This window comes from Seriola aureovittata, chromosome 10 (genome assembly GCF_021018895.1).
Source record: "Seriola aureovittata isolate HTS-2021-v1 ecotype China chromosome 10, ASM2101889v1, whole genome shotgun sequence".
Taxonomy (NCBI): domain Eukaryota; kingdom Metazoa; phylum Chordata; class Actinopteri; order Carangiformes; family Carangidae; genus Seriola; species Seriola aureovittata.
This window is the reverse complement of record NC_079373.1, coordinates 19,162,640-19,275,036: the sequence shown is the minus strand read 5'-3', so window position 1 is coordinate 19,275,036 and position 112,397 is coordinate 19,162,640. Positions and strand designations below refer to the sequence as shown.

Below are 112,397 nucleotides of genomic sequence, written 5' to 3'. Positions count from 1 at the left end.
TTTCTACAAGAAGTTATTATCTCAATGTTTAGTTTCACTTGTTTGTATATGTGTCTTTGAGGTCTCAGTCCATCACAGTCAACTGTGGTGGTAACTGTCCATCTGCATTCATGCTACTCCTCCTTAATTGAATACCAGCAGTCTTGCAATGTAGTATACGTGGAGAAAGACAATTCAGTGGGTATTTCCTTGGGCGTTTTCCTTGGAACGAAAGAGCAAAATTATCTCAGTTGGCAGCAGATAGTGTGAGCAAACATCAAACAATCCGTGATTCCACTATGTTTCAGGCTATTTTCAAATTAGTGATCAAAATGTCAGAGAATCATCATTTTATCACACAGATAGTTGAGGAAAAGTGGTTTGTTTAATCCATTTAAAAGCATCCACTCATTAACCCCATGCTGTGAATAAAATTGCTCTTTGTGTAGCTAATGTTAAGGTGAGAAACTGTTTCAGCACCTTTACATGGGATAGATGACTCAAAAAAAGAAAACTTAACTTCTTTCTCATGTACTTAATGACCTCCTGAATTGCTTTCACTAAAACTGTGCAAATTACATGTACAGAAAATATCTAATACATCAGCAGAAAGTGGTGCATGTGAGAGAGATGGATTCAAAATTACGATGCAAAAAAAACTCAACTTTTTTCTTCAACTGAAACACTTGTTTAAAAATCTCTGATTAACACCTCCAGCTTGATCTTGTGGCTGATGGCCAATATACACACGTATATATTTTGGATTAATTAGGAAATTCCTCCATTGTCTTCATTATTTGGTCTGGAAATGCTTTGGTTTCTTTCCTGCTTCGTTCAAGGAGAGCAAACATTCAAAGGTCCACCTTTTCAGACTGATGTTTGAACTTGAACTTGGTCAGTCTGTGTCAACTGCTTGCTCTGTTCTTTTGAAGCTCTTCCCAGCTACAGCGAGAAGATATGTAATCAAAACACCATACCATATAATGTAATCGGGCAAATTTTATTTTCTCCTTCTTTTCCCTCTGTTTGTTCTTTGATTATTACAATACAGAATCTCACACGGCCATCAACAGGTAGTGAGTCTGTTCAGGCAAATTAACAGCATTTATAAATAGACACCGTCCCATGCAGTGACAATGTCTGTAACAGCAACTGTACAAATCATGTGAAACCACACTTACATAAAAATTGGACCTTGTCTCTTTGTACAAATGTAATGAATGTCTGATTTGCATTATATCTTATATCTCGTTTTGAGTATACGTCACACATGGAGAAGTTTTTTTTTGTTTTGTAGATAACAATGGAGACACAGAAGTGTAAAATACAGGAAAAACACAAAATCCACAGTCATTTGCATTTGGTTTGCCTTTTATGAGTAAATTACACAGTTTCTGTTTACACTTCCCATCATTGGCTGTGGGCAAATGAATGTGACAAACATTCAAATAGTCCAGATAAAGAAAACAGCTATAAAACCTTATAGATTTTTTTTTTTGTGTGCGCATTTTGGGAACAATACGTTTATTTTCTTGCTTGCCAAGAGTTAGATGAGGCATAGCTGGGCTAGCGGTTTCCAGATGTTTCCGGTCTTTTTGCTAAGCTATGCTAACCAGCTATTAACTGTAGCTTCACATTTAGCTGACACATATGAGACCAGTATCAATCTTCTCATCTAACTCTCAGCAAGATAGCCAATGGTGAATTTCCCATGTAACATGTAAAACCTTTCTTTTAACATGGATGTCATGTCTCAGTCTGCCTCTTAGGTCATGTATTCCTTATTTTTTCATTTGTGCAGTGTTTGCTGTTATATTTAGGTGTCTTTTACCTTTCCTCTCGTTTCAGATCGCCACACTGCCCTTGTGTGTGCCTTGTGATTTACCATTTGTTTCAGTGGGTAGCACATGCTCTGTTTTTTACCATGCTAGTGGTGAGGCTCCAGGTATGGCAATGTCAGTCTGACCACCACTTAATTGCGGAATGATTTTCAATGAAATTTTGTAAAGACATTCATGATCCTCACATGATGAATCCTACTGACTGCAGTTGATCTTTTGACTTTTCATCATCTAGTGTCTAGTGTCATCATCATGTCGAATTTTTTACTAAGTTGAATATTTTGATTTTGACGAAACGTTCAAAATCACCAGCCTCCGCTGCACTAGCATGCTAACTTACTAAAGTAAGATAATTAATATGTTAAACATGATATCATTATATATTTTATGTGTGGCCATCACGGCAGTGCCTGACTCTGCCTAACTCACTGTGCGGAGCCGAGACTTTGGTGCCTGTGGAAAGCGGTGACTTGAATTAGATGAGGTGATGCCTTGCAGATAGCTAGCGGCTAGACACTGAGCGGCTTAGCAACTGTGACGGCACCCACCTGTCACTCAAAGTGGTCATGCACTTAATTATTCAGAATTTTGAGCCCTTATAAAATTTAAATGGATAAGTTGTATAAAAATTCACCCTCTGTATAGTTTTCATGAAGGGGGAAATTAGCTATAGAGACAAAATTGGGCATTTCAACACAAGAGTTTAATTGACTTTTGGAGCCAGCATCAAGAGGCCAGTTTTTGGCACTTCTGTGTCAGCCTCATTTTTCAGCCCTGAGGGTTGCTGCTTGACTATATATGTTGACTGCTGTCTGAAAATTCAGATACTGCGAACTGAATTTGCTGATGTGATAGTTTCAAAGAGTTTTTATAGATGTTTTGATACTTCTTCTCACTCAAGCTGACTATAGCCTCTGTTATATGCAAGTTAACACACCGTCACCTCTCTAGCAGGTGGGTTGAGCGCTTGATACTCAAAAGACAGATTTTGGGTGTAATATTATTTAAGTTTCACAAAATGGAAAGACCCAGTACTTCAAAGCAGCAGGGAAAGTCTTAGCTGCTCTTAATACTTGTCTTGTGTTACTAAAGATGTGCTGTGGGTGTGTGGGTGATTTTCTGACCTTTAAATAGTACAGGGGATGCCGAAGCTGCCATCGCTTCGTGACAGTTTCATAATGGCTGTTAAAAGAGGTCTGCTGATGTTAGCTAATGGAGATAGAGATGATATGAAGTGGTCACTATGACCCTCCATTCCCAAGGAAATGTTATGTAATCCTCTGGGGATTGTTGCAGCATGCCTGGCTGTTTTTCTGCAAGACTGCTCTGTCCAGTGGTGCTTTTGTTGCTGTGTACAGTATAAAGTATGTATTGTTTCTGTTTGTCTTGTCTCCTGCAATCTAGGGCAAGAATCAAGAAGTTTCATGCAAACATACACCATTTAAACCTTAGACCTAAGCATCAGAGCCTGACTGAACTTAAGTTAAAGCGCGGTGATACATACAGTGCTACTCATACGACAGTTTTGCTTTATATTATATTTTTCTACTAAATGATGGAGTGCAAGAACCTGTGTCTGAGTCTTATTACCTCCCATCAATATAACAAGGCCATTATCAATACATAATGTCCCCGATGCTTTGTTGTGGAGGTGTCTGTGCTTGTAAAAGATATTCATTTTCTCTAATACTGTACAGGTTACATCTGGTCAGTTCTATTTGTAAAGTTTTCTTCACAACTTCTCTTTTACACCGCTGCTGTTTTTATTTTGTTTCAACATCTTTCATATGCAGTGTACTAAAACTGAATAAGACTGAACCTTACCTTCTTTCCATGAAGAGTAGCAGAATTTGTTTTGCAAGTTTTTGTGAAAGTAAACATCCACTATTCACGTGGTTTGACTTTGTTGATCTGTTGAACATTTTCTGAAATAAACCCAGATGTCTACTCTCCATAACCCTACACTATCATGCTCTGGCCACTCAGCTTCCCACAGTACTCTGCTAAATGTCAATGGTCTGGTTCAAAAAACTGAGAGCATCATTTGTGGTTGCCCGATCAGGAATTGGCATTTTGTCCTCACTAAAATCCTTCTCCTGTCTAATTTTTTATCTTTCTTTTTCGTTCTTTTTTGTCCTCTTAGTGTTATCTATTCCTTCATTTATAATATACTGTTTCATTTAGATATTCATGAGATTATGTTAGTTCCATAGGTTTATTCTGGCGGTGTGACGAGATCTCGTGCCACAAGATCTCCCGATGTTGAAACATGACGATATTTCTTGTCGAGGTGAAAAGCTGTCTCACAATATCCACACATAACAGTAAACATGAGGGAGTTGGAAGGTGAAATTAGCATAGGAGATGCCCCCGCCACTTTTAAATCGTTTGTGTGGCAGCATTTTGGGTACCCAGTGGAAAAAATAAACGGAGAATGAGTGACAGACTAGGCACAAATAATATGTAAGCACTGTAAGAAAATAGTGCCGTACACCGCGGCTAACAGCAGCACTATGCAAAGACACCTAAAGAACCCCCACAGCTCTCCACTAAAATCAACCACGCCTGTGAAGAAAACACTGAAAGGCCAGACAACACTGACAAATGCCTTTGCATCTCAACTTCCACAGAAAAGTGCTAGAGCCACGGTAATAACAAGAGACATCCGTGTTTTCATTGGAGCTGAAATGAGGCCATTTTCCATTTCGGCGACTCCTCCACACAATGGAGCCGAAGTACAACATCCCGAACCCGGTGGTCCCGAACCTCTACAAAGAGTCCAAGGCCAGGATTTTATATAGACCCTGAAAGAGGTAGAAAGCATCGCCATAACAACTGATGGTTGGACTTCTAGGGGTATCCAGAGCTATATCACAATTACCAGTGACTGGGGAAATTGGAAATGTTTTACTGCAGACTCGCCCACTTTTCGAGTCCCACACAGGAGCAAACATAGCCGAAGTTTCACAAGCAGCTGTTACTGACTGGGACTTAAAAGGCGAAACCATGGCATCGCTGTTGTGACTGATAATGCGCGTAATATGGAGGTGGATGCGCACGAGGCAGACTTGATGCAGCACATGATAACCTTACTAAAAAAGACTAAGAAAATGTGTTAGTTATTTTTTTTATTTATATTGTTTTTTGTTTTTTATGTTCAATTTGTGGAAAAGAGTTCAGTTAGAAGGTCACACACAGCTTCAATTAGAAGCTAGAAGCTCATGCATAGTTCATGCACAGTTATAAGGTCTGAAGAGACTCTTGAGAAATCATACAGGAGAGAAGCCAGTCAGTTGAGTTTGTGGCAAAACCTTTTACAGTGCTTATATTGTTGTTATAAAGTAGAACTTAAGTGACATACATTACAAGATGATTAGTTAAAACATTTCAAATGCACCTGCATTGTTCTGCATTTTGCGACTTTCAGTTGAATAAAAGAGTCATAAGTTCCTGGCCTCCCTTCAGTTCAGACATATCTGTACTGAGACAGGCCGGTCCAATCACAGCCATCTATTTAAAATGTGGCAGGGTTTGATATGATGACAGAGGGATGCCACTGAACTCTAAAAAAAAAGGTACAAACAGATTATTGCATTTGTTGATAAGAAATGTGTTTGCTGTACTACGGAGAGGATTTGGTAATTTAGTTGGTAGTTTAGTTTACCAACTGGTCCCACTCTGCGCTACGTCACATGTTTTGTTGCTTTTAAGATAAACACAAGAAACTTGTGCTACAGAAAATGGACCAGACTCAGTGAGTAGCTCCCTAAGCTTAACATGTCCTATGATAACTATTAATTTAGCTATACAGACTAATGAGCAGTGATAACTAACATGTCTTTGGGGTCATCAGGTGGGAACCTCCTTTCACCAGTGTTTCGTCTAGTTGGTCCCACGACACCTCCAGGAGGCTAGACAGTGATGACTGGCGTCCCAGAGTCACTCCCCTAACGCCAGCCATCACTGCTCCTCACACCACAACTATTTTCTTTATCTTGCCTATGCTACCACAAACAACACCATCATCAACTCTGACAAAACACACTAGCAGATTCAGCAAACAAACTCCCCTAAACAGTTGGAGAAAGTGGTGGCCATTTTGAATGAGGGAGGTAGAGTCAAGGAGAGATGTCTTTTTGAGCTAAACTCTCCCCCGCCGGATTAGGCTGCGCTCTACCCCCCCCTACTCCCCCACTCTACACCATGCAACTCACCTAAAACAAACAAACTCACCTAAACAGCCAAAGACACACTACAAACCAATTCAATACAAGCAAACGATACAGGCCACCTCACCTGGACTAACCGCATGGTCTCAAAGAGGCTCACACAGGCCACACCCCCCACTTAAAAACACTTCCTCTTCCTGGATTTCTTCCTTGCTTCTCCTGAGGGTCTGTCTATCCTAAGTGCTCCCCCTGCTGGGCCCCCAGCTACCATTACTTCTTCTTATCCAAATCCACTGACTGGATCTTGCTGCCTCATCTGACATGTCCTTTACAATTTTCCTCACACTCTGTCCACTTGCTCCTAACTCCCTTACCAAAGAAACAACAGACCTTGCTACAAATCCTCTACATCCTACTTCCACTGGACAAATCCTAACTTTCCATCCTCGCTGCTCTGCTTCTGCCCCTAACTCTGCATACCTGAGCTTTTTCCTTTCATATGCTTCTTCAACTAAGGCCTCCCACGGAACAGTCAGCTCTATGAAATATACTTTCATTCTACTCCTAGACCACAAGACTATGTCAGGCCTTAGCTTTGTACTGGCTATTTCCTGGGAAACAACAAAGCTTTCCTCCTAAATCTACCTGCATTTCCCAATCACAAGCACCTTCTAAGCTGCCTTGCCTTCTTGTTGTCTTACCAACTTTCTCTCCCTCTTGAACAAACTTGATTGCAACTTTCTTTGTTTTAGGTCCTCCTAAATTGGCCTGCCTCCGTAACTCTTCAATTCCTGCAGCTAAGCTTTTTAAAACCTGGTTATGTCGCCACGTATACCTGCCTTGCGACAGACTAACCTTACACCCTGACAGAATGTGCTTTAAAGTTGCAGTACCTGAACACAATGAACATAGTGGGTCTCCATTTACCAAGAGTTTTAGGTTCTGGGGAGTTGGCAGTATGTCATAAGTTGCCCCTATCAAGAATCTAATACTACTTTCCTCCATGCTCCAGAGTTCTTTCCAGCTAAGCTTTTTCTTGTCTACACCTTCCCAATTCACCCACTGTCCCTGCTTAGCCTGGGCCACTGCCTTAGCACCCCTTAATATTTCCTCCTGTCTACGAACCTGCTCCACGACTAGCTTTCTCTTCTCCTTGGGACCTGCTCTACTCCACACCGGTTTGCTTGGGCCAAGCCCCAAGCCTCCCCGACCTATTTGGACATTACCCACAATCTCTGTATGCCTGAGCGTTGCTTCTGCCTCCTGCACTGCGATTCTTGGATTCCACTTTCTCCCCTTGATTGGGTTTGGAACCACCTTACTAACTACCGCATCTTTACTCCCAGATAACAGGAGCTCTGTCCTAACCTTGGTACATTTAAACTCCTCCACTACACTAGTTACTGGGAGCTGAAGTATGCCTTTCCCATACAGTGCCACCGTGCTTAAACATCTAGGAACACCTAGCCACTTCCTAATGTAAAAGCTAACTAATCTTTCCATTTTTTCTGCAGCGGATATTGGAATCTCATATACAGACAGTGGCCACATCAGCCTGGGAAATAACCCAAACTGCAGACACCACAGCTCCAACTTTCCTGGAAGCCCTGATTTATCTATTCTATCCAGTCCCTCAGCGACATCCTTCCGAAACTGCACTACCTGTTCTCCGTCATTCAAGTCTGCCTTGTACCACCTACCTAGACTCTTTACTGATTTTTCCCTAATTATTGGAATTTCCTCTTCGTCTATTACAAACTTCCTATCACTTAACTTCCCTCTGCTTATTGAGATACTTCTAGACTTACTAGGCTTGATTTTCATACTAGCCCACTTTAAGTTTTTATTAAGTCTCTCAAGTACTCTTTTCATACATGGCACCGTTGTAGTTATCAACGTCATGTCATCCATGTAGGCCCTAATTGGTGTAAGGCGCATCCCATCCTGCCGCCTCTCTCCACCTACAACCCACTTAGAAGCTCTAATGATTATCTCCATCGCCATTGTGAATGCCAATGGAGAAATCGTGCACCCTGCCATAATGCCTATTTCTAGCCTCTGCCATCCTGTTGTGAAGCCTGCTGTGCTTAAGCACAGCCTAATATCTTGGAAATACGATTTTACTAAATTGACCACTACTCCAGGCACTTTAAAATAATCAAATGCCTCCCAAATAAGGCTATGTGGCACTGAACCAAACGCATTTGCTAAATCCAAAAATACGACATTCAAGTCTCTTTTCTCTGTCTTGGCTGCCTGAATCTGATGCCAAATCATGCTAGTGTGCTCTAAGCACCCTGCGAAACCTGGTATTCCTGCCTTCTGTACTGCAGTATCAATTAACCTATTCCTTTCTAAATAACTAGTTAATCTCCGTGCGACTACGCTAAAGAAGATCTTCCCCTCTACATTTAGGAGAGAGATCATTCGATATATGATAGGTTGTTGGTCTATCCAGTTGCAGCCGGAGGCATTGTGCACCATTGATAATGCCCTTGGAAATCGAAAATGAACTGAGAGGTTCAAGACCCATTTGCATAAGCCAATTGTGCTGATGATGCCAGGCTAAGTTCACCGTAAACCACCATCTGATGTGGCCCCTGAAGTTGTGTGACATATGCTCGGCACCAGCTCACAAAATGGACTCGAAAGTCAACAACTACATATATAAATGGATGGGTCTTTCTTGATGTCTTTGCAACATGGCACTGTTTGGGAGAAACACTCTCAGGCTTCCACTGAAGTCCATTGACTTGGGCTACAAACAGGAGAAGGTGAGGCTCGTGTTCACGTTGAGAGACTCATCTGACCTGTCTATCCAAAACTCCATGGCCCAAGTGCACACAGGACACAAGTGGAATACAATGCAGACAGTAGAGCAGGCCATCAATCAACTGAAACCCCAGGAGACTATTAGATTGTGTCAGCCAGGCAGGGCTGTCTCGATGAGGATCAGCACTTAAGATGTGGTCCAAAGCCACAAAGAAAGAAAGGAAAGACCTGGCGATCTCTTAAGTTGTGAAGAGGAGAGCATTAAAATCAGAGCTGAGAGTCAACAGGAGCAAGGGAGCTAGACAACCTGGGAAGCTGTGATCAACAGGAAAATCGTGGAGGCTTGAATCAAACGGAGCCATCTGTGCTTAGGCCCAGAGCCGCAGCACGAGTGAGTGATCCCTCCTGTCACCTGGAAGTGAGTGGAACATGATAGTTGACCTTGATCGCCTGTTTTGAAGTTCCCGCAACATGCATGTTTTCACGATGTTGATTACTTTGAGAAGAGTTTAATATCCATGTTTTCAACCCCTTTTTTTACTTTGAAATGTCACTTTAATTTCTTACATTTCTTTTTTATTCACATAGTGTCACAGCACAGGTTGCCATCTGTTTTCATAGCCGTCTATTCACAAGACTTGTCTGTTATTTGCTGTTTCCTGTACAGCGCTCTGTGACGAAGCTGATAAAAATGTTCTATAAATAGACTTTACACGACCAGTCCTTATCATGCACACTCCGATATTTTATTTCATTTCTGATTCTTTAATGGAGAGGGAGGAGGTGTAGAAAAGCAGATTTGTAATCTTTATCAGCTACACCAGCCTGACCTCTGACTAAAATAAGTCTATTTCAACAGAACTAATAATCCCAAATCATTCATCCAGCAAAAATGTGAACCCCACTCTGGGGTCTGGTTGTCAGATACAAGGATTTTATGCATTTATACTGCACTTATATAGCGCTTTCTTAGTCTTAGAGACCACTGCTTAGTGCTTTACATGTCATTTTCACTCAGTCACACACATACACCACACCCATACACTAAAGAAACAGCCATCAGGGGCAATTTGAAGGACAGCATCTTGCTCAAGGACACTTTGACATGCAGAGTGGAAGAGCCGGGGATTGAACCACCGACCTTCTAATTAGTGGAAGACCCGCTCTACAGCCTGAGCGGTTTGGACTGTTGATCAGACAAACAAGCAGTTTGGAAACACTGCCTCCGAGTCAATTTGCCACAAAAAAATGAATTTATAAATTAAAAAAGTAATTGATGGATTAATCAGTGCTGAAAATAATCATTAATTCTATTTAAATTATTTGTGCTGCTCAGAAGATTTCTTCTAATAGCTTCACGGAGGTTTTTTCTTGTAGGTAAAAACAGCAAAAAAAATCTCTCTGGGCATGACAGGACAAACCCTAAGGCCCCATGTGTCCTTCTGCCTGAAGTCCCCTCTCTTGCTTACAGCACACTCCTTGCTACGGGCCTGCTGATGTGAAATCACTGTTTGTAGCAGTAAAATTCAGCCTGTAACTTCAGGGAAGTTTATTAAAAACATTTGCCTTGGCAGCCCGCTTTGTGTGGTGTTAGTAAAGGGACCCCACCGCGGAAACATTCCTTCACCCTGCGTGGCCAAGTTATGGCAAGAATGTGGGATGACTTTTTCATTTCTGGATGACCGGGCAGCCCCCCCCCCTACCAGATCATCGTCGGGCTGCGTCGACCGGGCTAATGCTGTGACACATCGGTGGGAGATACTGGAGCAGAGCTGGCGAACAGATGATGAGAGGAGTGGCAGACTTAACTAAACTTCCCCGAATGACGCGCCCGGCCGCCCCTCCTCCCTGTTAGAAAGTTTCCCCTTCTCGCTTTTAGTTCTCCCGATTTTGACGGAGCGGGTTAGGAGTGAGAAGCAGTCTCCAGTTAAAAGGTCCGAATAAAGATTAGACATGAAAGCAGTCAGCGGGTAGAAAAAGGCACTAAAAATCTTTTCCCCCAAGCGAGCGGCATCATGAAGCCACTGCTGCGCTTCAGCGTCTCTCTGTGGACTCTTCTGGTCTTCATCGCTCTCCTCAAGGTAAGAAAGCTTCCATTCATCCGCATGAACAGAAGTAAACTTAGTGCTATTGTTTTTTTTATTATTAAGTTTTCATAGGAAACGACAACAGGGCGCTTTGTTTGGATGGTGAAGGTCATTTGTTATCGCACGGGTGTGACTGCACCTGTTGCGCAGGTAGCTGCTCGGCCGTAAAGTCATTTACCTCTCTGTAATCTATGCTTGATTCAGCACCGCTCACACTTCCAAAAAAAAAGAAAAAAAAATCTCAACAGTTACAAAGCACTTTCATCCTGGTGGCAGACACAGAATGTCATGACTTATTATAAGATGAGCAATGTTCCTTTGAGAGTTTTAATTGGATTCAAATTTATGTCAGCGAGTAATTAATACGCCGACCTTCAGTTGGTTTAACAATAGTGGGCTATTTATTGGACGACATGGAGTGAATAAATTAGGTCTAACAACGTTGGACTTATTTATGGAAATAAAAATGTTTAAATTTTGCGCATTTTTCAATTCTTCAATCCTTTGTAATAATTAAGGCAGGCACTCTAATGAGATGTTTTAGTCTGTATCTGAAATATCTTCATTGGTTAATGATTTATTCAGGATTGCACAGGTCAGTGTCCAGTGTGTGAAAATATGCCCATCTGAGCAAAGCTTACATAACACTCAGCCTGAGGCATGCAGCAGCCACAGACCCACCTGTCCTTGTCCCACTGGTCTTTCTGGAGAGCCAGAGAGGTTGACAGAAGTTGAGAATGGCATGTGAGGATGTGTGTGGCCAACACAAAGGGGTCAGGAATGGAATGAGGTGCAGCTCAGTGACGCTGTCAGTCCTGCAGCCTCAAATCTTCACGCCAGGGAATCACAGACGGACATACACTGACTTAGTTGTACCTAATAAATTGGTCAGTTTATTATGTGCAAAATCTTTTGCAAAAGTGTCTATGGGTGAACTAGTGGCATGAATACTGAGGAGGCTGTCCTCACCAGTAAAAAAAAAAGACCAAAACCCTCTAATGTGCTGGATGAATGCTGGGCTGGACTATCTGTAAAGCAAAGGCAGAAGTGGCAGAAGTGGTGTGACAGTTTTGTGCAACAAAGCCTTTAAATTAGGGCGTTTGGTGAATATTGGCGCGTTCAAAATATAAAATGTGTGACTTTGACACCAGCCATCGCCATTTGTGTTACTTCTCGTGACAGCAGTCAGAAACGGCTTCCTTTAAGGACAGCCACAGTATTTGCCACACCTTAACCAGAAGATACCCATGGAGGCATTAGTTAAGAAAACGTTCATAGTTGAATTTAGTTGAATTGAAGTGGAAATGAAGGTGTCACATTCCTCTACTCCCACAGTCGTTTAGAAGCATTTTCTTAATTGAATACATCAACCTCCCTCCGCACCTAACCATTTTTTTGCAATGTGCATTTACTATGATCCTCTATTGGTTTGTTCTGTCAATAGTTGTAAACTATGATCTCCTTGTTTATTGAGCTGGAAAGTTTATTCTTGACCTTGAGGACTGGGCGATACAGTCGAAAGCTCCAGAAAAAGCCAGTAAGAAGACCATTTTTCTACGTAGTTCTGTCTTTTGGTGAAAAACACAGATATTCTGTACCAAACGACAAGATAGCTGCATTGGTTTCAATAGGAAGTAAAGATGTACTGGTCCATTATATTAATCAACTTCTATGAAGCGTACACATGTTGAGCAGAGAGCGACACAGGCAACACATGCAAATGTCAGTTGGCCACAAACGCAGTTGGTTTTTTAATACTGTAGAGAAGGGCATGCTCAAAGACTGATGATGGCTCATAAAGCAACATGGTTATAACTGCGTGATTCAGTCTTAAAGAAGATTTACATTGTGTTGTACACATTTGTTAAGGCAACAACAAGAACCCAGTGTGTTTTCCCTTTAAATGATAGATCATTGAGCTGAGACTTGTGGTCAGGATTTCTTCTAAAGTTAGACGGGACAGTCGGACACATGACAGCCAGGACTTCATCGTTCAAAACCTGCTACACTTTAAACATCTTTTCTATTGATTAAATTAGAGATTAGAGGCCTGTTCATCTCATTTGCAGCTGTTGGACACCTGGAATCAGCCCTTGAGGATATTATATATATATAAGTTTGGGCTATCTGTTTTAGGGAGTTAGTTTTAATGCCCTTTGTGTCAAAGAATTGTTTAATACATACAGTTTTCTTGTTGTTGGTCAAACATTTTTTTTTTCAACTTAATGGAAAAACATGTTTTAAATGAGGAAATTTAGAGACGTAAAACTGCATTCATACACACCTTTGAACCAGTTTATTCCAACCTGTTTGCAAGCTTACGAGAGGCATTTTGAGATATAATATTTTCGTGGTAAGATGTTGATATGGATAAACACAAAACACCAATGTTAAGTGGGACAAAACAATTGTGATTTTTTTCTTTTGCTTAATTGATTCTTCCTTTTCTCCCCGTTGTTATCCCTTTCTCTCTTTTCTAGCAGTCTCATTGTAGTTGTCTTATTATTTTTACTTTTCTCTTCTTGCAGCATTTGAGTGTTGCTGTCCCTCTGTCCTCGCAGTTCTCAGCTTAATGTACAGAGACGTGGTAAATTAAAGGAGAAACCAACATAAAGTATCTTAATAGGTTTTTGTGCCAACACATGCCACCAGAACAGCTTCATTGCTCCTTGGCATTAATTCTACAAGTCTCTGAACTCTAATAGAAGCATGAACACCATTCTTCCAAACAATTTACCCTCATTTGGTGTTTTGATGATGTCAATGGAGAGTGCTGTCTAACGAGTCGGTCCAAAATCTCCCAAAGGTTTCCATTATGGTTGAGGTCTGGTGACTGCGAAGGCCATAGCTTATGATTCACATAGTTTTCATACTCATCAAACCATTCAGTGACCCCTCGTGCCCTATGAATGGGGGGCATTTTTCAGGTTTTTTCTTTAAGTTGTCACCCGTCTGTACATGCCTGTGTTTGAGCATCGTCAGATATTGACAGGAAGGTAATGGGGAACATTAGCGCCCAAAACTTGTGGCGGAGCTGCACACCTTTGTTCCCCTCTGAAGTCATGGAAACAAGTCAGAGAGGATGAATTGTAGATCGTAATTTCATTACAGTAGATTCTACCAGTGAGATGAACCTGTAAATCCGCAAACATAGTTTGTCTAAAAGCCTGAAGGAAGTTTCAGTAAAAAAGAGGAAATACTAAGCTTCCCCGAATTGAAGGTTTTTGCATATTGACATTTTCCATTCATTTACTGAAATATTTTTTACCATTAAAAAACGAACGATCCACTCAACTACACATCACAGTCTGTATGTTAACTACCAGTCTAAATTTAATATATCTGCTACAGTGTCCTGTATTTTTTTGACCTTATTTACCTAATCGTCAGAGACTGACGCCATGATGCTTGTCAGTAGTCTTTATCTCTCATAGGCCGACTATTCACCACCATCTGCTCCACACCTAGTGATGCTCTGACCAGCTGATTGAACAATAGAGAGTGCTGAGATGGATAACACTTAAAGGCCTTACACACATTGATGGTCTCACTTGTTCAGGATAAGTTCGCCTCAGCTGGGGTTGTAATTGGGTGGAGATGTGATGGACTAACAGTGAGGTCATCAAAACCCTTAAACCATCAGGTTCCCTGAAGAGGTGCAGTTTGGCAAAATAACTGAAAACACCTGTGTGATCGGACAAAGGGGGTGAAGGACCTTTAAGACAAAACCACCTGATGTGGTCTGCAGCACATCAGGAACCACATGATTATATATGTCATATTAAATTGATTTACGGGTCCAATTAATTTTTCTAGAACCTGTATGATTACATATTAAATATTTTTCCATATTCTGTTCTAAATGTCTATTTGTCTATTTGCTGCTGAATCGTTCTACATTTGTTTCCGTGATGACCTTATGTCCCTGTGGGGACCTTTAAAGTTTGAGATAAGTGACTCTTTTTAAATTAATATTTATCACTAAATTAAACAGAACTGGTATGTTAACATCTTAATGTACGATCCAGTTCTGACTCTTTAAATGGTTCTGTCCTTTCTTTCAGCCGCACTCTCAATCTGTACAAACTCAGCTCTTGTGACAAAGTTGTTTTTGAAATAACACATCTATTCAGTAGTTGATACACTGTATATCTTTTTCCTGCATCAAGCTTTTTATGTTATATTTTTTGTTTGGCCATCATGCAAAACAGTTTGAAGTGGGATTAAAGAAAGGTAGAAACCCTATTTTAAAGAGTTTGGCTTGTCAAGAGAAAGAGCGTGCAAAGTTTAACAGTCACCCATTAATGACCCAGGAAAAGTACAACACTTTGCATGAGTTTATCATGGTATGGAGCCTCTCTCTGTTCCCATTCACTGTGTCTTTCTCTGTCTGTGGCCTCCTCACAGCTTGCAGAAATGAAAGCATGGTGACGTGGCTATCAGTGGGAAACATCTTGGAACAAGGAAATGTTACGTTTTCTAACACTTAAAAGAACTGCCCGTCTGTGGCCATGAACACCGTCTCTATGGCCAGCTGCTGTTCTAGTGTCTTGTGCTGCTATGAAATGTGGATGACATTTCATGACTTGATGACGTCTGAGGCTCATCTGAACACAAGTATTTCTCTCCACAGTGTATTCTTCTCACTGTATCTGAATTAGAAAACATGAGCCTCTTTGTCTTGCGTCGCATTGTTGGTCTAAAAAGTCGAAGTCACAAATCAAGTCCTCCTTTGTGGAATACTGCACTTTCCACCCACTCTCACCCTCCATTCAACCATATCAAGACAGTCCAGTTTCAAATTTACATCCCCAAACATGCTGTCTTCAACCCAGGCTGGCTGGAAGTTCAGCGTGTGCAAAATGAATTACAAAGAGTCACAGTTCCCCAGTCCATGTAAATGAGACATAGGCTCCTCTCTCAGCCTCAAAGGCCTTATTGTCAGCAGATAGCTATCATTTTATCAGTGTCCTCTGAGCGAATCATGTCCAGGCAAGGCTTAAGAGGGGGTGAAAAATTATTAGTTTTCTCTTGATGTTTCTCTATGGCTTGGTCATACTGTCTTTCCAAATTGAGTACCAGAGTGCTTCAAGCAGGATTTTAAATGGTCCAATGGTAGAAAATGACCATAATATACAGAAGGCCATGTGTCAGTTTGATAGGGTTGTGGCTCAGTGCCAATGACAGCCAGGTGCTGAAATGTCTGGTTTAAAAAAAGCTCACTTAACCAGATGTACCATGCCAGTCAAAACAGACGGGGCTATTCAGTCCCCACTTTAATCCAGGTGGACGGATTAGTTTGAAATTCTAATTGTAATGAATGAAACTGCTAATGAAATTGTCACCGCCATTATGGCTTTAGACTCTTAGTATTGTTGGCTGGATCTTTCAAACTGATTTGGCATGAACAGTTTCTATTCCGTCATCAGGGGGTGTTTAAACGCAGTGTCACCAACTTTATGCTTTTGTCACCTGATTTACCAACCTTCAGTAGCTTTTTTGTTTTTTCAAAACAGCACCTAGTGGTAAAATACAACACCTTTTTGGACAAACCTTAGCAGCTTTCCATAGAAGAGAGTCACCAGTATTGCCCTGTGAATGACTTGAAATCAATGCTGGTTAACATGTAGTATTAATGGGCCCTGTTTCAGTCACTATTTCAAACTTCTTCTGTTGTCTGACACCAGAAGCAGGAAATGAGAACAGCTTTATTGGGAATTCGACTGTATTAAAATATTGTAAATGTGAACACAGAGAGTAGGAGAAAAATAAACAGATACGGGGCTGAAACCAGCTGGCACTGGGCAGAATGCAAATACTATTCAATGATGTCATGAATAAGCTAATTAGCATATTATTTTCAGTTGAAAATAGTAGTTTTCAACTATACATCCTCAATTTCATTCACTGACCATACACGGTCCAGCCATATACTAGCTCCTGACCCAGTCATGTCTATAACACTAGCCTTCCTGCAGTTTAAAAAATGGGAGGGTAGTGCTTTATACTAGCCATCACACCACTACAAACCATGAAAGGAAACATTGTAGATATGTTTTACGTATTGAGACCTCACTTGTCCATTGGGTACAGCTGATATCTGCTCTAATAAGCAATCTTACTTGATGAAAATGTGGCATGTCCTTGGTTGTTGATAGTGGTTAGTAAAATGAACTATTTAATGTCTCTGTGGTGTATCAGTGTATACGTTTGCATCTGAGAGAGGCAGAGATGGTGTACTGTAGCTGTGAGGAGAATTAAACATTATTTGTAAAAGTAAGAGATCATTAAAAAGCCTCAAAAATTAAAAAAGAAACATCCATGGAGCCATTTTCTAAATTGCTCATGTTGTTTGGAAGCAGCCTACCCCAGTGTACACTGTTCTTCAAAATAAAGGAAGGACATATAGTCATAGTTTCTTTGATATAATTTAAAAGCAGCAATTACTGTTCACCCTTATACTGCAAACAGGTGAGTCACAAATAATACAAAACCTACACTGCACTTTCTTCATTTCTCAGAAGACGAGCACACATTCCACCCCATGCTCGACTTTAACACATTTTAAACATTAAGCTGACCTCTATGTTCAGTGTGATAACCCAGCCCTCTGTGTCCAGAGCCTGTGGGTGTGAGTAAGTATGCATTCATGCAGATCTTCCTCCTGTACCATGCCCAGCAGCATTAGGAGGAAGCTCTAATGGCAAGTAAATTGTACTCTGATGGGTATCTGCAGCCAGCAGTTCAGTACTCTGAACAGCACAGCTCAGTGCTGGGGACAGTAAATACAACGTCACTCATTTCCATAGCCTCTGATGTGGCCCATGATAGTAGCAGCAGGACTTTGGTGTGGGAGGCCGATACCTGGAGACAAATACACTCATAGCTAAAGCTGTCGTGCGCAGGGAGTTTTTTGGAGACAGTGGATATTTTTAGACATGGCTTTCAGCATTGTTTTATGATTCATGTTCCTATAGCATTTCACACATATTGAATTTCTCTCATGCAGTGTTGTGCCATTTGTATTCTCACAGAAATGCTATTACACTCAATAGAAATGTGTAATCACAAACACCTAAAGGGATCATTGGCATGTAGAAAAACAAATCAGCAGTATATGTGTTCCAAATTACAGGAACCATATAAAAACAAATTCATTTATTTTCCACTAGTTTATTTATTTTCTCACGAAATTGTGTAGCTATGTACAGTAGTTGTACTCAATCAGTCCTTGCAATTAATACAAGAAAACTGGACATACCAAAACAGAAATAATTCTTATTAACACTTTGAGCCCCCCTCAGTGGGAAGGTGACTTAAATGACACAAATAAAAAGACCTCTACCACTATATTAATTCACCATAAAACCATTTTTAAATAATTTTTTGGGGCAGTTAGAGAGAGAGAGAAAAGTCAGGGAGAGGGATGACCTGACTCGAACCCGGGCCGCCACGACCAGGACCAACAGCACGCGCTCTACCAGGGAGGCCGCTGAGGCGCCCCACCATAGCACTTTTTTAAAATGTATTTTCATTAAAAGCTCTCTTGTATTGCACATTGATGTCAACTTGCAAAGATCCGTCAGTTGTGTTGTGACACAGGTAGAAACAAATTTCAATACATGCAATACAATTCTATTGATGTTTAGTTTTTATAAACATCAAGTACAGAATATAGCAATAATCCCTCTGACTGACTTTAACGGTTTAGCAGTGCGTCGTATCTCATAGCTGAAGCAAAACAAACCTTTGAACATAGAAGGTCACCAAACAATCGACACACAAGCAAACCTAGAGAGAGTTAGTTGTTTAAATGCACTTTACGTAGCAAACTGTTTTTAGGTCTTTGTGGCTGCGCGTTTCTTTTGCCCATCACCCATCTTCTCTTCTTTCCCTTGTCCTGTTCCCACGAGCACAAACGCCCCCCTGTGGCTGATTGGCTGGAATATTGCTGTGTGACTCTGTGCGAGCCATTTTGTTTATTTCCCATTTGCAATGCCAGGGCTGTGTGGAAACACCAGCTTTTCTTTTTCAGCACATGCACAGAAGGGACAGCTAGCAGACCATGAGGAAATACTAACTGAATTTGGTAAAGTGTATTTGATTACAGTCGCTTGAGGCATGCACCTGATTCAGGCATATTGCAAGTGGTAAGAGTAAGTTGTAAAAACATCTTGCTTGAAAATAAACCAAATGTTTGAGAGAATTACATATAGCACACTACAGAGGAAGGTACAGTACAGTCTGAGGTGCTGTCAGGCAACAGCAAAGCTCTGAGATGGCTTTGAGTTAACCAACAGCATGTGTTAAGTGAGACAAGAGTTGAGTTTTTAGCCAGTATTGTGTGGCTCCTGTCATCCTTTACTTGACCTTAATGAACTGGAAGTATCAAGTACAGCATAGTGCTTAACTTTAAAGTCCTTTATGTTGTTCAAATGTGCTATCAGTGGTCTTTGGGTGGGCTCAGGAAGTGCCACAAAGTTATGGTAGCATGGAAACAATGAGTAGGCCGCTCATGAGAAACTACTGCGGCAGTGAATAGAGAACAATCTGCCAATTTATTAGAGGCTGACAGAAGAAAGTGAGGATTACAACTTTCACAAATCTCACCACACGTTATATGGATCATGTTTTAATGTTATTTCATATTCTCACACTATGATCTCACTATTAAACACAAAGATTAATTCAGTATGATTTGATTAAATAGTCTAAATGTTCACTCGCAAAGAGATGTATTATTCTGGCTAATTAGACCTGTAGTCGGGTTGAGGTTGGATGACCTATGCTGGGAATTGACACCAAACTCTGCGAACCAATAACAACGATACAGGAACAAATTGTCCCCCCTTAACAGGTGCAACAAACCTACCTGGAGCTCAGGATCTGTCAATTGAGCAGAGCAAGCTGCAAAAACAGACAAAACACACACATTTTAAACTGCTTTATTTTATTAATTAATAAATTATTACTTTATCCTGTCATTGAAAAATTAATTTTGATGCAGCAACATTTGGGTAATTAGGTTTGTTAAAACACATAAACAAGGCTGTAGTCAAATCCAATCATAGTGGAGAAAAAGAGTGACACTAGATATACTAGTCCTGCTAACATTTAAAGTCTATTGTAGCAGAGTAGCCTGTATTTTGGAGTTTGTGTGACAATAATTAATAATTAGTTTTTACTTTGACCTTTCAAACCTCAAACCCCTTTTAACCCAATTTAAAAGTGTCTGTAGCACTGCTCTCTGCCACTGTAAAGCAGTTATAGCTGTTTGTACCTGCCGATTGTAGCCTGCTACCACTTCATTTGTGAATATGCCCAAGGCAACCAAATATCAGTATCACCAATCTCCACTCATATTCAAGCTCACTGATATTTGCAACCATGGACTGGCACTTAACTTATGTAAAACACAAAAAAGTCTCTCATGCCATTATCTATAACAACAAAATATAGTCAAGTGCAGGAGATCTCAACACGCAAATGCTGCAGGAGAAGAAAATTGAAATGCAACGATGTGGGGGCCAAGCAGAACAGCGGGCCAGAGTTGCAATGGAAACATGATGTCATTATGTTAAGGGTGTGGTTGTAAGCACAAGTTTCATGTTAGTTGATTAAAGATTGGCTGAGATATGATTTGATTTCTTGTTTGGCAACTTTGCAGCCAATTTCGATTGGCCCTGATGGATGAATGCTTTTGCGAATAAAAAAGCCAAAAAATAAGTTTTGTCGAGCTTGATTTGAAGAAATATGAAGTGTCAATTTTGGAAAAGACAAGATACAGGAATTTTGGGATATAGGAACACATAAAATCCAAAGTGGCAGCTGCATCAAATAGGATGACATGACAACTTGCCATATTGTGACCTTGGGTCCTTCGATGGTATTACCATTACCAGACACAGGAATTTTGATTTTAAGGCAAATGCATCACCAGTTATAAGGCAAATAAAATGCAAATTTTGTTTTTGTATTTTCTATTGCAGTACCTGTTTGGCAGCTTTGCATGAACGCACCTCCAACTTTGACCTGGTGGTGCTGCTAGAGCAGTTAAGGCACAGACATGAAACTTGGTGAAAAGCATCACAGGAATGTCCCAAACCAGTGTGCCAAATTTCAAAACATATTACCATACAGTTCTAGGGGCTGCCATAGACTCCCATGGCAGAGGAAGTTCAAAGAAGAAGAAGACAAGGTAGAAACGCAGTTTTTTACAGATTGCTTAGATGACTGGTATAAAGCTACAACAAAGGAGCGGAAAGGGTAAAACAGAAGAAGTATCAATCAACAACATTATGCATTTCTCAATTTCTTCCCCATGAACCTTGGGTGTTTTGTGTCGCTAATCATCAAGAAACAAATCATTATTTCACTATATTGTGCTGACATAATGCATTCCCTAGTCCCTTAGCCTAACCCTCAAACCAAGTCTTAACCCCCAAACGGCCTTTTGAACTTGTGAGGTCCAGCATTTTGGTTGCTAATCATCAAGACACACACACACACACACACACACACACACACACACACACACACACACACACACACACACTCACACACACACACACACACGTTTTGAGTCAGGTAACATGATTTTGCATAATTTACAGCTGTAGAGGAATCCATTTTCTCCACTCAGCAAGTCAACAAGGGCACCACCAGCAACCCCTCAACCTCATGCAACTTTGTGTAATTCAAGGAGCAGCAATTAAGAACTGTGCTTTTTTATCCTCCTGTTTTTGTTACAAATTATCAGATTATGAGAAGCTAAGGTTAAGTAGGCTGATCCTTGAGCAAACAGCTTTTAAGGTGATTTTTGGATTGTTTTTGGGTCTGAGTGTTATTATGGAGGAAGGAACTGGGGCGTTATCAGGAGGTGAGCAGCAAAGGCAGACTGTTAGGAATGAGAGGGATTCAGAGAGTGGCAGGCAGCCTGCCTTTAGGGTTGATGTAATGTTTATATAGTGGTCAGTACAGCCATTTCCTCCTCCTCCTGCAGACAGGCCCAGTCAAAGGGCACAGATACAATACACAGGGCAAACGGGTCGATGACTGAGTCTCAGCCAAGTATGTTTCACAATATTTTGCATATTTAATATTGCTCTTCAAGTGAAATTCTATAGACTACAATAAACCTAGAGAACTTCTAAGAAATGTACATCTTCAGAATTTGAGCCATTTGTAGCAACCAAAAAAGTTTTTTCTCCTTTTCTTATAGTTACTACAAGAGAATAATAAGCTCCCACCACTTGTGTATTTACACAAACACAACATATATGCAACACATTTAAGGAAAAAAGAACAAAGAATAAAAACCATAATAAGCCTGTGGCTAGAAGGAGTTAAAAACAAGGAGGGAAGATGTACAGATGGGTGGAGCAGAGGATTCACAAGAAAAATTATGTCCATTATTTGAACTTCAGTATATCTAGGGCAGCATTTCCCAAATGAGACTTTGGGACTTTACTGCTCTCTGAGCCCGTGCCAAGGCATAATGGCTTGAGACGTTGTTTTGTTTATTTAGTCAGGAGAAAATAAGTGACTCTTAGGAAGAGGGCCAAGGAAAATGAAACATTTGGGAGTCATGGCTCAGAGAAGTTTCATCCCCAGAGGTCAGTTTAACATGAATGTTTGAATGAAAACATGCGAGATGCAGCTTTCACATACTGGAATGTGACCTTTACCATGTTCAGTGGAGTGAAGTCATTACGATACACAGACACAGACAGTGGTGCAGTTTTGCTGCATTTACTAAATTTATGTACTATACCAATAAATTAAAACATCAAAACATTAAACAGAGTTCACTGTGTACTGTAGGCTATACACCTACCAACTACTAAACATATCTGTTGTTGAGGTCTGAAGAGAAAAAAAAACTCTGCTGCCAACACCAACGTGGATTGAAACACTGATTCATAAAGTGTCGGTAAGTTTCACTCCTCGTCGGCACCATATACTAATGTTAATCAACAACAATACAGATTTTGAACTAAATCCAATTAACCTGGCCATGATTTAAAAAAAAGAATACAATTTATATTAAGCCATATGGGTAACATTCAAAAATGTATGTCTGTGGTGACTCCCAATGATAGTATTGAAAATGCCCCCACCAAATATATTTATATTTTTTTCATGGCATCTCTACAGTACACAGCAAGAAAAGCACAGATGTAATAAACAACATTACTGTAATCATGCAGTCCACTTAAGTTTTTTAGGTCCTGGCCTGTGGTATTGTGCATACAAACTCACTGACATGGCTTTCTGTTACACCTAAATTGAATGCAGCTGTAATTAATATTGTTTTTTAAACATGTATGTTTTCTGTGATGACAAGTTAATGTCAGCCCTTAAAATGAACTGTTTCAACTAATTAGGTCGCTATGACTAACATATTTGCAAACAGTTTCCCATTTACACATCCGGCAAGCGTAGAGAAATAATCCCATTTGTTTAGAGTCATATTTGCACCTGAAGACCGTAGTGTAAGTCCAATATTTACTCTCCTCTGTGCTCTGTTTTGGTCTGCAACTCCTGAGAAAAGTGTCTGAACCATTAGCTGCTACATTCCTGTTAGCTACATCCTGCTATCGAACCTGTCTTTCTGCAGTTTGGTGTTGGACATTTTAGTAAAAATACACTTCGTCAAAACATTTTGTTGAAAATGTCTGCTTGCTTCATTAGGAAATAGGGTTGAAGAGAGTGATGATACAGAACCATATGGGAAGTTTGAAAGCTAAGCAGGGTCGGAGAGCTAAAAGAGGCTAAAAGCTAGAGCTGCCGAATTTGATTTGGTGATAGATTTCTGTGTGGCATCATTAAGGCAAGTGACCTCATTACACACACATTTAAAACATTGTAAATACAAACCTATTGATTACTTAAAATTGACAAGTTTAATATGTTACTTTATGTTTTAATAGTGTTATGTTTTTGAAGTTTAGTTGGGTTAGCATGTGAAGCTATATACAGCACCTTCTTGTTTAGCCTGTTGTTTCTAACAGAAAGGTTGACACAAAGGGCTAACCAGGTACGACATTCCTCAAATCTGTGTGGTTCAGCTATAATTATGTCAAAAGAAACTAGCTAGTAATAAACTCGGTAATAGGCCTACATTTTTTTTTTTTATCTTTTAGCTCATACAACCACAGCCCTGGTGGAAGGAGTTAGCATGAGTACATCTCTCTCCAGAACAGTTGGCTGTCCTGGACAGAGATGCTTACTCCTTAACTGGCTTGAATATACTTATACTTAATATGTGAATGAATCCCAAGAAAAGGTGCGGTTTATTAATTTACAGTATGAGTTTTTGGGCAACACTGCAGCTCTATGACACAGAGGAATACTGTAAGCTAATATTATATGAGGCTTTTGTTGCATAGTGAACACTCATCTGGTTATTGTTTCATTAAATTTTTTGACAATAAGAAAAATATAGTTATTATCAGCCGTATTCTTTATATGACTGCGGATATGAGTGGCTAAATTCTGTTCTCCACAGGATCATAAGAACATGTTAGCGCAAACTATAGTTATCACTCTCCCAAGTGGCATTTTAGGTATCGTCTATGTCTATTAATTCAAGATCTTCACCCACATAGTGTCATGACATTGCAGGAATTTGTTAGCAATACATCAATACTACTGATGGATTTGCAAAGAAAATGCAGTAGAATGTTGAAAATGCCACAAATGCCATATACGTGAAAATTAGCAAAGAGTGAACTCTTGCTAACTCCAACAGTGGTAACAGTAGAAATTTAATAGAATGTATAGAAATATTATATAATTTGATATATTGCATGTTCAGCTTTCAGCAATCTTAAGTAACAAAAGTTATAGATATACATATTTGAGAACTAATTGCTAATAAGAAAAAGAGCAGAAAAAAAGGTTTTTGATCTTGAGCAATTTGTCAGACTAGGATCTTAACTAATGTGCTTAACGATCTTATTGTGAGTACTCATCATTTCATCACTACTATGATGGGAAAGTAAAGTGTTTGAACAAATTTTGGATAGTGAGAAATTCTCAAACACCCATTTCCACTCTCTCTGACAGGGCCATAGTGTGAACCTTAGCTGTGCCAACACATTGCACAAACAGCAGAAGTATGGTCATCCAGATGAACACTTCCTCATATATACTGCTAATGATATACAAAAAGTAAAAAATAGTACACACATATAAATCATATTTTATTCAACTGTCATAATGACATGGTGATAATGTTTTTAAACACATAGCGTATTCTATTGTGGCCCGATCAAACACTATGTAAAGACTCTCCATCAGGTCCTCAAAGAGTACCTAACCCTTAAACCCCTTGTGCACCACTCAATGTGTGACACCCTTGTACTTTAAAAAGAAGAATAGAGTCTCAGAGGATTGGGAGGAAGGGCAGGGTCTCTGCTGTGAATAGAAAAGGAGAAATTATGGGGAGGACACCGGTCTCCAGGGATAGGTGGGTGGAAAGGACAATACTTAATACAGAATGGACCTTTTCTTTCTCTGCTTCCTGGTCTGACGGTTTTGGAGTTTTTAGGTCTATTTTATCTATAATGCTCTTTTCCATATGAAATTTCTAATTCACATTTGCTTTTTACAATGAATTACAGTATCGCCAAAGCATTTTATGCAAGGTTTGCAATACAAGTATAACTCTGAACATCAGAGAAAGTGTTTGCACATTGCTTCACTATAATGAATGAAGGTAAAGTCTATTCTGCCATTGTTGGGAATTAATGATTGACCTGTGATCTGTCATCTTTGTTTGGGAGAGAATAATGGAGGTTTGAGCAATGATGCCATGTATTTAATGTTTAGCTGTGTGGTAAACATGACTGAAAAGCAACATGCCAGTGAGTCACTGTGGTCTGTTTAAGTTTGGCTAATAAGTAATGTGGAGTCCAAGCTGTGTGTTTAGGCCTGATAACAGGATACAAGTGATAACCACAGCAGAAATGCGGAGTTTGAGTTGTATGGACATGATGTTGTATGTGTATATGTATGTTCACGTTTGTTATTGTTTACTGTGATCACCATTTATTTATAGTTGTTTTGGAGCTGGAGATGTGAGATATCTAGATGTAATCTTACAACGAGGAAGAACTTTATTCTCAACAGTACTTTAGTACCAACGTTGAAGATTACCTGAGAACACACAATGATTACTGATAGGCGGGTATTACCAGGGTCTACTTCCTTGTTTGTACTAACTGACACACAATCATCAGTTGTAATGAGACTTTACTCCATAATCTTGAGATTTTCTATGTTTGTTTCCACCACTGAAAATCACGTGTCTTGATGAATAAATGAAAACAGTTTATGTTTTTTTGCTGTTTGTATCCATATGAATTACATGAATATGTGGGTTTTAGAAACTTGGTAGGAGCTAATATTTTCCTATTAAGAATTTACACATTGAGTTTATTTTACAGGCTGATTCCTCTATGTTTAGATGTCATATACTTAAATTTGACAGCTTTTGGAGCAGCAAAAAATAAATAAAATAAATAATAATAAATAAACTTGGGCTGGATATCAATATGTGTGCCTATGAAATGATAAAATATCTTAAATGGTTCAATGCATCAATGTTAAATAAAAGGCTTTGCTAAAATAAGAAAAGTCTGAAGTTTTCTGTTTTAAATTAGTAAATGTTTGACCAGTGTATAAATAAACAAGCCTAAGCATCTAACCAAGTATTTGACATTGACTATAATTGTCACTCGTTTTAAGATTTGATATCCAGCGCTATGAAAGGCTCAGTATTTATCCAGCAGATTTAATTCCTGGGAGTGTGGAAAGGCTTTGAAACAATATTTAGAGCTTCATATTAGCTGAATTTACAGAAAAAACAACAGTAACAGAATAAATAAAATATGAAAAATACTAATAATTAGGTTGCATTGAAGCTGGACTCATGACCTCAGTCTTAAAAATCTGGCTATATGATCCTGCTTTCTTATATCAACTTCAGCTGTGACCAATTAGATGTTTTGTTTTCTTGGAAGCCATGAAGAGAATTACAGCAATGATGAAGCTGCTATAAGGACTGTGTAAAGAGCTGATGTGGAACTCAAAATTTGTGGTTTATCCTTCGTGCAGATGTACCACATTTTTGTTCATGAGAAGTACAACAGTTCACAGAATTCACATGTGACAGGGGTTACAAAACGCTGGCATTTAAGAAACTGAGAAAACACTATCCATTCAACAATAATTAAATTTAATGATTTTAATTCAGACTTCACAGACTTGTTCCGCAGGTCGTTGCTAAATTCACTGATGCTAGGTGTCATTTAACAGGTGGTTGAGTTTCTGGTTGACGGTTTAAAACTGAATGCTGACCTCTGCTGGTGCAAAATGATTTACTTTGTTTTTCTCTGCCCTCATCTCCACAGAACTCCCATGCACAATGTTCTGGTATGTACAACCTGTCTCTTTATTTTGTTGTGTGAGTTACAATCATGTTCATTTGTCTCTGCATATAAATAGATATACGTTCTCACACAATACCGTATTTTGTATTTGATATATGCTTGTTAATTACATCATCTGTTAATACTGTATATCTGCATTGTTTTTCCAGAAATTTATCCTTTTAAAATCTATATGTGCTCATTTCTTGTTCTTCTTTTTTTTTTTTTGCTCTTCTTTCCTTTAGCAATGAAATGTGGCAACAATGAAACATTAACAGTAACAACAACAACAGTCAAACATGAACATACACCAAACTGCACCTTATCCACTGGGGGTAATATCTCTAGAGACAGTTTTCTAACTGGTCTGACTCCTGGAGCTGTCTATGAAATCTTCATTAATTGCTCATCCTGCTGTGCAAACGTCACATTGAGTAAGTCTCTTTACTTTGTTGAATCTCTTATATTCCAGACACTAATCTGACAGCAAAAACACGACTAAAACAATGACTTTAGACAATATAGAACCTACAGCTTTGCTAGAGATTCATTATGTCTGACTGTGAAGAAAGTGTACTCAGTAGGAATACACTACAGATACTATATCTAATACACAGATGATAACAACATGTCACACTGATAATGAGTAATGACTATCTAAAATGTTAATTCTTTCCCCCACCCACCTCTGTCCTTCACAGCGCCTGATGTTGTCAGAAATCTCACTGTCACAAACGTCACCACATCCTCTGTGTCTGTGGACTGGAGCGAACCAGAAGGAAACAGCTCCTTCTATAGAGTACAGTGGACAGATGGACAATTCAATGACACTTCGTATGTGTCTGAAACATCTATGACCATTAGTAACCTGACTGCTGGTGTCCAGTATAAAATAATTGTTACTGCAGTGGCAGATGACAACCATACTGACGGACAGAGCACTGCTGTTACTCAATACACAAGTAAGTAAGCGTTTAAATGTGGTTGATACTGTCAGGAGGTCTGCTGAGGAGACCTGGTGGAGAAGCCTCCAGGTGTGGAATAAAAAGTCCTCTCAAAGGAGAAGTTCAGGTGTATAAGTGTTGTATCCTCACAGGAGGGTGAGACAGTTGTTGGCTCATCTCCTCTTCTCTCCCCTCCTCTCCTCTTCTCTCCCCTCTTCTCCTCTCCTCTCCTCTGCTCTCCCCTCCTCTCCTCTTCTCTCCCCTCTCTCCTCCTCTCCTCTCTCCTCTCCTCTCCTCTTCCTCTCCTCTCCTCTACTGTCTTGTCCTGTCCTCTCCTCTCTTCTCCTCTCTCTCTTCTCCTCTCCTCTCCTCTCCTCTCCCCTCCTCTCCTCTCCTCTCCTCTCCCCTCCTCTCCTCTTCTCTCCCCTCCTCTCCCCTCCCCTCCTCTCCTCTGCTCTCCCCTCCTCTCCTCTTCTCTCCCCTCCTGTCCTCTCCTCTCCTCTCCTCTCCTCTACTGTCTTGTCCTGTCCTCTCCTCTCTTCTCCTCTCCTCTCTTCTCCTCTCCTCTCCTCTCTTCTCCTCTCCTCTCCTCTCCTCTCCTCTCCTCTCCTCTCCTCTCCCCTCCTCTCCTCTCCTCTCCCGTCCTGTCCTGTCCTGTCCTCTCCTCCTCTCCCCTCCTCTCCTCTCCCCTCCTCTTCTCTCCCCTCCTCTCCTCTCCTCTCTCTCTCTCCCCTCCTCTCCTCTCCTCTCCCCTCCCCTCCTCTCCTCTCCTCTCCTGTCCTGTCCTGTCCTCTCCTCTCTTCTCCTCTCCTCTCTTCTCCTCTCCTCTCCTCTCCTCTCCTCTCCTCTCCTCTCCTCTCCTCTCCTCTCCTCTCCCCTCCTCTCCTCTTCTCTCACCTCCTCTCCTCTCCTCTCCTCTCCTCTCCTCTCCTCTCCTCTCCTCTCCTGTCCTGTCCTGTCCTGTCCTCTCTCTCTCTTCTCCTCTCCTCTCTTCTCCTCTCCTCTCCCCTCCTCTCCTCTTCTCCTCTCCTCTCCCCTCCTCTCCTCTCCTCTCCTCTCCTCTCCTCTCCTCTCCCCTCCTCTCCCCTCCTCTCTCTCTCCTCTCCTCTCCTCCTCTCTCTCCTCTCCTCTACTGTCTTGTCCTGTCCTCTCCTCTCTTCTCTCCTCTCCTCTCTCCTCCTCTCTCCTCTCTCCTCCTCTCTCCTCTCCCCTCCTCTCCTCCTCCTCCTCCTCCTCTCCTCCTCTCCTCTCCTCTCCTCTCCTCTCCCCTCCTCTCTCCTCTCTCCTCCTCTCCTCTCTCCTCCTCTCTCCTCCTCTCCTCTCCTCTCTTCCTCTCCTCTCCTCCTCTCCTCTCCTCCTCTCCTCTCCTCTCCTCTCTCTCCTCTCCTCTCCTCTCCTCTCCTCTCCTCTCCTCTCTCCTCCTCTCTCTCCTCTCCCCCTCTCTCCTCTCTCCTCTCCTCTCCCCTCCTCCTCCTCTCCTCCTCTCCTCCTCCTCTCCTCTCCTCCTCCTCCTCTCCTCTCTCCTCTCCCCTCCTCTCCTCTCCTCTCCCCTCCTCTCCTCTCCTCTCCTGTCCTGTCCTGTCCTCTCCTCTCCTCTCTTCTCCTCTCCTCTCCTTCTCCTCTCCTCTCCTCTCCTCTCCTCTCCTCCTCTCCTCTCCTCTCCCCTCCTCTCCTCTTCTCTCACCTCCTCTCCTCTCTCTCTCTCCTCTCCTCTCCTCTCCTCTCCTCTCCTGTCCTGTCCTCTCTCTCTCTCCTCTCTTCTCCTCTCCTCTCTTCTCCTCTCCTCTCCCCTCCTCTCCTCTTCTCCTCTCCTCTCCTCCCCTCCTCTCCTCTCCTCTCCTCTCCTCTCCTCTCCCCTCCTCTCCTCTCCTCTCTCTCTCCTCTCCTCTCCTCCTCTCTCTCCTCTCCTCTACTGTCTTGTCCTGTCCTCTCCTCTCTTCTCTCCTCTCCTCTCTCCTCCTCTCTCCTCTCTCCTCCTCTCTCCTCTCCCCTCCTCTCCTCCTCCTCCTCCTCCTCTCCTCCTCTCCTCTCCTCTCCTCTCCTCTCCCCTCCTCTCTCCTCTCTCCTCCTCTCCTCTCTCCTCCTCTCTCCTCCTCTCCTCTCCTCTCTTCCTCTCCTCTCCTCCTCTCCTCTCCTCCTCTCCTCTCCTCTCCTCTCTCTCCTCTCCTCTCCTCTCCTCTCCTCTCCTCTCCTCTCTCCTCCTCTCTCTCCTCTCCCCTCTCTCCTCTCTCCTCTCCTCTCCCCTCCTCCTCCTCTCCTCCTCTCCTCCTCCTCTCCTCTCCTCCTCCTCCTCTCCTCTCTCCTCTCCCCTCCTCTCCTCTCCTCTCCCCTCCTCTCCTCTCCTCTCCTGTCCTGTCCTGTCCTCTCTCTCTCCTCTCTTCTCCTCTCCTCTCCTTCTCCTCTCCTCTCCTCTCCTCTCCTCTCCTCCTCTCCTCTCCTCTCCCCTCCTCTCCTCTTCTCTCACCTCCTCTCCTCTCTCTCTCTCCTCTCCTCTCCTCTCCTCTCCTCTCCTGTCCTGTCCTCTCTCTCTCTCCTCTCTTCTCCTCTCCTCTCTTCTCCTCTCCTCTCCCCTCCTCTCCTCTTCTCCTCTCCTCTCCCCTCCTCTCCTCTCCTCTCCTCTCCTCTCCTCTCCCCTCCTCTCCTCTCCTCTCCTCTCCTCTCCTCTCCTCTCCTCTCCTCTCCTCTCCTCTCCTCTCCTCTCCTGTATAGGACCAGGTATAATTGGAAACCATCATATTGTGTCCCAAAACACCTCCTCCATCTCTGTGAACTGGGCCTCACCTCCTGGTGAGGTGTTCATGTACAGGTTGGAGTGGCACAATGGTGGAGTGCTGATGACTAGATACACAAATGATACCTTTGCTGTGCTGTCAGAGCTGATCTCTGGTACTAACTACACAATCACCGTCACCGCTGTTGCTGGAGACAATGAGACAGAAGGAGACCCTTACACATTCACCTCATTCACAAGTAAACACATTTTATCTATTTTGAATTACAGTTTCTGCTGTTTGTAGCTTGTTTGTATGGGTGTCTGCACTCTCCTATTTTGTACTTGCCACAGTCATGAGTTTTCTTTCTCCTCTTCCTCACCGTGTATTTATCCTGCACTCACAGGGCCTGAACTAGTCAGAAATCTCACTGTCACAAACGTCACCACATCCTCTGTGTCTGTGGACTGGAGCGAACCAGAAGGAAACAGCTCCTTCTATAGAGTACAGTGGACAGATGGACATTTCAATGACACTTCGTATGTGTCTGAAACATCTATGACCATTAGTAAACTGATTGCTGGTGTCCAGTATAAAATAAATGTTACTGCAGTGGCAGATGACAACCATACTGACGGACAGAGCACTGCTGTTACTCAATACACAAGTAAGTAAGCGTTTAAATGTGGTTGATACTGTCAGGAGGTCTGCTGAGGAGACCTGGTGGAGAAGACTCTGCAATGATCACAAGCAGGACAACATTCAGAGGCTAATATAAGACTAGTCCAGGTGTGGAATAACAAGTCCTCTCAAAGGAGAAGTTCAGGAGTATCAGGGTTGTATCCTCACAGGAGGGTGAGACAGTTGTTGGTTGTACTGAGGCTGTTTTGTGCATCAGCTTCAGTGATGCTGTTGAACTGGATCACAGTGATGATCAGAGAGTTCAGCAGTGATGCAAATGTTTGTATTTTTGTTGGTCCAGTTTTGTTTTTGCTCCGTAGCTCTGGCTAAAGATTCTAGATAGGGACTGAGAGAATGAGGTCTGGATACAGCAGCTGAAATGAGTCGTCAACACAGAGTTGATTCATTTTTCATTGTGCACTGGAAAGTTAGTCCCTATGTCAAGCTGCCTTTTCTCTGTTATGACACAAGTCAGACGAGGGGGTTTGGTCACCTGTTAAGGATGACCCTGGGTGTCTGCCTTAACAAATGTGGCTACATGAAAAAGTCGCTGATTAAAAAGGATGCTAAATGAACTTCCAGCTGGATGGAAGCAGCTTGATCACTTTGCTGGAGCAGCAAGTCTCATGTTCTCACTGTTACTACTAATTTAATAGATTTTTGAAGTAGATGCTTGATGAAATGATAAAAACTCTCTATTTATCCATTTAACACATTTTCCCTCACAGAGCCTGAAGTAGTCTGTAACCTCAGTGTCACTAACATCACCACATCCTCAGTGTATGTGATGTGGACTGAACCAAAGGGAAACCGCTCCTTTTATAGAGTACATTGGTCTAATGGATCAACTAACAGGAGGGACAGTGTCACTGAAACAAAACTAAACATCACTGAGCTGACTGCTGGAGTGAATTACAGTTTTACTGTCATAGCAGTGGCTGGAGATAACCAAACAGAAAGTGAAATGGCACAGATTTTTCATCATACAAGTAAGATGATGAATGTGATTTTTCTGATCATGGTGGCTCTACCCTGTTTTGTGTTTTATTACATCACAAAACAAAATGATAGAAAAGTTTTTTTTATGAGGATCAGAAAACTAAAATCCACATTTAATATATGAATGTTACTGATGTGCTTTTTGTAACCAACAGGCACATCACAAATAAATGTTACTAGGTTTAAGTCCCACGTCCTGTCCCCTCCTCTCCTCTCCTCTCCCCTCCTCTCCTCTCCTCTCCCCTCCTCTCCTCTCCTCTCCTCTCCTCCATTCTCCTCTCCCCTCCTCTCCCCTCCTCTCTCCTCTCCTCCATTCTCCTCTCCCCTCCTCTCCTCTCTCTCCTCTCCTCCATTCTCCTCTCCCCTCCTCTCTCTCCTCTCCTCTCCTCTCCTCTCCTCTCCCCTCCTCTCCTCTCCTCTCCTCTCCTCTCCTCTCTTCTCCTCTCCTCTCCTCTCCTCTCCTCTCCTCTCCTCTCCTGTATAGGACCAGGTATAATTGGAAACCATCATATTGTGTCCCAAAACACCTCCTCCATCTCTGTGAACTGGGCCTCACCTCCTGGTGAGGTGTTCATGTACAGGTTGGAGTGGCACAATGGTGGAGTGCTGATGACTAGATACACAAATGATACCTTTGCTGTGCTGTCAGAGCTGATCTCTGGTACTAACTACACAATCACCGTCACAGCTGTTGCTGGAGACAATGAGACAGAAGGAGACCCTTACACATTCACTTCATTCACAAGTAAACGCATTTTATCTATTTTGAATTTCAGCTTTTTGCTGTTTGTAGTTTGTTTGTTTGGGTGTCTGCACTCTCCTATTTTGTACTTGCCACAGTCATGAGTTTTCTTTCTCCTCTTCCTCACCGTGTATTTATCCTGCACTCACAGGGCCTGAACTAGTCAGAAATCTCACTGTCACAAACGTCACCACATCCTCTGTGTCTGTGGACTGGAGTGAACCAGAAGGAAACAGCTCCTTCTATAGAGTACAGTGGACAGATGGACAATTCAATGACACTTCGTATGTGTCTGAAACATCTATGACCATTAGTAAACTGATTGCTGGTGTCCAGTATAAAATAAATGTTACTGCAGTGGCAGATGACAACCATACTGACGGACAGAGCACTGCTGTTACTCAATACACAAGTAAGTAAGCGTTTAAATGTGGTTGATACTGTCAGGAGGTCTGCTGAGGAGACCTGGTGGAGAAGACTCTGCAATGATCACAAGCAGGACAACATTCAGAGGCTAATATAAGACAAGTCCAGGTGTGGAATAACAAGTCCTCTCAAAGGAGAAGTTCAGGAGTATCAGGGTTGTATCCTCACAGGAGGGTGAGACAGTTGTTGGTTGTACTGAGGCTGTTTTGTGCATCAGCTTCAGTGATGCTGTTGAACTGGATCACAGTGATGATCAGAGAGTTCAGCAGTGAGGCAAATGTTTGTATTCTAGATAGGGACTGAGAGAATGAGGTCTGGATACAGCAGCTGAAATGAGTCGTCAACACAGGGTTGATTCACTTTTCATTGTGCACTGGAAAGTTAGTCCCTATGTCAAGCTGCCTTTTCTCTGTTATGACACAAGTCATGACACAAGTCAGACGAGGGGGTTTGGTCACCTGTTAAGGATGACCCTGGGTGTCTGCCTTAACAAATGTGGCTACATGAAAAAGTCGCTGATTAAAAAGGATGCTAAATGAACTTCCAGCTGGATGGAAGCAGTTTGATCACTTTGCTGGAGCAGCAAGTCTCATGTTTTCACTGTTACTACTAATTTAATAGATTTTTGAAGTAGATGCTTGATGAAATGATAAAAACTCTCTATTTATCCATTTAACACATTTTCCCTCACAGAGCCTGAAGTAGTCTGTAACCTCAGTGTCACTAACATCACCACATCCTCAGTGTATGTGATGTGGACTGAACCAAAGGGAAACCGCTCCTTTTATAGAGTACATTGGTCTAATGGATCAACTAACAAGAGGGACAGTGTCACTGAAACAAAACTAAACATCACTGAGCTGACTGCTGGAGTGAATTACAGTTTTACTGTCATAGCAGTGGCTGGAGATAACCAAACAGAAAGTGAAATGGCACAGATTTTTCAACATACAAGTAAGATGATGAATGTGATTTTTCTGATCATGGTGGCTCTACCCTGTTTTGTGTTTTATTACATCACAAAACAAAATGATAGAAAAGTTTTTTTTATGAAGATCAGAAAATTAAAATCCACATTTAATATATGAATGTTACTGATGTGCTTTTTGTAACCAACAGGCACATCACAAATAAATGTTACTAGGTTTAAGTCCCACGTCCTGTCCCCTCCTCTCCTCTCCCCTCCCTTCCTCTCCTCTCCTGTATAGGACCAGGTATAATTGGAAACCATCATATTGTGTCCCAAAACACCTCCTCCATCTCTGTGAACTGGACCTCACCTCCTGGTGAGGTGTTCATGTACAGGTTGGAGTGGCACAATGGTGGAGTGCTGATGACTAAATACACAAATGATACCTTTGCTGTGCTGTCAGAGCTGATCTCTGGTACTAACTACACAATCACCGTCACAGCTGTTGCTGGAGACAATGAGACAGAAGGAGACCCTTACACATTCACCTCATTCACAAGTAAACACATTTTATCTATTTTGAATTTCAGCTTTTTGCTGTTTGTAGCTTGTTTGTATGGGTGTCTGCACTCTCCTATTTTTTACTTGCCACAGTCATGAGTTTTCTTTCTCCTCTTCCTCACCGTGTATTTATCCTGCACTCACAGGGCCTGAACTAGTCAGAAATCTCACTGTCACAAACGTCACCACATCCTCTGTGTCTGTGGACTGGAGTGAACCAGAAGGAAACAGCTCCTTCTATAGAGTACAGTGGACAGATGGACAATTCAATGACACTTCGTATGTGTCTGAAACATCTATGACCATTAGTAACCTGACTGCTGGTGTCCAGTATAAAATAATTGTTACTGCAGTGGTAGATGACAACCATACTGACGGACAGAGCACTGCTGTTACTCAATACACAAGTAAGTAAGCCTTTGAATGTGGTTGATACTGTCAGGAGGTCTGCTGAGGAGACCTGGTGGAGAAGACTCTGCAATGGTCACAAGCAGGACAACATTCAGAGGCTAATATAAGACAAGTCCAGGTGTGGAATAACAAGTCCTCTCAATGGAGAATTTCAGGAGTATCAGGGTTGTATCCTCACAGGAGGGTGAGACAGTTGTTGGTTGTACTGAGGCTGTTTTGTGCATCAGCTTCAGTGATGCTGTTGAACTGGATCACAGTGATGATCAGAGAGTTCAGCAGTGATGCAAATGTTTGTATTTTTGTTGGTCCAGTTTTGTTTTTGCTCCGTAGCTCTGGCTAAAGATTCTAGATAGGGACTGAGAGAATGAGGTCTGGATACAGCAGCTGAAATGAGTCGTCAACACAGAGTTGATTCACTTTTCATTGTGCACTGGAAAGTTAGTCCCTATGTCAAGCTGCCTTTTCTCTGTTATGACACAAGTCAGACGAGGGGGTTTGGTCACCTGTTAAGGATGACCCTGGGTGTCTGCCTTAACAAATGTGGCTACATGAAAAAGTCGCTGATTAAAAAGGATGCTAAATGAACTTCCAGCTGGATGGAAGCAGCTTGATCACTTTGCTGGAGCAGCAAGTCTCATGTTCTCACTGTTACTACTAATTTAATAGATTTTCAAAGTAGATGCTTGATGAAATGAAAAAAACTCTCTATTTATCCATTTAACACGTTTTCCCTCACAGAGCCTGAAGTAGTCTGTAACCTCAGTGTCACTAACATCACCACATCCTCAGTGTATGTGATGTGGACTGAACCAAAGGGAAACCGCTCCTTTTATAGAGTACATTGGTCTAATGGATCAACTAACAGGAGGGACAGTGTCACTGAAACAAAACTAAACATCACTGAGCTGACTGCTGGAGTGAATTACAGTTTTACTGTCATAGCAGTGGCTGGAGATAACCAAACAGAAAGTGAAATGGCACAGATTTTTCAACATACAAGTAAGATGATGAATGTGATTTTTCTGATCATGGTGGCTCTACCCTGTTTTGTGTTTTATTACATCACAAAACAAAATGATAGAAAAGTTTTTTTTATGAGGATCAGAAAACTAAAATCCACATTTAATATATGAATGTTACTGATGTGCTTTTTGTAACCAACAGGCACATCACAAATAAATGTTACTAGGTTTAAGTCCCACGTCCTGTCCCCTCCTCTCCTCTCCTCTTCTCTCCCCTCCTCTCCTCTCCTCTCCCCTCCTCTCCTCTCCTCTCCTCTCCTCTCCTCCATTCTCCTCTCCCCTCCTCTCCTCTCCTGTCCTCTCCTCTCCCCTCCTCTCCTCTCCTCTCCTCTCCTCTCCTCTCTTCTCCTCTCCTCTCCTCTCCTGTATAGGACCAGGTATAATTGGAAACCATCATATTGTGTCCCAAAACACCTCCTCCATCTCTGTGAACTGGGCCTCACCTCCTGGTGAGGTGTTCATGTACAGGTTGGAGTGGCACAATGGTGGAGTGCTGATGACTAGATACACAAATGATACCTTTGCTGTGCTGTCAGAGCTGATCTCTGGTACTAACTACACAATCACCGTCACAGCTGTTGCTGGAGACAATGAGACAGAAGGAGACCCTTACACATTCACCTCATTCACAAGTAAACGCATTTTATCTATTTTGAATTTCAGCTTTTTGCTGTTTGTAGTTTGTTTGTTTGGGTGTCTGCACTCTCCTATTTTGTACTTGCCACAGTCATGAGTTTTCTTTCTCCTCTTCCTCACCGTGTATTTATCCTGCACTCACAGGGCCTGAACTAGTCAGAAATCTCACTGTCACAAACGTCACCACCTCCTCTGTGTCTGTGGACTGGAGTGAACCAGAAGGAAACAGCTCCTTCTATAGAGTACAGTGGACAGATGGACAATTCAATGACACTTCGTATGTGTCTGAAACATCTATGACCATTAGTAACCTGACTGCTGGTGTCCAGTATAAAATAAATGTTACTGCAGTGGCAGATGACAACCATACTGACGGACAGAGCACTGCTGTTACTCAATACACAAGTAAGTAAGCGTTTAAATGTGGTTGATACTGTCAGGAGGTCTGCTGAGGAGACCTGGTGGAGAAGACTCTGCAATGATCACAAGCAGGACAACATTCAGAGGCTAATATAAGACAAGTCCAGGTGTGGAATAACAAGTCCTCTCAAAGGAGAAGTTCAGGAGTATCAGGGTTGTATCCTCACAGGAGGGTGAGACAGTTGTTGGTTGTACTGAGGCTGTTTTGTGCATCAGCTTCAGTGATGCTGTTGAACTGGATCACAGTGATGATCAGAGAGTTCAGCAGTGATGCAAATGTTTGTATTCTAGATAGGGACTGAGAGAATGAGGTCTGGATACAGCAGCTGAAATGAGTCGTCAACACAGGGTTGATTCACTTTTCATTGTGCACTGGAAAGTTAGTCCCTATGTCAAGCTGCCTTTTCTCTGTTATGACACAAGTCATGACACAAGTCAGACGAGGGGGTTTGGTCACCTGTTAAGGATGACCCTGGGTGTCTGCCTTAACAAATGTGGCTACATGAAAAAGTCGCTGATTAAAAAGGATGCTAAATGAACTTCCAGCTGGATGGAAGCAGTTTGATCACTTTGCTGGAGCAGCACGTCTCATGTTTTCACTGTTACTACTAATTTAATAGATTTTTGAAGTAGATGCTTGATGAAATGATAAAAACTCTCTATTTATCCATTTAACACATTTTCCCTCACAGAGCCTGAAGTAGTCTGTAACCTCAGTGTCACTAACATCACCACATCCTCAGTGTATGTGATGTGGACTGAACCAAAGGGAAACCGCTCCTTTTATAGAGTACATTGGTCTAATGGATCAACTAACAGGAGGGACAGTGTCACTGAAACAAAACTAAACATCACTGAGCTGACTGCTGGAGTGAATTACAGTTTTACTGTCATAGCAATGGCTGGAGATAACCAAACAGAAAGTGAAATGGCACAGATTTTTCAACATACAAGTAAGATGATGAATGTGATTTTTCTGATCATGGTGGCTCTACCCTGTTTTGTGTTTTATTACATCACAAAACAAAATGATAGAAAAGTTTTTTTTATGAAGATCAGAAAATTAAAATCCACATTTAATATATGAATGTTACTGATGTGCTTTTTGTAACCAACAGGCACATCACAAATAAATGTTACTAGGTTTAAGTCCCACGTCCTGTCCCCTCCTCTCCTCTCCCCTCCCTTCCTCTCCTCTCCTGTATAGGACCAGGTATAATTGGAAACCATCATATTGTGTCCCAAAACACCTCCTCCATCTCTGTGAACTGGACCTCACCTCCTGGTGAGGTGTTCATGTACAGGTTGGAGTGGCACAATGGTGGAGTGCTGATGACTAAATACACAAATGATACCTTTGCTGTGCTGTCAGAGCTGATCTCTGGTACTAACTACACAATCACCGTCACAGCTGTTGCTGGAGAAAATGAGACAGAAGGAGACCCTTACACATTCACCTCATTCACAAGTAAACACATTTTATCTATTTTGAATTTCAGCTTTTTGCTGTTTGTAGCTTGTTTGTATGGGTGTCTGCACTCTCCTATTTTTTACTTGCCACAGTCATGAGTTTTCTTTCTCCTCTTCCTCACCGTGTATTGATCCTGCACTCACAGGGCCTGAACTAGTCAGAAATCTCACTGTCACAAACGTCACCACATCCTCTGTGTCTGTGGACTGGAGTGAACCAGAAGGAAACAGCTCCTTCTATAGAGTACAGTGGACAGATGGACAATTCAATGACACTTCGTATGTGTCTGAAACATCTATGACCATTAGTAACCTGACTGCTGGTGTCCAGTATAAAATAAATGTTACTGCAGTGGCAGATGACAACCATACTGACGGACAGAGCACTGCTGTTACTCAATACACAAGTAAGTAAGCGTTTAAATGTGGTTGATACTGTCAGGAGGAGACAAAAGTCATGACACAAGTCATGATACAAGTCAGACGAGGGGGTTTGGTCACCTGTTAAGGATGACCCTGGGTGTCTGCCTTAACAAATGTGGCTACATGAAAAAGTCGCCGATTAAAAAGGATGCTAAATGAACTTCCAGCTGGATGGAAGCAGTTCGATCACTTTGCTGGAGCAGCACGTCTCATGTTTTCACTTTTACTACTAATTTAATAGATATTCAAAGTAGATGCTTGATGAAATGTTTAAAAAAACTCTCTATTTACCCATTTAACACATTTTCCCTCACAGAGCCTGAAGTAGTCTGTAACCTCAGTGTCACTAACATCACCACATCCTCAGTGTATGTGATGTGGACTGAACCAAAGGGAAACCGCTCCTTTTATAGAGTACATTGGTCTAATGGATCAACTAACAGGAGGGACAGTGTCACTGAAACAAAACTAAACATCACTGAGCTGACTGCTGGAGTGAATTACAGTTTTACTGTCATAGCAGTGGCTGGAGATAACCAAACAGAAAGTGAAATGGCACAGATTTTTCATCATACAAGTAAGATGATGAATATGATTTTTCTGATCATGGTGGCTCTACCCTGTTTTGTTTTTTAGTGCTTAAATCCTAAAAAAAATGTAATACTTTATAATTTATTTGTCTTGATGTGAGTACTTTTCTAATTGTCTTTTTTCTTCGTCTAGTTGCTGCTCTTTTCATCTCAGATTACAGGTTTTACTCCCATGTCTTATCCTTTCCTTTCTTCTCCTCTCCCCTCCCCTCCTCCTCTCCTCTCCTCTCCTCTCCCCTCCTCTCCCCTCCTCTCCTCTCCTCTCCTCTCCTGTATAGGACCAGGTATAATTGGAAACCATCATATTGTGTCCCAAAACACCTCCTCCATCTCTGTGAACTGGACCTCACCTCCTGGTGAGGTGTTCATGTACAGGTTGGAGTGGCACAATGGTGGAGTGCTGATGACTAAATACACAAATGATACCTTTGCTGTGCTGTCAGAGCTGATCTCTGGTACTAACTACACAATCACCGTCACAGCTGTTGCTGGAGACAATGAGACAGAAGGAGACCCTTACACATTCACCTCAGTCACAAGTAAGCCACACTTTGTGCATTCAACATCTGTTCATTGATGTTCAGCTTCTTTAATCTAGTTGGTTTAATTGACCAAGTTAGCCCTCTTCATGTAACACCTCAATTCTAATGTTAGATGTTTTTATCAATCTGTTTCCTCATTGTGTATTGATCCTGCACTCACAGGGCCTGAACTAGTCAGAAATCTCACTGTCACAAACGTCACCACATCCTCTGTGTCTGTGGACTGGAGTGAACCAGAAGGAAACAGCTCCTTCTATAGAGTACAGTGGACAGATGGACAATTCAATGACACTGTGGATGTGTCTGAAACATCTATGACCATCAGTAACCTGACTGCTGGTGTCCAGTATGAAGTAATTGTTACTGCAGTGGCAGATGACAACCATACTGACGGACAGAGCACTGCTGTTACTCAATACACAAGTAAGTAAGCGTTTAAATGTGGTTGGTACTGGAGGTCTGCTTAGGAGACCTGGTGGAGAATGAACACAAGTAGGACGACATTCAGAGGCTAATATAAGACAAGTCCAGGTGTAGAATAACAAGTCCTCTCAAAGGAGAAGTTCAGGTGTATCAGGGTTGTATCTTCCCAGGAGGGTTTTCCAGTTCTTCCTGTTGGTCAGACAAAACAAAACATTAATAAACCTAACAACAGGTTGGTACAGAAGAGAGAGATGCTGCTTGCAGTTCCCTCTTATGTCTATTCTCCTGTAGTAAGGATGTGTGCCTTTGGTAAGTCTTCCAACCTTCTCCCAGTTTCCCAGAGTCAATGCCTGCCAGCTCAGTATGGTAAACATGCTGGAGGAATGATCTTGTTCCAGGACTGTTAGGTACTCTCTCGTGCCATGTAATATCCGGGATGCGGTGTAGGTATCCCAGGTGGAAGTTGTTCAGCCGTTTTTCTTGTCTGGTGCAAGTGGTCCAGGCGTCACTGTCTTATTGCAGGCTGCTGATGACGCAGGCTTTGTAGACCTGGAGTTTTGCGTGCAGAGTTAAGTGCTTGTTGGTTGGAACACACTCTCTTTAACAGCTTGGCCATCGCTGGAGTGGCCCTCGCAAACAGGTGCTCAGTTCCTCGTTAAATGACAGGTCGTTGGATAATGTGGACAGTGGACAGATGGACCACTGTCTCATTTACAAAGTATGTAAATGAGTTGACCAAGTCAAGAGTCTTGCTGTTGGTGGAGATGGAGGGTGGGGTTTTGATTTATTGGCCCATGAAATTTGTCTTCTTAATGCTAATGGTGAGAGCTAACTCCTTACAAGAATGTGAGATCCTGTCCATCAGCCCCTGGAACAGACTCAGTATGGGATACTAGTGATCCATTGTCTGTAAATACCATTCCCCTCAGGAGCACACTGGTCATTTTGGTCTTGGACTGCAAGCAGGCAAGGTTAAACAGTCTGGTGTCAGCTCTGGTGTGTAGGTAGATACCATCATGGGTTGAGCCAAATGCAAACACCAGCAGGAGAGAAAAGAGAATACCAGAGAGGGTTGGCGCAAGAACACAGTTCACAATTTTCACGAGAAGCTTGAAGAGACCATTTCTGCTGACAAGGTTAAAAGTCTTTGTGAGATCGACAAAGGCGAGATCAAGGGGTCCTCTGCTCTCGGGATTTTTCCTGCAGCTGGTGAAGGGTGAAGATCAAAGGTAGTTGCTGCTGTCATTTGTTCTTGTACATCGTGACAATCTTGGTATCACACACTTCCAGGGGGACAATTCCTTCATTCCAACAGAGGTGGAGGAGATTGTGAGGATGTGGAAGTAAGAAAGGTTTCCTAAGTTTGATGACTTTGGGTGTTATCCTGTCAGCACCTGGGGCTTTGCTGAATGCAAGGCTATCGGTGGCTTTGCTGAGCTTCTCCCTTGTTCTTTATTAAGCTCCTCTATCACAGGCAGGCTTGCAATGCTGTTCACGCTGCCTCGGATGCAGTGTTCTCTGCTGTGTACAGCTCCATGTAGTGTTCAGCTCACTTTTCCATCTGCTTGCTGCCATTGGTGATGACTTCACCTGACTTGGATTTGAATGACACCATTTTCATGATGGGGGGGACCTGTTGCTTGTTTGATCCCCTCATCCATGCCCCTGATGTCCCCCATGTTAGAGGTGGTCTGAATGTTGGAGGAGAGCTCAGCCCAGTAGTTGTTGGCACAGATTTTTGTTCTTTGCTGGCCTCTGTTTTTAGCTTCTCTGAGTCTCAAAGCTCTTTGTTGATGGTTTGCCTCGTGCTTGAGGGAAGCAGTACATTTGGCCCTTGATGACTGGTTCCATCTCTGCTGCGTTGGTCTGTGTTCCTCCTCGCTTTCTTGCCATAAGCTGCAAGGGCCTAAATAAAGTTATATAGGCAGTTCCATTTGTCCACAGCACTTTGCTGGTTGGAGGCAGAGAGTGCTTGGTCAAGGGAGGTGAGGAAAAGCTGGATGACTGCTGTTGACTGCTGCTGATGTTGTTGAGTGCCTCTTGTGCCATGATGATGAGGTCGAGCTGGTGCCAGTGTTTGGATCTGAGGGTCAGGCATAAACACTCAGCAGATTCACATTCTAATGTGCTTTAGCCTGCCAGCTGAGACAGTGAGCACGTGAGAAATTTAGGAAATGGATGAGAGCCAGTTAGAGTCCAGCCATCAGACAACAAAGGTGCTATTTCTATGCAGAGCCCCCTACATCCCGAAATACAGGAATAAATAGAGTGGAAGTATGGTGAATGGAGTAATAATATCTAATAATCAAAATTCAATATTTTAGCTTTTAATTGATTAAAATATGAATTAACAGCAAATATATGTACTTTATTTACATTTTGTCATTTCAAAATGTGACATATCATATTATGTTTTTTCACAATGCAATTATAAGAAAAAAAACACCTTCTACTTGTTTTTTTGTACAGGGCCTGCGAAGCCTGGGGGCATTACAGGACAAGGAACTAATAGCTTGTCTGTCAGCTGGACTTTGCCTAAAGGGGAGGTTGATCATTACGTGGTGACAATCTCAAATACAATACTGAACTATTCGATTACCAACATAACAGAAGCCACCACAGCCAACTTTACTGATTTATATCCTGGGAGAATCTATGATATCAGAGTGACAGCTGTAGCTGGAAACTTAAATAACACGTCTGACCAGGCTTCACTTGCAACTAGTAAGTTCAACTTCCTTTTCTGTTGTTGTTTTCATGGGGTTTTCTTGATCAGATCTTGAGAGCAGCTAAATAATATGGGTTATACTTCTAATAATGTTTTGTAAGTAAAAGTAGCTCATTTAATGGATTTAAACCATTAAACACATTCAGTAAATGTGATATTTTGTCGAAACACCATGCTAACAAAATGCTCTTTACATTGTGTGTTTGATCTCACTAATTGCATGTCTCAAGAATCACCACACTACAGCCTGACTGCAAAAACCTTTTGTTTTATATTTGTTTTTTGTTTTTTTAAACAACACAGTTATAGGAAAATATTACCGACCTGTACCTGTTATTCACACCTCTTAGGTCCCACGCCTCCTGGTTCCATTATCATCAGTGACAGGACAAACTCGTCGCTCCTCCTGAAGTGGGCGATTCCTGTCTTGATGGAGGGTGCTCCAGACATCAGCTACTATATCACTTATCACCAGTCTGAGCGTAGCGAGCTACAAAATAAAACCTCCACAGTCAATAGCACAGAGCTGTCCCTGCTTTTCTCTGGAATTCGCTACAATATAACTGTCGAAACAGTTGGACCCCAAAATTTAAGGAGCACGGCTGTCAATTATTCTACTTTCACCCGTGAGTACAACAAGGAGACACCAAAGGACAGAGAAGTGTCTCTATTGCTTGGAGTGTTTTAATTCAAATTTGCAATATTTGTATGACAACCCAGTGGTTTGTTTTTGCCAGTACCTAAGAATACTGCATATCACATAACTTACTGTATATTATAAATGCGTCATAAAGTATGTGACAAAAATCTCTTCTTATCAAATTACTTTTCTAACTAACATTTCCATCTTGTTTGTCATCTTTCTAGTGCCCAACCCTGTGTTGAACATTGCAGCCCACCCTAAATCCACCACCTCGATCAGAGTGGAATGGTCATACCCGCTGGGAGCCCAGTCATATTACATATACTTGATTACAACCTACTCCACCAACGCCTCACAAACATGTTTAACAAGCAATAACAGCAAAGATATAGTTGGCCTGAAGCCAGGAACTAGATATAATATCAGTGTCATCACCAGAATAGAACCAGGAATTGAATCCACGGAGGAACAGACATTCAATTACACACGTAAGACCTTCTTTTTAAACACAGCCAAACTGCTGAAGCCTTAATTGGTTCTGTACTGCTTTAACTTTATGATATCCTATATACACAAAACCACAAACTACAAAAATATAAAATACCTTTGTTGAGGTTTTTGGCCTTATATAACCCTCTGCTGTATTTGCTACAGTGCCCAAAGCAGTGACCAACCTCACAGTGAGTGAAGTGAACACAACAGCCATCCGGCTGACGTGGGTCAAACAAAGTGATTTTAAGACTTCCTACTCCTACCTGGTGATAGCGCTCCAGGACGCCATAGAGGTTCAGAAAAATCAAACAGAGACAGAGACTTATACCTTCTTCCATCTGACACCTGGAGAACTGTACACTTTTTATGTGTTTACAGTTGTAGAAGGGGTCAAGTCCACAAGGGAAAACACATCAAGTTACACAAGTATGTCTTCAACATTTCTAAAATGTGTTTATATATATGACAGAGAGACAACTATAAAAAAAAAAAACACCAGAATGCTCAAAATCCAAGCAGCAAAGGTGACAAAATGGATTTTAGTCCCTATTATGGGTTAAAGTGGAAACAGACAACTTTTCAACCCCCAGTGTTTCCCAGTGGTATTACTTGGAAATGATCCCAGCGGATGAGTTCAGGGCTGAATTTCTGGCCCAGTCCAACCATTGCTCTCTCCATTGAGTGAATGCTTCACCTTCCTTGCCCCATCCGACAACAGGGCCCTTTTTTTCTTTTGCTGGGTAGTGTTTCCACAGTGACTCCATTTTTTCCCAGGAGATTTTGTACCCAGCGACAGATAGAGTTGTATGAAAGCGAGGCTTATAGGGAACCAATCTGAAGGTGAAACAGGCGGTGTCATTATTCTATAGTCATCACATTGTGCAATCAACATTTAATTCCTAAGTTATTCCTAAATTAATTCATAAATAAAAGCAAAAAAACTTGTCTATTGCCACTTTAATCTCCAAAAAAAAAAAACGCCCTGCCTGTTAAATACCCACATATTTCGAATGCCACAACTCCAGTTTGTAATGCAGGTCTTCCTTTAAAATGTTCAGTCTAGAGTCCATCATAGAACATTTTAGAATACAATAACTGTGTTACAATTATTGTGTTACTCTCCACCTTGCCTATTTTTTTCAAGTTAACTTAATGTGTACTCATTATGTTAGACACATCTGAGATATTTAAGATTATCTCAATGTATATTACATTAAATTCAAATCTTTTTTCCTTCAGGGCCTGAGGCAGTTTCTAACATCATAGCCATAGGCAACACAACTACCATGTCAGTGAGCTGGACCCCAGCAGTTGGGGCGGTGGTCTCCTACACTGTCCTGCTGTACAGAGATGGGCAGTTGGTGGGGAACAGCACGGTTCTGAGCAACACTACTGTAACCAAAGTATTTCAGCGCCTCATACCAGGAGTGCTTTACTGTGTAGAGGTGTTCACCACAAGTGGATCTTTTGAGAGCTACAGTCAAAGAATTTGCAACGCAACTCGTGAGTTACATCAAGATTGTGACTTGTAAATCTGTTTGTACTTTTGCATTTTGTATGTATTTTGACCATTTATTTAATAAATGCTTATTTGAATTAAGCTCTAATGAAACAGTATTCCTTTTCCTCTTCAGTTCCCAACCCTCCTGGCCCCATCACAGTGGTGTCTCAGACTGTGAAGTCCATCAACTTTACCTGGTCAGTTCCAGAGGGCATGGACCATAATAAATACAACTTCAGTGTGTCCACCGTTAATGGCTCCTATCTGACTGAAAACAACTGGTTCCTGTTGGACAATCTGGAATCTGGAAGCCCCTACAACATCTCTGTTGTTACTGTAGGCATATATGGCTATGAGAGCACAGCAGTGACAGCACAGAACTATACCAGTGAGTGTGATTGATACACATAGATCCCATAAGGGTTATTACTGTGGATGGTAAACTTTATTATATTTTCTTAATAGTTTTCCTTTTTTCTTTTTTACTTATGTCTTTGTGGCGAACCGCAGATGCTATTTATACTATTTTCCCCGAAATCTGACTGAAAACTTATTTTTTATATCCACTGTGTCTCATCTGTTTTATTTTCTCAGGACCATATTCTGTAACCAGCCTGAGAGAGGAAGAAATCACCACAAATTCAGTGACCTTGGTGTGGGAACAAATGCAGAGCAAATCTCATTATTCATATGAGGTGCAATTCACCAATGGCTCCTTTTCTTCTTCTAAAGTAGTTTTAAACACCACTGACAAAATCATTGGACTTTCATCTGGGAGCAGCTACAACTTCACTGTCACTACACAGACAGCAGATGGCACTCGGGCATCTCCTGTGACAGTCTCCTACTATACACGTATGTATATATCCTATCAAACACACTGTCTCTACACCTGGACATTTACAATCTTACAACGAAGCTAAATAAGCAAAACAACCAAAGAAGACAATTACACAATTAACTAAACACATTTAGTTTATCATTATTCCTTTACCTTTTATCTGTCTGTAATTGCATTGTAATTTTGTACTGAGGGAAGTGCAGCTAATTTGACAGAATATGGAAGAACAACTGTGCTTAATGTTGTTGTTTCCAAAATTAACCCTCTCTTCTTTGTTTGTAGGGCCTCATAGAATTAGATTGTTGAAGGCTGAAACCTTAAACACAACCACTGTAAATCTGACTTGGGAAGTACCACTGGAGGATAAGAGTGAATATAAATATCGGATTCAGACAAGTGGCTGTGGCTCCCAAAACAAAACCATTGCAGAAAACCGTGCCCAGATCTCAGCGCTCACCCCTGGGACCGAATGCACCTTCTGTGTTTCGGTCAGGGCAGCGAATGGCATCGAAGGGGAAGCAGAGTGCACCTCGCAGTACACTAGTAAGATTCTCACCTTTCATTTCTGTTTCTTTATTTCACATAATTGATCAGCTTTAATCTTTTCTCCTCTGCACATTGACAGAGCCTGAGACAGTGCAACCCAGCATCTCCAGCCGGGGCTCCAATAGTTCGATCCTGGTGTCATGGCCCAAACCTTCTGGAAAAGTGGAATATTACAAGGTTTATCTAAACGGAACTTCCTCGGCTATAGAGGAGAAAGAGCTTAACTCTACCAGTACCTCTTTTCTGTTTGAAAGCCTGTCCGCAGGGAGGCTTTACACTGCCAGGGTAATCTCATATAGTGGACCCTTCAATGCATCATCTGGATCCATCACTAATGCAACTTGTAAGTATGATAAATGTGTTCACCTTTAAAGTTTTCAGTGGTGTTCAGAGGAAGTAATGCAGAGGAAGTTCTGCACATTTTTAGTTTTTCGGGTTTTATTTAAGCCATGAAAATTTTCTTGACATTGGGAACAACAGTGATATCTTCTTTGACTTTATTTTTTGTAATATAATGATGTAGTCCTGCAGTTGCGAGCGCAGCTGATCGTGCTTTAAAGAACACGATGTGCAATGACACGATAATGGTTACTCCTCTATCATCCTTCTGAGTGACATTACTCATGTGTGGAAGGATAGCAATATCATAAAAATGTTTTGAGTTGATGAATGGAAGAATAACTCTGCTTGTTGAAGTTAACATGTTTCAATTCCATTCCTTACCCCTCTCAGTCCCTAACCCTCCCGGGTCAATTGAAGTCCTGACAAAGACAACCAGTTCCATTGAAATTAGGTGGGAGGAAGCTCCTCTGATGACCGGTGCATCATTCGTCTACAAACTGACAGACACACAATCCCAGGGAGGTCGAATCTTCACTACCAACACCACCAGTCACACTTTTGCCTCCCTGCTTTCTGGGTTTTCCTACAACATCTCCATCGTAACAGTGGGTGTCATGGGTTTTGAGAGTGAGAGGGTTCACATCTACTTTGTTACTACAAGTAAGGGTTTTATTTCTGTACCCAAGCAATGTGCAAGCACAAGCACTCTCCTCTGTCACCTTTTTTATATCTGGATTAACATTTACATCTCTTAAATGTCTTGCATACAGGACCATTGAGTGTGGAGTCTCTTGTGCCACGTAAGGCAGAAGAGAACAACATCACAGTCACATGGAAAGAACCTGCTGATTACAAAGGAGGTTATCGTTACAATTTGACCTGGCAAGGCCGAGATGGGCCCATCAGTAACATAACATCTAAAACTGAGTATACTATCTATAACCTCGATCCTGGCAGCCTCTATAGCTATAATGTCACCACAGAGACCTCTGACGGAACACAGAGTGCTCCAACATCGAATTCCAGCTGCACAAGTATGATAATAAGAGTTTGATAAATTTCATACTGCTATCACATGGTTTCAAATAATTTTGTCTTTCGTTTGAACATACATAAAAAATGTGAAATGCAAGCTTATTTTAGGTGTAATTACAGTTACAAAGTGTGGCATTCTAGTTTTAAGATTTTATCTAATAAAGACAATTTAGATATTTTTAATTGATTTTTTTAATCAGAAAGTGAAGTGGATGTTGCTGACAGATGGACACAGATTTTTTAAGTAATGGAAGGGAAATTGCTTGTCTTAAATGATGCAGCAAATATATTTTTGGCCAATATTATTATATATTAATCTACTTTAATATCAAAAACTGTTTTATTTGTGAATTATCAGTGTTATGTTTCTCCTAACATGCATTTCTATGTGATGCTGCAGAGGCAAGCCCAGTGAAACACTTAAAGTGCAACGGTCCAGACAAAGAAAATGCACAAATCGTCTTGTCCTGGACCGCACCCAGTGGCCAGCACTCCGGCTTCCTGGTCACTGTAAACGACAGCAAGATCAGCAACTCGACAAACACCTGTTGCAATCAGACTGTTTACAATCTTCGTCACAATACTGAGTACAAGCTGTCTGTGGAGACACTGAGCTGTGGAGAGCCCAGCACTCCTGTGTCTCTGAAATGCCACACAGGCATTACAGGTAGGACATTATGATTTGTGGACATTATAGTTACACTGTACAACTGTAGAATGCAAATGCTAATAATCAAACATAATTCAAACATATTTTAATAGAGGTTTTTGACATTTTTTTGAGATACATGCAGCAAACCTTTATTTGTCTGTTGCTCATGCTGAAAGAGATCCAGTCATTTGAGACACTCACTAGAATTATGATAGGCTGGTTAAGGTAGCAAGCTCAAAACTCTATTTCTGTATTTTCTTTACAGTTTTTTAAAAATGTTTTTGTGATGTAAGATGTATGAGTAAGAACTTCTCAAAACCAAATCGTTTTCTCTTTTCATAATTTTTATTCTTGAAGCTCCAAACATTCCACCCAACTATGAGTCACTGTTGTTGGTGAGTGAGACGGTATACAACAGATTCTCCCTTCAGATTAACAGACAGCTGCTGAGTGACACCAATGGGCCAATCACACATCTTGGAGTGATGGTGACAAACAGCCCCTCTGGTGGGTTTCTTTTTCTTTTCTTAATGTCAGGGTGTGTTTTATAATTATGTCACGTCATCGTAATCCATTCATTCGGAAGTGACAATTTGTTGTGAATGTATCCTGGAGATCCATTTATTTATGCTGAGTCGTAGGTATTTCTTCATATTTTCTTTATTTGTTTCATATGATTAAGACTTAATGGTTATTTCAGAGCTTTCAGGTAAAGATTTGAAAACATACTTGGGGAAAACCTATGATCAGTGGAAGGCAAAGGACACTCCAGTATACCTGGCAACAATCAGAGAGACCAGTGTCCAGTCACGCAGTGGAGACAACGATCTGAGCATAGAAGTAGGAGATGAATCCAAATGGAACGGTTACACTAATGGTCCTCTGGATGCCACGGGAAAATACGTGTAAGAACAAAAGTGATACTGTGTATAGTATAGTAAAATCTCAATGACTGAATAAGCATCTCCTTTATAGGTTATTGCTATATTATGTGAGATCATATGTATTTGAACTGCCAACTATTGTTGTTACTTCTTAATAATGTGTAATAATGTATGTTTTTTTTAATCAAGTCATTAAAATGACTAATGATGTATCTGTTACACTTGAATTTTTTAATGTTAGCAATGCATTTTCATTGTAAGTTAAGTAATGATTTTATCTTGATAATTTGATTAATCATGTTAAGTTATGCAGGTTTTCAGATGTCATTTAACTTGAACAAAATCTGGTTTCAAGTAGATATGTTAACAGGTGCTTCTTTTTGAAACATTAGAGTTAGACTGTATTTATACACTGACAAATCATTACATCATCTAGACAAATATTACAGCATTAGTTATTTTGTGATACTTAATTTGTTATAGACCAAAAAAGAATGTCAAAATGTAAGATCTGTGTGTACATAAACATACATACATATAAAAAAAATGTGATCTCTTATCCTGCAGATACGCCATTGTGTTGTTCACAAATCTGACTACGACAGATGGCTTTGTGAATGTTGAGTATTCACTGGTCACAGTTACAAACTTCTACCCTACTATTCAACTCCCACAAAACCCAGGTACCCAGATTCACGTTTTATGTTTGTCTGTTTTGCTATGAAACGCTCCCATAATGTGAGGAAACGCTCATTGGCCTCTTTCTGTTGTCTCTCTGTCGTAATCTTTGTCAACATTTCAGCTGTCATTGGGATTGCTGTCGGAGTAACACTGGGAATTTTTTTTGTACTCTTCATCATCCTCATTGGCTTCATCATCTACTGGAAAAGGTTTGTCATTGTCATAATTGATAGAAATTACCACTAAAATAAAATAAAAAATGTGTATAGGAGTAAACACCAGACTCTCTATTTATGAACTGTAGGTTATCTAACAAAGAATCATCAGACATTCAGATTCATTCAATGAGGTAAGGCTTTCATTTTTACCATGTTATTGTAAGTTCAAAGTAAATGGACAACAATGCTTATAGCTGTTAGTCAATGTTGCTTTTTCCTCTTTCTTTTTCCAGAGCCAAAGTGTAAGTATAAATCCTATAAATAATAAAGTATGATCAGATCTACACATCATGACCGGAACAGACTGAACTGTGCTGAAATGGTTTTCTGAACAAAACTCATTTCTTGTCTTATCTCCGGTGTCCATTTGAGCAGAAGTGTGGCGGTGAGGGTGGAGGACTATGAGGATTACTACAAGAAGCAGAAAGCAGACTCCAACTGTGGCTTTGCTGAAGAGTTTGAGGTGAAACAAAAACTTAATATTCAAGGGCTTCTGATAGAAAATGTGCCTATTCATAGCAGACAATTATTGCTAAAAAAAAAAAAAAACATTAATTGGCCAATGGGATCAGTATCAAAATATTTTCCAGTATATTTTGTAGTTTATTCAAGATTTTAATCATGTAATTTTAATACGTGTAAATGTGATTAAGTTCAATGTTTATATCTAACTACATATTTTGTCCATCTCCTTCAGACATGTCAGACACTTTAATGCTGTAATGTTTAAAGATAAATCAGTACTGGTACAAATGAAGTAGTGTTTGAAAGACATTTGGGCCAAACATCAGTTTTACAGTAATGCTTACAATTTGCAACATACTTCACTGGTGCAAAGTGGTGGACACGTAGTAAAAAAAAAACCAAAACATGAAATTTATTAGTAACTGGAGGTCAAATATTTCGGTGACTGTGCTTCCATACTGATATGTAGTTGCTGTCTGTGGTATTGCACATGCACTAGATTTTGGGCGTAAGGTGAGCCATCAAATCGTGAGTCACATTTTTTTTCCCCTTTCTTTTAAAGGACCTGAAGCTTGTTGGTACGGGTCAGTCGAAAACAAGCGCTCTGACTATGGAGAACAAGCCCAAGAACCGCTACAACAACGTGCTTCCCTGTGAGTCACCTTCACAAATCCACCTCTGCTTCTTTCAACAGTAACACTCTTCTCTCTTTAAACTATATCATCGCCTATCATGGTGTATCTGCTACCATTATCCCATTTTTGTTTTGACATTAAATCAAAGTTATCACTGCAATAATTCAATTCATTTAAATTCTTTCACATTTCAGAAAACTGAACATCAGTGCAGCCATAACATTTTAAACATGGTAGATTTTTCCATTTACCCTCTTCTCTCGCCTCCTAGATGACTCCTCTAGGGTGAAACTCTCTATTATCCATGGAAGTCCCTATGACGACTACATCAATGCTAACTACATGCCGGTGCGTACTGACACTTGTCGAGGCAGCTCTTTGCTTCAGTCATTGCTTCAGTATCAGTAAACATCCTACTGAACAACATAACTGCTCATTCCTCTGCTTAATGCCATGCTATTTAAACTATTCCGCCTTCATGCACATTGATGTTTGGGACACCTGAGAATCTCAGAGAAAAGTACTGAACAGAATGGATGTTTGTGTTCTGTGGCTGGGCTGATGTTTCATTTGGCAGGGTTACAACTCCAGGAAGGAGTTTATTGCAGCTCAGGGCCCATTGCCCACCACAGTCAACGAGTTCTGGAGGATGATATGGGAGAAGAACGTACAGACCCTCGTCATGCTGACACGCTGTAATGAGCAGGGACGAGTGAGTGCAAACACAAACACAAGCACCACGACTAGCAGCAACATGCACGTTAATGCACATGGACGCATCAACTGTTTTCCCTTGCCAGGTAAAATGCGAGCAGTACTGGAGTTCCGGCACGAAGCACTTTGAAAACATCACTGTGACAACAACCTCTGAAATACCACTTGAAGACTGGACCATCCGGGACTTTGACATTAAAAATGTAAGTGGTGAGATGTAACACACCCTCTCAACAGGAAAGAAATCCACAGTGTGACAGTCACCATCACTCATCATGGTGTATTTAACATCTATTTTGAGTTTGCGTGTTGTTGTTCTCCAGGTGAAAACGGCAGAGACCCGCTCAGTGCGTCATTTCCACTTCACAGCCTGGCCGGATCACGGGGTACCAGAAACCACTGAACTCCTCATCAGTTTCAGACATTTAGTCAGAGAACACATGGACCAATACTCCAGACACTCTCCTACTGTAGTCCACTGCAGGTTTGACTCAACACACACACACTTCTGCCTTCAATCCTATGTAAATTTCAGAAAAGACACCAAAGATTCACCCGACATTCTTTTTCTCTCTTGTCCATGTGTCTACCTGCGTCTACATTCAGTGCTGGTGTTGGGCGCACAGGTACCTTCATAGCCATTGATCGTCTGATCTTCCAGATTGAAAGAGAAAATATTGTGGATGTGTATGGCATCGTCCATGATCTGCGCATGCACCGGCCCCTAATGGTGCAAACAGAGGTAGGATACAGTCACATTCACTGTGGTTTTTGTCTTACTGTACATGAAATTATCAGTATGCTGCAGCTCAACAAACTTTTGTATTTGGTGTCCCTGCAGGATCAGTATGTGTTCTTAAACCAGTGCGCCATGGACATCATCAGGTCAAGAACTGGAACCAATGTGGATCTAATCTACCAAAACACAGCTGCACTCTCTATTTACGAGAACGTAGAACCCAAAAAAGGTTTCCGCAAAAACGGGTACCACAATGCATAGGACAGAGAGAGTGGTCAGGTCTTCTGCTTCTCTCCTCACTCTTAGCAAGAAACTCAGCAGACATTTGTAAAGGGAATGCTTTAAACAGATTGTGTTGTATTTATTGTTTATACATGTCATGCTCTTGTGAGGGACCCTGTAGCTTTTTCTGGATTCAAACCTCTTTTTCTGGTATTTATTCATTAAAAATGTTGAATGTTTGACAATAGAGAAAACTGTATATGGAGATACAATAGTGGACATAATCACTGACCAAAAATATTTTTGATTATATGAAAACTTCTGTCTTGGATTCTTTCTTTTAATTGAATACTTTTGTATTGCTCAGTTGTTGTTGTTTTTTTTATTTCTGCTTGCTTACTACTGTATACTGTATGACTTACTGATGATTACATCTTTAGCTCAGGTAATATGTTGTTGCTGTATAGGTATTAATACAGACATTTTAGACAAAAGAAAATCTTGTTATTAAATGAACCTTTAGTATGGCTGCATAAAAAAACTGCTGGTATAAATACTGTGCCTTTTAAAAACCTGTGTACTATAATACCAATAGGTGGCACTCTTCTATTTTTGCTTTACTGCTTAAGCCAAAACTATAAAAGATAAAGAGGGACTGTTGTGATTTTACCTTGTTATAGCAACCTTAGAATTAAGTTTTTAAATATATTGTATTTTATTGAAGTTTGTTGGATTGGTACAACCAATAGTTTTTGCACCTCTTAAGGCAATTTGAACTGTGCAATGCCTTGTAATGAAGGAGTTTTGTTGTAGAGTCTTTTGTATTTGAATGCACTGTAGTGAATAATGCACTGGATGCATTTGTCTTTTTACACTGTCCACTTTTTAAAACTATGAGATGTTTATTTTTATCAGTATATTTCTTCATTATATTTTGGCCAGTTCTTTGTGATACTGTTTGTAACCTTTTTCTTGTCACCATGCCTCTGATTGTTCCAGTCTTACTTTGATTAGTTTTTAAGATTAAAGAGATGTGTCACATTAAACAAAAGCTCAGGAAATCCAAGAATGACAACTGAACATTTTACTGGGAGGTATGGTAATAGATCAACTATACTGCGTCAATGTCACATCCATTGTTGTGTTAATGTCCTTATTTTCTACATTGTACATTCCTCATAGAAACAACAATGTTATATCACTTCCTGCTACATATCTGGTCTGTCTAATGGACATTTCCTGAGATGTTAAAATCACCAGAGCAGCACAAGCCTTATTTTCAGCTTCTAAAGGGCAGAATTTTCCATGAGGCAGGTACGGCTTCTTTGTAAAGATAATTAATATGTGCAGTTAGGCTGTAGATATTTTTAAGCCCATGTTTTATTTTTAATGTATCGTAATGTACTTAAAACAATTGAAGGCACTTGTGTTTGAGAAACAAGAATAGCAAATAGATGCAAAGTTTCAGGATGTTTTTGAAATGCTTTATGATATGCTTGCTGGTACAATGCAAAAATATAAAAGAAGCAAGATTTTAATATTTGAATACCTTTTAATCTGTCAAACAAAATGGTATTAAAGATGTAACTACATTTTTACCCCACATATGTGTATGGCTGTAGTGTGTGGTTTGAAACTGTGTATGAGTGAGTGTTGCATCAGTCTCCTCTTTACTAGAATCAAGCATCTTCAATATAATTACAGATTTTTACTCTCACAATAATGTTATACTATCTCCAGGCTGATGTGACTCAGAATATGCTAGTTTTTGTGTTATGTAACATTTTACAAGCTAATATCATTGAAAACATAACTTGTGTGACAGCCTAACTAGAAATAGCACAGTTGTTAAATTCATTATGCAAATAGTTTTTGAATTGTTTCAGTCAAATGGAAAGTACTAAGAGGAGCAAAGCTATTGAATGTGCTGCATGGTGCACAGGAGGATTGAGCTGGCACACCTCTGCATTATTCAGAGCAACTTTGAGCTTGCAGGTAGCAAAGTGCACCCTCAAAGGATGAATAAATAATAGCGTTTCTGTTTCCTACTTCATGAGGAAAAACCCTACACAGCGCTTCTGACAGACTTCAAAAAGTTCTAATTTTAAAGCTCACATCAGTTCTACACTTGAGGGATTTTGTACAATATGGTGGTGTTTTAAGGGTAATCATTTTCACACAGTAGCTACAGGGAACTCCTGGCATGTGGGTAATATAATAATTCGTCAGCATGTTGGCTTCATTAAGCCTGATATTTCTCACATCTTTTACAGTACCCTCCCTCCTTTTCCCCCGTTTCTTTACGTCTCCCTGCACTCCTCCTCATCATCCTTGTTTCATGTCTCTCAGATCCACAAGTTGGATCTAAAAATAGATTTGGCATTTGAATGTCTTTTTCTAGTTTCCTATGCTGTGATTTGCAATAAAACAGCTCGCAGGGAGCTGGAGCCATTATGACAGCAGTCCAACCTGCAAATAGAAAATTAAAATAGGACAAAAGATAACTGGGTGATCCAAATTTAATGATGAGCTCAAATGCTTATGTGCCAGTAAATCCACCATAATGGATTACACATCTGACTGAGGTGGTAATAGTTTTTTTTTTGGCATTCTCTGAAAACATAAAAAAAAAAAACAGAAAAAAAAAACAGTCATAAATAAGGAAGTGTGCTCTTTTAAGTGGAAGACATGCAGCCACACAGCTAGGTGGAGACCTTGCCTTGACATTAAGTTAAGACCTGACTTCCAAACTTGTCATTATGAGTGTACTGTACATGTGGCTGTTGATGTCCGGCCTGCGGTCTGATATTAGCATGTTTGTGTCATTTTACAGCTCTCACATGGCTGTTTATGTTTAGCTCATTAAAGCGATGACATTGGACATTCAATTTGAAGAAAGACAAAATAAAGTCACAATGGCCCTGCAGATTAAAAAAAAAAAAAAAAAAGGGTCAAATATTAGATTGCTAACACAGAGGGAGTATGCTGAAGTAGAACCCAAACAATGAAATAGAAGTGGTAAAAAGTATATAAAACACATTCAACTCAATCAGCTACAGCAATAAATATTTGTTAATGCATGAGTAATAATAATCCAATAAAATGGTATATAATAATGACAAGAGCCATTGAGCTGCCCAATGAGTACTTTTTAGTCTACTTTTTGATACTTTGTCTATTTACCATTTTGCTGATAATACCTTAATAAAAAAAATGAATAATGTATGACTTTAACTTGTAATGGAGTATTTTCACGTTGTGTAGTCCTACTTTTAAGATAATTAAGAGAAGGGCGTTTATAGTAAATGTAGCGCTGTGGCATACAATGTGAGGGTTAAAATTTTGTATGATTATCCTGACAAACACAATTTTTGCTCCTGTAGGTCATAGCTACCTGATCTCCATGGTTGGTATCTGCTGTACAGTGTTACGCCATGCAGAAGATGTTGTGCGCTGCTGCGGCCACAGGTGTCGCCAGAGCTCCCGGTGCGGCAGGCAGCAGCCCGATGAGCCCACCGCAGCAGCAGCGGGAGGATCCAGTCCGCTCCACGCTCTCCATGTTGAAACGGAGCAACTTCTACCCCAGCCGACTGCGACCATCCGCCACAACCCGCCTGCTGCTCCCCACAGCCCCCGTGCTATGACGCTGGACTGGGAAGGAAGCTCGGAAACAACTGTATGAGCACTGCCCTGGTCGACACAGAGTGAGTTTTCACTTAACTGCTGTCTTACTATACCACGCCAACACGGCGAGAAAGATAACTTGCTATTTTCAGCGAACGTTACTTGTATTTCTCCAACTAACGTATGTTTTATGTGCTAACTTACGCTAACTAGCGGTGCTCAGATAGCACTGACTGACAGAAACAGCAGGACGTAATTTTTCTTTTTTACACAGGATCCAGACGGTAGTTTTGTGTCATCTTAACGACGCAATGTTCGTAGGAATTTGGCCAGTGGAGATAGTAACGTTATCTGTGTCTGTTTGGTTTGCAGTCTGGCTGGGTAGTGGCTAACGTTACTAGCTAGCCACATAAAGTAAACCCTCATCGACACGTTAGCGGAGCACACCGTGCCCCATGCGGCTGCAGCTTGGCTGTCACTTGTTTGCATGGCAACCATGAACCTAGCCGATGTCTGGGGTGGCTGTGACAAGCAAGGACAAGGATATCTCTTTGATTCGCTCACGTTTATTTGGTTTGCCTTCCTGCTATCACCTGCTTCAAAGTGAATTGGCAAATTGGACCAATCAAAAATAGATAACGTTAATAACGTGTGGCAGAGCAGTAATCAGAGGAATAACCATTGCTATTAATGGTGCTACAAAACAACCTCCATTACTCAAAGGAATCATAATACTCAGTTCATGGTCGTTATATCATGCGGTGCACGACGTGTTACGTGCAGAATGTAACGTTAAGACACAATGCAGTGTGGAATTGTAGATGATTTAAAGGAGAGTGGTGAGGCTGGTAGACATTTAAATGTCAAATATTATGCAGTGCAGGCCAAGACATCTTCAGCATGCTTCAACTCTAGTGTTGCGGGTTTGACCTGCAAAAGCTGTAACCTTTGTCATGTGTTCACTACTAGCACTAGCATTATGACTGTCAACAGGCTTCTCTGCAGAGACCTCACTCAATTAACATTTAGGGCAGTAGGTAATGTTGAGGTTTTTGTGAGAGATTGTAAAAGAAAAATTCATAGGAATGTAAAAGTTTATTTTTCAGCTGCAAAATATCCTGATCAGCCCATACCTGAGTCACAACTTTTAACAAAGGCTTATTTAAAGGATCTTTATCAAAAATGTATGTTTATGATTTATAGATTGATTTATATTATTATCAAATTAAAAAAAACAAACTCAAATACTGATATTGGAGGTAGCCTCAAAAATCGAGTATGGGTTGGGCTAAAGTTGTGATATTTGATCTTGATGAGATAATGTCTAATGTGGAGATTTTACAGTGCCACTTCACCTCATCCATCTGTCTATTCCCAGTGCAGACAAAGATAGAAGAGCTCATCATCTTTAATCGTGTGGTATTATGTAGAGTTGAGCCTTGCTCGAGATGAGAATAACACAGAAGTGCACTTTAGTTAATAGTTAAAAGGCTTACTGGAATGTGTCGCTCAATACTGGAAAAAAATAATCTCAAGAGAGTGTAATCTAAGCACAAGAGGAAATGATTACCAGACTGCTAGAAGTGAAATGTGAGGTGATGTTTGGGAAATTGCACTTGTTCTCCCACTTTCTCTTTTTTTTGTCAAAGCTCTGCAAAGTCTTCATTTGGTCTATTGCTTCAGCCTTTCTGTAATCTGTCTGCACTTTCAGTCGACTCCATTTTTCAGATTAGGTTATACAAAATATCCTAATATCCAGTATTAGGATTTTCTGTCAGACTTGCATTGGACAAAAATTGATCTGATATTGAATGACCGCAAAATGTCAGACTGTAAGGGCTGTCAATAGTAGAGATCGTAACATATCAGCCATTTGACGGTCATTAATGTCGAGTCACTATTGGAAATAGGTCATGAGATCAATAACAACAGACACTATTCTTATTTGCTACTGGTTTTGATCCAGTTTGTGTTGTGTCAAGTATTTGGCTAATGCTCTTCATCAGAAGGGAGTCTTAATCATCTGTAACCTAACAAATTAACATCTCCAGTATTTGAGTTTTTCAAACTTACCTTTTAAAATGATGAGAGGTTTTCTTTTTTTCATCCATTTGTGCCTTTATTGTGAAAGAGACAGGAATGACATGCAGCAAAGGGCCATGGGTCAGATTCGAACCCATGGCCACTGCGGTTAGGAATGAGCCTATGTGGTACGTGCTCTACCAGGTGAGCCACTGAGGTGCCCCCCCCCCCCCCTCCCCCCTCCCCCCAATGATGAGAGGTTTTCTGTGGTGATTTACCCACATGAGTCTGGTCATGCCATGTGACAGTCCACCTTGCACTAATCAGGCGGGGATATTTAATGGTGTTGGTCCTTAAGCCTATCAACTAGAACTCTGGCTTTGCCTTGCCATGAATGACAAATGGGGAGAGAGTGGCAGTCAATGAAGAAAATAGAAAAGGGTGGTGAGAATGTGAAGAGCTGTTTGAGTCACTTTCTGTGGGTGGTTAGTGCTGTGTTTTTTTGTTTTTTTTTTTTATCACTGCTTTCTCTAGCAGGAAGACGCAGCAACAGATGTCCCAATGTCCATGCTGTGCTGTGAGGAATACTCAGAAAATTACCATGTCCAACCACATACTGTAGATGTGACTCTGCAGAAGAAGCCACCAAAGGGGGTCCTGGTGGCGTACAGTTAGGGTTGAAGATGCTGACTGTGTAGCTGAGGTCATCCCTCGTCTCCCTCCCATCATTTACAGTCAAATCTCTACTATCCACTGTAAGAATGCAGGGAAAAAACTAAACAAAAATACTTAGCTTTTATTTGAAACTATGACATTGTAGAGAGACAAGAAATGTGAATAACAGCTGTCTGTTTTTATTGTGTGTCTATGTCAGCGGCAAATTGCCCCACACCTTCAAAGTCATTCATGTAAAGTGTGCTGTATAATGCCAAAAATGCATGTGTGTGTGCTACAGATAAAAGGCATTTCTTAAAAAGCAACAAGCTAAACTGCATGGTTAGAAAACTGGAAGCTGAAATGCATTGCCTGAAGGGTACACCACACCCTGGAAGTGCCTTATGCAAAGAGTAAAATCAAGGAAGAAGATGGTGATATGCACGCTTGAGGTTCAGATGTTTTGATAGTTGGTCTGTTTTGTCCCTTGAAAAAGCACACAACTAGGGCTGGCATTCAGGGTTTGGTATTTTCACGGTATCAGTCAAACTACAATGATAACAAATACCATTACATGCTGGGTGTCAACTATGGTTGGTTGATAAAACATTCTTGATAATTAATTTTTACCAAAAAAAAACACAATAACGATGGTAAGTAATGAGTAATTTCGATAAATGTCGATAAATGTATTGATGTTCTGTGTTTGGGTCAAACTTCAGCACAATCACCCCTCTAGGCTACAGGAATTGGGTTACGTAACATATTGGAAAATGTTCAGACTTTTAAAGCTGGATAGACAGCAGAGGGATATCCATTGGAAGATATGCAGGAGACCTGTGCTGACATAGACTGGAAATGCAACAAACATTTTCTACCATTCGAAAAGGTAACATTACCATCTCACCATCCCATTATACAAAAAGCCAAAGTCTGTGCTCCTAAACTTCCAGCATAAGCACCCAAGCTCACAAACAAGCGTACTGGTTCAGTCATCATCCCATATGCTCAAAAAAAAAAAAAATGGGGACACAGTGAGTGCAATTTCATATTTTATAGCGAAGACATGATACCAGTTAGAACAAAGGGAAATCCGTCTTTCAAGAGCTAATGAAAGTGGTTGACTATGGGGTGTGAAGTCCCAGGATGGAAACATTCTTCAAAAACACTGCTGCCTCAGCTTTATGCAGAAATCAGGGGAAAAGTGGAAGGGCACCTTTACACATTGTGCCACCACTACTGATATGTAGTCTAGCCTTACATGAGCCTAATAAGTACAAATGTTACACCATGATGGTTGCAGAGAGCATCAAATTATTGATTCAAATACAAATGATTATTTCGAACCATAACAAACTATCATTTGTGTGGGATTCAGTCCTAAACTGAATACACCTCTTGAAATTCAAATAAAAAGGTTCCTTGTGGATTTTCTTGTTAACAATGTTTGTATGCAGTCTTACTCACCATAAAACATTATGTGTATCCTTGAGATCTAACAAGCATGCCTCATTAATTGTGTTAAATGTATATATTAATTTCATGTAATTGACATTGTGAGAATATTTTTGGCCATATTGTCCAGCTCTACTGTCAGCTCAAAGTGACCATCAGTGGTGGGTAACAATAGAGAGAGGCCACTACCTGAATGTTTTGTACACTGTTCTTTGCTAATGATGATTAGCACTGTAGCTTAGTTTAATCCATGCATTTGGTCAACCTGACTCTCTGAACTCTGAGTGTTTTGCACCAGTATGCCCAAGTGATGTAATGTGTTTGTTTTTTCTGACAAAAAATTGTTCACAGGATATGCTTTGAGATGTTATTGTCACGTCATCATGTAAATTCTACGCCATCACTGTTCACACACTCTGTGTGTTGCCTCAATAGTGGCAGCTACAAGAAGAGATGAAACAAGGGATAATAATTAATTTAAAATGAGTGCTAAGAGATGAGGAGGGGTATTTGGAAGAGACTAGAGAGCAAAAGGAACGGACAAGCAATGATAATTGAAGCTTTTGCCTGAAATTGCAAAATTCAAATTAGGGAGTACAAAGTGGAAAGACTGTGCTGAAGCAGTCCCAAGGAAGGCTATTATTGTCTAAAAGATAACGTCACTTCACACTATTAAAAAGCAATCTTTACCAAAACAAAAGGAAAAAAAATGGGCACACTTTACTATCAGTGTATGACGTGTGAAAATCTTTCCTAGTAGTTTTCCAAAAGATGCCTAGACCTATAATCTGTGAGTTTGAATCTGACTGCTCTTAACAATGGAAGTGTCCTACTCCAGGGTTTGATAAGTGGCTCAGTGCTGTTCCAGTTCCCCTGAGATATAAATGCTTTCCCCGACATCTAGTGGGGGAATCTAGGCTAATACTGCTCCATATTGAATCTGTCTCTCTGCCCCTAGAGAGCAGATGCACTTTTAGCAGCCTCTATTGTGCCAAGATTCCCTTCCCCTTCCTTGGTGTTGCAGAGTTTTTTTGTCCTAAGTTACTTTACAGCTGTAAGCTGGCCTTTATGTCTAAAAACAATTCCTTTCTCACAGACTGTCATGTTTCCCAGCAAAAACTCATCTGTTACTCTGAACACAGTACAACAGTGCTGGCAGTTTTATGCCGCTGTGGAGGCGACAGTCATGGGTGGATGTATTATGTTTTTGGGTCCATCCATCCGTCTGTCTGTCTCATTGTCATCAAAGAACTATCTCATTAACGCCTTGAGGGAACGTTCATCAAGGATAAACTGACTAAATTTTGAAGGTCAAAGGTCTCTGTGACCTCACAAAACACATTTTTGACAATAACTCAGTTCATACGCTAATAATGACACAATTTAAACACAAATGTCTAATAGGATAAGATAACGAATTTTATATCAAAACGGTCAAAGGTCAACTTCACTGTGACATCATCTCAGGAACATTAGGGAAGATAGTGACTTTATTTCCTACTACTTGACTGAAGGCTGGGATGAAGATATAACACTATAAAAGCTACATTACATCATTGTAAACTTTCTCCTGTTCTCATTACAACTGTGAGACAAATAAAAGCAGTTACTTTTAAGACCTCTGAAACCATATTTATGACTCACGCAACATTTTACTATACAATTGGACTACTATATAACTGGGTTTTTCTCTTATGGGAATTTTCATGCAGATTGCTCATAATGTTACTTGTGTATATTATAATAGTTGAAAACATAATCTTTGTTGTTATCCATTTTATTTACAAAAAACTGCCTCACAGTGTACTTTAAGGATGACAGTGTATCACCAGTGTTGTTCTGCTGCGAGAGCCTATCTTGAGTTGCTTCTCACCTCTGCCACTTTATTTAATGCAATATTGCAAGAAATAATCTGAACATAATTTGTCAGCTATTTGACTGCATTTGAAAATGCAGACTTTCCTCCATCTTTATGATGCTTCGCTGCTTTCCTGTCACAAGTTTTATTGCATTTGTTCTTAAAATTTAAAAAATATATACATTTGTGTACCTCACCATTCCTCATTCTTTGTCTGCCTCTTGCTTACCATATCCATCTCACACATACAAATATAGGGTTTGCGATTAACCTCCTGGTCCCTTGACGTTTGTTCCTAGCCTGCTGGGTAGCTGGTGTGTATTTATAGAGTAGGTTTAACACCATAGATCCACTGCTCTTCTTTTCACAGAAGCAGTGGCTGCCGGAGTGTTCTCACAGTAGCTAGTGCCTCTGCAATCGATATCCACCTCTCACTCATCTCTACCTTAATGTATGGAGCTGATGTAGATGCTGCCAACTTAACTGTGGACCCAGTGTTTTTACTTTGTAAAAACGTAGGTACAGAAAGTCACACAAATTAAATACTGATAATGAATGAATAATACTGTGCTGTGCTCATCTATAATGTGTGTATTTTGTTTTCAATGGACTCACATGCAGTGATCAACAATTTTGTTAATTACAGTGAAAACTACTCATGGATCAAAAAGCTTGGGACCGAATCATTCCTATACAGATGCTGTTTAAATAATGTGTGACATCTGCTCTGCTTGCGTTTTGGGATTTAAACAGTGTAACTATTGTCTCCCCTCTCTCACAGCAGCAGGTTTGTTGTGTGAGTGGAGTGTAATGCTTTCACCCTGACCATTCGGACTAGGCTTGGAGCAGGAGAGAGCCCAGTGCAGTGTTATTTATCTTTAAATCCTTAAATGAAACATTATGAATATTATAAATATAAAAATTTTAATGTCATAAATATAAAAACGGTAGTCGGTAGTAATCTGCATGAACAATAAAGAAAAAAAAAAAATTTATCATAATAATCATCTGCTTATAGTGATCAATTTGGCCTGGACAGAGGTGAACACTTTAAGCGATTTCCACTGCACCTACAAGTATGAGGATGTGGCACATAAGTCGTTCTTACAATCTACATTTGTTTTAAAGCCGTTTCTGAGTGGCAGGCCCTGTACAGAGACTTCGTCCAGTCCCAGAAAATGATTGGCACTGTGCACACCCCATGTCAAATGCCCATAATCTGCAGTTTCAAGGGATAAGCTGCAGCGTCTGTGTTGAGTTTGCAGCTGGGTTGTTGTAGGTTTTTGACATACTTTTCACAGTGTTTTATTATGAAAGAGTTGTTTCGGAGAGGCTTGATTACGTCATGGTTTTAACATCAGCCTGTTAAAGCCCTCTTTGGAGGGTCATCATGGTGCTTTGTGCAGACTGAGTGAGATTGGCTCTAATTTTTGGCATTTGGCCACTGATTTTTTTTTTTTTTTTTTTTTTAAACATGGCATTTCATTGGCTACAGATAAGTCAGTTAATAACTATTAATGTCAGAACTTTGTTATTAGAAAATTAATACATGTGTCGTCAATCAGTGTTGTATTTATGAGACTGCGTGAAGTGTCTGTTTTCCTAATGTAGTAGTCAGGTGAGGGGAGAAAGTGACACTGTGTTAAATTACACTAAAAGGAAACTTGTGACACTTGAGTATAGCCATCTTTGCCAAGCAGCTCCAAGAAAGCAAGCATCGACTTAACCTTTAAGAAAGACCTCGGGTTTCAGAGCATGGATGGTTTCCATGACACAGGATCATCGTCTGACTACAGACTTAAAGTGATACTCCACCCAAAATCTGTCTTTTGAGTATTTAACACTCAGCCTCTGTTTATGAAAGGTGGCTGTAAAAGGGTTGTAGCTTCGACTTTTGCCAATAGTATTGGCCATGGACAATTTGAATTATGTTGGTTACAATGGTTTCCAACAGTTATCATGTCTCACGCAGGAAAAAATTAACAAATACGTCCATAGAAACTTCTTAAACCACTGCTGCAGCATTCATCTCTCCCCTCTCCCTCCCTCCAGTGTTTGTGTCTCCCTGCCTCCAGCCTTTCCCCTCTGCTTCCGCTCTTTTGTACTTGGATAAACACGTCTTGGTCTGATCTTTTTACTAAATGCACGGAGATGACATTGATATTGATCTTCTCATCTGACTTTCAGCATGGGAGCAAACAAGTGTATTTTTCTAAAATGTCAGAGAATTCCTTTAATGCTGCATTATAATGCTTTCGTTGATGGAATGCTGCCTAGGTTTTTTGCTGGTTTTGACATTTAAGCTTCTTTTAGTGATTGACCAGTGTCGTGTTCCTGTCATGTTTATAATTTCCACACATTTCCAACACAGGTTTATCGGCTCCTCCACGAACCTTTGTGTAAACTAAGGACATGTTTTTCACCGACATGTATATTCAACTTCTAAGTGGACATTCAAATGTAAACAATTACTTTCACCGAGGTGCAGAGGAATAGTCACGTATATACATGTATTTGTATGTGGCCAACATAAAGTACATTCCTGTGCTTAAATGTAAATTGTCAGGCCAGGGGGAAGCACAGCGGATAAAAAGAACCTTATTTACCCCATCCAGACTGACACAGTGAAGTGGAATGGTGGTCGATTTGATTGGATCCAGATCCTTTCTCCTGTCCGGGGTTGACACTACCAGGCTTTGGTGAACAGGCATCTCTGTTTGGTTTGGAAAATTAATTTAATGATATTGATGTTAAAATGTTCAACTAACTCCCAGGAGAGATAATATGCATGAGTGGGTAGGCATGACAGAGAAAGCGAAACTTAACTTTATGTGGTACTTACTTAATGTTGTGGTAGAACCACGTCATACCTATGTCTCCTGTAGAAAAGGGGTATTAAGACACCATGTCTTCATTCTGCCTGCAGACTTCCGCTATAACTCTAATAAGGCTGCTTTGCTGTCAATGCTTCAGTAATATTAAATGAATAACTCTTGATCACAGCCTAATTTAAAAACTTGGACAGCCATAGTTCACGTATGAGTATGTATGAAGGTTAATATTTTTGTAATTATTATACAGAATCATGGACTCTACAATGAGTACAAGACTAACATAAATGGACTTTATGTTTATAGCAAAATGTTTTTTTTATAATTGGGTTTTATCAGAGCAAAAAATGTCTCAGGCAGTAATTCAAACAGCCATGGGTATGAAATTGGTGTAGAGCAGTATCTTATCTATAGTAAAGGCCAGTATGACACAGTATAGTGAAGTTCATCAGGCTGCACAGGGCAAACACATCCAATTAGACACTACACACTTTCGTTGTATACTTGTTGTTACAACACTCTTTCTTTCCTCACAGCAATTTTCAACTTGAACCTCAGAAACACCTTTTCATAATTTGTTTTTATCTGTTCTGTGCCATCATGATTATCAAGAGCAATGTGATGAGTCCCCGACAAAGTGTTTGGACGTAGGGGCCATTTGTTGTTGTTCCCATTTTGCCACATCCCATAGAAGAGTTGGTACCGGTTTTAGCCAACCTTGAGTTAAACCTAATTTCCCAGACAACAGGAGTGCAGGTTAGGAGGGCATGTGATGAACAATAATTAGTCTCTAAGGCATTTGAGTGCATTTAATGTTAAGTGCCCTAGACCCACTGCTATTCCATTAAGTCTAATCTGCAGTCATTATGATCAGTGAGTGCTCACTTTGTGTCCTCGTGTCTCTGGCTTCTGATTTTTCTGCATCCATGCAGGGAGAAATGATTAAGTTTATGGTCTGTTTGTCTGTGTGGCCTGGCTCAACTGGACAAACAATCTCTGTATTCCTAAGGACATTTGTAAATATCAGCCTCAATTGACCACTTGGATTAGAGCCTCTAATCCAGTAGCAGATGAAAGACTTTGCCTAATAATCAGTCAATTGAAAAGACCTCAGATACCGACTTCATATCTGGCTGTTGACAACTGCCTACCCTCACTGCGTAGCCATGTGTAACCTGCCTGAACCTTGCTTAAAATTACATTAAGATAAGTGGACATGTATGCATGGAGAGGGAAGTGGAGGTGGCTGCTGATGAGATGCTTGACTTTTGAAGGCTTTATGAAATGAAAAGAAATTGAGGCATTTGAGTATCATCTTTTTTGTTAAATAGTCAAATACTAGTTAAATACTCATACACGCAGACAACGTGTGTGTGTGTCTGTTAACCAGTACAAACCCAAGGTTATCAGATGACAGTTTTATATACGTAAAATTTGAATCAAAATATTTTATATGTTATGAAGCATTATGGCTGACTGAGGAGGTGGAGAATCTAAAGGTACAATCTGAATAGTGATGTGCAGAATTTCAAACGCTGTAGATGCACAAATGTGACAATGCAAGAACTTGGTGTATAAAAGCCAAGTTTCCAGTATATCAATATTATCTTATGCTAGTTAAGATATCAGCTTATCATTAGTCGGTCAGTTTTTCATCAGTTTCTCACCACTACTGTAGTCTCAGTTGAAGCACCTACATCTTGCCTCAAGTTATTACTCACATCCTTCCTATTGTTTTCCTTAATTGAGCCAGAGACACAGCTATAAATCAGTGGGCAGGATCTGGCCTGGACCACTCCTATGAGTCAGTCTTGGCTCTCTGCTGGGAAAGTTGGCGAACTCACAGTGCTCTGATGTAAATGTTACTTACTTGTATGCTTGGAGAGAAGCATGCAGAGTGCTGGTTATACAATATGCATGTGGCAGTGTTTCACGCATCCATAACCATATAGTTTTCAATTTGCGGGGCTGTTGTTGCTAATCGTGTCCTTGCTGAGTTTTCTTTGGCCCACTTTCTTGAAACTACAAGTAGAATTTAAAAGTAAAAGACTTTGGCAGCAAGTGATAGTTTTGAACATTAGATTTCTTGAGCCAATGCTGTGCACTTTTCTCCTGATCTTTGGTCGTGCGCTGAATGAAATATCTCAATGTAACAATGTCATTTCTACGTGGCATGTAGTATTTCTGCTTCAGAGCAGATACTTAACGTCTGGTCTGAGTGAGGAAATGTAGGACAGCGTGTGTATGAGAAAGTGGTGTAGTTCTGGAGCCCTTCCATCCAAACCATGCCACATTCTGGGTCACAGTGTCTTCCTTCACTTTTTCTCTCTTTGCACTTCACACTTTGTAGATTTTTTTCATTCTTATGCATTGGCTTTCATATGTCATACAAATCTGTTTTGTGTATAAAGACAAATAAAAATCAGGGCTGTTTTGTTATTATGAGAAAGCCATGCCCTCAGCGACTGTCATAAATTAGCCTTTCCTTCTCCGTGTCTTTCTGTTTTCCTGTAGTTGCTGTCTGTGTTTGGCTCACATCTCCTCTGCACTACCTCCCCCCTTTGTCTTTGTCCCTCAAGCTCTGTCAGCTCGGGGATTCTCTCTCAGTTCACTTCTTATTTAGGTTAGACATGCTCAAGTGTTATGGCTTCCTCCTTTGCTCGGCAATAGGATTTAGGCACAGAATCCAGCCCAATGCCCAACCCATTTTACACTTCTTGGCTTGCCATCAGATCATTAACTGAGCTGTTATCTGCAGAGATCCATGCCAAGTCCTTTTCTTTTTTTTTTTTCATTTTGAACTGCTGACATTTTGTTTAATTTTATGCAGGTTTTATATAGTCACTGAAAACTCGGGTAAAGTAAGGCTAGTCGAGTGGGAATTTGTGATTTCTTTTTTAGTTGGCAAAGTTCTGCTGCCTGTGAAGTGGTAATAATCCAACAAAAATATCCGTGCTCTATGGTCCCAGTGAAGTTATAGCTGAAATTTCATACAGACAAATCTCTACTATGCAAATGATTAAGTGCAATACAGATTTTTTAAAATGTATTTATGATTACAGTATTGCATTTGTTCACGCAACTCTGCATCTGTTAGGACTCATATTAATGTGTTTATTTTATATTAGGGGTGTGTGTGTTTGTGCGCATGCTTTTTTATGAACTGGTCTATGTGTTGTTTTGTTTTGGTTTTTGGATTTGTGGCTTATCACACATCCCAGCTGTTCGAGCATGCATTGTTCTTTTCCCTGGCAGGATTAAGAGGCATTTCAAGGGAAAACAAAAGACCAGAATGGGGTGTTGAAATCAGAATTTTTTTAGCGGTAAAAAATACAATATATGTTGAGTACAACCAATTAGAATGAGAGACCAAATTTAAATTAGAATTGAGAAGTGTGTTCATTTAAAATGGACTCTCATGCAGTCATATACTTTCAGTCTTCCTCGATTAACATTTAACCAAGGTTTGTATTTGTCTAGTAAGAATTACTAATAGTCCTCCATAAATGTGATGGTGTGTGTTATTGTCTCTTTGTTTAAGTATGATTAGCTGATTAGCTAACTGCTGGTGTGTTTCTGTTAACTTAGTAAACACGCACTGTATAGAATCTTGTTTCTCTCCATGACATATCATATAATTATGCTTTTATACTGTTAGTTTCACTTACCTTTTTTATTGGATTGGATCCTTGATCAACGGCTCACGTAGTCCTTTTGCCCCAAACTTACATGAACTCGGGACTAGTTGTAACTGACAGTCGTGTGTGTACAGGTGGCGAACAGACTGTGCACTTAGCCCAGAGTGATGTCAGTGGCTCTTTTAGGACTGGGACTGTGTGGGGCCCCACCCTCCTTAGCACAGTGGTGTGACCAGGAGGAGCATGGGAAGGCGAGAGACCGGGGGTGAGGCAGTAAGTCTGTTTGTACTGTGTGAGTAAAAGTGAAACCTTTCAGTAACTTTTGTGTCTCTGCAGGTGAGACAGGCTGCTCCCACAAAGGCTTCTGGATGCAGTGTTCCCCGTGGCTCAGGTGAAAGGTAAGCTGAGCTCTCACCTGCTAGCCTGCTCTTTAATGTCTTAATAATGCATACGCTCAATTAGATTGGCTAGCTGTTTGTTTTAGCTTCAGTTACTCAAATGGTTTGTGCCGTTGACATGCAACACTTCAATCTTAAGGTTTAATTTGTGAACCTGTTTTCTCTTAACCGTCTGTCTACTTTCAAAATTCAACACAAATACAGGAACATTTTTTACCCAATGTTGCCAGGAGGGATAACTCACTTTTTGAGCAGTAGAAAGAATTAGGACATGTTTCTTAAGGTGTGAAACAGATGTACTTTCTTTTTATGCCACATTTCAATACATTTTAAGATATGTTTCGACAGGTATTTCATCACAATGTCAGTTAGTGCAATAACGCTAACATTTAAGCTGTTTTTGAGACTTCTGCATGTCCATGTGAGCAGTTGTGTGTCAGTGTTGCAAAGTTGGAGCACAGTGCAGCATTGAAAGAAAAGAAACTGTTTGACAGAACTCAGCAGCTTACAGGGTGTGTCAGATTAATTTGGGTTAGAATGGAGTAAATGTTTGGGGTTGCTTCAGGACAGTTGGCTACAGAATGATACTTCAGAGAGATACACAAAGCTCTAAAGCAGGCAGTGGGCCTGGAGTACATGTTGAGCTTCCATACAGTGGCAGAAAAAGTGTAATGACTAGTTGCTGTTTCTTTTTTCAGCCTACCATCCTTATTACTGCGTATTTTGGTCTCTCCTGGAAGGATAAGTGTACCAGTGTCTTTATATATGTCGGTAATACTAGAGGCAGTCAGCTGTTCAGCACATCTGTCCATTGGGCATAAGGATGGAAGCCAGGTGTTCTTATTACACTAATAAGAGGACACTTAGTCAGATGATTTTATCCTTCTTATTATCTTTTCGTGTGGAGGAATCACATTGATAGTGGTGAAACAGTCTTCTTAATATCTCTGCTTTTGGTATCCTGACATTGTGTTGTGCTTGATTGAGTTAGAAATTTTGCTTTGGTATTCCTTACAGCTCTAAGATGGTAGCAGGCTGTACTGTGGTAGTTGTGGGGGAAACAAAGCATCACTTGTCCGCTTATATCAGTTAGGAAGTGTTTGGATTCAGCCTTGCCCAAGCTGTTTATCTTGGCATGTGTGTGCAGCATGAAGACATAGAGGTTTAACAGCAAATTACACATTAACCAGGCAAAATGTCTGAACCTGCACACAGTAGCTCTTACCCAGGTTACTCTCATTTCATTATTGTCCACTTAAAAGCCACACACAGTCATCTGATTTACTACAATAGTAAGATAATGGTCATAAATACTTGACAGTTTATTTACCCAGTCGACTGATTGAATGACTTTTTACATAGCTCCCTTATCTGTGTTCCACTTATAAGGCTTAGTATTGTGCACACACTGTTGTGTCCACTCACTGGGAATGGAATTTAAAAAGTTCATGTACTTTGAGTCAACAGATGGAGGATGTCTTATTCTTCTATGTGTCCAGTCTAGCACATCAGCAGTGAATCACTCTGGCTTGACTTTGTTTGTGTCACTCACCCCATACTAACAGTTTGGATTCTGTACTGTGATCACAGTTAGGTTAACACAAGTGGAAAGTACAGAGGGCCAAAAATAGTCCTAATCTCTATCTAATATCTGTACCAACTCAGCTGAAATAGGCACTGTGAGGTACATGCTGAGATACCAAAACTTCTCTTTTTCTTCTACACAGAGTTCTTCATGTTAAACTTGTAATGATAAAATAACATCAGAGACATGACAACCTGTTCTCTGAATCAGTTGGGTTTTCGTTTGCTGAAAAGAAAAATAAGAAGATAAATAGAAATGTGGAAATTGTGGTTAATAGCAGAACTGCTCTCCTTTCCACATTTAGTTTTTCTAAGAATGTATTGCTTATCATTTGATGAATAAATTACTTGATGTAGGGCAGAACAATGTGGTCAATGGGTCATACCCTTAATTAGCATAGGCTCATATTTTGTCACACAATGTTATCCTGGAGCCAGTTTATGAAAGACTAGTCATTCATTCAGGGCCTGAGTAAGTCCAAATTGGTTGTGGAATAAATTAAGGGGAGTGTTAGTAATGCTAAATATCATCTCTAATGAGTATTGTAGAACTCCATTCACAGAAAATAGAGTACCCAGCAGTCCCTTTTGATCAGCAAAGCAAAGTATAATTTAATGAGATCAACACTGAGGGAGGCATTGTGTTCCTGATGGTTGCAGAGTGGCTTCATCCATCTTTGTGTGTGATCTGAGACTTTGAGAGTATATTAGTGACATGTGGAAAAAACTATCTGGACTGCCTATTCTTTCTGACACAGCATAATGATGGTAAACATAATACACCACTATGGTCTTTATGGATCTTTATTTTATTAAGGGGCAGCAGTAGAAGTCTAAGTGGTGGAGATCTTAAACCATGGCAAATAAAACTGAAACTGTCTGCAAGGCTAGATACCACCCGGGGACAGGAAACATATTTTTTATGTCAATTGGTTTCACTGACCCTTAAAGGTAAAGCAAAGTGGCATCTTTAGGAGACTTATCACTATTTATTAAGATCCATCGTTTCTATCACCCAGTGAGTTGTGTGTATGATTAGCACTCTGATTAGTCCATGTCTCTGTCAATGAAATGCCTGGGAGCTGCTGCCAGCTTCTATAAAAGTATCCATCAGGGGTTGATGATGGGACAGAGAGAGGGCAGGCGGCAGACAGGGAAAGTGAGAGGATGGACAGACTGTGGGAAGTGTTGTTCTGTTGACGTTCTGTTAAACCTGTTGCTCTAACCCTTTGAACTTTTGACATCTACAGAAAAAGTCTAACCTCATTACATTACGTTCATTTGTCTCCTTTGCTGGCTTGTGACATGACTATCAAGTGTCTGTTTATGCAAAGGGCAGAACTTTCACTCTTAGCATATTGACCATGACAATTACTTCCCATGAAATGTTTTACAAATCATGAGCAAGTCTCTCTGTGGCAGTATCCATTCATCTTGGGTGTGAGAGCACCCAGCAGTCCAATACAGAGTGGTTAGCCAACTTTTTTTTGTTTTTGAAGAGTTTCTTTTTTCCCAGATAAGAGAGGCTGGCAGGTCACAGAGGTGGTGTGAAGCTGATTTGTTCCCTCTCTCACCGTTCCTCACTGGGAAGGACCCCCATGCTGAGATCTCAGGTGGGAGGAGGGGAGCAGCTCATGGACCTCACCAGTTTTCTGAGGGTGATTTGAGGTAATGCAGTCACAAGTGTGGATTAGTGTGCGTAATTTGTCTGCTGGTGTGCTGCGTTGACGTAGTGCTGGGGACTCTGATGTGTGAAAGTTGGATTCTAAAACGCATTGCAGCTTTTTTGTTGGAAGATAAAACCTGTAAGGCACTAAATGTGGAGATTATCAAAAGGATAATGTTTAATACTGCAAAAGTACAAATACAAATATTCTTCCCATAATCACAAACATTTGCGTTGCATCTGTTTTTTTTGTAAGACTGACTGGTCACTTTACGGTTTTGTTCAAAGGGAGGTGTATTTAAAGTATTTCACCTGTAGCAGTTACAGGGACTTGTTAGACTTGTAAGACTTGACGGTGGGTTTAATTTTGTGTTCTCTAAAATTCTATAGCTTCAGTATACTTAATAATAATAATAGTTCTTGCAGGTATTGCACCACAATTTAGCTGGGAAAGCAGTATTCAATTGTCAGGACTCATGACAAACAGGCACATTTGCTCAGAATTGCCAGTAAAATTTGAATTCAGAAAATATATAAGCCATAATTTGATCGTCTTTGGAAGCTGGTCGTTGATTAAATGTGATATTATTCTAAGGAGTCTGTAATGGGCTCCTACCCTCTGCCTCCCACTGGACTGCTTTTTGCTTTAGCATCATTAATTAAAATCATTTATCCAACACCTTGTCATCTATTATCCCATACTTAATGACCCTTCTTCTGTCTATTCAGGCAGCTTCTCTCTGCTGGCAGACATCTTCCTCCCAGCCCCTCACACCTCCTGTCTCTCAAGCAGACAGACAGAGGAGCCCCTGCCCTCACCACACTCACTCCCCTGAGAACACACTTCGTCCAGCCAGTAGCCTGTGTTGGCCTAATCAAACACAAGCTCATTTTCTCTTCCTTTTGTCTATATCTATTACTCTGCAACCTCCACAGCTCATTATTTCCTTTTCTGCCACAGAGGTTTTCAGCTATATAAAAAGGCCCTGTCATGATGTAGCAGAGCCTTTAAACCGCTGCAGCAACTTGAAGTGGAGCAGAGAATCCAATTTGCATAGCCCTTATATATAATTTAAAGTGCAATGTGATAAGTAAAATTAGCTGATATATTGGTTTTTCAAGCCTTGACTTTTTCGGCTTTGAGAGTGGAAATGCAGCACTGACATTTAGAACGGAATGTAAGGTAGATCTGGCAGTGGGAGAGCTTTAGCAGGAAAATTGTTGATGCTGTCAAACTCTTAGATATTTTCATAAATAAATTGCTCTTTTTGTATAGGAGCACCACCATGTGTTGCCAAGACATATATTCTACTTTCACCTTCATGTAACCATTGAACATTTTCTCATTGCACCTCTTTTTCAGCAACACCCTGCTAGGTTCTCAAACATCTACACAATGAAAACAGAGTAAATTGCGGTTGACCTCTGCCTCTTCCTTGTTGCAATTACGGTTTAGGTGCCTTGCTGAACAGCACTTTGTTTGAAAATTAATTGGGCAGAGAGGAAGTTACCCCTCTACTTCTTCCGATCAGATTTTCCAGGCGGGCAGGAGATTCAGATGATGAGCTTTGATGTTACCAGCCCACATTTCTTAGTTAGTCATGCTTCTTTGAGCTATCATCTTCAATGTCCCTTCTCTAGTATTATCTTCACAGTCCATTTCTTTTCTGTTCTATCTCACTGGTGATAGGAAGAGAATTTAAGATGGCTGAGCCAGTCCTACAGACTGTTTGCAAACTTGACTAAGTGAAATTTTATCTATTATTGCTATGGCATATACCAATATTTACAAACATATGCCCCAGAATAAACATTAAAATATGTAAAAGTTAATTAATTCAGACTTGATGTTCATTGTGATGAATTTCATAACTCAAGCAAGTTCTAAACATTTGCTAATAGATTTTTATACTGTATGAAATTTATGGGAATTCACTGGGCGTCTGAAATTGTAAGAAAAAATATATTCTCATCATCTCTATCATCTTTTAAATAGGATAAGACAGTGGGTGTCGTGTGGCGTAGTGGTGTAAGCAGGCGCCCCATGTGTAGAGGCTACAGTCCTCGCTGCAGTTGGCCCCGGTTTGAGTCCTGCATCAGACGGCCTTTGCTGCATGTCGTTCCCCCTCTCTCTGACTCCCCATTTCCTGTCTCTCTTTACTATCCTGTCCAATAAAGGCACAAAGGCCCAAAAAAAAAATATTTAAAAAAAAGGATTAGACAAAATGTAAGTAAACAAATACATTTATGCATGTTATTGGGATAAATGTTTATAAACAGGCCTTCAAAATTTCTCCAATACTTATTCTTAAGAGTAAAACATTTATTTAAAAAAAAAAAAAGTATTAATTGTCAGAGAAGCGGTAGAATAACGCAGTTGTAGCTGCATCACTACCATGTTTGTTGGCTTATTGCTGGAATTGGATCGCTGGAAGTCTGGGTTAGTGTGCGTTTGCATCAAAGTAAATGAATGTACTGTACGTTGGAATCAGTGTGCAGATGCATATTTTCGAACATCAGGTGCTATCAGATCTGTTTCTGTATCAGGTTCATTTTACTGACAGTGAGAATATCCTTAATGGTGTTGAAGTGGTACCACGCAAGTGTGCTTGATGTTCCAAGAGAAAGGAACACCATGAAAACGAAAGCAAGTGAAGATGTGTCAGTGCAAGTGAAAGTCACGGCTGCAGACTCTCATAGTACAGCATTTAGCTAGTGTCTCTCTGTGTGTACACGTGTGCAGGCGTCCTTGTCTGCGTTTTGATGTAAACAAAGGGGCCATGCTTGGCACCACTGCTGGACCCTTTTCCATCAGCTCAGCCTGACTAGGCCTGCCTAAGGCTGGTTCTCACACATAGCCACCCCTGGCCTGAATCCAACCGTATAGACAGCCAGCTGGCTGGGTCTGCTAGGTCAAACATGGCTCCAGTGTGTGGCTAGGGACATGCTCTCTAATTCAGAATTTATTCTATGAAAGCGAAGGTGAATAAATGTGAAACAAATCATTCCTGCGTATTTTGTTTTGCACACTTCAGTTTACTTGAGATTTTAGCCTGTGTGCATGGTGAAGTCAGACATTTTGTTCATTGTGATAATTTGTATTATGAAGTGTAGGGTTCAAGTAGGAATGTTACTGGAGAAAGTACAAACACACACACACGTGCACGCTCGAGGCAGAGCAGCACAAAGAGAGATACTTGAAGAGATCCTTTTTTGATAAGAATTAGCTTTGGATCTGAGCTTGTGTTTTGATGTAGTTGTATCTCTGGTTCTGTTTTCGGATGCATATTGGATAATCTTTGCACCCCTACTTTTCGCCCTCAGCCTGAACCTGAATCTGAGCTCCTTTCCCACCCCCTTGTAGGGAATCCAAGGTATCATTTACAGCCTATGTTTACCTTGCTCTTCCCTTCTCCCTGACCGAAGCCTGTGTTCTCAGAAACTGGCTGTATGTACAGAGGGAGGTTGTTTCTCCTGCCAGTCTAACCTGAAGCTCAAGGAATAGCGAAGGCATTCTGCCTAAGTGACAAATCCTTTGCCCAGGGGCATTCTATTAAAATTCAAAGAGGACGAGTTAAACTAGATCAAGGCAAAGAAGGGGGGGTGATAAATAATAAATTTTCTTCTAATTATCCTTTTCTTATCCTATCCTTTTCTTATTTTAAGGAAAATGATGGCTGTAATAAGTACAACAGACTACGTAACCGAGAGCTTATTAAAAATCTGCATCTTAAAATAAAGTGGTTCATTTTAGAAAATCTAAGTTTCCCTTTTTCCTCATTTTTGTTAGCTCCGTTTCAAATGTTAACAGTCTCAGCCATTTCTATGATAAACTCAACACATTTTAAAAATTGAACAGCTTTAACACCTCCTTCTCTCTTTCTTTCCCTCTTATAACCCACTCCCCATTTCCCCTCTTATTTCTCTCAACTCATCTCTCCCCTGTATGCGTATGTCACTCACTGACTCAAGTCTTAATGATTGGCTGAGTAGCGTCACGTGACCAGTGCCTTTTAAAAGCTGCGCCGGTTAAACTAGAAATGCTCCATCAAAATTTAATAAACCTCAATAATTTATAGGTCAGTCTGATCAGTTCACATCCAGATGCCGTCCTATCTGAACCCATACTGCGGTCTGCCCATTGGTGACCACGGCCTTAGGCCCTCTTCTTCCGCTCATGCTCAGGTCGTAGCTGCCAAGAACTCAGATAAGCCCTGAAAACTTTCTACAAGCTGAAAATACTTCACCGAATGTAGCCAATGCATATATGCACATAGAATAGCAACATGCCGACATTACTGCAGTGTTATGGAGGGGAACTCTGGGTAGAACTGGGTGGATGTTGGGTTTACAAAGGTGTAGTTAACATTTACCATGGTTATGGTAAAGTCTCCACAGAACAGAGGGGGTTTCCTATTTTAAGTAAGATCAAATGGGAAGTCTGGCTAGAAGGCATTTTCTCCATTTGCGTTCCTTAAAATATACCTGCACCCCCCCCCGCAAGACTCAGAATAGAACAACTAAACCACACATCCTCCCACAGAGTGTCACAAAATTAGACCATGTGTCTCCTTTTTTTAAACAGTAAGAGCAGACCTAGTTCTGCCTTCTGCATGTCTTCTCAGACACAGTAGTTACAGTTTTTGATTTGTTTGTTTTTATATAAAATGAAAGTGGATGGTAGTCAGGATATTTGTAACATAATGTTGGTGGAGCTGTGACCGTTGTTTAGAATATTTCTATTGCTTAAGCTCGGTCAAGGCAGATGTATGCATTTGCTAGGACAGAATGTCATAAAAGTTTTATATACTAGAGTCGGATGAATGAACATATGTGTCACAGGGTAACTTTGTTTATGACTTGACCTGAATTCTTAATGCTTTTAACCATACTATGAATAATGCTTAAACACCATGCATGGTACTGAAACCCCAGGGTCAACTTCAATTTTCCCAGTAATATTGTTGTTTAAGTGAAGTGTTTTTCCATCAATAATTAAAATCTTCATTTTTGTCAGGTTAAGATAATGATGTATTTGCAAAGACCGCAATTACCATCTACCCCTTCTTTGATTGTGGTTTAAGCAAAATTTTATTGGATATGCCATTGTATGAAAAATTATACGATTGTTCTTCTGAAGAAATAATGAAGGAAACTGAACAGGTTGACTTTGTGAGGAAAGAAACATTGTGTCTGAACAAACTGCAGCAGCTGAGGAAGAGGCAGAGGTTGAAATGCACTGCACATGAGCGAACGAAAGAATAAACGTCTGCACATCTTGCTTGTGTGTGCGCTTCCGATTGTTTGATTTTTTGAATAAGCAGTGTGTCTGTTACAGTATGACGCTGCAGCGTTCATTACTGATGCACATACAGTACTTGGTGACAGCCGATTGGTGTATATCTAGGTCATATGGCCATCCATTAGTCCTGTTGTCACTGGAGATGGGGGGTTAACAGGGTTGGGGGCGCTGAAGGGAGGAAAGATGGAGAGATGGAAGGAGGGAGGGAGTGTCAGGACTTAATCTGTGCCATCATATTAGGAACAGCTGGCTGTCAGTATTAGAAGGCTCTCACTCTCACAAACAAGCTGAATGCATACTGCAAGACGCACGTGTACACACACATACACACAGTCGAATTTTATGGTCAAGGCCACATTTATACTCGGCTGTCACTTACTGTATTTGTCAGGTGTGTATTCATGTAGCAGCAGCATTGCTGCTCTTGTGCCCAGTTGTCACTAATTAAAATGACAATTTAAAATTTAAATGATTAAAAAAGAATTTAATTTAAAATTTGAGAAAAAAAAACTAAAAGACTAAACGTGTGTTGTTGTGTGTACTTCATTTAATTAGACACCTTAGATGCCTTCACAGTATTTTTTTTTTTTTCCATAGTCAAGGAATTGGGAACTAGTGCTGTTTATTACAGGTAACCACAAGTAGCTGTCCACATGTAATATATACAATGATATCTACGTTGTAGATGGTAGTTAAAGAGAACTATATCAGATCACCTTTATCTAGCAATGATATGATATGGTCTTTATTGTGTTCATTTTTGGCAGAGCCAGTCGTATAAATGTGAATGGAGGGTGTTTACAGGCAGTGTTGCCATCTTGGCGCCTTTGTTGCCAGATTTACCAACTTTGAGAGACTTTTATGCTAACTGTCTCCTCTCTTTCACACACTGACCATACACAGACCAGCCATATACCAGGTTTTGACCTAGTGTAGTTTTTAAAGAAAGTATTTCAGACTTCCCTTGGAAAAGTCTTGTATTTATCAAGCAAGAGTGTTTTTCACCATGTCACTAATGAAGAATACCACATTAGTGAAGTACTGTGTGTGTGTGTGTGTGTGTGTGTGTGTGTGTGTGTGTGTGTGTGTGTGTGTGTGTGTGTTTTTATATCTGTAGTTAGACTTAAAGAGGAATGACAGAAGGGACAGAGGGTGAAGGGCCAACATGAGTGCTAAATCAGGGAACTTAAACTCCATATGACATTATCCACCTAAAATAGCAGAAGTGTTGATAGATTTGGTGTCGGTGTATAAGTTAGGAGCAGTGGACATTGTGTAGACCAAAAAATGTAGCCCTCTTTTCAGTGTGAATTTTATGAGGAGAAGTTTGTATAGGAGTGGGGCTTTGGAAAAAGCTTCACTATTCCTACAGATCTATGCTTTAAGATATATCCACTGAGATAGTTTTTTGTAAAAGCACAGTTTTTGGGTGTGAAAAACTATGGCACGGTGTGGCTGGAAGAATGAAATGGACAGTAGAAGTTATTGTTTTTCAAATTTACTAAAGCGTATTAACATTATACAGGTTAGAACATGTCAACATGTTTCCTTCCAGACACCTCCCACTATTTTCCCTCCCTCTTTCTCCCAGTTGGTGTAGTGATTACTAAAACCGAGCATGTCCCATGTGACAGCAGGTCACATGGGACAAGCGCTTCCACCTTGATAAGGTAACTGTGGGTCACACACTGCTGCTGTTGTTGTTGTTTAATCAGTCCCTCTTCTCATAGTTCAAGGTTAATGTGTGACACAGGAGTGTGTGTTATTGACTGTCCTGGTGCTGCAATTTTGCTGTTATCTTTTCCACAAGATGTTCATATCACTGGGTAAATATTGGTTTAGTACCTGTGTAGCATGGATGAAGTTAGTCTTAGCCTAGCCGGGCAAACTGTTCACAGAGTTGAGGTGAAACATGATTGCACGTTGTGTTTCAGTATTAATAGAAGGTCAACCAAGGAGTAGAATGACTGTTAGGAAAATGGTGCGTGAATTTGTCCTTGGGTTTCCACTGGATAGGTTCTTCTCACATTTTCTCCTTGATATATAAACCAGTGTGACCTGAAAAACTTACATTTCACTCAAAGATACAAGAGAGGTCCTTCTATTTCAGTGTTTTCAGTGTCACAATCAGGTCACAAAAGGTAAACCGTCACTAATGAATGCTTCATTTCCATCTTGTAATGTGTATTTATGAGGGTCACACTGATATATGTAAATGACCTTTTGCTGACGATGTCCAGTTATGTTTCCCCTCACAGTGGCACCTTCTCCATTACACACACTACATCTTTTACTTCTGTAAAGATCCGCACTGCACTCCTTGCCCTCAGAGGATACAGCAGCCAAGTGTTTTGATTTATATTTGGACATGAAAACACCAGTGTTTGTTTTTTTTTATTTAATTTTGATTATGCTATGTTAGTATTTTAATACATATCTGTGAGATAGAAAGTTGCACAACACACATGCTGCTTATGAAAATGTGTGGAGCTTTACTTGAAATCATATTATCACTCTAACCAGCTGAACCACAGTAACTACAACATTGTATTCATAAGTGCAGAGTGTTACTGGAATGAGCAGTGGGAACAGCAATCAATCATTTGTTTTGGTATAAGGCCGCTGTTGCTGTTGGCGAGCCTGGGTACTCCACAGCACTGAACACTTTTCAGAAAGGCCAACTGATGAGCACAAAATCACACCTTCATGAACAAACATATCTGCTTGTACAGGCATTAACACACACACAAGTGAATGAATGTGGTGCTCTCTCACATATTGATATTTTCCCATCACCTCTGATGAACTGTTTCAGTGCCCCGTGGCATAGATTCATAACATCTCAGGAACTCTATGAATGAACAACATTCGTCTGAAAGATGTTCCCTCATTATGTGTTTTGATGATGGTGGTGGAGATCACTGTGTAATAGGGATAGGCTACTTTAGTAGGCTACTGTCTTCACCACTCAGTCTGTCAAAATATAACACTGACTTTTTGATATTATATTATATTGCTGTGAAAATATCATTATTTTGACAACATGGGTCTGTGACCTTGTTAGTCAATTTTAACTGCTGCTTGCTCACTGACCATGTGGAGATGTGTGCATATGTAAGTGTGTGGGCGTGTACGCACATGTGCATGTGTGTTAGCACACTGTGTGTGCAGAAGCCTCTGTCTAACCCTAACCCTATTCAAACAGACTGGATAGAAACAGTGATGTGCAGAATTGTTCAATGTGGCTGCAGTTCCAAGGGATACTAAACTGGTCTTCATATTGTTCAAAACTGGTGTTCAGTTATGTTAAGATCAGGTGACCGTTAAGGCCAGATGATTCCTAGTATTTACATAATCATCAAACGATTCATCTCATGTGACCTCTGTGGAGGCTTCTACATAACATTTGTTTCTTGACTCATTTATTCAGATTCTTTAATTTGTCACCTGTCTGTATGTGATGTTTGTGTGTTATGTGTACTCAATGTGGCCTGCTCCACCACTGCTGCTGGGATTGGCTTTCTCCTCATCCTTGGCGCTACATCATGTGCATGTGTAATCCTCCGGTCTGCAGCAATGAGGCAGGCACACACACACAGTCACGTATGCACAGAACACACACCCATTCTCTACACTTACGTCATTCAACACACACACACACACACACACACACAAACACACACACACACACAAACTCTACTGGCATGTCCTCTATATAGGCTCAACTGACAGGCCCACACACACAACACAAACACATTAAGTATGCTGGGATGCCACACCCATGCTCAGTCTAGACTGCGTAATGTGCTCATACACACAGTCTTTTTCCCAACTAGTCCCGCCCTGCAGCTGTGAGAACCAGCTGTGATTGGTTTGTCCTGTCAGTCTGCATGTCTGCCCACATCTTGACCCGCCTTAGGCCTACTGTAAGTGGTATTAATTTTGTGTATGTGTCTGCCTGTCCCTGTACAGTTTGCAGCCCATTGTGCTAACTGTTCTGTAATGCTGAAGCTTCATGCTCTTTTCCGTGCAGGCTGCACCCCACTCAGGGTTCAGCACTATGCTACACTTTGCACATGCACTGCAGCAATAGAATGCTATTTATAGACCTGCCCCACAAGGACAAATAAGGCTCCTTTTCAGGAAGAACAAATTTACCTTTTCACTCTCATATCTTGGTTGTTCATAGCTGGCTCTTTGAAAAGGACAAAAGAACAGAGGGCAGGAGGAAATGCACAGAGGAGAGTGCAAGATCAGAAATGAAAAGAGAGTCAAGCAGTTAAGAGAATGAGTCACAGAGGCAGAATAGAAAACAGAGGGAAGCAGGGAGTGGTGCGACGAGTATACGGATGTGAGTGTTCTTGTGTATTTTTAATATGTACATGTAAGTACTTGTAGAGGGAGGTTACAGTTTGTTAACAACAAAGATTCTCGCAGCATCACATGTGGTTTTCACTTGTCAACCCACAGGTTTTACTTCTGTCACTTACCAATAAACACTTTGACATACTGCATTTGCCTCATGCACCAACTCAATGATGTGGAAGAGTTAAGAGATGAATCAGTCTGTAAAAACATTCTATGAATGAATTTTATGTAACACACTGTTCTTGGATATTGTAATTGAGGACTTGTGGGCGAGACCGCTCTGTAGGCTGCGAGTCATAGGGTCTTGTCTACTGTGTGTGTTTGCGCACTGAGAGAAATTGAATAGGATTATATTGATCTGAGCAGAGCACAGTGTGTCCATCCAGACAGTCCCAGGTGGCAACAGCTACGTCCCATTAACCTCAGTGTTTTACCGTCAGCTCTGATTTGCTATGATCAGCTCACCACCCGTTTGAACAAGCATAATGATCTGTCTGGAAACAGCCATGACCCTTAGCAGTTATTGATAAGATGCTATGAATAGTTTGCAACTCGTCAGAAGTTACAGAGCTCAGTAGAGGAGAAAACTGTCAGAGAGTCTAATTGCTATGTCATTGCATCTCAGGTATTAGAGAGAAAAAACACGTCTGTCATTAACAGCACAAACTCACAGAAGCTGCAGAAGATACAGCTCTGACTTAACGTGCAGACTTGCGTACAGTATTTGTATTCCTGTATGGTTTTGTATGTGTGTGTTTGTGTCTTTGTCCCTGTTCTGAAGGCATGGTGGCCTAAAAATATGACTCATCTACTCACCTCTGCAAATTACAGCACAATGACAACATTAAGCTGCAGAGCCACAGTTTGGTCCTGCACATGTCTGCAGTAATTGCATTTGTCCCCTTCTGTGTGCTGAGATGTGCATCTCATTAGTAGACAGGATCCTTGTGGATACCAAGGGAATGAGTGAAGGCGCAGCATTTTCTTTCTTGTGGATGGAAGCCTGTTGATGCAGGCAGACTGGGAGGATGGAGGAGTAGTGGTAATGCTGGTGGGGGTCGTCTTGGACAGTGAGTCTCTGTGGACAAAGTGGTTGGGGCCTCTGTCTGTCATATACTCTGACAATGTGCAGTCTGAACTGCTTGTCACTGCGGCGCACAGTGCCATTATGTAGACAGGCTGACATGTCCTCGTATAGTAGGTCTTTGTTAGTGTAGGGGAGGAGAGAAAGTGTGGAGGTCCAGACAGACAGATAGATATACACAGAGAGGAGGAGTGAGGATGGCGTTTGAGAGCTCACAGTTGGTGACACAGGGAGAGAAAACAAGTAAGATCAAATCAAGACAAGGGACACAAAGACAGGATGGATCACTTCATTGAAATGTTTGTAAATTCTAATATTACAGTGCACATCAGAATGAATGCATCAGATTGATAATTGAGCTTTTTGTTCTAATCAGAATTTTCTTCCTTGTGTTCCTGTTTCCTTCGTCCTTTCCACATCTTCTCTTCCCTCCTTTCTTTCTTTTGTGCTTCTCCCTCTGCAGAGGACGAGCAGGTTGTCAGGATGAAGGAGGAGAATTTGTTCCATCGGAGGTTTTCTCTGTGCCCCAATGCCACCTCCCCACCCAAAATTGACCCCCGCACCCTCACCCGGAACCTGTCTTATGGAGGAGACAACGACCTCTACAACCTCAGCCCAGGTAAAAGACCAAAGAGGTCATAGCTGACACATGGAATGTGAATATGACAAAATGTGATATTTCTGTGACGTGTGCTGGTGGATTCCAGTGTTTTGTGAAATGACACGTCATACTGTGCTTTACTATACTTATCCTATACAAATCAAAGAACCTCAGCTGCTGCTTATTAGCTGCTTTTGGGGCTGCCATGCTTTAATTGTCTGTCAGCAGGTTTATTCACTGAGTTCATTTGTGTGTGACTGTGTGTTGTGGGTTCCCACCAGGCAGTGATACAGACAGGAACGGTCTCTCCATGCTGAGTAATGAACTTAGTCCTGCCCAATCACCAGGCAGCAAGGTAAGAACACTGTTTCCGATTGGGCAGCTCCCTTAGCGTTCTCTATAACTGACTCATTGGGTTAGGGTGCAGCCCTTGTCTTTTGCATTCTGTGATTTCTTTCCTTCTGACTGACTACTGTATGAACAACAGGAAACACGTACAAGAATTTAAAGTAGACAAACCTACAATTGTTGAGGCATTGTTTTTGGAGGAAGTCATCTAATATTAGGGCGTTTAACAAATAGGTTGTGAAATATATGAGATTGTGAAATGGAAAACAGATGTATTAATTTTATGGTAAAACAATGCTAACAAACAAGGAATAACTAACATTTTTAACTCATGACACTGGACCAAATGTAATAAAGTCATATATAAGCTGTGGGATTTCATATATCAGGCCATGGTGGGAACTGTGTCTTTAGCACCACAAGCCATTTATTTGGCAGCTGGGATTTTTATTGTCCTGATGCTGCCTTTCTTGCTTATGCTGTATTACTCCTAAAAATCTGTCTCCATTCCTTGGTAATACTAATTTGGAGTGGTCAATAAATGTTTCCAGTGGCTATTGGGTAATCTCATCTTGTCTTGTCTCCTCTCCTCTTGTCGCTTTGCCTCGCCTCGTCTCGCAATACTGCTTATTATATGTGGAATAATTCACAGGCGCAGCTGCATCTGTGGCCTTTCGCCCTCTCTTCCACCCTGAGAGTCCTTTTGGGACAATAGGAGACTGAGCACAGCCTAACACTTGCATGTTGTCATTTATAGTGAGTTGTAGTTGTCTACTATGCTTAAAGAACGGCTTCTTTGGAAACAAATGGATAAGTCTAAGCGTCTGTGTGGGTTCCCCAAATAATATTGTGAGTCATATTGGTTTAGTGCATAAAGAACAAATGGTTATGTAATTACATATTGCAGTGAAATTACAGGATAACTTACTACTGAGATTATTATCTCTACTTACTGATCAGTGGAGACCATCAAACAGTCGGTGCCCTTTGCTGTCTAACCAAGGAAGTCAGTGGGTTTGTGGTTGTAACATCAGAGCTGACTGCCTGCTAAGTTGCCTTGCTGACTGAAAGGGCCACCCACCTGCTACACACACACTTGTGGCATAACAGATGTGCTCCGTGGCAACAGGAACAATTAAATAATGTTCTGTTCAAAATGCAGGCGAGCCAAGTTAGGTAACTCTTATTGCAGGACATCATTAATTAATCATCATTAGTCTAGATTTGATAAGAGACTGAACTACACTGTTACTCATAAAGTTGGAATAAAATATGTTTTACCTCTTTCCATGAGATGATTGTGACAATGTGATTTATTTCATTTCACCTGGGTAATTGGGACACATACTGTAATCATTGCACCTGGTCAAAAGTGATTACTGATGCATTTAAATAGGAATAAACAGGATTGTTTCTGAAAACAAATGTATTGCAACTTTATGGGCAACAGTGTATTTATCTGTACTTGTGAGATTTGGACTAATTTAAACATTTACAAGCCAATATTTTCAAAACGTTCCTTTTCAAAACAACAGTTTCAATAGCTTACAGGTTTTGTCTTTATTTTTAAGTCTCTCTACTTCCTCTTCCTCTTCATCATCTCTGACCGTCTCGTCTCCTTCAGTCTGAGTCCAGGATGTTTAATGGTGTCGAGAAGGACTGCCCATCCCCCACAGAGAAGCTGGCCCGGAAGGAGTCTCTCAAGGTACGTGTCCTTTCCTTGCTTGAGACAATGGTGAGAATTATTAAGCATCATTACTGTTGTTGGATTTATCATGTAGTGTGTATAATTTAGCTCTTTAGTATCTCTTTCAGTCTGCACTCAATGGGTCAAATGTACGTGAGCCTTTTGACATGTCTTTGAATTATATTTTAAATGTGTACCTTTTGTAATGTGTTTAAAATGATCAACGATATTTCATTTTAATTAATACCAGAGGCAACAGGATTCGTGCATGAAGTAGTAGTATTTCTTTGACTCTGCTTCCACCTAGTGTTGCCTTTCAAACCAGACCTCTGACCAGTAAGACTGATGACTCATTCATGTGTTTTTTTTCCGTTTCACAGGTCCAAAAGCAGAATTACAGGCAAGAGAAGAAACGGGCAGCTAAAGAACTGTTCAGTGCACTAAAGGACCCCAGTGTTGTCATCATGTCCAACTGGCTAAAGGTGCAGGGATGTTGTCTCAACAGTATTACACAGAGCCTTTCAATTGACAACAAGCTATTTAGACTTTTTTATCATCTGTCTGCAGCGTAGAATCTGTTAATGTTTATGTTCAATTTACAAAACTTTTAGCCTTTTCTGTATCTTGCACATAATTTCTGTTGTTTTATAAGATCTAATTGTGAATTAACATCATATTCCTTGGGTTTCCTATATATTCTCATACTGAAATGATCTCACTTTTCATCCCATGTTTTTTTTGTTAGATCCGTGGGTCCTTAAAGAGTTGGACCAAGCTGTGGTGTGCCCTGAAACCTGGAGTTCTTTTGATCTATAAGACCCCAAAAACGGACCACTGGGTGGGCACCGTCCTCCTTAGTGCATGCAAACTGATTGAGAGACCCTCAAAAAAGGACGGTTTCTGCTTCAAGCTCTACCACCCGCTGGACAAATCCATCTGGGCTGTCAAGGTCAGACATGTTTGTAGGCTCACTGGCATTTTCATGGCCCCAATAGTAACAGATGATCAAGAAGACTTCAGTGATCATGCAGAGACAGACTAAGATATAAATAAACATATTCATTCAGTAAAAGGATAATTCTTTATTTTTTATGTAGTATATGTTAGTGTCAGTGAAATCTGATTTGGTTTTCTTTTTTTCTTTTTCCATTTTTTGCTTATAAAAACACTGATAATGCCCCTATGTCTATGAATGGAAAAATTCTGACTGCCTCCTAGTGGTAGTATGGTAACAAAAAAAAAGACACTGTGGCTACTATCTATGTACATTAAAATTAATGTACAGTTACTAAATAGAAATGAATGGCCACACATAAAATTTTCTAACCAGCACTAAAGCTGTAAAGTTGTTTTTTGTTTTTTTTTCAAGGGACTTTTGTTGTTGTCATTACTGGAGTTTTTTATTAAAATTTGGTTTAGCAACACTGGATGATAAAGCAGTGTTTAAAACATATACACATATATATGTATATATATATATATATATATATATATATATATATATATATATATATATATATATATATATATATATATATATATGTGTGTGTATATTTATGTGTGTGTGTGTGTGTGTGTGTGTGTGTGTGTGTGTGTGTGTGTGTGTTCCTTTTGTTAATTTTGTAGTACAGTATTTTATCAGCAGGCTTTAATTTTATCTATATTTCAGTGTTTTCACCAATAGTTTTAATTTTTAAGTGATAATTCTCCAGTTCAGTGCTTCATTATGCTACATTATGGCCCTTGAGAGAGCCATTTATTTCTGTTGGTACAACATAACTGAAATGGCATGAAGCGTGAGTCATTGCTTCATCCATATGCTCAGGGTCCCAAAGGAGAGAACGTTGGCTCCATCACACAGCCTCTACCCAGCAACTACCTGATCTTCAGAGCTGCCTCAGAGTCTGATGGTGAGTCTAATGTGTGGCTGGAAGTGTACGTTCTTGCATATTTAATTCATTATTTTCACAAGCAGAATTTATTGAAGGTATTCCTTCCTGTTTCTAAAATGCGTCTGTCTCTTCAGGCCGATGCTGGATGGATGCCCTGGAGCTGGCTCTCAGTTGCTCCAGCCTCTACAAGCTGACAGCCAAAGCAGGGAGAGAAGGAGACATCAGCACGTCTTCAGAGTCTTCCCATATACTCCACCTGCTGCAGTCTACCACACTCACTGACACAGAGCTGCTACAGTGAGTAATATGCACTCAGATACAGCTGCATACACTGAAAGCCACTCAGATATAAGTAACTCCATCTTACATTTATTATTTGTTGCTACTAGATTGTCTACATTTCCTGTAATCACATTCCAAGTTGTTGCATTTTCCAATTCACACACAAGACTCTTGGCATTGCTACCAACACATTTATGCCTTAGTCTTATTAATGCAGAAGTCAGAAATTCCCGGATGGTAGGTCTAAAATACAGTCTCTGTGCTTTCTGGTCATCAACTCACTCAGAATCACAGATGAAGAAACATGGACTCCCAGAGATATTGTTTGCTAAATGCAAAACACCGGCCCCTGATGCAACAGACAAGGTTAGCTGTGTTAGCTATGTAGTGCGTACCATTCTAGTAACATTTTGATTTCGTTGTTAAACGATTGCATTTGGAAAGAATGATCAAATGTAATTCCTGCATTCTTAAAAAGCCAGAACTCCAAAATCTTGTCAGAATCTGTAACCACTGAAAGTGCTAAATAAAGTTAAAAGGATAAAGCGATACATGAGAAAAATGAAAGTTTGCCAAACTAAGTAATTTATGTATGCACTAGACGGGACCATATGAGTTTAAAAATAGATGGTACTGCACTTACTGACCATAATGGTTGCCCAGTTGCCCCAGCCAACCAGTTCTGGACCATGATACATTTTATTTAGTTTAGAAGGCCATTTTGAAAACAATGTTTTCTGTCTTAAAAATGATTAGCAGTAATTCTCATCTTTGGTTTAAAATAGAAAGTTAAGTTTAAACTTTTTCAAGACTCGAGAGGCCTGATAAACAGACAGAAAAAAGAAGTCGAGTACAATAAGCTCCACACAACAGTCTCCTCGTTTCAAAATAGAAACGCATCAAAATAACTTTCCAGCAGCACTTAGCTACGTTATCAAAGATGAAATCAAAAGCGGATTTACCCTTGAAAATCAATTACTCTTCAAATGGAACATCTTTGTAGTGTAATCATTAGTCTGTCACTGTTTTATTTTGCTTTGTTAGTGAAGCTGGGCTACATGCATCAGGCTGTCTATGGACCTACTTGTGTGTATAAACTATGTGTGTAAATGTGATTCTGTGTGACGGAGAGAGAGAGAGAGAGAGAGAGAGTGTGTGAGTCATTTTTCATTGATGAAATGTGGAATAATTGCATAGGAGCAGTGTGACTCTTTTCTCTTGTGCTGAACAGTGTAACCATTGTATGATGTTGCCCTAGTTTGATCCTCTCATGTAATCATCTTTTTTTACATTTTAACATTGGATCCTGTAAACATCTAGAAGTCAGCTTTGCTTCATTGAGTGTATAAAGAAGCACCTCGTGGTTAAAACTCTTTTTTTACTGGACACTGGAAAGAATATTGATCATACCAGCAAGATAGCAGAGTCTTTGAGAAGTTTGGAAAAGTTTTCGATGATTTATGTTGTAATAGAATTGCCTGGTTTTCAAAGCCTTCCAAAACTTGTCATGCCCTGATTTTCTGCTGACATTCATATTGTCTATAAAATAAAATAGAATATTAAGCTTTATTAGCAGGGTTTTAAATTTAAATATAGATGGCTGAACAGTGACTGATGACTGGGAAGGCAACTGCTTTTAATTTGCTGTAAAGTGAGGCAGTTCACTTCCTTAAGGTGGTGGACAGTAGAAGACTGTGGCTGTAGTGAACTTCGAATGTGACTCCAAATTAATGAACTATTCAACTGCAACAAGAAAGCTAGAAAACCACCAACACCAAATTTTTAAATACAATGGCAACCCAGCCAAGGTGTGGCTCTATTTATAGGAAATCCTACCCTGTTTTGCATCTGCAGGGTTTGTATTATTTGTCATAAATCTGTATTCATATTTGATCATGTGCTTCTGCGTGTTTTTTTTTCTCTTTTCATGCATCAGTTACTCTCCCATTTCTGCTTGAATGTGTGCATCGCTGTCTGTGTACTGTTTACATTGTACATTAGACATCCCTTTCCTCTCCACCCTTCTCCTTCCATTATTACCTCCTCCATGGCTGAACCCCCCACCCCCACCCCTCAGGCCATCTATTCCAGCTCTCCCTCCTCCCTGCTCTTCTCGCAGCCAATCACAACTGCTCATACAATCACATGACTGACAGAGGAGCAGGAAGATGGAGTAGAATAGGAACCATACACCGCCCAGAAAGAGACGGCAGCAACACAGCCGTTGCCAGCCTGCACACACACACACACACGCACACGTACACACGCGCACACTGGCACACAGACAGAAATATACACAGACACATTCAGGAAGCAGGTGTGCCAGAGAGAGGGAAACAGCACTGCACCTTTAGACAGTAGATTAAAAACATTTACACTCGTACCGGAGAGGAAATAAGGACAGATTGTGTCTCTGTTTGGACTTGCTGCTTTCATCATTGGTAGTGTTTTGATTTCTGAGGAAGAGTTTGTCTGTGTGCTGTATATCTCTGAGGTAAGGAAAGCTGCTTCTGTTCCAGGGCGTGTTTGAGTTAATAAGTAACATCACTGGTTGGTTAGTGATTCACTGAGTGTGCAGGAATGTGATTGTTCAGGTCTGTCGAGCCTTCAGGCATTTTGAAAATTGAACTCTATTCCATTGTTGTTTGGGCAAATAAGCTTATTCCTTGTTTTCTGCAACCTGAATGTGGCTCTGAAAACATATGACACATTACAAGTGTCTTACGCTAATGTTTGACTGTATTTGTGTGGACTTAAAGTGTGGAGGATTTGTGAAATATCTGACTTAAAACCTTTGTATATGCATATATTTAAGATCTGCTGTAATTTCTGCTTGTGTGTCTGTTTCTTTGTATGTGTCTGAGTGTTTTATTTTGGGATGTGTGCCACCAGAATACACAGACATCCACTGTCTGGACTTGTAAAATGGCTGTAGGATTGGAACCGCAATGTTCCTTTTTAGCTATCGATTTCACCTTCCTGTTTCTCTTTCCATCTGCCAGTCTCGCTTCTCCTTTCTTCGACCATTTATAAGTGGATGTGTGACTTTCTCTGCTGTGCTTCTCGTTTTTTTTAACTTTGCTCCAGTTGTTAAAGTGCTGACAGCCCTGATGTCTGGGTTTGATCTGTCAAAGACTGGAAAATTCCACTTCAAGAAAATTATAATTCAGCATCAGATGCACTTTGAATTAGTTGTCCCTCAACTTCGTTGTGTGTCAGCATGTGCAGTATGTGTGTATGTGAAGTGCGTGAATGCATTATCCTGTTTGTGTAATGTACCCTGATCGTAGCCAGTCACATTCAGACCAGGTGAAAGGGAGGTGTGAAACATGGGAGGATGAAGTGGTGTCCTGGTTGTCGGGGCAACCAGAAAGGTCAGGTTTATTAAAGTCACCCAGACCCTCCAGGTCAACCAGCTTTTTATACCTCTGCGCCAGCGACAGCCAGGGTCGGAGGAGATTTGGTTTTTGGGTTGTCCACTTGTCCATCCCATTCTCCTGAATGCAATATCTCAGTAACGCCTTGAGGGACGTTCTTCAAATTTGGTTCAAAGTTCACTTGGACTCAAGAAAGAACAGATTATATTTTGGTGGTCAAGGTCACAATGACTGCTCAAAACATGTTTTTGGCCTCTTGACTGCGATATCTCAAGACCACCTTGAGGGATTGTTTTCAGATGTGGTAGAAACATTCACTCAGAGATGCGCTGATTCGATTTTGGTGAGCAAAGGTCAAAGACCAAAGTCGTGTGTTTTGATCAAGCTTCCACCGTCAATTAGATTATCCACAGTAAGGATTTGCTGAGGTTATGAGAGCCACATATGATTCCAGTCCAAACCTATTAAAATACAACCATAAGTCGAAGTCACAAAAACTGTTATGGAGGAATCACCTCATTAAGTTCTGATGTTATTAGTCTTGATCAATAATTTCAAACAGCATTTCCAGAATAGGTTTGTCAGAGCTTAACTGGCAATTGGACATGCAGTAGCAAGGAAATGGTTTAGTGTTAGCGTTGCTCAATGTGGTTCTAACCCTTCTGTTCACTTCTCCTCTGTTACCATTAGGTTGAATGACACTGTGCTGCTGGGCAATCACCACATGGAGCATGACGGCTTTTCAGACAAATCAGAGCGCGAGGCTCATGACGACTGGGACACTACAGCCAATGAGAATGGTGGAAGGCTGACAGAAGAGAGCGACATGGACCAATCAGATGAGCTGTCCCCCGGGCCACAGGCCACAACCTATGTAGAGCAAAGTACAGAGGAGATGGCTGAGGTGAGGCACCAAGTTCACAGTTATGTATGTAAGCTCTACGAGAGCTGTTCCTTGTTTTGTTTGAGTTGTAAGTCCTTCTGAGTGAGTTTTACCCTTTTTGTTATATAAGACAGCAAGAATAGATGTAGTTCAGCAGGTTTACCTTGGTAAGCCAATATTAGTGTAAAATGTAATTGTTTGTTTGTTTTTTTTAAATTTCGACTGGGGAGCCATCAATGTGACTATAAGGCCACTGTCATCCTCACACCTTTGCTCCTTCCTCTGTCCGTATGGGTTACTTCAGGCTGGTGAGGCGTCCCAGGTGGAAACTGTATCAGAGGAGAACAAGGGACTGATCTGGAGCCTGCTGAAGCAGCTGCGGCCGGGCATGGACCTGTCCAAGGTGGTGCTGCCCACCTTCATCCTGGAGCCACGCTCCTTCCTGGACAAGCTGTCTGACTACTACTACCATGCTGACCTGCTCTCACAGTCAGTAACTAAAAGTGTTATGTAAAGTGTATGGTATAGTGTGTACATTTTGAGTATGACAGATGAAGAATCTCTTTACAATTGTGTCTGACTTTATTGCTCCTTTACCACAGAGCTGTGCTGGAGGACAGTGCATATGGTCGGATCAAGCAGGTGTTGAGATGGTACTTGTCTGGTTTCTACAAGAAACCTAAGGTAAGACTTGCTCATGCCAGGATAGCTTGTTAATATTGGTTCTAAAATATGCCAGCCTTGATTACAAGAAGACACCCCCTTTTTTTGCAACACCTGTTTTTGGATAAATAATTTTAAAGATGATAAACATTTTGAATGAAACTAGTTAGGAAGCTTTACAGTCTATCTTTCAAGGCACAGTAAATCAATAGATACAAGACATTAGAAATAATTTAGTTACATTTTTCAGTTCAGTTGATTACTATAATTAAAGGGTACCTATTATGCTTTTCTGGGTTTTCCTTACTTAAGGTGTGTTATATAGGTTTTTGTGCACATAAATGGTCTCCAGAGTCACGAGGATCAAAGTTTACATCAAAGGGAGTAACTCCATCAGGGTAAAAACCCAATTTTCTCCTTTGTATGAAACGCCTTGTTGGGAGTCCAGACATTACTTCCTTGTCCTATTGACGTCAATACTTCTCTTGGTGCTGCCCACCTGCAAGCATGTTAGTAAGAAGCAGCTTAGCAAAGATATAAATGCTTAAACATTTGTTAGTGTTGACATGCTGTACCTTGTCAGCTCAGATAAATTATCCACAGTTTAACCACTGACTTAATTTTTCAATAACTATGACCACTAACGTTAAATTCATTCAGATTTATGGCATTGTAAACCAGCAGGAGGTGAAGCAGTGGAGACTCACTACCTGTCGACCGTCTGTCTGTTCCTCCATTATTTATATTCCTTTAGTCCGGAAATGTCCGCACATAAAAAAACCAAAAGGTTTCTCATACAAATATTTCAAATTGTGAATATTGTCATCCGAAGTTTGTTTACACAAAACATGCGGAACATGTCGTTGCCATGGTAGTTGCCGGCAAGCTGACCAATCAGACCACACTGGCCTCCAGCTCCAGAAGGAGGAGGGGGGCCTTAAAGAGCCCTGAGCTCTAACAGAGCGTTTCAGACAGAGGGTGAAGAGAGTACAGTATAAAATGTACAGCAGAAGAAAACTAATGTCTTTTCAGAACATTAAAGCATGTAAATCTTTTTTAGTCGACACCAAGAATGAAATGATTAACACTTAAAATGGCCATAATAGGTCCTCTTTAAATAAAGTACAGTATATGTAAGTCACTATAACTAAATGGTTGTTCAAATAGCATTTTATGATCTTAAAGAGAATATGCATTTACCAAAGGATTCAATTTTCAGCTGATTACCAGCTCTTTTAATGGACATTCCTTCATTATGGTCTTTTAGTTTATACTCACATTTTCCTGTCAAGCTCTTGGAAGCGGCTGTTTTACGATCATTAGAAGATTTTCACTGAGTGTTAGAGGATAGTAAGCCCAAAAAAGATGGTGCAAAAACTGCTAACATGACATTCTGTGACACTGTATTGCTCGGCCACTTGACAAATGACTCTGTGCAGGGTCCATTTCTGCAGTAAAAATGTCTGAAGACACTTCCCACTCATTTCCACTTGTTATGCATTTAATAACTCAGTAGCAGCAAAACACCCAACATGAACCCTGTAGATTAAACTGGGCTGACTCACCACTTTTTGGGCTGACTACCTCTAACACAGTTGCTGTAGGTGGAAGGGTAGAAGTTTTATACAACAACCTTAATCTATATCGGAGTTTGCCTTCTGAATTATAGAGCTGTTTTTTTTGTATTATGTTTTCCATAATAATAGTGCCGTGAAGCCTGTTTGGCCCTGTGAGCATCTGCATTGTAACTGGTCCTCACCACTAGGTATTGGTTAAGTGTGAAGGAACAGTAATCTTGCCCAACTTAGTTTAAAAAAAAAAAACAAAAAACAAACAAAAAAACATTTCCACATTTGACTTGAAAGAGAAAAAACGTTCGTGTCAGAAGAAAGTTACATTAATACTAACACTGCTGTGTGTGTTTGCATTTTTCTCTCAGGGTCTGAAGAAGCCTTACAACCCGATCCTGGGGGAAACATTTCGTTGCTGCTGGCTTCATCCTCAGACCGACAGCTGCACTTACTACATAGCTGAACAGGTTAAACCAGATTCATAGCTAGAACGCGTAACAGGACATGATTCATCCCTTGTGTGAAATTTTTTACACAATTCGGCAAGCACACAGAGCACACACCTGTGAAATGCAGCAAGTGTAAAATTTAATTCATGCCAAAGGGTATCTGACACCTCGCTTTCTCACTCTGCTGCTCTAATGCCTGTCTCCTTTTCCTCTGCCAGGTGTCCCACCATCCGCCCATCTCTGCCTTTTATGTCTGCAATAGGAAGGATGGTTTTTCTATCAGTGGAAGCATCCTGGCCAAGTCCAAATTCTATGGTATGCAGCATACTACAATATGTTATCTGTTTGTCATAGCTGAAAGGTCAGCACAGATCAATACACAACAATGTGATCAAAGGTTTGATCACCATTTTGATCACTTTGTTCATGCGTGTCGAGATACAGTGAGTGGCTGTCGGTGAAAGCTTTTGACGGGGGTTCTGCTCTTAAATCACAGTCGTCTCTGTCTTTCTGCTGTGGCAGGTAACTCTCTGTCAGCTATCCTGGATGGCAAAGCCAGGCTGCTGTTCCTGAGCAGGGATGAGGAGTATGTCATCACGATGCCCTACGCTCACTGCAAAGGTAACAGGTTTACAGGAGATATTGGTGATCATCACCACTTGTTGCTATGTTACCATTGGCTGTAGGTTCCCATAACTAACATAATCTCATTCATATTGCGTCATCTCTTTGGAGACAGCTGCTGTTTAGAGGAGACACTCTAGGGCAGAACAAAAGGTCAATTTTCTGTGTTGATGTTCCTCTTGATGCTGTTACATTAATGACAGTCCTCGGTGTCACACTTGAATTACTAAACATGGCTACTGTACAGTACAGCGAGTACAGGTGCTTAATATACAAATTCATTCACCACAGATCTGTCTACTGCAGCAAATCATATGTGGGCTGTAAGTTTTAAATAAATTATAGTCAGTAACGTATTGTAACACAGGTATCATATATCTCTGCACTTACAACAGGAGTTTTTGATCGTGTGCGTTGATGTGCTGTTGATCTGATGCTGTAATACTGTCTCCTGTAGGTATCCTGTATGGCACTATGACACTGGAGCTAGGTGGGAAGGTTACCATTGAGTGTGAGAAAACAAAATGTTTCACAGAGCTGGAGTTCAAACTAAAGGTATATTTTTGTATTGTATAGTTAAAAATGTTGTTAAGACCAACATGTTTGTGAACTTTGTTTGATTTTGTTATTTTTTCTTACTTTATAGTAGCTGGTTGACTAGTTCGCAAGTGATACTTTTTGAGCTGTTTTAGTAAAGGAGTTTGTTGACTTTCATTGCAGCCTTTCCTTGGAGGCTCCTGCTCTGTGAATCAGATCAGCGGGAAGATCTTTGTGGGAGAGGAGCTGCTGGCCACTGTTGATGGACACTGGGTGAGTTTTAAACTCCTGTTCCTGCCTGACGACTCCAGTCTCTATCCCTCTCTGCCTCTTACTCCCTGCCAATGACTATTCAGTAATTCTCTGTAGTAATTAGTGGCAGAATTGGTAATTAGAGGTTTAGGAGCAGCAGGGAGACACAACAAATAGAAGACCCTGTTTAGATGGCTCTCACAGTCGGCCAGAGACACAGTGATTGTCTGAAATACTGGGAAAGGTTTGACTACATGATCTGAAAATTATTCATTATAGATGAACATGGATAGGCACAATTAGTATGTGATGATGATGTCTATGTGATGAATTGGTTTGGATGACGGGCCTGAACATTTTGTTGTCTTTGTTGTAATCAGGACAGCGAGGTGTTCATTCACGAGAAGCGCTCAGGCCAGCAGGAGACGCTGTGGAACCCAAGTACAGACATCCGCAGCAGCCGCCTCAAGAGACAAGTTGTACAGATGGAGCAACAGGGAGAGTTTGAGTCTGAAAGGTGAGCTACGCAAATATGTTTGTCAATCACTGTGTCAACAATTGATTAGAAAGGAGTAAACAAGCATGAAAATTCCATAAAAGACCTTTCTCACAACAAACGTTGACTTGCCAATAGACAGGACAGGTAACTAGTAAGATAAATCATGACTTCAACAACATTTACGAAGCATTTACCTCATTTCCATCTGATTTCGCTGTCTTGGCAGACTGTGGCAGCATGTGACCAGTGCCATCATGGATCGGGACCAGCTGCGGGCCACCCAGGAGAAGTTTGTGCTGGAGGAAGCTCAGCGGAGAGAGTCCAGGGAGAGAGGAGAAAAACCCTGGAACCCACGACTTTTCCATCAGGACCCTGTCACCTCCGAGTGGACCTACAGGCACCTGGAGTACGAACACACACACACACACACACACACCAAGCAAATAAAACACAGGCACACCAGGTCACTAAAACAAGGATTGAGCTGTAGAGTAAGGAGAGGAAAAACGTGATAATAAGATAATAATGACGTGTTCAGATTTAAATTACACTGCATCTGCAGCTTAATATATCGTCATGTTTGGCAGCACGCGACCGTGGGACCCTGAGCGCTCTTTGGTTCAGTTTGAGAAGGACGGAGTGATTCAGACGCATGAGAAAAGCCAGAGACAACACAACGGACTCTCCTACAGCCACAGCTGGGCCAGCCAACAGAAGGTTAGCCAGACCAGTCACACACCACCAAAACTAGAGGTGTATTGCTGTATTATCGATGCTTTGTCATTGACATTTTGTCAAAATGAAAGCTGCTTCACTTTCAAGCCAGACTGCCCCTGACATTTCAGTGCTCTAAAATTACCAACAAGCACAATCAGCCATTTTCTTTGTCACTTGTTATTTGCTGCGGTGATGCCCAGACAGCTAGATTGCCATCTTGATCCAGCTGTTATCGTGGTGCATGAACCAGCAGTTCACTTTCAATATGTCATCTGTGAAGTTTGAACTATTTAAAAGTAAGCCTCCTCTGCCTCTCCCCAGGCTGAGGTGAATGGGAAGCACAGGAAGGCCAGCAGCCAGCCGTCCAGCTGCAGCCAGAACACGGAGAGCAGCAGCACCACGCCAGAACCCACACACGAGTCCTCGGACAATGAAGGTGAGGTGCATACACACACTCACTCTCGCAGACGTCTTTTTATTGTGCGACCTAAGTCTTATGTTCCGGTCTGTCATGTGCCCAGGGTTTTCAAACCAGTGTGCACGGTGCAGTAAAGAGGTGAAGGAAATCGCCCTGATAGAGGCCTCCATCACGTCTATACAGAAGTCGCAGCAGGATATTCAGAGGTGAAAAGAACACACATTTACACACACGCGCGTTCATGAAGACAGCAGGGTACATTTTGTGTTGACTCAAGGAAAATGGACATACAGTTTAAATACAGAAAAGGTTTCACCAAATGAAAATGCAGGAAAGTCTGTTTTTATTAATTTATTTAAAATTTTTATTACACACATTCATTAATGTGGACATGAACTTTGAACCGGTCAACCAAAGGGTGGCTTTTCCTTCTTAGATCACTATAATTGAAGGATTGTATCCAGAACATAACTAAAAGTCTTAAATTGCCCGATCCTTTGCGTCATCTTGAGACCCATACGTTTTATCTGGGGACCCCTTGAGGATTCCTGTCCCCCAGGTTTTTATACACTGTTGCTCAACTGTGTTAGACACTTGTTCACCCTGACCCCTCTCTCTCCCTGTAGGAACCTGGTGGCCCTGAGCCGTCAGCTGGCTCGTCAGAGGGCGACAGACGACAGCGTGTCGCTAACAGGCCGTCACTGTCTCATCCTGTGTGTTATGCTCCTCTCTCAGCTCCTCCTCAACTACGTCTTCACCTGAGCCCACTGCTCAGGGAGGAGTTTCCCTCTGGCACTGATCTGGCATTAGATCCCTCCAAAAAGCACAGACTCTAATCAGCAATGGGGCCAGAGAGACCTCAGATCAGTGTCAGGAGAGCAACTTTGTCCCTTTGTTTCCTCTGAGAGGGGAAGAGCACGGACATTATAGCAATAAACACAGCCACAGCCACCGCCTGTCAGTCATCTGCAGAGAGGAACGGCACCCCCTAGTGTAGCCAGACTGAAACAGCACCGGCACCCATGCACTTTGGACAGGAAAGGAGGGATGAGAGACAAGCACGGCTAAAAAGATTTTGAACAAAAAGATGATATGTATGATGAAGATGAAGAATGATTTTGCAAAATGAAATGACAGAGAGGATGTTTCACCATTCCTTAGTGTCTTTTTATATTGCCCTGCAATACTGTTTATCTGTGAGTGTGCTTGTATGTGTGTTGTTCGTACCTACAGTAGGCCCTATGGGCGCAGGCAGATCACCGCTTGGACTTCTCCTTTTCCCCTTCCACTCCAGATTTTGGGCCTTAACGCTGAAGCCAAAAAGAAGAAGAAGAAGAAGAAGAAGAAGAAAAACACAACGTAAACAAACGAAGAAGGAAAATCTTCCAACAGTGCAATTCTTTGTGTTTTGTATCGATGTACGCTCAAATACACTCTGTCTCGTCTTTTAATGATGATGATTTTACCAAAACAGTATTTATAATCTGAAAGATCAAAGAGTACTTGTTTACAGGGAGCACTGTGTGTTCGTAGTGACACGCAGGAAGGAAGGATCATGGGGATGAGGCAGGGCAGAGAGCCAAACAGAGTGTCTTTGAATTTGTGTGCCTGTAGTGCTGTAACTGAACGGATAATAGCATAGCACTGCTTTGGTCTAGACCACGACACTAGTGTGTACAATCAGTTACATAAAGAAGCAGAATGTGGAGGAAGAAAGAGAGAACAAGTGGAAAAACAAGGAAAAAATCGGATACTTAGGCCTAATAGGAGGAGTTTGTGTGTGTGCATCTTGGTTCACACCATGTTCAAGTGACTGTTTTAAGATGTAAACACTTAGTAATGAGTTGCTTGTTTATTCTTTTAATCAGTTTGTATATATTTGTCTGGCAGTTATTGTTTCAAAAAGAGATTTCAGAATGTATTTATTGGGTGATTAACCTTGACTTTCCTAATCTAATTCAGCTTGGAGGACGGAGACCAGGGGTGACAATCACTCTCCCATGGTTGTGTGGGTTCATCATACTTGTGTATGTATGTGCGTATGCGTCAGTGTGAGGGAGCACATGTGTGCGAGTAAGCCATTACGAGTTGTGCTAAACAGAGCCAAGTCTGTGATCTTGGTTTTTAGCCCTAGAATTTCAGTCTCCGTTGCCAGTACTGATCTACCCGACGGGAGAGAATCGGAGAGCACAAGAAGGACGTCGACTCTTTGAATGCTTTTATTCACACTTTTAATTTGTTTATTCTGTTCTTTATTTTCCCGTTTTCTACTCTACTGCCATGTTGTTGGGATTCTACATGCCAGATATTTTTGTCATATGGAACGAAACTACAGAGAACATGATGTTGCCCGATGTTTTCATTCATACCTGTTGCATACTGTAGCACTACAGTAAAACATTTTAACCCGGCCGCTGACTTGACTCTCATTATAAAAGAAAATTGTATCCACTGGGCTTAAAAACAATGAGAACTCTTACACTTTACACAAGAAATTTGTTGCTGAGTATCCTCCACTAGAGGGAGATGTTGATGTGACTTAACCAAGGTCTCGTCACTGTGTTAACCAAACTATTCATTATATCTAGACTGCAGCAGTCAGGCTGATAATTCCAGGCAATGGCTTCAAATGAAAGACAATGTTAGACTAGACAAAACTAGAAGGCTACGACAAAGATCTTCAAATCCCTAGATGCAACAAAGATCCATACAGCAGCCCACACAAAAGATTTAACAACGATGGGGGTGGGGGGGGCAACATTTTTTGCACAAATGACATGAGAACTGTGACAAGTGGTTGACTGATACAGTTACTGTGTAGAGCCTTGGGCACAGGCCTGAGGGTTGAACCTGAGCAGGTGAAAATCTCTTGGTAGACGCCACATGGATCAACAGATCTGCCACACACACAGATTTAAGCCCCAGTGAGGGTAACCAGATTGTGTTTAGGAGCCTCCCCACAGTGCAGGAGGCCTTTAGAGCGACTGATGTTCAAGTACTATTCACAAACAACACCGAGTTATTCTACTTATATTTTAAGTAGAGGTAAAATTACGATATTTGTAAATGTAAAACAAGCTAATTTCTTTTTTTTTTAAATATTCAAAGTTACCAAGTTAGGTCTTAGAAAAATAAAGATAAATTGGATTCAGTTGGAAATTACAATTTCTTTTTGCTAATTTCTGCTGCCTGTCGTAACAGTGAATGAGCCTGCAGCTGCCCAGTTTATGATGCTTACTGGGAAGCCGACAACACTTAATAAGGAATGTGTGTCAACGAGCGAGCAAAATTCCTTGCCCATAAATCTTAGATAAAGCAACATTCCCAACTTAACTTAAACAACCCAAAAAGTAAAAGCACCCAGACAAAAAAGATCTTCTAAATTACAATAGACGAGGTAAAGTAGATGTACAGTAACTGGATATTTTCAATCTTTGTATTTTTGGTGGTTTCTTCTGCTCACTTGGACAAGAGACCGACAAGGAAAACTGCTGGCACAGTTTTGGTAAATCACATTGCAGTCTCAGGATGACAGTGCAGTCATGCCACCTTTTCTTTGAAATCAAAAGCTATGACACAGATGAATTAGCATAGTCACATACACCAAAACATCTATCACACTCTAATTTCGTAATGTTAAGTAATAATTTATGCACAAATTAAAACAGGATCTGTGTCTTCACATATAGTTTTTTTTCATGTTAAACTGTCCTTCATTTCCTCTTGTTTCTACATGTATTGATGTGAGTGATGTCACAACAACATTAGAGCCTCGTTACTGCAGTCTGCTCTCTAGAGAAAATCTTTGAAGTGTGATGAGGTGAATATCTGTCATATCAAAGTGTCAGGTCTATCCAAACAGATTAAATTACTGACGTGGAATGTGTTTGTGGTTAATGCTCGCTGTTACTAGCCTTTGGTGTGGTTCAACCTGATCTGAACTCTGAACTCAATAAAAACTTTTAACCATCAAAAACTAACTCTGTATCATACTGAGGTCTAAAATGATATAGCCTGCAGCAATGTCACATTATACTGCCAGTTTTGTCTTTAAGTGACTGTGAAACAAAATGAAATTCAATGATTGTAGTTTCCATTTTGGCTCTGACTCACTGAGCCCTTGTAGATGAATTCTTCCTACTTTCTCCACTTTATAATAAGGTCAGAGGGGCGGATACCGACTGAAACAAAGGTTTTATATCCAAACTTTACTGTGCCAATAACAGGTCAGATTCAACTGTATATCTCCACACAAATCCATGTTTGTATCATCTCTTGCCCAGGTCTTGACAAGCTATGTGTATCGTCTTCTTTCTACAAGAGAGGCGAACTGGGTGAAGACGAGGAGAAAAGCAGCAGAGTGGGCAGCTTGGTAGCAGGGTAAAGATCAAGGGGTAATCTCCTCCTCCGTAGCTTGTTTCCATTCTCCAGAGTTAGTTGGATGTTTGAGTGGGTGCACACTGGACCATTGTGTTGTCTGACAGTGTGTGTGGGACTGATGGAAGGAGTGACAGTCCAAATTAGGCCACGGGAGTGTGTGTGTGTGTGTGTTTATTTTCCAGGCAGTAAGCACTCCATCATTCTTTGAGCTTGTGTGTGACATATTGAGTTTGTAACACCTCCAACAACCTCATGTGTATCGCTCTTTTGTCTGTGTCCATGTGTGTTGGTGTGTGTTTACATCTCCTGGCACCGGATGAATGAAGGGTGTAAACTGCTCTCTGGTCAAATACACTATCCCACTCACAGCCAGAATCAACAGAAACAGTGCGGGGAACATTCAAACATCACTGAGTCAGACGGAAGTGGAGCAACATGACATCAACCAGACTTCATCTATTTTTTTTATTTTTTATTGTTTCTGTTACTTTGCCGACAGAGCTGGTGCTGACCTCCCTGGGGCCCTAAGCAAAATTCTAAGGGACCCTCTTACCTGACCTGTGAGCCATGTTAACAATTTTCAAATATAAAATATTCTTTAAACTATGGCTTGGCTGAATACTTGATGGTTATGCCCAGTTCCCAGTATGCGGGAACTGGTATGTGTGTGTGTGTGTGTGTGTGTGTGTGTGTGTGTGTGTGTGTGTGTGTGTGTGTGTGTGTCCCTCCCCCTCTCCCCTGCTCAAGATTTCTTCCTGTTAAAAGGAAAATGTTGCCTTGCCGCTGTTGCCAAGTGTTTACTCATGGAGGGAATTGTCTGTGATTAATATTTGAAAGTACGGCCTAGATCTGCTCTATATGAAAAGTGCCCTGAGATAACTGTTATGTCCTCCAATCGTTATGTTCTGTTATGATTTGGCACTATATAAATAACATTGACTTGACTTGACCCACCTTAACCCCCTCACCCTAACCCCACTCCTTTTACCCCTTATCAGATACAGAAGTTTCATCTTCAGTTGAGCTGGCGTCATTGTGGATACCAGCACCACTGCAACATGAACAACATAGGGGTACAGCCTCTTCTGGCTACACAAGACCCTAAATAATGCAAGACAGACCATACATCAACAACATGAACTGTTCATGTTCATGTTGTCTCATTAGGATCCAAATATTAGTTTAACCAAATAAACATGTACTAATTACAAAATTTAATGAATGCATTGATGATACTCATATTATTAAGTTTATATGAAGTATTAAAAAGCTGTAAACATAGAAGAAATTTGTTGTGTTAAGTAAAGTAAAGTATTATGTAACCTGTATTATGACATGTCAAAGCTTCAAATATAACATGTAGTAATGAGTAATCTTCTAACTCTCGGCAAGAAAGCGAACAGACGCATTTCACAAAAATCCTAAAGGAGTTTTAAATCGAAAAAAAAAAAATCGAAAAAACAACTGGACTTGGTTATTTGTCCGGGAAGACGTTTCACCTCTCATCCAAGAGGCTTCATCAGTTCATGTACGCATCTGACCAGGCTGGGACTGTCTTCCCAGACAAATAACCAAGTCCAGTGGTTTTTTCGATTTAAAACTCCTTTAGGATACTATGACCTGGACAAATGAGAATATTCACAGGCTTATTTCACAAAAATGTTAAACTAAATCTGATCGTATTATGTACAGTAATATAAGGGATGTTTTTCATCTTTTATTCCACATTACTCAGCCATGCTTAGACAAAAAACAATCCTTTTATTATCTCTCTATGATCTATGCCCTCCCCACCCTCTCCTCCTCCTCTGTATTTTATCCCCAGGTAAACTGAGTGAGTGGCCAGCTGCATCAGGGTGTGTCCTGATTGTTTTGGCCGAGGTGCAGCAGGAGTCAGGTTGGATGTTTGCTCTGTCGGTTGCCGCCGCTCTGTTGCAGCTCGGGCCTGTCCCGAATAAGTGAATCTTGTTGAAAGGCAAGAGGGAGGCGCAAACAGAGAACTTGTCCAGACTTGCCTTCCAGAGGACGAGGGAGGCAGTCTGGCAGTCTGCGGCAGTCTGGGACACCCTGAGGCGATGTGTGTCATGGCTATTTCTTTATCTTTGCTGCACAAGATCAGATGGTGTCAGGTTGACTCCACTAAGTAAATCAGTAAGTCACTGCTGAGCTCTTCATTTTACCAGTAGCCCTGTAATGCAGGGAGCAACTTTTTGTCTGACTCTGACAATGATTCATTGTGACTGAGTACAATAACTAAAGTACTGCACTTAATTAGCATATTTACAGGAAGTACTTGTGCTTTACTTGAATATTTCTTTTTTTTTAAATAATTTTTACAAAACGGTATCTTCTATGAATGAAGTCCACTTCCTTGCTTGTTGTGGAGGTTTTGACAATAACACATGGTCATCATCAGTTGATGTAGTTTGCTCAGTTGCCATGGAACTACAGAAGTTCCAACAACTACATTATTAGTACTTAAGGAGACAAAACATCTTTGAATTCAAACCAATCATTTTTGTGCTGTGAATTTGGGTCTCTACCTGTATTCCATTGCAGACCCTGATGTGGAGCACTGTAAGACAATCTGTCTAACTTTATATATTTATTTAGTTTTTACTGAACCTCACCAGTTCTGTTTCCTTGAGGAGGTAATGAAACTAAACTCAAACAATTCATGAAACTTGGCCTTTGATGATTCAAAGGATGAATAATTAAGTTTCACTTTGAAAAACTCTTCCAGGCAAGTACTGATGTGTTGGGGTGGCTGTAGCAATGCCCTGCCTGTCTGTTGCCATGCCAGCCACCCACATCATGTGAGGAGAAGGATGCGGGGTGGCCTTCTTGTGCAGACAGGTAGACATGACCTGTTAAAACACAGACAGCTGAGGATTCAGGGAGGATCTTTTTCATTTTTACCTCCATGAAAAAAAACGATTTGTCCACAGAGTAGGGGAGAAATGTCAAAAATAGTAAGGTGTGATAATGAACAATCTCTCACTAAGTTATAATACAGGTAGTGATTTACCTGTATTATAACTTAGCGGGTGACGAACCAGCCATTATACAACCTGCAAATACAGTTATTACAAGCTGTACAGTGTCACGCTTTGGTTTGTTGCCATGTTGGCGGCACTGCCTGTGTGTGGGGTTTCCATGTAGAGCTGCTGCTCTTGCCGAATCTTGTCCCTGAGCACTTATCCTGTCCCACAGTTTAACGAGACAATCACACACTTGCTCAGAGGGGATTTATCACTACACACCCATCAACACCACACTTAAATCCTACTTGGAAAAAAAAAAGGCCAACATGTTCTGTCTGTTCAAACAAAAAGAGAATACTCACAGAAGAGAGAGAAATATATCATTTTTTATCACATAACGTGAACAGAGGAGTGACCTTTGACCTATACAGCATGCATGTGGTTCTGTAGGTACATGAGGTTGTATGGTATGTAAATTAAGTCTATGTATAGAGCTTCTCTTGTCTTCTCTTGTCTTCTGTTCTCATTTCCGTCTGTAAGTCAAACAGTTGCTGGTGATCCAATAAACAGGGGAGAGAAAGCTGTGACATGAGGTCACAGCTGCTGTCTCTGTGTGTTTGAAATCCTTTACAGACGTCATACTTGCTACCAGGATCAGCATCAGCATTAACACAGAGATATGACACAAGGGAGTTTGTTGCCAGCAGGTTGTTGTGTTTACGAACAAACACACTTGTGTCTCTGGGTCGAATTTGCACATTGAAAGGCATTACAAGACAGTGTGTCGGGGCGCAGCATGAAATTGAATAAAACCAAAGGAAATTACATTAACATTAGAAACTCGCAGACACACAAAAACACCAAATATCTTACTTGACAAACAAGAGAGGGAATTTCTTTTCAGCCATCCTCACGCACACTGTTTTACAGTGTGTGTACCAGCTCACTATGGAAAGATAATAAATTACATTGCACTTACACAAAGTACGGACAAGCACACACTGTACATGCACCCTTCAGATTTTCTACAGTAGGAGCCTTTGTTACAGGGGCCACGTCCTCTGTGGCAAGATTCTGACCCTAGTTAGAGACACAAGAAGTGTATGTATGGGTGTGAGAGAGTGTGTGTGTGTGTGCTACTGTCATCCATCTATATACACACTGTATGTGGCCTGCCCACTCAGCTCTTCCACCCATGGGCCCAGATTCCAGTGGACCTCCCTGCTCGGGTGTTGGAGGGGGTGTTGGGGTTGGAGAGCAGGCTTTGAAGGAGGCTCCAGTGACTCATTACCCAACAATCCACCCACCCTTCATGTCCTCTACACCCCCCAAACATCTCTATCCTCGTCCCTGCCCCTTGTCCTTTGGCTCAGATAGCCAACACACACACTCACACAGAGAGAGACACACACACACACACACACACACACACACACACACACACACACACACACACACACACACACACACACACACACACACACACACTATGTGATAACTGGCTGAAAAAAGGAGATTCTGTTTCAGTGGGGATTGTGTGGACCAAACTGCTGTGAAAGACTCCTCTGTGTGTGTGTGTGTGTGTGTGTGTGTGTGTGTGTGTGTGTGTGTGTGTGTGTGTGTGTGTGTGTTTGTGTGTCTATGTGTGTGTGTAGATTGTGTGGTCAGTGTGCATTATGACATTCATACGCCAAAAGCCACTGCATTAAGTCATCTATAATATTTCACAGTTTTAACAGCATGTGGAACTACTTTTTGCAGAGATATCATCTTTCATATTTAATGTTCCAACTTTTCATGTAAAAAACCTGAAATCCTAATCTCTGCCTCTATCTCTCCTGCTGGAGTAATTTCCATGGGGAATGTGTAAACCTACACCACAGACTCCTGTTCCCACTGCTCACATGGGTCACACACCCACCTTTAACTGGTGTGAACACTGATCTGTACACCTCATGGGGACAAAACTAGACATCTGCATCCATGTTTTTGCAATTGGTTGAGGAGATGTGTATGTTTTTAACATACTGCAGGGTGTCGGCATACAGTGTGTTCATTAAAGATGACATCCATAGGAGGTGACATCATCGAGACTTCTCGTCTGGAGCACAAGGAGCAAAATTACATTTTCAAATACATACTGATTCACAAAACAGAATAATTTGTTTCTGCCTTCATGGGAAAATGTTTCCAGCAGACTCACAAATAATGGATTTTGAAATTATTATGGAGAGTAATGCAAAGCTCACAGCCTGTGCCCAGTTTTCAGACTGATTCAATGTGAAATGTGAAACAGGGTGGAGAGGAGAAGGAGTCAGTGAGACTGCTGCCACAGAAAGCAGAACTGCATGGGAGCTGAGTGTCACTTTTTTTGTGACTTGCCTTGCTTTTAAACCTCTTTTGCATTCATGTTTTGTGCCAGTTTTGATGAAAGAAAAAAAATGCGTTTGCCAAAATGTGGACTTACACAGCCTGTAGTTTTCTTTTCTTTTTGATATATTAAAAGCTTTAATACCACCACTCAAGTTGTAAAGTTACTTTTTTGTAAATGAATTTTACAACTGTGTGATGCAAATAAGGATGAGGTCCCATATTTCTATAGGTACAGGTTCACGCGTGTAAAAAACATATATGTGTACATTGTTGAAGTGTGTTTGCACTGCATTTTAAGTGTGCTGTCCAATTTGATTAATGCTGACCTCCAATACAACCATAGCCTATTTGGCAAAAGGTTGCCACTTTGCTCTGTCTCGGGGCAGCGTGTGGACAGAGAGGACCATTGTGAATTCCCCTGCTTCATGGGAAAGACCCTTGAGCCATGAACAACAGGATTTCCTCTTATTTTAGGCTTTAGTCTTCCCATTTCCTTTTCCTATAGGGGATTTATAATAAGCAGCCACTTACAACTCTGTCAGATAAATTCAGATTCTGGCCAGTTTGAGTTTTTATTGGAATTTCCATCATCCAACATTTCAGATTCAGAACATATAATAGACTTTTTCACTGCTGACATTTTGACTTGTCGTGAAATCAGGAGCACAGATGTAATTAATGACAAATGATTCCACCTGTGGCTTTTCTGCTATGATGCACCACACTGTCCGCCATATCAACTTTTTACTGTATGTTGATAATATGTTCAATGAATTAAAAATAATTAGAAAAAAAAATGAAACTTGGTGTCACTGTGTTTTTCTATCTGCTTCCTGTTTGTCAGACCAGAGTTTCCTCCATTCATAGATCAACCCACACAGACATCCAGCTCCTGGATGGCTGCTGAGAGATCACATCCCCACAGCGAAGGTATGCAGACTCGGAAACACAAGCCTACACCCTGATCAGCAGTGATTAAATACCCTCCACAGTGTCTATGAACAATACACCTCTGCTGTGTTGTGCTATGATTGATGGAGACATATGTTGCTGGGTCAATACCACACTGCTGAAGTGATCAAGGAGCCAGAGCCAAGCAGCAAAACATGCAGGACCTGGGACTGCAGGAATGTATTGCATGAGACTTTCTTATTAAGGGATTTTCCAGCTTCCCTGGCCTGTTCTTTGTTATCCTATTACACTGAGAAAGACATTATCTAATTATCATGTAAAAAATGTGTTTTTTTCCAAATGTTTCCCAAAATCTTTGTAAAAAAAACAGTTCTGGACATTCTTTTTTCAAAATTTTGTATAGACATGTATACATGTTTTCATATTAATCATAAAACTATAAATACAATATAATGCTGTAAAAATGTTCTTAACCCGTTCTGTTTTGTACGCAAAATGCAAAAACTGCTAAGCCTTCCACACAGGGAATATAACTCAAAATTTACATAGAGTAAGTGAAAACATTTCTTGAACAACCTATTGGAAAAATTGTAACCAAATACATTCATAAAACTACCAGGTTGTTACTGACACTGCTGGTTCATAATTTGTTGTTGTTGTTTGGGGTAATATGAACACACTGTTGCGTTGCTCATTATGGGTCAAAAGGATTTTAAGGGGTTTCATCCACAGCTGACCAGCTAGTTGGGTTACTTAGACCCAAATACTCATTCATTAACTTTCCCGCTTGGCCACTGTTAGATAGTCTGGCTCTATCTTGCCTTCAGAGATTCACAAGACACATTATGGGCAGGAATTTAAGGTAAACTAATATTAAGTGAAAGTTACATTAGCTGCTAGTTCTGGCCATCACAAATTTGTCAGCATTGCAAAGTTGAAGTAAGCTATTGACTAAATGAAACAGCGTAAACCTCCTAAATTGAATGTAACATGATAAAATGTCAGTAACCTTAAGGGGAAATTAATTAGGATTTCTAGGTAAAATGTAATATATTTTATGTTAGCTGCTAAGTTTGGCCATTAAACAGGAATTTCCTATTAGAAATCAAGACTTTTCAATTGCTTTAGCTGCTAAGTATGGCCTTGAAACATACATGCAGTTATCAGAGAATATCTTCACAAAATAAACATTTTTCAATAATATCAGCTGCTAAATTTGGTCACCATATCACTCAGATATGGCCATCACAAATTTTATGAAAATGAAACAGCAATATGAAAATAAAAATCAATAACCTTAACTGTTAGCTTGGGGCATCACAAAGTTCAAGTCAAGGTAACATTAAAGTCAGTTATATTATGCAATACAGTATACAGGACCCTCATAGCACTCAAACCTGCACAGACTGAATTAGCTGAGAAAGAACAACTGCTTATATAGTCCTTTTCTCTACTGAACAATTAGCCACGGGAGAACCAAATTTCATTCAGGGGTCTACTTCTAAAACGATTAATTGACAAAAAGTTACTTTTATTGGTAAACATCAACAGTACAAACAAGATGTATGTTATAATTTTACTATATAATATTATATTTTAATATATAACTTTATCATCACTCTAAATCAAATAATCAAAGACAAATGCTTATTAACAAAGTATATTAAACCTTTGACCACCCCCACAGTCATGGTATAACCCGTGACATCACTGATGACATCAACAAGAGCAGAAAAGAAGGAAATGTTTGGCCGCCTCCCCTTTAACTCATGGAGTACATGGTGAGTGTGGAGAGTAGGAGTGTTCAGATTAAACCAGTATAGTACAACTGTGTTTAAGCAAATAATAGTGAAGGTAACTGTAACACAACTCAAAGCTGACCACAAACAAAACTGCCATCCTAAGTATTTGGCATTTTTATTATTTAGCAT

At 40.7% G+C, this 112,397-nt stretch overlaps 3 protein-coding genes across 11 annotated transcripts; all 3 read left to right on the top strand.

Moving 5' to 3' along the window:
- Positions 1 to 10,530: 10,530 nt before the first annotated feature.
- Positions 10,531 to 31,260, top strand: LOC130176929 (receptor-type tyrosine-protein phosphatase H). Its single transcript, XM_056388362.1, has 5 exons — positions 10,531 to 10,842; positions 27,267 to 27,288; positions 27,530 to 27,718; positions 27,986 to 28,246; positions 30,938 to 31,260. The coding sequence occupies exons 1-5, from the start codon at positions 10,777 to 10,779 to the stop codon at positions 31,243 to 31,245; spliced, it is 846 nt and encodes a 281-aa protein (XP_056244337.1). The 5' UTR covers positions 10,531 to 10,776; the 3' UTR covers positions 31,246 to 31,260.
- Positions 31,261 to 31,365: 105 nt separating this feature from the next.
- On the top strand, positions 31,366 to 56,136 carry LOC130176925 (tenascin-X). 4 transcript variants are annotated; one of them, XM_056388352.1, is made up of 41 exons: positions 31,371 to 31,606; positions 32,349 to 32,609; positions 33,104 to 33,364; positions 33,513 to 33,773; positions 34,481 to 34,741; positions 34,996 to 35,256; positions 35,405 to 35,665; positions 36,408 to 36,668; positions 37,063 to 37,323; positions 37,472 to 37,732; positions 38,440 to 38,700; positions 38,955 to 39,215; positions 39,364 to 39,624; positions 39,957 to 40,217; positions 40,509 to 40,769; positions 40,935 to 41,195; positions 43,665 to 43,919; positions 44,274 to 44,549; positions 44,791 to 45,054; positions 45,221 to 45,484; positions 46,298 to 46,561; positions 46,693 to 46,947; positions 47,154 to 47,414; positions 47,683 to 47,943; positions 48,026 to 48,289; positions 48,679 to 48,948; positions 49,059 to 49,322; positions 49,724 to 49,990; positions 50,333 to 50,482; positions 50,676 to 50,880; positions 51,427 to 51,542; positions 51,662 to 51,749; positions 51,845 to 51,889; positions 52,134 to 52,221; positions 52,786 to 52,876; positions 53,130 to 53,206; positions 53,436 to 53,570; positions 53,659 to 53,775; positions 53,896 to 54,056; positions 54,179 to 54,314; positions 54,414 to 56,136. In XM_056388352.1, exons 1-41 carry the CDS (start codon positions 31,498 to 31,500, stop codon positions 54,570 to 54,572), a joined length of 8,757 nt encoding a protein of 2,918 aa, XP_056244327.1. In that variant the 5' UTR covers positions 31,371 to 31,497; the 3' UTR covers positions 54,573 to 56,136. The 4 variants fall into 4 exon arrangements, with proteins under 4 accessions (XP_056244330.1, XP_056244327.1, XP_056244329.1 ...); XM_056388354.1 differs by lacking the exon at positions 32,349 to 32,609 and having other exon boundaries at positions 31,372 to 31,606; XM_056388353.1 differs by lacking the exon at positions 39,957 to 40,217 and having other exon boundaries at positions 31,372 to 31,606.
- Positions 56,137 to 57,999: 1,863 nt separating this feature from the next.
- On the top strand, positions 58,000 to 102,228 carry osbpl5 (oxysterol binding protein-like 5). 6 transcript variants are annotated; one of them, XM_056388356.1, is made up of 23 exons: positions 58,001 to 58,237; positions 70,952 to 71,013; positions 85,481 to 85,636; positions 85,900 to 85,973; positions 87,591 to 87,671; positions 88,034 to 88,135; positions 88,399 to 88,602; positions 89,479 to 89,563; positions 89,680 to 89,842; positions 93,895 to 94,108; positions 94,392 to 94,576; positions 94,690 to 94,771; positions 96,690 to 96,788; positions 96,989 to 97,085; positions 97,293 to 97,391; positions 97,852 to 97,949; positions 98,115 to 98,204; positions 98,564 to 98,700; positions 98,909 to 99,088; positions 99,270 to 99,399; positions 99,721 to 99,835; positions 99,921 to 100,023; positions 100,444 to 102,228. In XM_056388356.1, the coding sequence occupies exons 3-23, from the start codon at positions 85,501 to 85,503 to the stop codon at positions 100,577 to 100,579; spliced, it is 2,610 nt and encodes an 869-aa protein (XP_056244331.1). In that variant the 5' UTR covers positions 58,001 to 58,237; positions 70,952 to 71,013; positions 85,481 to 85,500; the 3' UTR covers positions 100,580 to 102,228. The 6 variants fall into 6 exon arrangements, with proteins under 6 accessions (XP_056244333.1, XP_056244331.1, XP_056244336.1 ...); XM_056388358.1 differs by lacking the exon at positions 70,952 to 71,013 and having other exon boundaries at positions 58,000 to 58,237; XM_056388359.1 differs by lacking the exon at positions 85,900 to 85,973 and having other exon boundaries at positions 58,002 to 58,237.
- Positions 102,229 to 112,397: the final 10,169 nt, after the last annotated feature.

Bases quoted from the DNA above. Each gene is read 5' to 3' on its own strand.
- LOC130176925 (XM_056388352.1), top strand. From the start codon at position 31,498: ATGACCATTAGTAAACTGATTGCTGGTGTCCAGTATAAAATAAATGTT. The intron at 37,324-37,471 runs GTAAACGCATTT...CTGCACTCACAG, and splicing joins CACATTCACCTCATTCACAA to GGCCTGAACTAGTCAGAAAT. The intron at 45,485-46,297 runs GTATGTCTTCAA...TTTTTCCTTCAG, and splicing joins AAACACATCAAGTTACACAA to GGCCTGAGGCAGTTTCTAAC.
- osbpl5 (XM_056388358.1), top strand. From the start codon at position 85,501: ATGAAGGAGGAGAATTTGTTCCATCGGAGGTTTTCTCTGTGCCCCAAT. The intron at 87,672-88,033 runs GTACGTGTCCTT...TCCGTTTCACAG, and splicing joins CCCGGAAGGAGTCTCTCAAG to GTCCAAAAGCAGAATTACAG. The intron at 97,392-97,851 runs GTAACAGGTTTA...TGTCTCCTGTAG, and splicing joins GCCCTACGCTCACTGCAAAG to GTATCCTGTATGGCACTATG.
- LOC130176929 (XM_056388362.1), top strand. From the start codon at position 10,777: ATGAAGCCACTGCTGCGCTTCAGCGTCTCTCTGTGGACTCTTCTGGTC. The intron at 10,843-27,266 runs GTAAGAAAGCTT...TCATCTCCACAG, and splicing joins TCTTCATCGCTCTCCTCAAG to AACTCCCATGCACAATGTTC. The intron at 27,719-27,985 runs GTAAGTCTCTTT...TGTCCTTCACAG, and splicing joins CTGTGCAAACGTCACATTGA to CGCCTGATGTTGTCAGAAAT.